The sequence below is a fragment of the Crassostrea angulata genome, chromosome 3 (genome assembly GCF_025612915.1).
Source record: "Crassostrea angulata isolate pt1a10 chromosome 3, ASM2561291v2, whole genome shotgun sequence".
Taxonomy (NCBI): domain Eukaryota; kingdom Metazoa; phylum Mollusca; class Bivalvia; order Ostreida; family Ostreidae; genus Magallana; species Magallana angulata.
Genome location: NC_069113.1, coordinates 37,145,084 through 37,276,734, shown reverse-complemented (window position 1 = coordinate 37,276,734; position 131,651 = coordinate 37,145,084). Strand labels below are relative to the sequence as shown.

Sequence of the window (131,651 nt, the reverse complement as noted above, 5' to 3'; positions counted from 1 at the left end):
TGCTACCCTCTGAAAATTTAACTCGCCATTAAATATCTCATTTTTTAAATAATATTTGTTACGATTACATAAACTGTGTGCGACAAATAGTTTCCCTAAAACATTTTCTTATTTTCTTTTTCAAAACACGTTTTATATGCAGGCTTTCAATCACAACACGTTTTTATAACAAAAGCAGAACTAAAAGTTTAGTAATTATAATCGTTTGACACTATATCACATATATTTTCAACTCGCAGCAACAACGGAAGACCTACTCGTGGCTTTGCCACGAGCTCTGCTCTATTTTTTTTTCTATTTGAGAAATGGATGCGATTTATTTATTAAACTATAATTACAAAAATGTACCATATAATTAATGATATATAAATTGAATGTTTATTTATAAATCATCTCGTCGACAGATAGTCCCCTATTTGTCACAAGATTTCCGCATACTTTCGTAAGGGAGACGCTTGACCATCCAATGAAAACAAATACACAGAGTTTGATTGACAGGTTCAGCCAGGTGCAGGTCTCACCCGATGTCCGAGGTTATGTGTGCCGCGAGTGGTCTCAATAAGAGTTATCGATGTAAATAAATTAAAAAAGATACATACTTACCAAAACATGCTCGTGTAAGTTAAAGTTGATTAAGGCTTGTTCCAACAGAAATCATGTTTTGCTAACTGTATTTAAAGCTGCTTGGTCCGATTTATTTGTTATTACAGTATCAAATTTTTTTCCATACAAACCATTTATCGTAGAAAGTTATGGACTTTCTCCTATTTACACCAGCAGAATCAATCTCCTTTCAAAGTTAGAAATATTCAAAGTAAATAAAAATAATTTCTCTTTGGGCAAACGAAAAAACAAACCAAAATGCATCACGGGAATGTTTAGAAAAAGAAACCATTTGGTTTCGTCCCCCGAATGATTGGGGTCATTCAACACGCATGCTCTGCATCGATTGTAAAGAAAACAAACTTCAGAAATATTAGCGAACAAAACGTACACATGTTTATTTGTAATTTGTCTGATCATTTCGACCTTTATTCAAAGCGATGACAAAGTCGTAATACAACTATACCCGCCTCGTCGTCAGGGGTGAAATTTAACATGAGGCGAAATAACGCGGTACCCTTTTATGTCGTTTGTTTTGTTAGCAATAATGTGTACGTATTTTTCTTCATTGAAATTTGGCTTAATTGACTGGGAAAACAACTGCAATGTCTATTATTATACATATACTAAGCATAACCATCGTTTAAAAGCGTGCATAAAATTTGATAAAAAATCGGACCAAGCAGCTTTAATATTTTTTATGTATAGCCAATTTTAATATTGTACAGTCATTTTACCGGTAACGAATCAGTATGCGGTTTCTCGTGCATGCAATTATTATTATCAAAATTCCAAATGTTTTTATTTTTTGTTTAAATCGCGTTTCTTTGTCCTTCTAAACTGTATCAAACTTCCGAAAATATAAAGGATGAATTACGGAGACAGTAATTTCAACACCCCCTCCAGTTTCCTAGTTTCGAATTCGTTTCCCAGTATCGAATTAAGCGCCCTTTATCACTTCTGACCGAATATTTTGAGGCGAATTAATTTCAAAAATATACTAGAGGTACATGTTAATGGACTTATAAATGAACAAGGAAAAACGATTGTGGGAATATGTCATTTAAACAAATTATATGATCGTTATTTTTATCATACCGTTTTCCGGTCAAATTGAAACTGGACTTGAACAGTTTTCATTTCCGTCACTTTATAATATTGAATTTTCATATAAAAACACTTTATAATAGTAATTGATGATAAGTAGTTGCCATTTTCCTTTGTTTTTCTCGTATATCTATCAATTTTTGCAGCCAAATAATACTTCTGTCGCAATGAACCGTAACTAGGAAAACTACATGTGGTTCTATTTGAAGTCGTAATTTCATTCAAAGCTCCATTATTATTTGATATGATGTATTATCTTTTTAAATGAATTATATTTACTAATTATTCACTAAATAGGGATCAATAAAAAACTTATTTTCATAGTTAGGCTTAATTGTTTTCACACTTTCGTTTTTTCTGCTTTGAACATCCGGCAGCTCATATCTGGGGCACATTTTTAATTTGTAAACAATTCGGTAAATAATCGTGCAAATGGCAAACAACTTCACACACTGCTATAATATTTATTTCTGTGTTATAATCACCTAGCTAGAATTTTTTTAAAACCTCAACTTTGTCTTCCACCGATAATTTTTCTAAAAATTATTCGATACTGGCAAATATTCGTTACCGGTAAAACTGTACCAGTACTGAAACATCGTATAAAAACGTTATATATACATGTACTCTGTAACTAGTCGTCTTTTAATACATATACCTTTCTTTTGTTTGTTAAAAATAAATTCAATTTTGTTAAAAGATAAGTATATCATTTCTTCTAGATTTTTTTTTTCATGAAAATACCTACAAGAGAGTTTTGCCAATCACAAACAGTTTAAAGTACATGTAATGTAAAACACGGGCTCCATTTTGAAACAAATTGTCAGAGAGTTCCGAATGAAATCTGATAAACGTTTCACATGGTTCTCGCACGCTTTGCTCGAAACGATTTAAACGCATTGTCCGAAATTCTGCACGCTTTGTCCGAAATGCTAAACGGTTTACACGAAACGCTTCACGATTCACACGAAACGCTAAACGGTTAGGCCTAATACAAAACGTTTTTCGCACGTAAGTCGCACGCTTTTTTTTGTTGTAGTAGTACGTTTCAGGGTCTGTAAAATTTGTCAGCACGCAACAATTCTAAATTGCACATTGTCTTCAAAAATTTACAAATATTTAAATAAAGAAGTTATCTTAGAGAAAAGGTTACGTGTTTTGTAAACGGGTTCGGTTTTTAAAAAAACCCCACAATTCCTGACATGACACATGAGTACACACTGTTTATTACAATGCTTGCTACCCTCTGAAAATTTAACTCGCCATTAAATATCTCATTTTTTAAATAATATTTGTTACGATTACATAAACTGTGTGCGACAAATAGTTTCCCTAAAACATTTTCTTATTTTCTTTTTCAAAACACGTTTTATATGCAGGCTTTCAATCACAACACGTTTTTATAACAAAAGCAGAACTAAAAGTTTAGTAATTATAATCGTTTGACACTATATCACATATATTTTCAACTCGCAGCAACAACGGAAGACCTACTCGTGGCTTTGCCACGAGCTCTGCTCTATTTTTTTTTCTATTTGAGAAATGGATGCGATTTATTTATTAAACTATAATTACAAAAATGTACCATATAATTAATGATATATAAATTGAATGTTTATTTATAAATCATCTCGTCGACAGATAGTCCCCTATTTGTCACAAGATTTCCGCATACTTTCGTAAGGGAAACTTAAAGGGTACCTGCAGCCCAGCCGATGTGAAACATATGTTAAAGAGTTTATTTACCAAAATTTAATGCAAAAAACCGCATCGAAATCGGTGCAAAAATAATGAAGTTACGCCCCTTCAAAGTGGCTATTTTTACCTGCTTTGGGAAATCTAATCAAGAGAAAACAGAATTAGGCGATAACGAGGCTTCAGCGGAAGTGACGTCACGAGGTCAACACGACGGAAATTTCCTTACAAAGCTATACAAATTAAATTCGATTTTTCAGCCAAAATGATTGATATAGGTCTGATATTTTGACGCATTTTGTTAATTTAAGTATTGTAGATCTAGAAATTTGTATCCGTTATTATTTTATTACAATCTGATTTCTTTTTAAACGATTTTAAAATTTGTTATTCTCGTCGCCTTTTTACCGATGAATACGATATCTTAAAACGCTTACATGGGCAAATTTATGTTCATTATTCATTTTATTGATTACATAATATCCTTTCACACACGAGTGATCCGAGATAATGACACAGGTAAACAGGTAAACTAACGAAGCCACTGCTCCAGACACACGTGTATCTGGGGTATGTATACACAAGGTACACGAGTCTGGTGAACAAAGAGAGGGTTTCACACCTCTAGACTGGTAAATTGATTTGTGTATAATTAGCTACTCAATTGTTAAAAGATAAAACAGAAAAATAAATTAGACTGTGTAAAATCAAGCATTCGTCAGCTAAAACATGTGTATAGTCCGACAATCAGTGATTAAAGAAGCATGCATGATACTATTGAATAGTTAAACTAATGTTCAAAGTAAATGCCTTTATTGTTACTTATCTTATCACTTAAATAATGACAAAAATTTACAATTCTGCAATTGAAACCTTTTTTATGTGATCAAGTAATTATTTCGGATTTATAATTTGTTATTTAATAAAGTGCAACTTTTTTTCGAGCGCTATGGTCAGCAATTAAACGCTTTATAACTCCGTATATGTAGCTTAAATTGTAATACTGACAACGAATCATTATGAAATCTAAATAAACTGGAACATTTTGACAAAGGATGTAAATAAATGTAAAATTAAATTCCATTATCGTATTTTTAAAAGAATACGAGACAGGCATCTTGGACTTTCGCCTTGATCCGTTTATAATCCCGTGTTTGTTTGTTAAAGAATGCATACTATTTTGATTGTTATTGGTCCGATATCAATATTATTGAATAATCGGGCGACATCATTTGTAATGTTATGCCTTATACGAGGAATAGACCACGAGTTACCTTTTACGAAATATCATTATGTATCATCAATATTATTATTATAATCAGTTAATAATGTCACTGAGAAATCATTCGAAAGAATGACAATATTAACAAAATATGTTTCGTATAACAATAATGCTTTGATTAATTGTCATTTTGCTACATATGGTGTGCATTTATATGTAAAATGTGTTACACATTTGACGAAATTCATGAAGCAAACAATTGTCCAAATTCGGCATTTTTGTTCGATAAAATACGGGTTAAACTCAAACGACAGTATAATTAGTCATCCAGGGTTGATACGGAAACAAAATAACAGAAAAAAATATTCATATATCGATTAAACAATGCAAGAAAACGAACAGTTTTCATACGATATTCCTGTTTCTCATACAGCGGCGTTGACCCCGTGACGTCACAGTTCATCTCGCGCCAAAACGGCTTGATTCAAAACTCGTTCAGGTGTGAAATCGGGTTTTCCCCAAATATCTCGAAAACTACTTATGCGATCGATGTAAAATTTTCAGGATGATGTTTTTACACATAGATCTCAATTATATCAAGAATTGACCGGCACTGCAGGTACCCTTTAACTAACAGCCGTGCCTACATTTTTAAGTTATGATCTGTTTTGCTATAAACTATTGAATAAGTAATATAAAAAAATCCATATATTTCGCCTTTTAAATTTTGGTATTATCCTAATAAATATTTCTACATAGAGCTCTTCTACTAAAATGGATAAATACAGTTTAAGAATGGCTACAACCACAAGGTACATTGTTACTTATTCAAGATGCATTTTATGGACAGATGATTGGTTTTCTGATCTTAATGAATGTAATATCATGGTTAACTCTCTATATACATATATCTTTTAGCGTTTTTTAAAAGCAGAATAACCTATTGCACAACGTGTAAGTTTATGATACATGTGTAACTTTAATATATGCATGTAGAGAAGTAGAGGAGATAAGGTTTACATAACTATTAAAACTAGGCTATATGTTGTGATTATAACTGTAATGAAAGTCAGTATACGTGATTGTTTTTTTTCAATTCAAGAGAATTAATGGTTAAGCTTAGATAAAGATATGGTTAATGAATATTGTATATCCATTTACAAATTTTTTATCTTATTTAAAGATCAATTTTTATCATTACTTTGAGCATTTTTACCAATGCTACTAAGGTCTGTCCCAAGATATTTTTGCTGCACATTTGGACGATTTTTAATAAAAATACACATAAATGTGAAAAAGTGCAATTAAAATCGATGAAAGGAAAAATTTCCAAGATAACTTCATTCACACATTATCATTTTCCTTCGTAAAAATTCACAGGGACGAAAACAGATTTCCTACGGAGATTTATAATGGGGAATGTTGGCATCTTTTATCCATTCGGAAGTCACTCGGAATACCTCGACAGTTTTTTAACGTTATCATCCGGGCTAAATTGTGGCTGATGCAATGCAAAATCCCCGTAGACTTTCTAGTTTAACCGTGAATTGAAACTGATAAGCTAGAGGGGGCGTTTCAAAAGGGAAATCTTGGGATTTTTTCATACTATTGAATGAACATCGTTTGAATCAAGAGGTATTTATAAATTATATCGAATAATTTAAGATGCGGCAAAATATCTCGGAGCAGAATATAGTACTAGGTCTATGGTTTGGTAAATAAATCACTGCACATGATTTGGTCTTAAGTTTACCAAAACGAGGTCCATTTGTGATTTACACAAATCAAACGACCGTTTTTCAATACAACAGAAAGAACAGTTATATTGGTTATTTTCTTTATTTTGAAAGATGGTCACGAATGATTAATACATGAAAATATAAAAGTAGTCAACTTAAGGTCAGACGACATGTTCCTCAATTTTAGATAACTTTTTCCAGGAATTTGTTAATGGTTTACTACTACTTTGACAAGCTTTCTTGCAAAAAATTAGGGTACTTTACCAGGCATTTCTGCAAAATACTAGAGTATGCAATTTCCTATATAACCTTCTTGAAAATACAATTGAATTGCTGATATAAAAATAAATTCATATACAGCACAGTAAAATTCACTGTAATAGAACTCTATCTCGGCCGGGTCGGGGCTTTGAACTGACGACCTCTAGAACCTATATGCTTCTGGCAGTGAGCGGCCACGGTTCTAACCACTCGGCCATCTAGACACATAACCACATTCAATTAAATTTTAATCATTTTTAAAATAATTATAAAATTAATATTTTTTATTGGAACTCTTTATTACGAGGAGATACAAAAAAGATTCTTGAGGAACGTGTCGTCTGACCTTAAGTATGATACAATGATATAGCAATAGGAAATAAATGCTTATAGTTGAGGTAAATTTTACAGGACCTTATTAAAACAAAAACAAAAACAAAAAACCCAAAAAACCCAAAAAACAGAAAAAAAACAAACAAACAAATCAAAACAAAGTGAAAAAGTTATTGGACCATATATATATATTTAATTCATCCCTATGTATATTTTTATTTTCAACCCCTAAGTTTCCTAAATAAAAATAATTTTAATTTTCTCCCTTCCATGCGTGGTCTTGGATGATGTAAATGATGATATACATACATAAAATATATATGATATATATGTACATGAGAAAAAATATAATACATGATTAAACCTGCTTAACGTGGCAAACACATTCCTAAATAAATGTTTATGGTATAAATGTTTTAAACAACACTGTTTTCTTTGAAGCAAAAACCCTTTGATTTCAGTTATTCAAGGTCAATGCGTATACACCGGTATCAATTTATTGAAATTTTATATCAATGGACCACCAGATACCCCAAAAGTAATTAAACTCAGTGTTTAAGACTAATGACAAACGACCTCTTGATAATTGTACAAAGTTTATCCAAAACCTGACTGAAAGCCGTACTAAGATCAGAATATTTGGGGACTCGAACCAAATAATTAAAGTCGGGATCGGAGGCTAAATCAGCTGCAAATCCGGTAGTGTATGGATCACCAATCGCTATGACCATTAAGTCAAACGACGGGTTCTTCTTAATGAAATCTATGGCGCCCCTTTCCCCCGTGGTGCTTTCATCGACTATAAGTACACCAACCCTTTTTACATTCAACCTGGTCGGAAAACTTTGGTTCATGGATTGGAGCAACTGGCCAATACCTGGGAACTGTAAATCTGTGAACAGTTTGGTGTTGCGTCCTAGAGGGACATTGCTGTATCTTGGACAGTTGTCGGTGATCCGGCCTACATTAACTTTCCCAGTAGAAAGGTCCAGACTGGAGACAAGAGTGTAAACAAATCTACCAATGACTTCACTTTTTCTGAATCCCAAACTCGACGCATCGTACGCGAACAAGACGTCTGTTTCCTTGTCACCGCTGCATGCTGAAACAAAAAAAAAAGCGCAATATACGTAGCTGACTAAATGTATAGTAAAAAGTGATGTTTTTTTGTTTAAGGACGTATAAAGCGTCTTGATGCATATACCTGACCTAAATTCACAAGGAAGGGCATTAGTAAGAAGGATTTTTTTAATAACAATACTTGTATTGTCAAGTGGTCTGAACACTGTAACTACGTCTTATTATTCATTTAAGAACAGGCACTTGACTGTTTTCGTTAAGTATTTTGACGACGTTATTTATTGGAAAACTCAACTTTTAATAGACAAAACACTACCTAATACATATTGTAAGCTTATAAAACTAATACCTAAATCAGATATCTGTTGCATGGTTGCATGCATCTAATTAACAAAATAAATCAATGATGCCTACTATGGTCTTTTTTGAATGGAAAATGTTTACTGTTAATCAGTGTACCATACACTAGTATTATGTTTATTACTGGAGTTTGAAAACGCCATTTACAGGCTGTGTTTAAAACCCTCATAAAATCTATAAAGATCTTATTACAATGTATAAGCTTTATAACTTCAGCATGAATTATATTTCGAATTTTTTAATAATTTTGGTACATTACCTTAAAAGGATAAACCATTGAATAACTTAGACATATAGCCACAGTGTAAAGTGCGTAAAGAGTGTAAAGTGACCTCTTTAAGATCAAAGATATCACCAAAATATTTAGGTCAAACGCAGAGAATGAAGTTCTTCGTGAATTTATCGTTTTTACTTACTTTGAAGATTCTGAGGAACATCTGGTATCACCGCACAAGCAGACAGAACAAGCAGTTTTTTGATTGCGTGGAGACCAGCAAAATCGTCAACATGAAACAAATGCTTGTTGTTGGGATCATTTGCAATTCTCTTAAGCTCTGATTTGTCCACTTTATTTCCAATACCAATAGCAAAAATGATTATGTTTTCTTGTCTAGCGAGTTCCGATTGTTCCTTGGTGTCTTGAGGGTATCTGGAGATTCCATCGGTCATTACAATGGCAATCTTTATGGCACCTGGGCGGGTTACTCCTTCTCGGAAGCCATATTGTCTGACAAATCTGATGGCTTCAGAGGTATGAGTAACGCCCGTAGCATAGTCAATTCCTTTGATTTGCCTCTTGAGTTCCGCATTGGTTCTTTTGGTATTCAGGGCGACAATATTTCTTGTTCTGTTGCTGAATACCACTACACCAGCCCTGATCCTTCCGTTGACGTTGTCAATCTTTAAATCATCAATCATATCAGATACAAATTTCAGTTCTGTTTCAAAGTCATGTTTCCAAATGCTGCTAGAAGCATCCAACACAAAATAGATATCAGCTTCCTTTTCTCCACAATCTGTAAAACAATTATCATCTACATCAGGTGTGATTAAAATTTATTTTGTCACAATAAACATTTGGTTTTACTGTTCAAACAAGCTTTTAGTTTTTTGTTTTTTTTTAGGTATGAAAATGAAGATCATTTTATAAAAACATGCACTAAGCGATGAGTGATATCGTTTTCACGAAATTGTGAATGGAGCTAATCGGAATACAGCATGAATTATTCAAATAAAATAAATTATTCGTTTACAAACTAACACCAAAACCGATGAAAATATTGTCCAAAACACGTGAAAGTATGTTGATATTTCTCAGCAATAGTTACAAGGAATAAAGGTGAATAGTTAGAATCAATAGTAAAGAATTTAGATTTATTTAAAGTTATTGGCAATTGTATTTTTTATAATTATTGTCAAAGTACGATATGAATATCTTGAACATTTATTATATCTTTCTTTTAATTTTAATGATGTATTCAGTGTAAAGAGGGAGGGAACAATTTGTTGATGACCTTCCTTGCTTTTGTTTCCGTAAACAAAACACTTACTTTTTCCAAAAAATCAAAACTTCCTTGTACGAATAAGTTTAGAGGAAACCTCAAGTTATACAATCACCAAATATCTTATCTTGTCCGGAAAGCTGTTTTGAAGAATATAATAGAGACGTAATAATATTTCCAAAAGACTTAAGAGTTTTATCTTCCTAGCTATGTTTTACATAGATACATGTATCCCTACATGTATCCCTAAAAAAAAAAACAAATTTGCAATTAGCACAAAGTTTTGTGGTTAAAGGCGATCAATTAAAACCCATTGTGACATGAGACGCGGAGGTGGTGGAAACTAAAGTGATTATTAACCATAAGAGGACCACTTACAGTCTGCGGGCTTGTCGCTAACGATATGGTGGATATGATTGCCGTTTGGCTGGTCGTGGTATTGGTAGTAGTGTTTTTTGTAGAAGTCCGCCGGTTTCTGACCGTCCGCCAATACATCAACTGTGGGTAGTGGCGTGGTTGTTGTCGTCGTAGTTGTAGTTGTTGTCGTCGTAGTTGTTGTCGTAGTCACTACGAAAAAAAGAATGTTTTTGGTTATATTATGATGGTGCACCTGCCCATGCTTAAATGCTTTACGTGTACGATTTTTTTTCTTTGACCTACTGTCTCTTTTAATAAAAGTGTTTTAATAAAACATAAGTAAAATTTTTAAGTGGTAGCAGAGAATAAACGAATTGGTAAAGTAACTCTCCGTTTTTTCGAGACATACCTTCACATGCGTTAGATGGCAGTCTGTCTTTGATTCCTTCAAGCTCTGAAAATGTCGATACATTGAAGACATGTTTTTCAGCAGGTTCACTCCCAATGCCTTCCAACTCCTCAAAGTCCAAGTGTTGTCCAACTCCGATTGCAAAAATCTGAATACCCTTTTCTCTGGCGATTTTGGCCGCATCTAAAGTTGCTTGTTTGTTCTGTGATCTACCGTCTGTAATGATGATTGCAACATGGTTAGCGTCAGGCCTTCCCCCAGTTCTCGGATCAAACATGTAGCTGTGCAAGAATTTAAGAGCTCCAGCAGTGTTGGTACGGTATCCATGTTTGTGTCGGATGTACCTTATCGCAGTTTTTAATCGCCGTTTGTCCAAGTATGTCCGCAAGTAGAACTGGGTCCAAAAGGTCTGGGCAAAAGTCGCCACACCCACCCTGGTGTCGTGTGTGTCTGGGCCGATCTTGAAGTAGTCGATAATGTCTTCAACGAATCTTAATTGCCTTTTGAAGTCTGGCTCCCAAATGCTTCGCGATGTGTCCAGAAGAAAAACAAGGTCGATGCCTTTACACGGGGCTTGTCCATTTACCAATACTGTTTAGTTAAAGTTTTAAACAAGTAGTACATATACAATAAAATATTGCAAAACTTATAATTAATTTGATAGTTAAACAACATTGTAAAAAGAACACTTACTTTCATTGCTGAGAAGCTTGCCGGACTGTAACAGAAAAAAAATTAATTAAAATATATAGTTTAAAGCAAATTTTGAGCAATTATTTTATATAAGATACATGAATAAAATTGCATGTATTTTTGAAAAAGTCATTGACATTTATAGAATAAAATAGAAACGAAATACTCACAGCAAAACTGATCAGAAACAAGAGAGGTAATATTTTGTAAAGCTCCATCAACCCTTGTGATCTTTCTCAAGAGACGAACAAGAGGAATTTGATTAGCATGCATCAATAAATCTTTTTATATAACCATGTGACCATAAGTGCCGTTAACGTAATATATATTTTTAGTAAATTCCGGTATAGATTGAAAATACGTTACATCTTGACATACACTTTGATATAAAAAATGAATTGTTTTAAAAAGTAGGTAATGTTTTGGTAAACAAGTGTTTGATAAAGGAAGTTGTTAGTTGTTAGTAATATTTGGATGAATTGAGTTAGTTATTGATGATTGGCTTATTTAAAGCTCAAAACAAAAGCCTGAAGAGCCAGGAATGGCGAACACGTTTACAGTAAATAGCATCATTTTGTGATTTTATTCTGGATATTCATTATTTTTAAATTTTATATATATATATATATATATATATATATATATATATATATATATATATATATATATATATAACAGAACCATTATAATTGTTTATTGTTTATTTTTTCCTCTACCCACACCTAAAGTGTAAATTGTGTATATGTTTGTAATAGTTTCTATGTTGTTAACTACAACCGTAGAGAAAAATAAACTGTTCAACTGCTATGCTCCAATTAATCAAATATCCATCTTAGCATATATTTGTAATTCTACAGAATAGTATAGGGTAAGACATCTAATTTGGAAAACCTAATATCAAACTCAGAAAGAATATAAATAATGTAAACCAAAATATACTTTTTTGAACGACAATGACAAGACAATGTGATAATGATAAAATATCTTAATGTGATAAACTAAAACCAACATGAAAATAATATAATACATACATGTATTACTATAATTTTTAATGTGTTTTGGTGTCGAACAAAAAAAATACCAGATAAATACTTGTCCTTAATTGGAAATTGTAGTGGTTTTTTTTTTTAATTTTCGAGCATTCGAGGCAGTTAATTATTGTACCTTGCGTGTAGTGAAATCAGCTCTTTAATGCATAACTTCTTAATAGCTAAAGTATACTCATGTTTAAGACATGTTTACGCAAATTTCAAGTCACCTTATGTAAGGAAAATGTGTCCAATCTTACTATATCTTTTTAAATTTATCAACAGCAAAACAATGAAAATTGTTTAAAGGCCGAACATTTTTACCGGGTGGTAAATCTCAGGTAAGGGCGGGGCTTAATTATCTGAGGTGTGAGAGCCTCCGGGGCTTGCATCTACCTGTGGTCGTGAACGCTGCTAATCGCTATACACAGGAGGCAAATTAATACACACGAAATAAAGAATTAGTCAGAATTGGTCTTAGTATTAATATCTTATTGTTCTTATGACCATACGAAGCGATTTTATACGGAAATGGTATGTGTCGTCCGAATTTTCTCTAAGCACACGTGTGTAAAGCACAATTGAAAAAATGCAGTAAATTAATTCTGCTATAAAAGTATAACTCAGTACATTGTGTTTAGCACTTGACATTGTTTAAAAAGTTAATTTTAACAATTATAATAGTATAAGAAAACCATGCGATCAGTAAGAATGTGGAATGTAAAGACAGCCATTATACGTCGACAATTAATGGAGTTCGTTTTCCATGGAGTGACGTTTACATGGACCAACTTCTTACCAGTAAATATAGCTTTAGTAGCATATTGTACGTTTGTTGTAAAAAGAAAATTTTATATGTTTTGGAGCTGTCCATGCATTTTCGTGGAATTTATTAGGTCACACACATTCAACATAATTCAAATATAAATTGTGCGTATTTTCAATCACTGAATAATTATTTTTCATAATCAATTTTAATACTGGTAATGTTTAAAAATCAATTTTCAACCCCCCCCCCCCTTTAATACATGACGGAAGATACCGTTGTTAATTGCTAGTAAACAGAAATCCGCGGACCTGGCAAGATCACGCTCGGACGTTCACGTCAATCAAACTGGGTGCTATTGTTTCAAACTTGATTGACAAGCGGCATCATTTTGAAGTTTGTACAGGTAAAAAAGGGGGCGTTTGTAAAATGTTCGGCCTTTAAACTAAACGAAAAGGACCACAAGTGCTAAACTTTTAAACCTTGTTCATATGCATATAATTATGTTTATATGGTGGAAGATCTCTGCCCCTTGTGTGCAAGTTATTTTTCAATCAAATATGTCGACATGCAAAATAAATATTTTGACATGCAAGATAATTATGTTAACATGCAACATAATTATGTTGACATGCAAGAAAATTGGAATCAGATAAGAATTATACAAAATCTCAAAAAATCCAAAAATATCGCCCACCTGTGACATCCAAGATACTAGATGGTATTTTTTTATGTCGACATGCAACTTATTTATGTTAACATGCAAGATAAATATGCTGACATACAACTTATTTATGTCAACATGCATCTTATTTATGTCGACATGCAACTTATCTATGTCAACATGCAACTATGTAATGTTGACATGCGAGATGAATATGTTGTCATGCAACTTAGTTATGTTTACATGCGAGATGAATATGTTGACATGCAACTTATAAGTTGTATGTCAACATAACTAAGTTGCATGTCGACATAAATATGTTGCATGTCAACATATTTATCTTGCATGTCAACATAACTACGTTGCATGTCGACATAAATAAGTTGCATGTAGACATAAAGAAGTTGCATGTTAACATAAATAAGTTGCATGCTGACATCAGTAGGTAGCGTATCTAGCATCTTGGATGTCACATGTTGGCGATATTTGAGATTTTTTATAACTCTTATTTGATTGTAGTTTTCTTGCATGTCAACATAGTTATGTTGCATGTAGACATAACTATCTTGCATATCAACATATTTATCTTGCATGTCGACATAATTAATTGAAAAATAACTTGCACACATGGGGCAGAGATATGCCACCATATGTTTCGTATAGTCTGTACAAATGAAAAAAAGCTATCAGAAAATTACAAGCAAGTTACTCCATCTAAAATAATAACTGACGTCAAAAAAAGAATTAAGTCTTTGCTTAAATTGTTCGATATGAGCAAAATTAAAGTTTGAATAAAACCTTGAATATTGTTCAGCATTCAACATGTAAACAAACACAGAGCCCGATCGAGTCGTTTGCATAAAAAGAATTGTGAGCTATGTAGAACTCGCTTATAACCTGTCGACTGACCCCCCCCCCCCCTTTTGTCTGATTATTAGAAAAACCCACAATAAACATTTATTATAGGATATTCATCAAATATGCAATCTAATTAAAACTACACTTATAAATCGGCTTCTAAAATCTGAAATATAAAAATTAAGGAGCTGGATTTTCAGAAAAATCCGGTTTATGATCGCAATTATTATGGTACCTTTGTGTTGCTTATATTGTGACACGTCACATGTTGCCTTATATTATACCACTTACTAATTATTTTGAAAATGCAAAAGGCAATATATAATTAGACTCAATAATTATCTTAATTTTTAATAATCTTAATTGTTGACGACCCAAACCCTTTCTCTTTATCTATACTGCTTGACTTTACCCATTACATTATCTTCTTTTAATCAAAAGGTCTACCAACAAATGTAAAAAAAAATGTGTTTGTGTAGGGTGTTTTTATGATAATCATCTTTGAGCTACCTATTGAAATAGGATACTGTGAATGCATGAATGCATCTTTATAAAGAAGCGTTTAAATTCCACATCTAGAAGTTTAAAAACGTCATTGTTCAGATGGAAATCCCGAGTCAATTGCGTAATGTTGCTTTTTTAAATGGTATTTTCATTTCCGTGATTGTTGAAGACAAAATTCAGTAAGTATTATTTTGAGATTTAAGTGTTTATTTCCTCACTGTAAATCATCTTCGTAAATACTTTCTTTTCGGATTGAAATTAGTGGATTAAAACAGTGGTTGATATAAAAATACGTCCAATGTTGTGCCAATTTGTTTTTGAAACCATGCCAAGAATTAAAATTTGCCCAAAAGAGGTGGTTTGGTTTCTTTTTTAATTTTCACTTGTTAAATATAACTTGCTACATATGTTAGTTATATTTCGACCCTTTTAACTTTTTTAGAAATGCACTTGGAATATGTTGGTTTTCTATTTATAAACATTCACGCGATCACTGAGTCAAACGTTGTATCACGAGTTAAAAAAGGAAAACAATCAATGATAAAAAAAACAAAAAACAACCAAATAAACCGCGTAAGCCCATGCATTGATCAATGTAAATGTGCTGCACGTTATCCTTTTAGAAATCTCAAGACACGTTGGAATGGAGGAAAATGAAAAGTTTGTGGACATTCTAATTGATTGTTTTGTTGAATTCCGTGAGAGCGTGGACTTGCTTATTATTAGGGGTGACTTGATACAAGGAAGAATCTTTACTCCCACGCAAATAAAAGACATTGAAACTCCAATTCGTTCCAAGAGTAGTGAAAATCTTTTAATGGAATTCATCGATAAGAAGCCATCGCATATAAAATCCTTCCTTAAAATACTAGAAAAGGATTATAATTTTCTCGTGCAAACGTTTTACACTAAATTTTCTGAGAGGTATGGCAAAGTTCATAACCAAATGAAGCTGGATATATTTACAAACTACAGAAAGCAACACTCTTTGCCATTGCGTCATAAATTGAAATTACTATCACACAGAGGCGAGATAAGTGAATTCAATTCTATTGTTGCATCATGGGAAGAGAAATGGGAGTTGTCACTAAAGGAGGAGTCCATTTCGACTGAACGAAAAACGCGTTTAGCAGACATGTATTTCATGACACTGGATGCACAGCTCGAACATCGTCGAGTAATGTGTGACCGTGACCTCGTCAACGATAAACTGCTTTTTACCAAAGTCAGATATATTGCTTCCATGACCTCTCAGCCATACCTATCATACATGATGTACTTGGCCAGGTATGGCTCTGCTAAGAGGCTGGCTGGAATGCCATTTGATGATAGCATAAAGGAAGTTGAAGAAGCCCTCAGCCGATTTGACTTAATTCCTGCGTGTCGCGAAACAGGAATTGTACTGTATATTTACTTTAATATGATATCTAGTATATATGAAAAGGAGCCGAGAGAATCAGAAAGAAGTCGTCTTCTAGAATTAGCCATAAAGGCTATCCATCATTTTGGAAGAGAGGATGAAAAGATGGGAGAAGACTTTAGGAGGATGGTTTTAACGAAAATTGCTCTTGTAAATCTTGGAATAGGAGTTTTTGGAAATCATTTAAAAGATGTTTGTGTGACCGAAGAAAACCGAAAGAAGGCCGGTGATATTCTGCATGAAATAGGAACTAAGTATTGGGATAAATTAGAAGATCGATGGAAGATGTTCTTCTACATTGCAAAATCTAAAGTTTGTGAATTGGACAACGATTTGCCAAAGGCTCACTTAAGTATAGCAAAAGCATCAACATTTTCGTCCAAAGGTAAATTTGTAGGCGAAGGGGTAAACATTAAATATCATTACAACCGACTGTCATTTCAATGGAAAATATTTCTCCTTAAAAAAAATTCACACTCTATTATAGTATGTACCATGTTATTTCTTTACATTTTTTATTTTTTCTTTAGTTTTAATCTTGAATGTTTATTTGGTGAACATTAGATATTCATTAGAATTATAAGGGACTTGTAAAAGTTTGTTATCATTTTAATGTATAAAATGCAGAATAATTTTAATAAATTAGACACACACATACAACTACGAGACTTTTGAAACTGTGGATGTTTTTACTATAATTTGACAATCATTTGTATGAATTATCATAATTATCTTTTTCAGATACATGTATAAGATTTCTAATGTTATTTCTTATCATATTGATATATTTGAAAGCCAAAAAATTAATATTATCTTGATTTAACCTGCTTACTCCTGAAAATGTTTATAATGTACTAGTATTGTATTCTTATAATTAAAAAAATATTTTTTAAAGTTTTTAAATCAATCTAAGATCAGGGATCTCATTCACCACTAAAAAACAAATGAAGATTTAATTACGAAAGTATATCAGTTTTTAAAGCAGGAAAATTTTGCTGCATAAATTGAATGATTTCTTAAACAGTTTTAAAATTAACAAATTTCATGAATTAAAAAACTTTAATTTAAAATTAACAAAACTCTAAATAACGTCGTTTTCCAACGTATAACATTAAAATTCTTTTCTTATGTTCGATTGAATTTAAATTCTAAATGTTCATCATTACCGTCAAACTTGCGCAGAGAGTACATGTATCTCTCTCCATATCCTTTCCTGTCCTATTATTACTAACCATGGTTTTCCAATGAGGTTGGGAAAAAAACACATCGAAAAACAAGGAAATACGTTGAATATGTTCACGTGTACACAAGAATGAGAAATAATATAATAAATTTGTCACTAACACAAGCGAATGGCTACACACGTTGGAGCCATTCTTCTAGGGCAAACTTAGTCCCGGTGCTGACTCTCTCGTGGTCACTTACAGCTCCTGACACTGTTAGCAGAGGCTCTAGGGGGATGTTTCCTTCTACTTGTCGATTGTCCTCATCTATTATATGCCCTCTGAAATAGTACCAGATTTGTCAAAAATCAATTTACATTGCAGCATTTACATCTTTAATATCTTTTATATCTTTTTATATATCTGTATATGATTTGATTTTAATCATTTGATTACCAGTATTACTTAATGATAAAACGCCCATTGTGCACAAACTTAAATGCCAATTTTATTTACATGTGCCATATTTATCTAAACTGTTAAAGTTAAGATAGAAATTGTCACTAAACTAACTAAATTGAGCTTATTTTTTCCCACTCACTTGAATTTTTTAAACAGATTTATATACTAGTAAGTAATACTATTTTTAAAATGCATTGATTATTAAGATCAATGCTTATCGTATCATTATCTTCATCAATGCAGCTTTATGTTTTAATACTATTATTATTAAGATTTATTCATTATCTTATAATTATTTTTTTCCTAAATGCATTTATGTTATTAATACTAATTATAATTTATTCTCATTATCATTTCTATTTTAATAAATACAGTCATTGCATTATAATTCTGTTACTTTGAATAAAAAAATACTTTATTCGTTATGACGGATTCGTATACTTGATAAGAGTGCTTTTTTAAATTATTTTTTTAATGTATGATCTTTTTCCACGGATGTGACAGTAGATTTTACTTTGTGATTACCTGGTGTTTTTTTTTACAAATTTTTTTTTTACTTTTATTATTGATCTCATTTTTCAATAAGATTTTTTTATACAGTGTATCTATTTCTTTTTAAATGTAATACAATGTATTTTACATAATAAAAAGTTGAACTTTCATTGTATTTGAACTGTTTTTATGGTGAATATTTAATTTTCTTTCAATGGAATAAATCTAACACAATCTAAAATCCATTCGAGTCTAGAAAATTCTAACAAAGAGATAATGAAACTACAATCATGAACATTTTGACTTAACATTCATAATTCACTTACATTACTGCGTGGCGTTTTAAAATATTAATGATTACCTCACATATTCGCCTTTCGCAACAGATTCCTTTGGCTTATACCCATGTTCTGTAGCCTTTTCCTCATCTGCTTCCGTGATGCGTTTTACTAAATCTCTGTCTAACCACGCGCATGCGTCAGTCTCTAATGGTTCCAACTGAAGTTGTTTGTTCATCGTATTGGCATCAAAGCCTGGTTTTAATTTTCCGTACAAATAAACTACAATGTGATGACGCTTTGGTGGTCCAATGGTTAACTTTGTAGGATACACCGACTATAAAATTGTAAAGTGTCTACTTATATTTCACATGGACATTGCAAAATATAATTTGACAAAAGAAATCATACATATCGTAACTTAATTAAAGGATTGCTCTGGGAAGACTGTTTACATTTTTTATAATTCATTTTAATTATTGCATACCTCCCATAAAGCCAGCACCTTTAGATCTTCCGAGACAAACTGCTGAGGACGCATCTTTAAACCGGTCTCTTCGTGACATTCACGAAGTCCAGCCATCGCAAACTGAAAATTTTGTTAGACTGCATGCATGAATGTGCCATGTATAGATCTAGCTTGCCTGTAAGTATCCTATGGGTTTTTGCAATGCAATGGTACAGTACTGAACTTTCAGTGAAGATTGCTTTATTTTGATAAAGTAATTTTTAATATATCAGCTAAAAATACCAATTTTAGACGTTTTCTTGTTATGTTACTATAGTCAGTTTTTTTTTCTTCTGATTTATCAATATAATGAAGTGTAGGTATTGTGGGGTTTTTTTTTAAATACAACTGATTGTATTGTGAAAGTAATAAACAACATTTGTCTCACAGGCACCTGGCGATATACATTATTCTTGTAATGATATATTAAACCACTGACCAAATAACATTTACAGTACATTATAAAGTCAGATGACTGTCATTTTTCTCTTCTCACCGTCTCGTTTTCTTCAAGATGACCACCTGGAATAAAAACAAACATCAGGATATCAAATAAATGAAGGTTGTGTCATAAAAAATCGTAATTGGTATTTATGCAACAAGACATCTTAAATGAAAAGCAAATTAAAAGTGTAAAGAATTGGTTTACCAGGAGGTACCCAAACTCCAGGGAAGGTTCGCAAAGTCTTCGCACGCCGAGTCAGGAGTACCTTGCCGTCTGCTGACTCCAGTATAAGAGCTACCCCAGAGTCGATCCCACGACTCTTTGTGTCGTCTGGTAAATCGTCCCGGATTGGTGACGTCAGATTTGTAATGGGGCAAAAAGAGGGGCGCTAGAACCGAGAAAATATCGCACAGGTCTACAGCAAATCATTTCAGGTGAAAATATAAATGCCGAAAAAAAAATTTAAGTTTGACAAAACCCCGATAACAATGTGATATTTATAACAGATCAAAAAAAAGTTATAAAAAATATGTAACTACTAGTATATGAATAATATCAAAAAAATACTGCAGACTACAAATGAAATTCAAAATATAGAACCTTGAGCTTTACGGGCTGGCCTTTCGTCCAGTCATTGGACAGAACAAGCTTGTTGTCCTGTAGATACGCATTTACTTCCGTAACATTGTCTCCCGTTGTCCCAAAATGCTCAATTACACTCTACAATTTACATACATTAATAACGACATTTCTTTTTATATATATATAATTTCCTGTACTGTAATAATTCCCATAGTAGCGTAAAAAAAGTTTTAAGGTCATTCTTGAAAACATTCTTTACAAGCATCCAATTTTGGCCGTTAAGCCCATCATATTTATCTTAAAAACAAATAGAACAGGATTGTAGACAAAGTTTTAAAGTTCAAATACACGTATAACAAATCTTTTTACTTTACATTTTCTTAAGCTCAAGTGTCGCATTTTAAACATTGAAGGCTTTTTTCAAATTTATAGGGTTTAATATTTTTAGCGCAAATATCATAAAAATTACATATCACGATAAAATACATGTAAAATTGAATACATCATCTTCCACATGCAATTACTATAACAATATAGCCATTTCTCTGATTTCTGTGGGTTCTGTTTTATTCAACAAGTCTCAACAGCAAGATTATGAGATGACAATCTGATTGACTGATTTTGGAAACTAAGTTAAGGTAAAGCTTTTGAGAGATGGTACGTGATGTGGACAATGTTGTGAAATAATTTAAAGGTATGATAAATTAAAATGAATATGTCACAGTGGTGAACATGAAGTCAAATCCTTGCAGAGTATACATTAAAAAATATGTCTTTGTATGTGTACATGTATGTATATTTACATTCCCCATATATTTTGCATGTAAAGCTACTGCAAATATAGCACCATAACACAGACAGGGTACTAATAGGTTAAATCACGAGTTTTAATTGTGACGTCACAAACGTTGAACGCTGATAAATACAACGTCACAAGCGAAAATCAAATATCACGCTTGTGGCTGTTACTGTGGCTATTCCATTAATTTGAACTTACCCATAGGATAATACAGTAACTTGAGGTATAATTTGCATTTGCGTCCAAGGCAAGAAGGTAAAAAAAATGTAAATATAAGCATTAAATCCTTATTTTTTGAAAGATATAGTCTCATAACTGCAACGGTGTGTGCAAACAAATTTTCATAACCCGCTAACGCGCGTAATTCAATTTGTATGCACACACCGTTGCAGTTATGAGACTATATCTGTCAAAAAATAAGGATTCAATACTTAAATATTTACATTTCAAATATTTTTTGCATGTAAAGTGTGTGAAAAGATACTGCAGTTATAAGGCTGTAACACACACAGGATACTCAAAGGTTAGAATGACTAGTTTCATTATGACGTCACAAATGTTGAACGCTGTAAAATGCAACGTCACAAGCGAGAATCAAAGTTCACGTTTGTGGCTGTTACAGTGGCTCTCCCATTAACATGAACTTACCCTTAGGATAAAACAGAAATTTTGACCTATAAATTACATTCGCGGACAAGGCAAGAAGTTAAAAAAAATGTAAATATAAGCATTAAATCGTTATTTTTTGAAAGATATAGTCTCATAACTGCAGCGGCGTGTGCATACAAATTTTCATAACGCGCTAGCGCACGTTACTCAATTTGTATGCACATACCGCAACAGAGCAAATGCTATACATAACGCCATGTTCACTAAATAACGTTGTTTATTTCTTAAATTAATAGCAATTGCTTTGCTGGCATATTCCATGATGCGCGCTAGCGCATCATGGAAAATATGCCAGCAGAGCAGTTGCTATTCATAACGCCATGTTCACTAAATAATCGTTGTTTATTACTTATATTTGAATTTTACTACTCGCAAATACTCTGTATTAGCCCAGAGTTTGACATTTAGCTATTGCATCAAAAATAAACATTCAGACTGTAATGTATCTTTTTAATTAACATAGATTTGTTAACAGAATCAATGATATTTTATAACAGTAATTCCTACAAAATGTTATTATAAGAAATGTTTTAATATTTAAATACATCAATTTTTTGGAGTTGGAGAAAAACCACATGATGTATCGTATAGTGGTTTAAATCTATAACGTCATGGAAAAGTATATGACGTCTCACCTTTATGACGTCATAGTATACAGACAGAGCATTGTCGATTATTATAGCATTGAATCATGATTTTTTGAAGTATACACTCTCATAACTGCCGCGGTGTGTCCATACAAATTGAGTAACGCGCGTTAGCGCGTTATGAAAATTTGTATGCACACACCGCGGCATTTATGAGAGTGTATACTTCAAAAAATCATGATTTAATGCTTATATTTACATTTTTTCAACTTCTTGCCTTGTCTGCAAATGTGATGCATGCCTTAAAATTCCTATCTTATTCTAAGGGTAAGTTAATATTAATGGAAGAGCCACAGTAACAGCCACAAGCGTGAACTTTGATTTTCGCTTGTGACGTTGCAGTTTGCAGCGTTCAACGTTTGTGACGTCATAATAAAACTCGTCAATTTAATTGACCTTTGACTACTTGTTGCATTTAGAGGCATTTGAAGATCACAGAATTTAATGGAAAAACACAGTAGAATGTAAATATAGAAAGATAATTGCAGTTCCTTCTTATGGACTTACAGTGGGAAAGAACAATGGATATGCAAATATGAGACTATATCTTTCAAAAAATAATGATTCAATGCTTAAATGAAACGTTCTTTGTATCACGTTTTGACTTCAAAGAGAAATATTATTGAACCTTAAGGATATTTGTGATTATAAATTTAAGAACATTTATTTCATTATGCATTATATTATTCAAGGCATAAATGTGTTAATTTAGTTAACTATTATATAAGAGAACATAGTTTCGTAAAACGAAATGATATTTATATATACTGTATTGACGTCAACTATCCAAAGTTGAATATACTTTGTTCTTTCTCTATTATTTTGAGAGAGGAACGAGGTTTCTGACAATGAGATTTGAATTTTATGATACTAGTTTAATAAACTGCAGATAAAACATGATATGGCATGGACTAAACAATATTAATTTTTACACGTGTTGATGGAGGACAAAACAGCATTTCAATGTCAAAACAAGATCATTTTGAAAGAAAACTGAGAGCAATAATATAAAATGAAACCCAACATCACCCCCCCCCCCCCCCACACACACACACACAATAACATGCACTTATACATTCCAATGTATTCCATTCACAACTATTCTTGTCTTACGAGTGATTATCCCTATGAATAACAATCAGAATGAACCAGCACTTTAATAACAGTTTTATAGGAACATTTACTGTAGGTACATACATTTTCATGTAGATACTTGGGGTGCATTTACATCTGCATCACAACATAAATATTTTCCAATATATTCCTATACCAAAGCTGTTTAATATGCCGGCTTATATGTATTATAATCAATGAATACATCGACTTACTTGTGTGAAACTTGCAGGATTAGGACGGTCTTCGTTTTTATTAACATTCTGCAGATTGACAAGTATCCGTGTCGCTGTCATTGCCCTAATCCCTTTTAAAATGCTTCTTGACAACTTCATGCAACATGAAAGTGAAAGTAGAGGGTTGTTTATTAGAAACATAAAGTTTTGAATTTTCACGGTATTAAATTTCCGGAATACCATTCCCCCCCCCCCCCCCCCCACCCCAAATGACGGACAAAAGTAAACAAATTATTGATGGCTCTTTTTTACAATATATACGAATGATATTTACAGTATGCGTCGCGACTGCAAAATACTGATATAGCATAACAGCAGGTTATTTTTAGTCATTTTATTTTTAAAATGTCGCAGAAGTGATCGCCACCCCGATTCAGTGTTATTGCCTTAACTGCTGCCAACGGTGACTGATTAATCAATTAGCAATGCCAACAATACTATCAGAGACATAAATGTCTATGGTACACTATATAATTATGTGTGTGTGTATTAATAGTAATACAATTTATATTGATCCATGCACCTGTATAAAATAAATGCATATAAAACAAATTTTTAAATTTATTCATGAGCTTTCGACTTATGCTTCGGATCACATTTATTTTAACCATTTTCATTATGAATTTTGCATTAATTAAATAGCCCTATCATTAATGTGGCATTCCCTATATCCATTCAATACAATATTTGCATTTAAGAAAAGCTGCAGTTCTGTCGCTATGAAAAAACTTCAGAATTGTTATATTCTTTGGAAAACCATTTTCCCTTTTGTCCCGAATTATTAAGGTAGAGACGGGTATGAATAATTAAGGTATATATAAACTACAGCATCCGCAGCACAGTTAAGGCTGTCAATAAACTCCGTTCAGACAAAAAGTACGGGAAATGTGCATTATGACATCACAGTATATTACAAACCTCGAAAGTACTTATTAATCTATTTATTAGTAAAATTAACTTATACTAATCTTTTAATTAAAAACAACAAATGCTATTACTTACAATTTTGATGTCCGTTATATCGTACACACTGAAAAATAAGCGAGATGTCGTTCTCGCTGTACTACAAAATATGACGTCATATGCTTCAAAATGACGCATTAAGTTAAATCATTGAAGGCTATCTTGCAGTTTTATAGCGAAGAAAAATAAATGTCATACATTAACGGAAAAGTATAAATGAATATTTTGTTTAAAATTATTATTAGTAGAATGCTACCTATATAGTCTTATTTTCATTTTGTTAAAAGTATCACCGTGCAAAATTCATCGTTCAATTATAACTTTATTTTGGACTTTACTTTTAAAATTCAACATATGTTTTTAATATTTTCTCACAGTCTATTTCTTACAAAGTTACTTATTTAATTAGTGATTAACACTTTTCGGACTCTATATGTGATTTCAAAGAGACAGAGTGGCATGTCTCAAGGACTGTTAATCTCCTAAAACAACATTGTGCAATTATCAGTTTTTCATGTCTTGGACATCAAAGACTCATTGAGTTTATTTAATTATTTTATATCTGTGAACCTTTCACTCAGCTTACTTACATGTATGTCACCACCTGTCAATTTATTGTCATTGTTCAAATTCCTTTATATAGTTATGTACAATTGTCAATCGGTAGTCTGGAATACGGCGGCCAGCCTCGGCCATGTCCGACTCACCCAGAGTCTTGAGTCCGGAGGCCACTACTGGCCATATCCGACTTGTTTGTAAAATGTCTATCTGTTAAAATGTTGCCATCGTTGAATCTCGTCAAATAAATACGGAATCCTTCATCACTTGGTTTATTTTCTGGAACTGTATACTGGTAGACCTTCGGGAATACGGCAAACCTACCCTTCGTTTTTACCTTACGGCTTACAACGCGCCACAACTTTATACCTTATACCCTTTACGCCAACATTCCCTCACCCGGTTCGTACTGCACACGACCGATGCAGATCCAGAAGAATTTCTCTAGCACCGTAAAATCTACGCGGTCACAGTTGGTGGAGAATCCGGGTAACAACAACGCCCGGGGTTGCTGCATATATTTTGCAGTAGCCAGATCCTGGACCTCTTCAGCCAGCGAGTTTCCCCCATTAAACATCAACTCAACGTAACAACGACGGACAACAACAGCCACAGTCATCATAAACAGCGCAGATCTGATCGCCGTGGAGTTCCAACCAACGTTTCAACACCCTTTCAACGCCCAATTACTACTGTCTCAAGAATTAAACCAAAGAACTCAACAAAATGACAAGATTGTGATACTTCATTCAAAACACGAGGACGTGTTTTCTCCGGAGCGGTGGGAAATTATCACCGTGCAAAATTCATCGTTCAATTATAACTTTATTTTGGACTTTACTTTTAAAATTCAACATATGTTTTTAATATTTTCTCACAGTCTATTTCTTACAAAGTTACTTATTTAATTAGTGATTAACACTTTTCGGACTCTATATGTGATTTCAAAGAGACAGAGTGGCATGTCTCAAGGACTGTTAATCTCCTAAAACAACATTGTGCAATTATCAGTTTTTCATGTCTTGGACATCAAAGACTCATTGAGTTTATTTAATTATTTTATATCTGTGAACCTTTCACTCAGCTTACTTACATGTATGTCACCACCTGTCAATTTATTGTCATTGTTCAAATTCCTTTATATAGTTATGTACAATTGTCAATCGGTAGTCTGGAATACGGCGGCCAGCCTCGGCCATGTCCGACTCACCCAGAGTCTTGAGTCCGGAGGCCACTACTGGCCATATCCGACTTGTTTGTAAAATGTCTATCTGTTAAAATGTTGCCATCGTTGAATCTCGTCAAATAAATACGGAATCCTTCATCACTTGGTTTATTTTCTGGAACTGTATACTGGTAGACCTTCGGGAATACGGCAAACCTACCCTTCGTTTTTACCTTACGGCTTACAACGCGCCACAACTTTATACCTTATACCCTTTACGCCAACATTCCCTCACCCGGTTCGTACTGCACACGACCGATGCAGATCCAGAAGAATTTCTCTAGCACCGTAAAATCTACGCGGTCACAAAAGTATGCATCGTATAAAGAATCCACCTCGGTTTTGTATAAAATATCGTATATCTAAAATCTGAGTACCTAAATAAATCACTTAATTGCAAGGGCATACACTTACCTGATCCCGACAAACTTTTACATGTGAATTTGAAATATGCTATGTAACTTAAAAACTTCTACGATCCTTGTAAAATCTTACAAATTAATTATTTTTTAATGAAATTAACCCTGTGACCTTCAAAATTATTCAACATATGCATTATAAATTACGGTTTCTACTAATAAATATTCTTATCTTAAAAAGTTCGCACCGTTTTTCAAAATCTACGATATAACATTAAGTTATTTCATAATTCAGTTGTGAATTTTGACATGATTATGCCCTTGCAATATTGAATTTTTTAAATGACCTCAAAACTACAAATACATCTGCTTGTACCATGCGACTGCCATATCACGTGACCACTATGAACATAAAATATTGTACTGTTATATATATATTTTAGAAACATATTGCGTTTGAGTGACTGTTATTGATTTTAAAAAGGACATGCCAGTTTAACTAAAGTATACGCGTTTTCATCACAAAAATTTGCCCATATTTTTATTGACCGCCTTAACTGTACTGCGTCCCTAGCTGCGACCAGACCGGGAGTTACAGACGTGCAGCTACATCATCCCAAGCCACGGTCCGGAGTCCGCATAGCTAAGCCTATCAAGTTGCTTTCAAATATTTTTAACACAAAATGCAGAATAAACTGAGGAGCAATTAACATGCAAGTTTAAATAAACATACTTTTTCGGGTGCGTTGCATCGTTTTTGAAAAGGAAGGAGGAGGCAGACATAAATACCCGAAATATTCACAAGCAAAAAAAAAAAATCCCCATCCCCATTCTCCCCCCCCCCCCCCCCCCCCCGGTACATGCCTGTTACTTTTATAGTTACTGTAGTTTTACTAACTGTGGCTTAAAATATGCAGTTCTTGAGATGATTATAAGATTTTTCAAAATTATTCCTATGTTGAGCTTGGCTTCCTTTCTTTAGGCAACATTTTTAATCATGGGGGTAAAGCTTGAACAAACTAATCTAGTTTCTTTCTTTGGGCAACATTTTTACTTATGGGGGCACAGCTTGAACAAACTATTCATCTAATTTCTTTTCTAACTAGTCCAGTCTTTCTTTATAACATCTTAGATGAACCCACCACTTTTACCTCACTTTGGGAAAAAAAAAAGAACTTTATTCTTTCAACAAAAGATACTTCGTCCAAGTTTGGTGTACCGGTAGTTCTAGAAAATAAGTTTTCATGTAAGGTTGAAACTTGATTTTATTCAGATATTGGACACAGCTTACATGCCTTCAGAATTCCGACAAGTCAGAGCTAAACATAATGGGATAGTATATGTGTTGACATCAACGCCAAAACTTCAATTGAAAAGAGCCAGCAAAGCCAGTTTAAATTATTTAGAAGTAGTTGGAATGAATCTGAACATTCCAAATTTTAGAACCAAATATAAAACAAAATTGTCACTTATTTCATCCCTCAATACTCCAACTTCTTGGTATTAAGACTTCCTCCCTTGCAAACACAAACAGTTAACTTGACGTTAAAAAGGGGGAAGAGGGACTTTCCATTTTTGTTTAGCTGTAATTGAAATGCAAATCTTTGTGCATACAGTTCATCAATGAAACAATTATAACACAATACATATTATCAATAACTTTTTATTACAAGTATATTTGTGTTTCAACCATTTGAAATATAAACCAGTTATATCATTTAAAGTGTAAAACGAATTGTTCATCATATGCACAAAAAGTATGTAAAAAATACAAAAGTGAGGAATTTTCTTTCAGATATTCCAAGACAAAGTGAGCTTTACAATAATATTATCAACTTAGTTCAAGATTTTTAACAATACCTATATGATTGGGCCTCTCCAGTAAGTTTTTATTTTAGTGTTAATTTAAATCATTGTGTTGAAAATTCAGCATGGATTGATTTTCTGATTATAATGACAACACATTAAAAGTCTATTACTCAAATATAAAATTGACTAAACCTACATGTACATATCTCTCTCCTACATATGTAAGAGGGTCACAAAATTGGTCATGGTTTGCCATGATGCAATTATAAATGGATAATGATAATACAATGTATACCGATTAAAAATCAAGGTACGTTTAAGTTGCTTTTGGCTTTGGCACAACCATGTTTTGAAATACATGTACATCTATATGAATCAAAGTGTTTTGGTAAAAAAACAAAAAATTAAAAAAATTATAACACTAGCAGGCATGTTTTTGAAACAATATTATAATGCTAAATAAAATATGTGAATATGGCTTTTCTATATAAAAGGAATGAATCAATTCTTGATTTATGAAGAACATTCATGATAGATTCTTAAAAATTACTGCATCTAAAAAAGTGAAAAACCTGTATTTCTAATACTTTCAGAATAATTTTAAACATGTTGCCTTCTAAAATGGTGGTACAAAAATACAAACTACTGATATCCTTCATTATAGTAAAATAAAGATTGATTTTAATTGATACATTAACTTGTATTTTATTAACTTGGTGGAATATACACTAACCCATGCAAAGTGAAAAAGCGAAAACTTTTCAATTAAATTGATACAACATAAAAATGTACCTACTAAGTAAATACATGTAACACTTTTTTATGATTCAAATTACAAAGGGATGTCCTTTAGCCAAAAAATAAATAATTCAAACTTGTTAAATTTTGAGTGTCTTTTGCAAATGCTCCTAATTATTAAGGTCAAGATCTAGTAAATGATTCAAGAGTGTCTTTTTGGTGCTAGAACCATTATGACGTCATAATTGATTTGAAGAATCTTTTCCCCGTACTTTACGGCTTTAAAGGAATTATGTAGAAAATCAAACAATTTCTTGACATTCTGTGTTAAATCATGGGAAAAGTAATCCCGGTGCGTATATTCAATTTGACATCATTTTAAAGAGGAGGCCAAGAGCTTGTTTAATTCCATTCATAGAGAGACTGTAGGCATTCTAGATATATTTCATTTGTCCAAAATGGACAAAACTCCAGAATTTCTTCCTCTATTCCTTCATATTTCATTTAAAATGACAGTTTAAAACATGATTTTTCATTGTGTTTACCAAAAATTATAGCCCCGGTACACCCTGCCAAACAAAGCTATTGTTATGAAGCATCATCGAAAGAATTTATATCTTAAATTTTATGAACCTGCAGGCACCTTTCATTTACTAGATCTTGACCTTAAAATGATTTCTTTTTTTTTCTTTCTTAAAAAACATACATATATCATCACTTAAAAAAAAAAACAACTTTTTTCACAATATAGACTCAATAAAATTGAATTATGAAATTTCTCTATTTTACAACTCTGCTCTAGCATATTCAAATCATATTATTCCTGATTTATGGCACATAAATTTTATGATCATATGGTTCATGTGTTAATATTTGGTACATATGAATACCATATTGACAACAAATCAATATTGAATAATAACATTTTTAAAGTTTTCAAACTGGTTTTCCATAGTTTGCGCCTTAATACTACAAAGAACATTCAAAAATTGAATTGTAAATACAGTAACTTTTGTGATATGATATCATTATGTGATTGTTTGATAAATGTATACTTGAAGCTGCAACAATTGAGCTGCACAAGTAAAGGTGATATTAAACATTAAACATGTGCAGATATACAACCCAATATGTAAAATTTATTTTCAATTCTAAAATAATGTTTCTAAAACTAAATACAAAATAATCTATTATGCTAATCTTCATTTATAAAAGTAAGTCATTCATTACACATAAAAATTGTCTGTAATAAACTCTAAACCAGGTGAAATATAACATATAATTCTTCCGAAAATAAAATATGATATCTTGTTTTAACTCAAAAATGGTAAAGTGTCTTACAAAACAGTGGATGATGATTATAAAGTACTGTACAGTTTCGAGTTAGTGTAATAAAAAATGAGACTTAATTCTCTTGAAATAAAAAAAACCTCTCTCAATTTCAAGTAAAATATCTTTTAAGCTTTCTACTAAAATATAAATGATATCAATTCTATTTCCACTCTAAATCTAAATACCTGTTGCAACCTTCTGGAGGAAATGTAAAAGGTTGTTGTATAACAAATTCATACAATGAATCTCTAACGTCTTCAATATTGTAAACTTCAATCAGCAAGTTGAATAAATTTATATTTTATATATAAATCAAACTTTTAAAGAGTAGCTATGAATTATCATGTATTTCAACATTTCTATATAACTGTAAAACTGATTCAAGGAATGACACAATTTAAATGAGATTCTATTATCAACAGCCAATATTGTATATGCATCTAAATATAATATTCATATTTTACATGTATAAATCAATGAGTTTCTATGATATCATATAACAGAGGAAAACTAAGACAAAATTACATGTATGTGTATAGTTACTCTTTAAGATTTTGGGGCAGCATGGATAGCATTTCAGATCTCTATCAAGAAACGATTTTTAAAAGTCCTCTACAAATTCTTTTTTCTCAAAAAATCTTAATTTTTGTTCACAAAAAGAAATATATCACACTTTACAAATCTATAGACAATATGATGACAAGTTGATGATCAAAATCAGTGAAGTCTGTATAACTAGGGTTTCATCTTTATAAGAGGAATGTTTTTATTGTTTAAACACTTGTCACAGACCCATTCAGCATAGACCTCTTGTGTAAGCATGATGAAAGCAGGCTCTGTTAATCCGGCACACATCCGATGAAACCAAAAATTACAACCACTCTCACACAGAATTGCTTGGTCATTCTCATGAACTTCCTTATGGCACACTCCACATGGATAAATGGGAGGGGCATTTGGATTTGCTGGATTGAATACCATGGATTGATTGGGTGGATAAATTTTCCCCATGGACTGTGGACCCCCAGGTCCCATGTGCATGGGCCCACCTCCTCCCCTAGGACTTGACATGGGATGAGTCGATCTGGGATCTGGCATATTTCCACCAGGACCAGAGTGAGACATAGGCATTTGCCCATTGTGACCTTGCATTTGCATTGGTCCATTTGGTCCTGACATCTGCATGGGTCCATTAGGACCAGACATTTGCATTTGCATGGGTCCACCTCCTGGCCCTGCCATTGACATAGGTACATTTCCTGGTCCCATCATATGCATTGGCCCATTGCCAGGACCTCCAGGGCCCATATGCATTGGGCCATTTCCTGGCCCAGACATCATAGCCATGGGTGGTCCATTACCAGGGCCTGACATCATGGACATGGGAGGCCCTGACATTGACGGTCCACTGACTGACATTGGCCCAACACCACTCATATGTGGTCCAGCCATCATTGGTCCTCCCCCTGCCATGGACATTGAGGGGCCTGACATTTGGGGCCCATTTCCTGGTCCTCCCGGTCCCATCATTGACATGGGATGTCCTGAATGGTTTTGCATCTGCATCAGTTGTTACCACACCATTCTGTGTAAGTTTTAGACCTACAAAACAAAAGTAGGAGCTACTTGTACATTTGTCTGGATTATCATTATCTCGTGATTTCAAAAATAAATTTAAACGTGTCCAATGTACCGGTATAGTAATTTTTAAATTTACACAACAAAGGGAAGATAGGATAATCTGTTTGGAACAAAAATATTGAATAAAAATATTCTTTCAACACAATGAATTGGCTATTAATATGTTACAATATTAAAATATAAATAACCATTAAACCATAAATCTTTAAAACAAAAATTGAAAGCAGTGTCAGAAATTTAGTTAATAAAGTAAATTTAGTTTTATTGAACAATCAAAAACATTTCTAACAGACTGGTAACAAAGAAAAATGTAGCATCAGAAGATGATATATGTGAAAATAAAGAAGGTGAAAAAAATGAAACAACTTTAAATCAAAACAGATTTTATCAAATAAAATGTACAATAAAACAAACAGCTAGGATATAGAGGGAACAAGGTATAGAGAGATTCTAATGATAGCTAAAAGACTCTGGGCAAAAAGACTCAGATGAACAGGTGAGGTGGATAGTGTTTAATTGATAGCACAAATCACATGTTGTACGGTTTAATACAATGTTTTATCATCAAAATAATTTTTTTCAAAAGATAACAAAAAATGTAATTTTAAGATTTTGTATCTACATGTGTATGTACACCATACAGGTCATGAGTCATAAAACATATTGTTATATTCAGTAGTATATTCTCACTATATAACTCTATATAGACAAATAGTCAATAACTGTAATATTAGCTCGTCCGAAAAATATTGACCGGTCAATATTTTTTTGATATTGACTGGCTAGGAATAATATCTAGAGAACATTCCCTCTATTTCAAATAATCGCCTCTGATTTGTTGATTCGTAAACGATGACGTAAATAACTCTTCGCGACTCCAAAACAAGGTGACGTCATAATAGACAGTCAGTCAAGGCAAGTAAACAACGGACGCGCAATGCGACGGTTTGCTTTCATAACGGATATAAGGATTTGCGAATTACTGTGAAGTAAAATCAGGTAGAACATCTGTATTTTAATTCTTCTGGTCGGCGGAATATCACCAGTGACCGTTTTATGCTGAGGATATTTTGGAAATGAACTTTGCACAAAATTGAATTCGTGAATTCTTTGTTGAGCTGAGAAAATTACGGCGATCTGTTTTCAATTACTTTCTTAAATTTTGGTTTGTTTCTTCATATAACAAAACAAATGTTGACTGTGTTTTCGGGCAACATTGATTATATTAGCCCCCTTGGGACGAAAATATTGCCCTTCGCTTCGCGTCGGGCAATATTTCGTCCCTCGGGGGCTAATATAATCAATGTTGCCCTCAACCCCAGTCAATATTTGTATAATATATACATGTACATGTATAAGTATCATGCATATTATTTTTCAAAAGATCATTGAAAATGTAATTTTAATATTTTGTATCTATGTACAGGTCATTACTTGTAAAACGCAATATATACATGTAAAGGTATCATGCATATTCATGAGGAACGTCACAAGCATCATTCAGTGTGAAAGAAACCCAAGCAGTACCATAAGCAGAATGAGATAATTTGTAGATTTCTTATAACGTTAAATAACGTTGATAAACAACAAACATGTTCATGAAGTTAAATGGGATCCAAATTATACTTAAAGTATTGGAGCCAAGTGAATAAAATTCATTTCCCTATTGTAAACACTAGTAATTATATCTATAAAGAGTTCTTACGCTAATGCCTGAATTACATTACATTTACAAGTTACCTGCCAACTTTTTCCTCACAAGCTTCACCGGAAGTTTATGAAATTGAGAACAATAAGGGTCTTATGCTGAAATACTGTTTTTCCATTTGAATTGCACCTGATTGACTAGTGATCAAATATCAAGGTATGTTGAAGTTTTGTTTATTTTTATTTAAGATAAAAAGATATCTGCTTTGATCCTTTATTCAGATTTATATAAAAAACGAAACAAAGGATGTGATACTGAAAATACCTTCGGTTCTCATTGGTACAAATATGGCGGCTCGCTTTGAGGATCCGTATCGTCCCGCAAATAACGGGACGCAAGGATCCTACAATAGGTAGGATCGCTTTTAACACAAGATTAAAACGATTCATGGGAAGTTAATTTTGAATATATCTTTTAAATTTCATGATACTGTATAATCTGCGATTTTTGACAGATTTTCCCGAATTTCCTCAATTATCTAAGCATCCCCAGCCTCATCCATAATTAGCCTCCACATCCAGTATGGGTTTTAGTTAACTTGACAGTATCACCTAACCCTCTTAATGATATGATACTTATTTGTCATCGTGTCTAACCAATTCTTGCCGACGACTTTATTTTACTATGAATTTAACGATAAAACTTTAATTCTCCTCTTCCACAGGGTTTTGACAATTTTTTTCTCCAAAATCATATATATACTGGTAGTGTATCATTTATCGGCTAAGACCAGTTATCGGCAAAACAGTTCAGGTTTATATCATGGGATATTCCAAGATTTTTTAATCTGTTAATTCAGTAATTAAGTATGTGTATAATAATACACATTTCAAAAAAAATTAAGTACAAAATTTGTGATCAAAACAAGCGACAAAAAAGGGCATCTCGTAATTTCGCCTTATGTTAAAATTCACCCCTGAGGTAGAGACTGGTATGGTTGTATTACGACTTTGACATCGCTATAAATAAAAGTCGTAATGTTCAGGTAAATTAAAAAAAGGGGGGAATTTTATTCGTTAATATTTCTGAAGTTTGCTTTGTTTACAATCGATGCATAACATGCTGGTTGAATAAACCCTATCATCTGGGGGACGAAACCAAACGGTTCCCTTTTCTAAACTTCCCATGATGCATTTTGGTTTGTTTTTTTCGTTTGCCCAAAAAGAAATTATTTTATTTACTTTAAATATTTCTAACTTTGAAAGGAGACCAATTCTGCTGGTGTAAATAGGAGAAAGTCCATAACTTTCTTAGATAATTGGTTTGTGTGGAAAATCATTTGATACTGTAAAAACTAAAAATCGGACCAAGCAGCTTTAAAAAATAAAATACTACCTATTTGTGATACATTATTATATCCCTTCTTTGATTTGACATATAATATCAATACATATATCATGTATAAACAAAAGGAATTCACTTATTTCCAAGAGATTCGTAGTGCAGTTGAATGCCTGATTGCACAATTATGTTTTGAATAGTCTACGGTTTTGTGTAATATTACCATATGATAATAATTTTATGAGTTTTGTTTATTATACATGTATCAAAATGCTGACAAATTTAGTCTGACCCCACAAGTGGCATAATTCAAATTACATTTAGCAGAGAATAAAATCAACATGTACAGGGAATTTACTATGATATTATCATGAAGCCAATAACTGGTACAATTAATCGTAAAAACTCAGCAAATTAGGGGCATGCTAGCTAGTAAGCAAAAACATGATGTTTTGGGTTCTAAATAATGATATCATCTAACAGATTGATAAATAAGGAGTTCACCATTTAAAGTATGTCAAGTTTTATCCAAAAATATCAAGAAATAAGGAAATACGAAAAGAAAACTGTTACAGTGCTGGTATAGAATATTTTACTTTTTTTCTACAGATTGAGACAAATCATTAGTGATCCTTTTGTTTACTTTACAGAGCCATGATGCAGAGCCCAAGTAGTAATGATTCAAGGCCTCACAGTAACAGCAGTGTTCTTAGTGAAAGGGGACCAAAATTGCGGGAGGATGTTTGTATTGGAGAGGAGGTCAGAATTTCATTACACTTGGCAATTGAAAGATTTAGACGAAATGAAGAACAAAAAGGTATATAGAGCAGTAGCACACATACTTGTTGTCTGTACATATGTCTATATCATTCAACATTTGAAATACATGTTCTGCAATTTTACCTCCTAGAATTGGAATTTCCATCCTCTCTGACAGCAACAGAAAGGGCATATGTTCATCGATATTGTGACACAGTAGGACTCAAGCATAAAAGCAAAGGGTAATTAGAAACAAATATTGTCTTTGTGAATTTTACTTGTATTTTGCAGGAAGTAAAAATAGTCAATAAATTCGCATTTTTATGTAATGTTAGTGACTTTGTTATGTGTAATATATATCATTTTCAGAAAAGGCAACAATAGATTATTAACGGTCACCAAGAAAGAGTCAAACCAAACTCAAACATCAGCTTCTTCCTTGAATATGATAAGGAATTCAAGGCAGCAAATTTGTAATTTGCTTCAGAGGTTTCCCTTGACCACCAAAGAAAGACAGGAGCTTATGCCACAAATGGAAAGAAATCCAGCATATGATGGTATTAATTCATTATCTAGTATATGATATATGAAGTTTAAAAACAGCATTTTACTTATTGTCTGTTATTTAGTTATGATATATTAATTTAACCTCATTGTTCAGGTAGAACAAAAGTATTTAAGTAAAACTTTGAAGAATTATATACAGGGTATTAGTATTTTATTATATTATTTAACAAGAATTGAATCCTTGAAATTTTAGCTAACAGGGATATTGCCAAAGCAACTATTGGCAAACTTAATAATGGAGTGGCACAAATTCCTCCTGCCAGAATTAGCACAGAGTTGGACTCATTTAGAAGCACTTTGCCAGTTTTTCAACACAAAGAGGAGATAATCCGCAGCATCAACTCCAACAGAACCCTTCTTATTACAGGAGAAACTGGTTCAGGGAAGACAACTCAGGTATGTAATTCAAAGTATGACACTATAACATTGAAACCTGTAATAAAATATATATCGGAAATTTATATTTTGAGGAAATATATATATTGTTGACCATAAAACCAAATTTGTGAGAATTTTCAATTTTTTATTTTTATTACAGGTATATTATATAAGTGTTACAAACTTAAAAAAAAAATAAACCAAAGTTTTGAGGCTTAACCATTTTTTTAACGAAATTAATTATAGATTCCACAGATGATACTAGATGATTGCACAGCAAACAACAAGAGATGTCGCATACTTTGTACACAGCCCAGAAGAATAGCGGCACTTAGTATCGCTGAAAGAGTGTCAGCAGAGAGAGGGGAGAAGATAGGACAAACCGTCGGCTACCAGATCCGTCTGGAGAGCAAGTAAGACCATATGCAGTATACTAATCAAAAATGTTTTTTTAACTTAAGAATTTATTGCATCTAATTGATTGTAATGTTGTTTCTTACCGGTAATTGAAATCCAAGTCTCTGAATGATATATATATATAATATTTTTCTGGGTGATTTCAAATTGCATGTATTTCATCCTCACATATTGAATTTTCTGTGGTTAAAAGTTGTCTTTTAAAGTACCTAGACTGTAAAAGAACCTAGACTGTAATGGGTAAAAATTATCTTTGTTTTTTGTTTTATTAGATTTTTAAACCCATGTTTTTTGTTATTTAAAAAAGAAAAACAATAACTATGAAATCATCAATTTTTACAGGACATCTCCAAAGACACTTCTTACGTTTTGCACTAATGGGGTCTTGCTGAGAACGCTGATGAATGGAAGCCACTCTTTGTCAACTGTTACACATGTTATTGTGGTAAGAGCTTAGTACAATTAAAGCAACTTACCTTTGATTGCTTTGAATAGTGTTATATATTAAACAATGTTTAATCGTAAATTGGAAAAAGGAAACCATTAAGGTGAATTTTTCACCTTTGTTAAAACAATATGAGCTGTATTTTTTAGAATTTTATTTCGCTGCAAAAACCTGCTAGTATGATAAGTCTGCCTGTAACTTTAACTTTTATGATAAATAAGATATGTGAATATCATTAATTTTTGTCAGGAGAACTATTTCACTTATAAGGAATATATAGCAGATCAATTTTTGTACAGGACAACAATAATTTAATTTTGCTCTAATTAAGGTTTCTTAATGGCTTTTCCAACAAAAACAGAGCTAACAGAAATTTAAAAACCATGATATTTTTTGTCATTTTAGTAGAAAATAACATTTTCTTTTTAAAAAATGTTAACATGAAAATTGCAGCTCATATTGCTTTAAATGTATTGGTATCTTAACTTTTAGGATGAGGTCCATGAGAGAGACAGATTCAGTGATTTCCTTCTCACAGCCATTAGAGACGAGCTATCTAAATATCCACACATGAAACTTATTTTAATGAGTGCCTCAATGAATGTGGACCTGTTTATTAGATACTTCAATAATTGTCCTGTACTGAGGTGTAAGTTCAAATACTTCTATGAAGACTTTCCTATCACTCTAAATTTTCTCTTATTTAGCATGATATACATGTATATATATGTTATATAGGTAAACTTGTGGTACTCTACCAAAGAAAAAAAACTGTTTTACCTCTTGATGTGAATTTTTTTTCTACATTTTTAGTCCCAGGAAATCTTTTTGATGTGGAAGAGCATTTCTTGGAGGATGTGCTAAAATGGTAATTTCTTTATCAACATTGTATAAGTGCCAAATATCTTCAGTGTTACTCCTGATTAAAGAAAATACAAGTTTTGTTTAAAAATTGAATAACACAAATTGATTACCCGGTAATTTAACATTGTCTTATTCTATGTAAATTACAGGACTGGTTACACAAACAAGAAAATGGAAAAGTTGAAGAAAACCCAACCAGATGGTATGTGCATTAGTTTAAGTATTGGATCTCCCATGTTATGTGATTTTGTAATGGTGTATACATGTAACTTCATACAGTGAGTTGTGTTTTAGCTCATCTAAACCAAAATATTTGTATGCCCGCAGAAAAATGCATACATTTTGCAAATAATTTTGTGTGATGTTTTCTGTCATTTTTTTTAACAGTGGCAAACCAACAAAAACAGCTGAGTCAGTGGTGCAAGATTCAGATGGATGAAGTTCAGACCACAGCTCACTCGGAGGAGATAGAGGAGAAGATGGCTAAAGAATTGTTAGAAGAAGGGAAAACTCCACAAGTAATACTTGGTCCAATGTGTTATTAAAAAAAGAATTGATCAACAAAAATATTTTTGAGAGATTTAAGGGTTGAATAATGAAATAATCAAAAGATTCATATAGCATTGATTTATTTGAGTTTTGGTTAAATCATGACCTTTTAATTGGAAAGAACAGTATTTGAGAGACTAAAGTTTATGTTTACTTTTGTGTACAGAAACTTGACGATTGAATATTTTACTTAAAACTTATTATGATATTGTGATGGTGTGTATAGTACATAAAACCTGTATATGTACCATGTTTTATGACAGACTGCTGATGAGAAAGAGGAGCTAGAACCGTGGCTTGTGAAGGAAATGGATGAACTTTTGAGTGAGATCTGGCTGACTGGAAATGAGGACTGCTTCTCTCAGCTCATCCATCTCATCAAGAGTGAAAATGTCTCAGGTCTGACTGGTTATGATAATAAGACATCCATGAACATTCCATATCAATCCTTAATTCAAAAGACATTCATTTGCATAAGATACTAAGTATATTAAGAATACTGTGAAGTTGATTATCTGGTGCTTTTCATATAGTGGACTACCAGCACTCTGAGACCAGCCTGTCCCCCCTGATGATAGCTGCTGCCCGGGGTTTTACTGCTATCGTGGAGCATCTCCTGACCTTTGGAGCAAATGTCAAACTCCAGTCTTCAAATGACTGGACAGCGCTGGATTTCGCCAAGAGGTTTAACCATGAAGAAGTCATTGAAATGCTGCAAGCTTACATGTGAGTGGCAGAGGATTCAGAATATATACAGTCTACTCTTCCATTTTAACCAATAAATTTATTATAACCCACTGCAAATTCAAGTTTAGGGGAAATGGTGGTACATTGAATCACCATGTCCAGCGGTCAGAAGTCATGATATTTTTTTTTTTTTGGTCCAAACATGTTTTCGGAGACTAGTGAATGGATTTTTATGAAAATTGTATAAACGTGCACCGAATACACACAGAGACTAATGCATAAGTTTTGATGGGAGTTTATGTGTAATGGAATCACATTCATCTGTTTGTCCATGGTAGAATTTCCCTAATGTCTTTTCATATGTACAGTATATCTGTTTGTCCCATTTTGATGTCTGGTCATTTACTTTTATGAAAAGAAATGTCAAGGTTCATACAAGGCATAAATGTTAGACATGATGTGAGGGTGTGTCATGATCCTGATCTGAGGTCATTGATCAAGGCTAAGGTCATTAAAATGTTGCTTTCATGATATAAAGGATCCCAGGGTATTTGTCATTTGAATAGTTCTACATTACATTTAATCATTTAAAATCTAGAAGAAGTATAATATTTTCATAGTATTTAATTTCTATTTTGGATTGAGTATTCTGAAGAAGAAAAAACTATTACTGTATGCTCCCATATATTTGCCCCCTTTCTATTTTTGCCCCTTTCACCCTTGTTGTAAGGGGGCAAATTTTAAACTGGGCAAATTCCAATGTGTCATATTATCTCTTTTTCAACACATTTGTCTGGGCAAATTCAAGACAGTGAAACTGTTTGCAAGTGTAGAAGGGCAAAAATTACCCTGTATACAGTATATTATGGCCGAAGAATATATATTACACATTACAATTTCCTTTGTAGGATTGAGTATGAAATGGGACCCTCTGATGATATTAAAGCTCTTGATACAGTAGCAGCAAGGGAGCTCTCAGAGGAAGAGAAAGAACTGCTGAATTTATATCAACACAGCTTTGATGATGACAAAGTGGATATTGAGCTCATTCTCTCTCTTGTGATCAAAATCTTATCTACCAGTAAAGAGGGTATGTTAATCATGAAAACTAAAGCACTGTAATTGAAGTACTCATTTGACATATACAAATAAGAATCATGACTTCACAATTTACAAAGATAACATGGATTAAATGTTTCTGATATATCAGTTGATTTTACATGTACATGTACACTGTTTATGGTTGAAAAATTGTAACTTGTGTTGTACATCTAACCAACATATTTGATTGAACAAAATGAATGTTACATTAAAATGAAATCTTGTACATGATGCACAAAATTTTTCTGTAGGTGCTGTATTGATCTTTCTCCCTGGCTATGATGACATTGTGACTTTAAGAGAAGCAATTGGTGATAGCAAGAGTATGGATAAATTCAGGTAAATGAATCTGACTGTCAATTTCATGAACATATTTTACAGTGCTGTAGATAAAATGAGCTAATCAGTAATTGTAGACTCACACATTGGTTTTCTGAGCCTACAAGGTGTTTTTTTTTACCACTTTGAAATTCTGTTTTCCATTTGGCAGGTATGTGTTGTACACCTTACACTCATCCATGCAATCAAATGACCAGAAAAGAGTGTTTAAATCTGTACCCCAAGGAGTCAGAAAAATTGTAGGTACAGGCACGCTCAATGATAAACCAAATATCAGTATTCTCTTGCATTGTTGTTTGGCACTATACAATATATGAATGCCCTTTAATTCTTTGTTTCAGATTCTGGCAACTAATATTGCAGAGACTAGCATTACTATCAATGATGTTGTATATGTTATTGATTCAGGGAAAGTGAAAGAGGTATTTGAATTATAATTCATCAAATTTTGATACCAACATACTGTATTTGTGCAATCTGCAAAACTACCTTGATGCACTTAATGATTGATTGATTGATTGACTTGGACGTTTACAGAAAGCCTTTGATGCCTTACTCTCACTGTCAATGCTGAAGAGTACATGGATCTCAAAAGCCAGTGCACTGCAGAGAAAGGGGAGGTAAGAGCATACACCAGAATCCATAGGGAATTAAATATGCACATTCATGAATATCATCTTTTTAAATAAGCAATACTTGTTGACAGGGCTGGGAGATGTAGGCCAGGCATATGTTACCATCTATTCAGCAGAATCCGACATAGTATGATGCAGGACTATGCCACTCCAGAAATTCTAAGGTATCCTCTTCAGGTAAGGTATAAATTATATGTGATATCTCTCTTTCTTGGACAATATTAATAATTTAGGCTTTGTCCTATTAAAATGGCGTTAATGAAAACCGATGTATTCCAGGAAATATGCCTCCATACCAAGCTGATAGCTCCGATTCACTGTCCAATAGCAGAGTTCTTGGCTAAGGCCCCTGAGCCCCCTCCATACATGGTGACAAGAAATGCTGTTCTACTGCTGAAGGTAACCGTTGCTATAGCCCACAGTAGAGGCCCCACTAAGAACAATGGGGTTTAATTTGTGATTTATGCTCCGTTTCTAGGTTATCTAATTTTGTGTTTTACAATATATACATGCACATCACAATTTTATGAAGGAATCAAAAACTTATGAATCTAAATTTTAATAAAAAATTGCCCTTTTACCATGTTTTTCTTCTGAATTAGAGTGTTTTATATTGATGTTTGATGTGAACATTTGCAGCAAATAGATGCTCTGGACCACTTTGAGGACCTGACAGAGATAGGCTATCACCTAGCGGACTTACCCCTGGAGCCGCGGCTGGGAAAGGTTGTGCTGTACTCCATCGTACTCAAATGTCTGGACCCGGTGCTGACCATTGTGTGTGCTCTAGCATACAAAGATCCCTGTAAGTTTTATTAATATTCTTTACCGATTTTAGTTGATTTTGTTGTTGATCTTCAAAATCAAATGCTCATAATAAAAGTAAGATATATAATATTACAGCAACAGATGATATTTACATTTGTAATGAACATTGCCCACAAATTTTCATCTCCTAATTGTGAATTTTACAAAGATAAATAATTGATGGTCTTAGAATTGATCAAAAGGATTTCCAAATTATCCTTTAGATTTTTATTTTGCTTTCATAACTCAGCATACACATAGTTACTTGTAAGTCAATGTTTATATACAACTTCACTACAGTGTAATTGTTTAAGTGTTGCATTTTGATGTGTGTTGATTTCTCCTTTCAGTTATGCTGCCCTCTACTCCTCATTTGAAGCGAGCTGCCGACCAGGCTAGACGTATGTACAGCTCCAACACATTCAGTGATCACATGACCCTGCTCAGAGCATTCCAGGTCTGATTAATAATAATATACTGTGTTTTATGATTGTTTAAACTTGTTGTTATCCTGTAGAAGGTCAAAGGTCCTTATAAGTCTGAATTTCGTGCTTTTGTAAAAGGGGTGGCAAAGAGCTCGCACTGACAATTGTGAGAGAAGTTACTGCGAAAAGAATTTTCTGTCTTCTGCTTCCATGGAGATGATAGTTGGAATGAGGTATTTCAACCAAATATCAAACAAGTATTTCTTGTCATTTTGGCATAATAATCACAACTCTACCTACAATACTTCTAGTTTATTTAATCACTGAAAGTAAAAGATATATGTAGGATATACATGTGCATGTAAATATTTTATGTTTTTAAAAAAATATTGAACAAAAATTCATAAGTTTACTGGATAATCTTCACTTCAGAACACAACTCCTTGGCCAGTTGAGGGCATCAGGATTTGTTCGAGCAAGAGGGGGTGGAGACATTCGAGACCTGAACACTAACTCTGAAAACTGGGCAGCTGTCAAAGCAGCTCTCTGTGCAGGCATCTATCCCAACCTGGCAAAGATTGAAAAAAATAAGAACTACAAAATGTTTTCACAGTATGTGTATTCATTTGATTGGTATAGATTTAGTTTTTACTGTAGAACTTGTGTAATATAATATACCTTTGTGTATGATATGCAAGCCAAAATTTTTTGAAAACAATCCGGAAAAAATGTTTTTTCTGTATATGATGATTATGTGCTCGGTTAAAGCAATGCCTAAGAAAGAATGAGGAACACAAGAAGTAGAAATAAATGTTATATAATGTTTTAAATCATCATTATCAGGAATATTTTTATGCTAAAATTTTATAATTTTGAACATGTTGCACAATTAAAAAGTTGGATTTGGCAATGTACATCCATAAAATAAGTTCTTTATTAAGTGGATTTAATCCCTATAGATGACAATAACACAGGGTATCCAGTAACATGCTCTGTAGAGAGAAGATAAAAATTTGTTCCTCTGCATGAAACAAGCATGCACAACGTAGAATAAATTTAGACTGAACAAAGCTGCATACTATACATGAGTCTTAATGGGTATGTGAACCATCTATGTGAAATATAACATATATCTGTAAAATGCATAAATGATTTAAGTAAAAGTAATATGTGAGTAAAGAGAATGAAGGATTTATGCATTACACTTTTTCACACACCATGTACAGAGTACAGACACAGGCTTGTGCATAGATAGAAAATGTCATTTAGAAGCAGTTGTATGTATATACATGTACACACTGTTGTGTATACCAGTAGGTCTATCTATGTTTCATAATTTCAGGAAGTCTTCAGGTATCAAGTTCCACACCAGTTCTGTGTTGAGGAACTCTGCCTCTCCAAAGAAGCCTGCACAGAGTATTCCCACAGAGTGGATCTTGTATGAGGAGATGAGCCGCTACGAGAGGAGTGCCTATATTCGCTGTTGTACAGCCATCTCCCCAATCACAGTGGCTCTCTTCACTGGACCCATCAAGCTACCACCAGAGAGTGTTCGAGATGGAGCTAAGCAACATGGTAATAATTGATTCATGGAGTTTTATTTGTATTTACATGTAAACTAACATGTACATGTAAAAGGCAAATTTTTAAAAGTAAACTAATGTAGAAATAACCACAATTAAAATATTGTGCTTACCCTGCAATGCTTTTCTTCCATCTGTTTGAATTTTATTTCTGAGTTCGTAAGTTTAGTAAAGGAAATTGTCTAATGTTCTTACCAATCACACTTTAACATGCAATAAATTTTGATTTTAAAAACTCAAAGGAATCTTGTCAGATTCGTTTGTGTTTAACAAAGTGTAAAAAGAATTGTCAAAAGGATCTACCAGGTATATACATGACTTCATATTGTACAGCCATGCTACATGGAGGACTGGAGGACAGCAGTGACAGTGAGGGAGAGGAGAAGGAGGACTCCACCAAAACCACTCTACAGTTTGATGACTGGCTGTCCTTCAAACTGGATAACGAGGTGGGTACTAAGTAGATGTACAAAATACATGCATCATCTACTGTTGTCCATAGACGGTCATTACACTTTGCTTCATAAGCATGTGTCACTGTTTTTTAAAACTATTATTCATTTTGTAGACTGCCAGCTTGGTGCTTCAGTTACGACATAAATGGAACTGTCTTTTTCTCCGCAGAATGAAGGCTCCCTCTAAACCCTGGTCACAAGTGGATGAAGTATGTAACCCCTATTAGGCTTGTGCATTAAAGGCACTTTTAAAAAGATTGAAATTCAAACTTTGACTGGTGACAAAATTTCCTTTAAGTTACATGTTAATTTTTTCTGAGTGGTTGGAAGAGACGGTCTGTCCTTCTATGTTGCACAAAGACTGTTCAGGTGTTCTGAACAAATCTGGCCTGAAGATTATTAAATGTTTGAGTGTGTAATCTGTACCCAAACTCATACTCCATGTTCCAAAATTTATACTTATTTAAAAAGTCATCAAGGAATATGGGCAAAATTCTGAGAAAAATCTGAGTATGAGTTAATACTCACTAAGCCTTGAAGCCTACAATGCAGTTATCTCTGTTTATTAACTTTACAGGCTGTCATCAAGGCAGTGATCAGTGTCCTGAGTAATGAAGAACAATCTCTAGGCTTTCAGCAGCCGGCTGGTATTGGCCAAAGACCAAGGCCTATGAGTAAGCTTAAACAAAAAGACAATTGGGCTTGAAACAATATTTTTAGAAAAGAAACATGTTTTAGTCCATTAAACAAATAGCTGCAAAACTTAAGAAGAATATGTGCCCTAGGTAAATGTAATTTTTAACAAAAAGATTTAATTTCATTAATGGATATCTGTACATGTATTATTATGTGGCATTTAAATTTAGTTTAAATTTGTTCTCTAAGTCTTCCCTTGTGTTTTGTAGCTGAGTATATGTCGGCTGGTGGAGGGGGCTACAGTAGTTATGATAATGAGGACCACAGCAGCAGCAGAGGCAGGAGAACTCCTGTCACCCCACCCAAGAAACACAGCAATGTCTTACCCAGTGTGTATATTATCTAGCTCAACACATAGCTATTGATTAAGATAGAAAAATGTGATTTTGGGTTTTTTGTTAACTAATTTGCATGCCCAAAGTATCTTGCATATTTACCCTTATAGGAAAGAACATTAAAAAGAGTTTAGTTAAGTTACAAAAACAGGTTTGGACCAGTCGCCTTAATGGGATATAATAACGTGTTTGGGATATAATATCCCATGTGGGATAGATTTGAAGAGAAAAAAAAAATACTGTATCAATTTTTTTATTTTGCTAAAAATATGGTAATAAGAATAGATGAAATGTAACAAATTTTTCTGTAACCATACTATTATGATGAGTGATCCCTCGGTTTACCCAAAACTTCTTGGGGAACAATCTTTAGGTTTATAGGGAAACTTGCTAACCAAAATTTGTTGCATTTGGTATACATTAATGCAGATTTATAAAAAAAATTACGGAATCAAAATTTTTTTTATTATTTGCACTTTAAATTTGATATCCCTTTTGGGATATTATATCCAAATTGGACGATTGGTTCCAACTTGATAAAATAATGATATCATATTTTAAAGGAACTCCAAGAGCACCGGGTGACAATCGGTCAGGAAGTTCCTCCACAGGCAGCAGTCCTAAGGGAAGCCTCCCCACCACCCCCTGCTCCAGCCCCCAGGCTGTTAGCTCCACCCCAGGAAGCCAGGGCACGTCTCCCGTCAAGTACTTCGTTGTCAAGCCAAACAACCAGAAAGCACTGGATGTAGCTCTATCAAAGTCTGTCTTTGCCACAACTCCAAAAAGTGAAACTAAATTCAACAAAGCTATACAGGTTTATTGTCATTGTTTGCTTTTGATGTTCATTCACTGGTTTTTTATTTGTTGTCCTACATCTGTACCTTTGGAATGTAAATTAATTTTAAGATATTGCTTTCAGGATGGAAAGGAGGTGTACCTCATCTTCTCCATGATTGACAGTGCACAGTTTCAGGGTTATGCCAAAGTGACAGCCCAGAGCAGCCAGGACAAATGTCCTGATATGTCTGGAGATGGCTTGGGAGGAACTTTCAAAATAGAATGGATGAAAAAGTAATGTACTTTTATCTGTGCATGTACATACATGAATAGCATCCAATGATTTGGTGAAATAATGATATATGATGGTGAAATTCATTATTTATGTAATATCAGTTTCAGAATATCAGTTTGGTATGTGATGTACATATGTATTTTTGTCTGATTCATGTGCAGGACTCCAGTGCCATTTAGAGCAACACAACACATTTGTAACAGTTGGAATGAGAATAAGAAAGTGCAATACAGCAAAGATGGACAGGTGTGGTTTTTGATGAATTTATTAAAAGTGATAATAGTCTAGATTTGATGCATTTACATTAATGAAAATAAAAGGGTTAGATAAAACAGCTTTCTAGTTTTTCATATTCAATGTTTTGGAAGAAGCATGATTAAGTGTTTTTATCTATATTTCTTTTATTAGGAACTGGAATATTCTTGTGGAGAGAGGCTTATTCAGGTGCTACAGACATTTGAGCCCAAGCTTTATGAAGCTTCATCTGACGAATTGAAAGAGAGTGAGTTGGAGGAGGACACCTGTAGTGATAAAGCTTCCAAGTCCTCACACTCGGAGGAAGACAAGGACTTGCTGCTCTCAGACGAGGAACGGTCCAAACACGAGGAAGGGGATAAAAACTCGAACAGCAGGGGGAGATATCCAGGACATTATCAAGGTCGACAGCAGCAGGGTTACGAAGGTCAAAGGCCAGGGTCGTATCCATATCCTTCATCTTCACAGGGTCATCAGTACTATCACCATCATCAGCAGGGTTATCATGGGGGTGGAGGAGGGGGAGGGGGACATTATAACTCAAGAATGTACAACATGGGATATCCCCCACCCATGGGACCGAACTATAACCCTATGTACATGGGGGTGCACTCTCCCCCCAGACATCCTCTGTCCTCTGTGATGATCCTACAGAGAGGGCAGAGACCTGGAGGTCACTTTAGAGGTTATCATCCAGGATATGGTTCAGGATATCACTAACACAGCCAGATATCAAGTGTCTGAATATTACTTACTCAACCAGTATCAAGGATCAGAATATCACTAACATGACTAGATATCAATGTGTTTACTGCCTTGTTTGCCTGACTAGGTTAATTCAGAGATTATTGACAGGGATATCGTTCAGTACATGTATATCACCTACACAACCAGATATCTGTAACTACATTAACCAATGGTCACCATGAACACTGAATGATACAGCACAATTCATTTTTAAAAGGAAGTTTGTACATATATTACATTGTAGAATATTAAAAAGAAAAAACACGTGTAGATAGGTTTTTTCTTGAGCAGCTTTGCAGAGAAGCTGTTTAGAGGAAAATTAATTATTACTGATTGTGAACTTGAGAGATTATGATATGTCGTGTTTTTGATGTCATGGGGCAAACTGCCTTCCGCTGATTCAAAGGTTGTTGATGAATATTAATATGTCATCTTTTGATATTTATAAATTCTATTAATAACTTATTGCTAGATGACTTGTTGCTTGATGATGTTGTTCAAAGTTCCATTACAATTTCATGATCGAGACAAAACTCTCTGTCCTCTGAATTTCTGCAAGATATTTATAACACAAAACAAAACAATATTATTCTCTTAATTGATTGATTTGAATGATTAAAAAAAGGATTTGAATGAAATGTGAATTTAACTAAATTTAGATATTTCACACTCCTATAATATGATCGATATCTGTGACAATTTAACAGGATCTTTACAGTGACAATTTAACAAGATCTTTACAGTGACAATTTAACAGGATCTTTACAGTGACAATTTAACAAGATCTTTACAATGAGACGTATACTTAAACAGAGGATTGCGATGGTTTAGATTTTAATTTTTATTTTTATTTTTAGATGTCAGTAAAAATAATGAAATACTTGAGTATTTGGAAAAACTTCAGATATAGAAGTTCATAATTTATTTAAAGTATATATATACATGTAACAGCTTATTTCATCAATGTATGAAATTGCAAAATATTTTTTTTTGTTAGCAATTGTAATAGAAAAGGGCATATTTTCTTTATAAAGAGAGGAGAAATTTTACATTGTTATTTTTATGTAGGGATTTATTTTTACGGTAAGGAATTCAAATAGGTAAACACGTAAAACTGTATTAATGGATTCATGTACTTGGGTGAAATACAAATAAGAGTTAATAGTAATGGACATGAAAACCAGAATTTTAAACAAACTAGAAGATATCGACACAAATCTTAAATCATGCCTATTGCATATTTATACACGTATATGCCCCCATATCATAAAAGATGCATACATACATGTATATTATGTTCATGTAATTTAAAAATTAATGGTTTTCAACACACTGCCTGTGCCCTCTCTAGACCAGTGCTGCCAATCCTTTGCCCAAATGTACCATACATGTATCTAGTACAGTGTGTGGGTGTTCTATAATGCTTTGTAATTATGGTATAGAGCGCTATTTTAGCACTGATCAATAACTTTTAAAATGAAGAGGATGGGATAGTTAACAATATTTAAATAAACAATCATATAATGTTATCCCACACAACAAAGTTGCCAGGGGTATGATGTTTTTTACCCAACCACCAGGCAGCCAGTTTAACAGTCAATCCCTCAGTCCTGGTGGTTTTTTTTGTAAGTGCAACTCCTAAACCACTGCACAGAATTTCATAAAATTTTGTAGGTATTTAGGATTAGTGTTAATGTATACATACCAGTAAATTTCGATTCCATCATTTTTCTAGGAAATTTTGACCCTTTTCAATTTTGCATTATTTTGTTGTTAAAAACAAAGGAATAGAATTATATGCACAGTTGCATGAAATTTTGAGCTGATCATTTTTTGTGATTTATACATGTATTCCCTTTATCAAATTATTTTGTGTATTGAATGCATACATGGTAGCATTGCCAAGGGTTGGGGAAGTATAGGGTATGACAGCTTGCTCATTTTTCCTTTCATTGTAAACCATACATGTTAATTAAACACTTTGAAGCTTTGTTAAAGATGTTCTTTCTCTTTTGTTGTAAAAAAGCAAATGAAATAAGAAAGCAGATAATGTGTAGGTAGAAGTTGTGATTGTGTTTTATTAATCTCAATGTCATTCTACATGTATTTAATGATAATTTAACATAATATTTTTTGAAAGTGCCAAACTTCATGTTACTGATTTCATTATTTTTGTTCTTGGCTGTTCTGTGTGTCAATAAAGAAAGGACAAAACAATTCTAGGACTTTTTTTATGTTGAACGAATCATACACAAAACATTAAACACCTTTCTCTCTCTCTCTCTCTCTCTCTCTCTCTCTCTGAAAAATCTTGCTGCCGCCTCATCGTTACATGTCCATGAACCATTTCCTTAACTTAGAATACATCCCCCATCAGTAGTAAGAAGTATATAATTATATATACATGTACGCATACTATTACGTCTGTCAAGTAATTGAATCTTGTTCACCACAATTTGACTTATGTCTCTGTAGATTCCCATCCTAATCCTGTTTTAATAAAAAAAAAAGAATAATCATCCCAGATTAAAATAAAGTTCGTGTTTCGAAGTAAGTGAATATTGGTCGAATTATATTCTTATTTTTTTTAAATTTCCGTTATTTGGATATGTCTTTTTAAAAACACGTACTCTTGATTGAGGGGTTAGTTTTACCGTACTTTCTGTACTGTTTGTCTTGTTTACAATCAGTAACTACACATCGTCTGTTCCTGTACTAATATTCTTCATAAATGTAAATAATTGTAAATACATGTATCATACAAAGATGTGCAAAAAGCAATTACTTTTGTAAGTGTATACTTCCAAGTTTATTCGCACTTGATAAGGTTACAAGTATTTTAGAATTAATTATTCAAGAATTTGCATTCGTTTGGGGCCTTTAACCCACGATTACATTTCTAGCCGACGCGGAAACACAAGGTCTGTAACACATGTAAGTATATCGGAGTTCTCCAGGGGACAATTCATTAATATATTATACAGAAAGCTCTTTCTCAGCTTATGGATAAACAATATCATAATCAATACACATTTTAGACTGCCATCAAGAGTAGACGCGTGGGTGGGCCATGCATTTTGAACTGCACGCAAGGCGGGCGTTGAATTTCATTTATAACATACTCTTCTTGGAAAATCATTCACGCACTATTGATAATTGGTGCGCGTGTGTTTTTATTAATCAGGGTGGTATGCAGTGATTTGAGAAGTTTCTCTCTGCCAGATTAATTTCTGAAGTGAAAAAAGAAGAGTTTTAATTTATTTTGGTAAAAATTTGGTATTTTGGTATTTGTCGAGTTGGACGTACGCTTATCGTTCATAGTTAGCATTTTGTTTACTGGAAACTGTATTAAATTTTCATCAGCGATGTATTCATTGCTAATTCCAGTGACAAAAACGAATAATCATTAATTATGTAGATAAGAATAACAAGAGCTGTAAGTTAATTTAATGTGAACAATCATATTCGAGATTTCTAGCGTCTTGAAATGTGCAATACCGGTATGATTTTCTGGTCCTATGCTACAATTAATTATTGGGCATAAAGAAAGAAGTATGTTACAATACAACAACTAATTGTGCCTATCCGTTGAAGCCTAAATTTTTTGCATTCTGATTAAAACCATTCCCCTTCTCCTTAACTCGTTAAAGACCCTAACAAATGTAAAGAGAAGGGGGGGGGGGGGGGGTAATCAGACTGAAATCCTTGATTTTTAACTGATATTATAGCGGAAATTCCATGTTGTAAATTTTGAATTTAGCGGGTGGCAGTAAATACAAAACTGACAATGTGAAAAGTTGACAGAATGTCACAGCTCCTGATATGTTAGGGAGAAAGTCTGCACTATGTGTGGTACATTATTTATACCCTGTAAGACGTAATCATATATTCAGTTAGATTGGCGTAAAAGCCAAGTGCTCTTCCATAAGGAATGTCTACCACATATTTTTATTGTAGGTATAGTTCTAACAGAAAATATGAAGTTTACACATGAGCTTTTGTTTACCCATGCAATTCCTTCCACATATATATACATGCACATGTAGATGTACGTGCACACCACTGCATCTGGAACAAGGTAATGGAGCTTATAAACACTTCAGATTTTTACGAAAAATTGAACATTAAATTTCTTCTTTCTCCATCTTCTTCTAAAGGAAATCAATACAGTCTTAAAAATGGTCATAATTAACCACCGAGCCCTCATCACTCCAAATTTAAACGCTGTTAAAATTGCTGGCGCCTCCCTTTGAGGAAAAGATATGAAAAGTTGGCTCAATTTTAGATTACGATTTATCAGACACATTAAATAAATAGTCACTGTTGTTACAGTGATTTGTTAAAAAAAACTTTTCAAATAATATTAATTTTAATAATCAGTTTTATTGGAATTTGAAACAAAAAAAGAGTCTCATTGTGCCAGAATTACATAATGATGACAGTTGTCCATACAAATGTGTTCCTAATTGTATATGCCAGTACATGTATTTCCCTCTCAGCGCGTTAGCTATATGATAACACTCACACATTTACGCAGAAACAACTAGATACAACAGTATAATAGTAACACAAATAAAAACAGTTCTGTTATTTGCTTTCATTTCTTAACTGCCACAAACAGTATGAGAAATTAAATTTCTTTGAATAAAGTTTGATACGATTAATGTATACGAATTGCATCATCACATTGTATTTATTTCATCCGTACCAATATTCCATGTAATCATAGATATGTGTAGCTCTCTCTCTCTCTCTCTCTCTCTCTCTCTCTCTCTCTCTCTCTCTCTCGTTTTCTCTCTCTCTCTCTCTCTCTCTCTCTCTCCAATATACCACACAGAATAGATAGCAGATATAAGTTCAAATACAGAGCATTTAAAATGGAATTATAAACAATTTACCACCCACATGGCAGTTCAATAGATCACGAAAAAGTAAATACAAAAATGTATAATAATCAGGCGCAGTGCTTTAGTTAAGCATTTGATGTAATGTAATATAGTAATGATGATATTAACATAGCATGATACAGTTGTGACCAACTTTTGCAAACGACAAAGAGATACCACGTGACTTATGACTTATTTCATTATAAAAAGACAAGAATATTGTTTTCGGAAGTCAAATGACTTGCTCTCTTTATTCCCCAATAATTGAAACAATAAAGCTATCAGATTTCTGGCAATATTAAGTTTTATTATATCAAAGATCAAAATCAAACGGACATTTTGGTTTTGAATTTTAAATGCGTTGATTAATATCGTAAAACCGATTGTTATGGTGTCAGATTTCGAAATAAAGCGGTTGGTTTGTATCGAATCTCGTGTAAAAAGTAGCCCTCCAACAACTTTAGGCTGCTGGTTTATTTCTGCTGGAAAAAAATAGTGCTAAATAATGCCAAGTAATTTTCTTCTCTGTTTCACAGAGTTTGCAGCTGATAAAATACATGACGTTTATTCTACATGTTCTACCACGCATTGTAAACAAACAACTTTTTTTTTTCTTTTTTTTTTTCTTTTTTAGATCTGATCAAGTTTTTTTTTTATATTGTTGTTGTTGGAAATGTATGCATGTAAATACATAACGGCGAGTATTTTTTTTTCTAAAGTTGCATTTGCAGACCCTGGATGAGATAGAAATGGTGGAATAAAGAAAAGCAACTGACTCATAGTATATATATGTACATGGAATGATATTCATAATTGAAAGTTCTCATTACCAAGAGAGAATAACAGATGGTAAACCACAAAACAGACATTCACAAACACCAGTAAAACTCGCTATCACACAATTCCAAACATTTCGAATATACCTACCATACCCATATCATTTACATTAGGATTTTTTCAATAAAATGAATGAAATATATAGTTTAATGGTACGGTGCATTTTATAGTGGTTTTCATTGATAAGTGTAAGCAATATTAAAAAAAAATCCAGTGCAATTTTCTTTTACACCACTTTGACACATCTCCGAAAATAAGACACGATTCACTTTCCACGCGTAATGGTATCTTAATTTTGAGGACAGTCCAAAATCATTTCTTTCTTCTTTCCTCTCGTTCAGCTTTCATGTTTAGTTATGCAAACTATGGCTCATTTATAGATTGTAGTAACTGAAACGTAAGTTTTTCTAATCTGGAGAAGGTGTCACTTCCTTTGAAATTGTGTTCTCTGGTTTTGTAGCAAGATCACAAGATGTCTCCGAATCCCTTTAATGCTCGACGTATCAGATGAGAAAAAATCCGATCATTTTATTATCACAGAAAGAGTCGTTAATAGTCCAATCAAATAAAACGTGTTGTTGGGTAGAAACCGAGGCTGTCCGTTACTACCTATAAGAAAAGGGTGAAAAAAATTCAGTAGATGAGTACATTTGCACTAAGATGTTTATGAAACAGTACTTATTTCTGCTCAACAAGATACGCAATTGAAATGTAAAACTTTGAAGAAAACTTTGCATGAATTAAATAAGAATGGATAGCTTTTTAACATGATTTTTTTTTGGGGGAAAAAGGTGTTAACTAATCGTATGCCAAAACGTATTATTATACTTTCATGTTAAATACTGAAATCTGATTGGTTTAGACGCAGTTGATGATCCGTTCTATTACCCTCAGCGTTAGCAACACACTTAGCAAAGGGTAACACAACGAATTGTTACATGCGCGTAAATTATGCGCATACGGTTCGCCGTGGAATTCACGTCAATTCCATATAAAAGTAGTAAAAACATCTATAAAATTAAGACATTCAGTATAATAAAATAAATAGTGCCTGTTTGGGAGGGTAACAGTTGAAATTGACACCCCTCGGAAACCATTGTCAACCTCCGCTTCGCGTCGGTTGACAACGGTTTTCTCGGGGTGTCAATTTCAACTGTTACCCTCCCAAACAGGCACTATTTATATAATGATACTCGTATTACAACGAGATGTACAGTATCTGTGACAATAACTTACTATGAATAGTATAATACATGTACAAGTGGGTCTTTGATAAAGTGGGGTAGGGAAATAGTGTGCGCTTAATCTGTTCTTTTTTTTCTTCAAAATTTACATTTACGATCTTTGTGAGCACATTCATTCCAATTTCGGGTAATTTTGATAAAATTTAATTTAAAAAACAACAACCCAGTTTTATGCTTTGTTGGGAAGTTATTTAAAAACAATCCTTTACATACAAAATGCCAAAGTTTACAGTCCGTTCACCTCAAAATACAAAACAGAAATATATTTTCCTGTAAAGAATGTAATCTGATAAGATGGAAAACGCAGTGTCGAATTCATAAACATTATATGATTTTTGACACAACTAGGAAGTATTGTTATATTAAAATAATAAATGTTTTGTACTTTAAAAAAAAAACCCATGTTTTACATAAGTAAAATAATGAATTTTCCCATTTCATCATTTGTAATTTAGCTTTGCATTTTGACAGAAAAGAAGGAAATCTTCAAATGGCATTAATTATTTAAGTAATCAGACAGAATTGTTTAAAGTTCTTGAATTAAAATGATTTTTTTTAAATGTAAAATTTTGCACATAAACTACAAAAACAAGTGCAATTGCACGTCCTTTAAAGTAACACAGCTCATTTATTTGATGTTTGAATTTTTTATGTAATATAATATTTGGCGCAAAAAATTAAAATACTGATTTCTGTTTTACATCCTTATTTTCTTCCCCTTTCCCTGCACCACTGACCATTTATATCTCTGTTTATTCTGTAAGTTTGTTCCTCCTTTGCAAATATATATTTGCTTTGAGCAAATAAAATAGATTTGAACTTCATTATTATTCGGTATTTATACGCACACGGTCAAAAACACTGCAGAAATATATTTTACAAAGATTCACTGCACAGACAGGTATAAATGTATTCAGATTCTATAAACGTTTTTGAAAAGGAGAGTACAAATTTATAAAATAAAAAAAGGGATAGAAAAGTGAACAAGAGTGAATAAAGCTGAAAAGAAAGTATTGTATCTTTTGCTGGTCACGATGAAATGGGACGATCCAAACCCCGCCCATCAAAACAAAATACAATAGAATTTAAACTTTTAAAATTTCACTCCTGCCAAAACAGAAAATTCCCGTGATTTATTAAAAAATACAAGTGGACAGGAGTAACAAAAAATAAAAAAAAAAACATAAATAAGAAGAACTTAATTAAGCTAACCTTTAGGTTTCTTTTTTGTAGCAAGAGGGGGCCGATCCTCTATTAAAATAAAACAAAACAAACTTATTTGATAAAACTGCGCATACCCGATCAAGAGCTCACAACAGTATGTATATATATATTTACACGTGAAATCTATTTCGTTATTATGCATTTATTTACTTCTTATAAACAACACGAAAAAAAAAATGAAATTCTACAGTAGGCATTAATACTATTGTCTTTTACTACAATGTAATTAACAATTTTTAATTGTCAATAGTCCTGAACTAGACCTAAATAGTGAAAGACAGTATTGCAACCGTACCTTTTTTATTTAAAAAATAAACAAGCATGCAGTTGTCAGTTTGTTCTTGACCTAAACTTAAAACCTGATACGCAATGCCATCTTGTAGTGGGTTTTTTTTAAGACACAAACTATGGACTCACTGCTATGGTATTCCCGTCTGGGTGTGTAGGTCCTGACCGATGGAGTCCAAGTGAAGACGTACACGTGAACGGGCGTGGTGGTGGTGACAGCACTGGGGGTGGAAGGTGATGGCGTAGTTGTTACCAGCTCTGAGAAATAAACAAAAAAAAAACACCAGAATAGCAAAAGTTATACAGTAAAACTACATTTTTGGGGGTTAATCATCAGAGACATAAATAAGAAAAGTTATTCATGTCTCTGATATCATTGCAGATTCATCTAAAGCGCAAAGTTAAAAAGCCCCCCCCCCCCCCCCAAAAAAAAATATCTTAATTTTATAATATCTTTTTTGCCCATGGTTGTAATTAGGTTTTATTCTTTAAAGGGTACTCATTAAACACTCCTCCTTACAAAAATTGATACAAACCTTCAGTTTCTGAAAGACATTCGTCGTTGTTATATAAAATAATAAGTGGGCCAATAAAAACTTTTCTCTGCAACAAATATGAAGGAGGGGGGAATGGTGAAGGGGCTTTTGAATATATACATGTGATCAGTTATTAGCAGCAAATAAAATCAATATATTGTACATTGTTACCATAGAGAAAGAAATCCTTAAAATCTCGACCAAACTCATTCTGCGCCTCGCAGCGGTAAACGCCAAAATCAGGTTTCTGAATGTCAGAGATTTTCATGCTCAGAGTCACCATATTTTTGTAATCTTCATAAAGATCGATTTTAAATTTGTCACTGTTTTGAATAGTAATGCCATCCCTTGTCCAAGCACTGTACATGCTGGGGTTAGACGTCACCTCACAATTTAAAATGGTCTCCTTACCGACCGCCTGACTTAACTTTTTGGTTGGCAAATGTATTTCAGGTGGAACTGTAATGTAAATTTAAAGCAAATTCAATAGGAAAAATATATTTAAGGAATAAGGAATCATTCTTATAGTATTATGATGTGATAAAATACGGCCGGGGGTGATCCCATCTAATAAAGCGCAAAAGGCTTGATGATAGATTTGCTCACCCCGACCGAATAAGATCATCTCATGATATTAAAAGAATGATACCTTATTCCTTATATTACTTACCTACTTATAATTTTCAGCAATTGTACGATTAAATTTTTATAATAGTAATTGATGAAATGTATCGGACTATACATTACAAAATCGATTCGTAGAATTATCATAGACAAAGACACTGGAAAATCTAAATAATTCATCTTAAAATTATTATCATGAACATATATTTCCCGGTAATAGATATCGAGATTATTAATTACTCTATGTTTATTTTGGTTTTGACTTTTGCAACTTTTTTTGAATACATCAGCTATATAACTCGATCAAAAAGAGCCTTGCTGAAAGTTTTTACTTGTGATCATTAGAAACATATCAAGAGACACTCTTTAAAAAAGGACATTGAAATATCATTGTCATGGATACAGAGTATTTCAACAACATTGACAAAGGAGGAAATATAAGAGATCCAAACAAGGTTGTTCAGTCGAAACAATTTCTCCATTCCAGAATAATTGCGCCATTTCTACAAGACTTTGGACTTGGGGTAGTTGTCATACAACAATGTGACGTAAACCTATGGAACGCCTCAACTGCCTTATATAGATAATCTTCATAATATGATGATACTTCAACATTACATGCTGATACTTTAACATTACATGCTGGTACTTTAACATTACATGCTGATACTTCAACATTACATGCTGATACTTTAATATTACATGATGGTACTTTAACATTACGTGCTGATACTTCAACATTACATGCTGATACTTTAACATAACATGATGGTACTTTAACATTACATGCTGATACTTCAACATTACATGATGGTACTTTAACATTACATGCTGATACTTCATTATATGATGGTACTTCACTATGCGGTAGTTCTAAAAATAGGGTTAGGGAAGCGTCGCCTAGGGAACGAAATACGCTTAAACTCAGAACACGTGGATGCCTGTTAAGTTTTTAACACTGGGCTGTTTCTGTGTTTCAGAGATTGATCAGATTGGACTAAGGTCCACTAAAACTAGTTTAGATCGAGATTCTCAACAAATGCTACTATTTGATTAAGTGTTGTCTTTTAAATGGGTCATTTTGAGTTTTAAAGAATGGCTGCATTGTGAGTTCATTGGGGCTCAGCGCATATAAATCAGGGGGTACCAAAAGTCCTTCAGGAAATTTTGGTCTAAAATGTGCATTCAGAACCCAATTTTTTGGCGCTTAGTCAGAGCGAACAGCTATTTTTTTTTTTATAAAAAAAGCACTTAAACAAATACTTCTGTCATTCATGTTAAATGTAGATTGGACTTATGGGGATTAATGGGTTCTTTCTGGAGATCCACGTGAAAGAGTTGGCAATGAAAGCACTGATTTGTTCAACAGTACAGTTACTGCTAAAATCAGATTCAACAGCAATGCAATGCTTTTTCCTTTGCATGATCTTATAAGTTGCATGTGTGGTTGTCGTTTGCCTAAATACATTGCACCAAAACAAATCGTAAGTTTCGACAATATTTTTATTCAGTAGAGATCCTCTCTCATGAGCTGTAGTGTATTGTGTTCTTCTTCAGTTCCAGCTTTTTTTTAAATTTTTTATTTTTGGTTTACACATAAATCAACACACACAAATATTTCAGACATACTTCATACATTTCAAGATTCTACATATTGTAATATCTTATTAATCTAAAGGAAATAGATTATCCGTGTAGTGTGAAAACGTGTTGTCTTGCAAAAAAAAAAAAATAACTGTAGATGAAAAAAATAGCAGTAAATGAAAAGAGAAAAAGGGAAATATAGAAGATTAAAAAAGTACAATAGAAAAGGGGGTACATGTATAAAAATATTTGTTCACAAGTCAATATAATTTAAAAAAAGAGAATAGTTTAAGCAATCACATATGTCATAAAACTTGTTATAATTTCTCACAAATTGTTTGCCAGTGGTTTTCATGATTTGAGTATCTACAGTTTTTCACTAACATATATTTTCAAGCAGAACCCTGTTTTTTATTATTTGTAGTTCCAGCTTTTTGACATGATCCAAACTAGTCTCAGTGGACCTTATTCCTATATGTTCAATCTCTGAAACAGAGAAACAGCCCAATGTTAAAACTTCCCTATTTTTAGAACCACCGCATAGTGAAGATCATCATATAATGAAGTATCAGCATGTAATGTTGAACTATCAGCACGTAATGTTAAAGTACCATCACGTAATGTTAAAGTACCATCACGTAATGTTGAAGTATCAGCATGTAATGTTAAAGTACCATCATGTAATGTTGAAGTATCAGCACGTAATGTTAAAGTACCATCATGTAATGTTGAAATATCAGTATGTAATGTTGAAGTACCATCATGTAATGTTGAAGTATCATCATATTATGAAGATTACCTACATGAGGCAGGTGAGGCGTTCCATATAAACCTGTCTATTTCCCTGTCGGTGACTCTCGTGCTGTGTCTACATAATCTGTGCATGTTTTGCTAGAAAACAGCGCCACTTTAACTTGGTTTTGATGCAAAGGGTAAATAGTTACATCCTACCGGAAGTCCAAGATCTTATCAAAATGACTCCATACTTACACTGCACAGTGACTTTTATATCTCTGCTTACTGGGAGTTTGACGCCATTGTCAGCGACGCACTGGTACACGTCATCACAGTAGCGGCTTATGTTACGTATACGGAGCACCATTCCGTCATGGCCTATCACTAAAAAGGGAGGATTATGTCCTGAGTGCAACAATTTACACTTACAAATTATTCAAGGTATACCGGTAGTACAAAACACCCGTGAAATTAATGATTTGAAATATTTGCTTAAATACAAAAAAAATAAAAAACAAACAATGGCACAATTGTTTAAAAATTTACAAAAATTAAAGGGACTTGGACACGATTTGATCTAAAAATTTTCAAAATTTATTTTTTCAATTTTTATGTCCAGAATTGTTAATATAGATGTTTTCAAAGCTTTGACAAAATTTGAAAGTCAAATATTGAGTTACAAGCAAGTTGCAGAGGTTAGAATTCTTTGTTTTGTAAACAAAACTCGAGTCTTGTTAATGTTTACATAGTTGTTGTATTGGTATAAGTTTCAATCTAATGTTGCTGTTTTTGTGATGAAATTATTTATGAACCCATTGAATCGGTCTATTTTGTTTCCACAAGTTATTTTGATGAAGAAATGGCAATTTCTTTACTTTACAGTATTTGTAAACAAATATAAGACTTGAGCTTTGTTTACATAACAACGACTTCTTACCTCTGTATCTCGCTTGTAACATGACTACTAACATTCAAATTTTGGTGAATCATTCAAAATTCAAAAGTAAACTATTTTATACATAGAAATCAAATATAAAATTTCCATCTGAAATCGTGTCCAGGTCCCTTTAAAATCAATTAAATATTGATGTATTGATAATTTTTAAATGATTATTTCTTAAAAATGACGATGCTATTTTTTTATTAATACATGGATGCATGAGGTGTCTCATTTACTGACGATCAAATAAACCAAAATAAGCAGCATACTTTCTTTATCGTTATAACTGTAGTGCCTTCTGTTTGGTGACTTCTTGTACCATCTGACGGTCGGCGTTGGGACCCCCGTCACGTTACAGACCAGCTGGACCGTGTCACTTTCCCTCACGAACACCTCCTCCTTACTCGAGAGTTCCGGAATAATTTCAGGGGGCTCTATGATATCACATAAGTCATGAATACCTTCGATTCTCCACTTTTTTCCAAATTATCAATGATAATGAAGTTGCTATTTCTGCAGATTTTGAATCGTATGTTTCTTAATAAAAACAATCGATTCCTCGTTAAATGCTGCCTAATAGTAATATTTAAAAAGATTAACAGACATGGTTAAATAAAAAAAATATTCATTCACTGTACATGCTGTAACATTTGCTTTAACAAAACGGCAATTTTGCTAAAGTTTAAAGTCCTATATTTACATTCTACTGTGTTTTTCCATTAAATTCCGTGATGTTTAAACGCCTCTAAATGCAACAGCTATTCACTGCGTATGAATTTACGAGTAATTTACATAAGTAGTTCTCTATGTTATCAGTTAAAAAATGTATTTCATGAATGTTGTCAAATCACCATGTTTTATAATTATTCAACAAAAAAGTTGACTTTATTGTTAAAAGCAACATTTCAAGAGTTATATTTCATGCTCGTCGATCTTATCTCAACAGTCTATGTGAAAACCAGTTTAAACCGGTTTTACAAAACAGCTGTTCTTGCTGTTACTTATTCACTCCCTCCGTGATCTGCACTTTATATCGATTTTTTTAAGTAAACAATTGATTTCCTCAGTAAGGGAATGTAAATATAAGCATTAAATGATTTATTTTTGACGTCGTCGTGTCAATAACTGCCGTCAGGTGAGCAGACAAATTATCATAACGCGCTAACGCGCGTTATTCAATTTGTCTGCTCACCTGACGGCAGTTATTGACACGACGACGTCAAAAATAAGAAATAAGTCATTCAATGCTACAATATCTTGCAAAACGAGTTAACCTTTTAAAATAAGGTCAGACGCGACCTATCTTCCACTCCCCCCCCCCCATTTTTTTTTTACTATTTCCACAATGTGAGGAATTCCACTAAGTGATTCCGTTATTATATTTTCGTGTTTTATGATACTATTTTTTTTTTAAATATAAAGTGTTCAAATGAAAATATATACCATGATTTTATTTATAAGCAGTCAAATGCATTTTGCATGTAATATAAAGAAAATTTTTAAAAACATGTATTCTAGCTCCAAAACTAGCCAAGTAACGTACCCTGAATTTATGGAAATTAACAGGTTTACATGTTAATAAATAAGGAATAATATATCAGTGAAAATTATTAAATGAGGAACTCTTGTGTGCCCTTAAGAAATGAATTTAATTTCTACCTATGTTTTACGATATAACATAACTTGGTGCAGTTTACGCTTTATAAACTGCGTTGCAGCTAAAAAAAAAAAATCGTAAATTGTCCATAGTTACGCTATACTCGTATAACGAAGTAAAAATTAAATTCATTCTTTATAATTTAATTTTCTGCAACTTAAAAAAACACACAGAACCGGAGCATGTTTGTAGATGTTGCCCATCTGTAAAGGAATTGGTGGGAACAGTGAATGAGGTAATGTTGCAGCGTTTCCTTACCGTGGACTGTAAGAATGACGTATTTGATTTTGACTGGTACGGTGTTGACCTGACACATGTACTTCCCGGCATCGGAGAGTTCCACCCCGTGTATATATAGGTTCCAGTCCCCGATATCAGGTCTCTCTATTGTGATCCTCTCGTCTGCAATGATTCTTCTCGCCTCCAAGGTGAGTGTTTTTGTTCTGTGATCTAACCACATCACCTGCAAATAATGTTATTTTTACTCGCAGAATTTTCTTTCACAAGATTTTTGACAATTTACTGCCAATAAAGTTAATGCCGTTTCTCGTTATGAAAGGCCAAGGATGACCCGGAATACAAAATACTTTTATGCATATGACTGAGACACAGAAACAATTAACTAAATGCAACACAATCAAGCTAAATTAAGAATAAATACCTTGGTCGATGCAATATTTAACGCGATTTTTCATTTATATACAAAAAATGTAGTTTTCTTTTTACATTTTAACATTTTAATGTATGAAATATTTAAAAAAAAACAAACCGGGATGACAGTTTAGAAAATAAACGACATTTATTCCTGGGATGATAATGCTAGACTTTACTGCTGACCTGCATCATTTTAAAAGGACTTCTAAAAAGCATTCACTTTATTGTAAGACCGTTGTCATAATCTCTGAGGTATTGTACAAGCTGCAGTGTTACCACTCGGACGGAGGTGCTAAGAGGATACAAGAACAAACTCGACAAGCAACCCCCTCATGGAAAAGGTTGTCACTGCAGGTCCCCTACATGCAGATGAATTGACATTCCAAAAGATTTATAACCGTTTTAAAGCGAATGTCTAGCGAACGCAAAAGCATAATAGCTATTTCTCTCCTCTGTGCAGTTTGCAATAGACCCCTTTTTCAATAATGCACGATAAACACTAATTTATCTCTAATTGTAAATAACACAACATAAAAAAATGAGAGAGTCATTCGGTCGTTTCTAGATTTTTGTGGGTATTTTTTTTTTATAATTTAAAGGAGGGTTTGTTCTAAATGAATTAAGAATTAATATAGAATCCCGATTCCAGTTTCGCTGGCATGAACTGGAATAAATTTTCAAAGCGAATTATCAGCACAGTGATGCTCGGTTTACGAGTCTAATTTAAATGGGTTTTCATCAGACGAGCTTTGTATTTGGTAGGGAGGAGAATGTGTCATGAAATATTAATAACACATATTACAGAACAACAAAAGTTATGCCCCTGGGAAATATTTCATCTTTTATGGTCGACTTCAATTACATTGGCGCGGATTACAGTGCAACTGAGACTAGCTAAAACTATGATACGATAATGTTTCTTGAAGGCTTAATCGTACTCGTCACGGAAATAGAACGCTAAGGAAACATGTAGGACCAGGAATGCGTCTTTTATTATTATATGATTTTACGAACTGTGGCATTCTTTTCATTTTCAAACATTATTTGTCCATAAAATCTACCCAAATAACACGAAAATTATTATGATTTGCAGGGGTTAATTTTCGCGAATTTTGCTGATCTCACTCACAAAATAACATTCTACGAATAAACATCAACAACGAAATATAGATGTTTTTTTCCAATTTACATTGCAGCGAACCCCCAAACATTCATCTCCAAAAATATCTAAAGAATTGACCATCCACGAAAATTGGTCACCTCGAATTTTAGATAATTTTACAGTATACTCATTTGTCAAAAGAAAACTTTTTTGTGGTTTTATCTCATGACTTGAACATGCACGATCTGTTGGTCAGTAGACTTAGTCTGATTTCTAAGAAACAAATGCTAATTCATGTAAAATTCAAAATGAGTACACCTGAGAAAATTCGAGTTAGATAAAGACGGAGATGAAAAACCTTGCTTTTGCATTTAAAAATTATGAGATAATAACAGTTTTTGTTTTGTGTACTATTCCAGCTATGCCATTTTTGTATGGTTTGCACCACCACTGTAGGGAATGAAAAAAAATATAATATTTGAAAGTGAGCACAATCTTTTTAGCCTGGTATTTGAATTGATATTTTAATCCAAAAAAAAAAAACAATAATAGAAAAGGTGTATTACCTATAATGCATTTATCATCATAGACACTAGTGTTTGACTTCGGGAATCAATATAATAAAAAAAATCTCAACAATATATATTTTTAGCTTGAACATTTGCGTACGAATAATGTTTTTTTCCAAAAGATTTAATGATATGCACTTTAGAAGTGTAAAACATAATCGGCCTTAGAAAAGGAAATTAAGCATTCCATCGATGAAATTATTGAAGCTGAATCTTTTTATATATATATAAAAAAAATACAGTTTGACTTTTGCATTGAGAGAGTCCGGTGTTAATTTTTCTGCTCATGCAGATGTCGTTTGAAGATCAAATTAACCTTCTGATTGGCATGAATACGGCATTTACTCACTAAGACATACAACAAATACAGGTAATTGCTATACAGATCGTCAGACTGACAAATGCCATCAATCTTTATTTCAATCGTACATTAAAACTGCATATTCCTACATCTCTTCCACAACGATCATCTGGGATCAAGTTTCCGATGAGAATTCCAGCACATATAAGCGCCCTGTATTCTCCTTGAAAAATTCTATGAACAACGCGATGAAAGGAAAACAAAAACAATTATAAGATTACATAATGAATTAAAATATATATATAAATAACTAGCCTAGCTAAACCACGTTTGGAGCTTATATACTTCCCAAGAAAATTGGTTTTCATTTAGCTCCATAAATCAGTAAGCTGCCCAACATTCAATTATCATGGAAACTTATCGCGTTTCCAACTTTAAACCACATAGTTTACAACACATAGAATTAAGTTTTCTTTTTTATTACAGAATCATTATGTTAGACCGTAGGCCCGAGTATTCTCTTACATATAAGGCTAAGTAATGTTGCCCGTATTCCCTGAGGTCGCTGAACATGAACCAAGAACAGAGGGTATAACGTATGATGATTCAGTGTTGTGGAATATATTGGTCTGTGGTCTGTGCGATGACTGTTAAACGGTAAATCCTATTCATAAAAACTCCCCATCGTATACCAAAGATCGTCATTTGCAGATAAAAGCCTCCATAGAGACTATTACATATGTCGAAGTGTCGAGATCTTTATATATCATGTTTTTCATCTTTTTTTTTGGATGATAGATATAAGCCGTTGATGCATATTGTAGGATCATCTCTTAAGTTTATTTATTATTTATATATTGAATATGATGATTCAAAATAAGAAAAGTTAGTTCGATATCATTACTTTTTCCATAATTTTGTTTAAATACCAAACATCCCATCCCTTTCATCAATTATTATGAGATCATAAAATTGTGTGAGATGATTTGAAAGATTTCTATGCATAGGAACACTTTCCCTTGATTTTTTAGACTTTGATTAAGACTTGGGCCTCTTATTTCGCCAAGTCTTAATTGTAACGACGATTGAGAAGCGAACCTATTACGATGATCCTGGAACTAAGCCCACTATCAGTACAATACTAATGACAATTTCCGGCCCATTTGTACCTGTTGACTTTTATAAATAGGGATGAGCCATTGACATGCCATGTCGCCATTTATATTGGTTTGGTTGGAATTACACGCTCCGGTAATGTCATTGTCTTTATTAATTCATGTGTACAAATCATCAATTAAGTTTTCTCATTTTCGTCGTTCGTACGTCAACTGATTCGGTGGATCCATGCATTAAGAGCCTAGACTTAGAGTACATGTAAATTATAGCGAAGGCGATAAATTTGACGAATCGTAAATCCGTTTATTTTGTTTCATTGTAATTTTATCAATTCGTTGTATCATTGTAACTTACTATTTCGAATTTCCAGAGTTTTGTTTGAAAGGCATTTTTAGACTATTTTATTTTAAACCTCTTGGAAATAGTGAGTTCCGTTCAAATTTAATAGTCAAAATTTGTGGATTTTAAATTAAGTTTTATGTTATAATCACATTTGTAAATTTTACTGGATTTGATTGATGATAGTTCCTGCCATTCTTTCATAAAATCCCTTAGAAATCGGGATTTACGAATCTTTTTCATTAAAGGTTATCCTTATAGTAAGGTGCTTCTTCTACGGACACTGTTTGCAACTGTCGAGTTTAGCATAGCTTTATGATTTAAAACCAAAGGACCAATGCCCTGAAACAATTTTTTTTAGATTAAAGCATCATAATGATGATTCGTCTGTATCCCTGTAAACTACGATATGCACAATTTATCAAGTAAAGAAGACGGATAACTTATCAGAGAGAGAGAGAGAGAGAGAGAGAGAGAGAGAGAGAGAGAGAGAGAGAGAGATCTGTTGCCTTGTATATATCTTTTAAAAATATACAAAAAGGGGGAACATTTCAAACAAAGGTTGACATTATAGGGTAACAATGATTAATTTTATTTTTAAAGGTATAATCAAATTGATAAAATTAATATTAACTTATTTACAATGAGATACTTTGCCATGGCTTACTTTGTAGTCTTTCAAGTTTTTGACTGAGCATGGTAAGGTGACCGTGTCTCCTGCAATGGCGGTCACATTGGTGACTGGGTCGTCAAAGCTAGGCTCTAAAGATTCTACTGAAAAATAGAAGAAAACACCATTTGTTATTTATATATCAAATAACAGCGATGAAACATTCGTGGGGTATTTTTGACTGATGGAAACTTGGTGTTTGAAAAAAGATAAATGAAAAAAAAACCCACAAAACATTTACCTAGACAAAAGTCTAGATATTGACACTTACATGAGTGTAGAATACTACATGTACTTATGAATATTTTGTTTAAATAACCATCGCCAGAAAATCTAAAAAGCCGAATAACACACAAGCGCAATACATGCATGTAATTTTAAAGGATTAAAATTATGGTAACCAAGTTTGTAAAACATTCGCACTTTTATTTCTTTGACTTTACATGTTATGTATATAATCAAACCACAATCGCAGACATTTTTGTTTTAGGGGTTTCTCTTAGGGATGTTGTTTCAAAGACCACGTTAATTATTAATGCGCTAAGTGATTGCACAGTGCCATTATTAGGTTTATATTTTCTGAAAGCAGCTTTACGTGTAGATAATACCACAGGCAAAAGCGGCCTTGTCGTGCATTTGTACGACACAGATCCGATCTTAGAACGGAATCATTATGATGTACTGCCGATAGTTCTCCATTGACATGAGTCATTACGGTTTGTGACTTATACCAAATCCATCAAAATATCCCGTTTCCCAATAGAACGACGATGAATTACTTAATGAATTTCTTAGGCTGACCTTTGACACATGACCTCCAAAGGTTCATCTATTGCAAACGGCAAAACTTGGAAACAAATGAGCTAAATCTATTGATCCTAAACACAACAGGACCAAAGACAAATGCTCTTGTCTGGAAGAGGTTGCTTTTTCCAAAGAATGTTTCAGAAATTATATTTGTCAAAATTATTTCGGAGGCATCTAGAAAACTAATTACGAAGAATTCAATACGGTTTCCTACTCGAAATTGCTTCCCCAAAATTACTTCTTTTTCTCGATTTCTTCATGTCAAGAAACTAGGATTTCAGAGAGAAAAAAAACAAAATTGGATTTTATTCTTGAAAACAATATTCCCGGTTGAGGAACTGTTGTGCATGACGTACATATAAGACCTACACAGACTTGCTAGACTTTCCTGGAATAAAAAACCCAAAACAAATACATGTAAAAATAGAATTGTATCAACATCTCAAGAGTTATACGAGGGGGAATCTTGCCCAGCCAACATCAACATTCCTTAATCAATATTTTTGTCTCAAGTCTGAATTTTGACCTGAAATTTGAATGCACTTTTCCTTTGAGAATGTCAGTTGGTGATTAAGTTGGGTGATACAAAAAAATTAGTGACGGTCGGACCTGGGGTCATGAAATGTGCTATTTCTAGCTCCAGAACCGTAGCTCAACAATAAATTCGGGTTGACGGACCATAGAGCTACAGTTCCATCCATTTTGCGCACGGTTTTGGACTTAATAAACTAATTTAGAAATATGTTCTGTAAATATTTTCATGCCCAAAATCCTGAAATATTTTAATACTGATTCATTCCTTAACACGCCGTTGTTTTTTTTCCCGAAACACCGTAACCGCATCGAAAAGTGAAGTGTGTTAAATTAAGGGCGGGATCAAGAGTTTATTTACTCACTTTTTTTTCAGTTTTATCTGTAAACAAACGAGGCCGTTTCAATTTACGGTGCTGGTGAAGGTGTTTAAAATACATTCAGAGTCAACTTATTTAGAGACATTTAAAGTAAAATGTCTCAGAAAGTATTCACAGAATATTTTTCTAAATTGGTTTAAAATAAGTCCAAAACAGTGCGCAATAAATATATATATTTTTGTATGGACTGAACTGTAGCTCTACGGTCCGTTAATCCGATTTTACCATTGAGCTACATGTACCATTTTGCAGCTATCCAATTCCATATGAAAACTGTCTCGTTACGATTTTGACCGTACATTGTACTAGTGCATCGTTTAAACTCCCTATCTATGATTCAAAAGGCAACGTAAAACTTCGCGACAAACTACAAAATTATTCGTGGTAGAAGTACTTAGAATGTCCTATGCCATTTTTGTAACTATCATTCATCTTTGGTTTAAACGTGTAATTTCGTGATTATTCTGCCTCTAACCTTTTAAAAAAAGGAGTATGATTTAGCAACAAGTTATTACCAAAATTGATGTTTTGTGCTCAAGGGCATGTGACAATCTAGAATTCTTTTCGAACAAGGATACGTGGGGAAATTCGGTTTTCCAGGGATGGGAGGTCAAGGACCTATTTTCAGTAACATTTCTGTTTACTGTTTGAAATGACTGTTTGAATTTTCCGGTGTAGTTGGGATGGGGGTGTGGTCGGCCACCCGGGACATCTCTCTAGATCCGCTCATTAAAGGGATGTTTAAGACATCAAACTTTATATGTACATGTAATTGTGCTGGACATCATTTAAACCTAGGAAGATTACGTAAAAATTATTTCACGAAATCAAAGCCAAGTATGACGGGTGTCTCTGGAAAAAAATATACCGCTTCATTTATTTTACGTATAAATATTTTTTACTATAAAGCCATGGTTCGTGTTATGAATAATCTCGCAAATAGTTTTTCATGTCGGTTGATGTTCACTTTAATAATCAAGAGGGTTAAATTCATTTCTTCTATAGCATCACCATGTTACCCCACCCACCTCAAATATTTTTTTTTCTAAATGAGGGACTTCATCCTCTCTCTCTTTTTTTTTAAAGAACCCTTTTTCCTTATTTCATGAGGAGCGTACATTCATTACAGATTTGTGCATGGTTTGTAGTAATCTGGATATTGTCAAAAGAGACTTGGCATTAATCGGAGGAAAAACAATGAAGAAAAATGAATACTTGATTTCATCGATTCGGTTACTAGCAGTGCAAACTGAAATAAATCCTTCAGAATTCGTTTCCGAATTAAAGAATCTTGAACTGCGAAGTGTTAATCTGCCATGCTTTGATTGTAAGGTTGTATTGTGCATGTTCTACCAATAAGGATGGGTTTTTTTTCCGTATTCTAGACTAAATGTCTTAACCATTTTCTGATAATATATGTTGCACACTTCTAATTAACACAAGTGATCTATTTGTTATAAGCCCATTTCCTCTTCTTGTGATCATATTAATGATATTTAAAATTAATATTTTAAACAGAAAAAGTGTGTGAAGAGTAAATCACAATTGATAATAAATAATTAATATAATAGCCAACAGATCTCACTGAAGGAAGTGAATTACATTAACTAATATAAAAGTTCATCTATATAATTACATTTAAATTTCACGACAATCTGTAAGTTTAATCAAAAATTATTTTCAGGTTAAATTTTAATTAATATGAATTAATATAAAGTATTATTGGTGCAATTTTTACTTCCCATTTTTAAAGATAAAATACAAAATTAGACTCCGGCTGTCCTAATGGATAAAAATATTTGAAAACAATGCATCTTTCTCCGTATTTTTAAACCCCCCCAAAAAATATATTTGTTAATATAAAAAATAACCCCACCTAACATTGCACCAAATCACAGTGGATGATTATTGCTGCATGCATCAGCTCAAAGTTGATGATTAGTTCGTTATCAAAATGTTTTATATCACAGGCAATGTGTTAGAAACAAGCATGAAAATTACGACACCCCCAAGAATAACTGGTGAACATTGAACATTGAGTGGATGACGGGCTCTGCTAAAATTTATGACCAGGACATGCACCGATGTATGATTGATACATTTGTTTACTTCATTGTTTATTTTGATGTTATTCGAGGGCTTTCTTGATTTTGAGTCATGTGAAAATTGATATTGCTACGTCATTACCACGTGACGTTTGACGTTTTCGTTCTTTTCGGAAAATTTACCAGGTGTTATGCCATTATCTTTGTCACTAAAAATAACATGTTGTTGGGAAAGACAAAAGTTGTGGTACAGAAGCCTGAATGCATTGTTATCGATAGTTTTGAATTGCTTGAAGAAAGAGAAACTTTTAAAAAGAGTTGTTCATACAGATGTGCTTACATGATTATAACTCTTCATATATATCTTTACTTTAAGTTTGGGATTTCTAGACATAAAAACACGTTTGAAGTTCTATCAGAGAGAGAGAGAGAGAGAGCGAGAGAGAGAGAGAGAGAGAGAGAGAGAGAGAGAGAGAGAGAGAGAGAGAGAGAGAGAGATATAATGTATTTTCGTGCAGTAACGTTGGAATCGGGCTGTCTTCGGCATCGTTATGTTTTCTAGCGATAATGACTGCAGTGCTCTTTGATTATAGAGCAAACTATTTATTGACCAGCATTAAGAGGCACACGTCGCTGGTATTTAGATTTCATCGATGTCTTTTCAACAAATGGCATTACCACACGTTTCATAATTCGATAACGGAAACATATTTATTAGGTAATTCGATTCCCTTAATTGAAATCAAACAAGGACGAGGAAATGGTGAGGACTGTCTAATGGTTTTTAAGTAATTAAGGATCAACAACGTATATACCAATACTACCAAAGAAAGATAAATTTGGAACATCAAAATTTTATGAGGATTTTTTGTCACTGATTAGTGACCACCTAAATATAAAGGAATACTTTTATCACAAAATGTTGTGACGATTTGCAAATCCGCACTGAAGTAGATGTGTATGCGGTACATGTGCAGGATTTAATTCGAAAGGGGAACTAACTATACACCAGCTAACTTAAATAAAAATATATCAATCCATATCTTTTATACCATCAACCCCGTAACACAATCTACCCCACACCGTTATTTAGTTTTACATGTTAATAGATCTTTTGTTAGCAGGGATGAGGAAATTTAGAAGAACAAAGCAGACGATACAAATATCTGTTATTCGCCGTCACAGTATATCATTTTCTCCCGGAAAAGACTTGCTGTTCCTATGAAATAAAGTGATCCTCACGCTTCCATACAATAAATATAGAGAGCCCAGCAATATCAACACGTCTTGTGACAGGGAAAGAGGAAAGCTAGAATCCTTCCTTCCATCAAAAATCTCCAATAAATCTGTCTGTCAATCCACTGGATAGGCTAATATCTGTTTTATGATACGGAGCCGAATTTTCTAATCCAAATATTAATTTTGTCGGGCTCGAGTGACACATGTTTCCCCATTCGCTGCGGTATTTAGTGACTGGATCATTAATATTTGGTTGATATTGATACCGGTGTGGAACCTTTCCAGCCGTAATTAACTTTTGGGATCGCTTTGTATGGGATCAGCTGCCTTTCACAGCTTTGAGAAGACAAGAAAACTAGATATCTCTCTTCTCTTTTATCCGTATTTCTATTCCGTATTCCGGTTATTTTCATATACTCCGAAAATTTTTAACTTTAATAAAATAAATGAATATACCTGAAATACATGTGAAGATGTTAATTATTCATCTCAGATACCCCCCCCCCCCCCACCCCAAAAAAAATATCAAAATAGTTACATCATATACTAAACAGAAATGTGTACGTTTGATATTCATAACTGCCAAGAATTCTCAAATTTCCTTTAGTAAATATACGTGTTTGATTGATGTTGACATGTAAACGTATTTGCTCTTGGCGATACAAAGACCTACTTCTTAAGATTTCCAAACCGATCAGTGTGTTCTGATAAGAGTACAGTAGTTTATTGTAGATGCAATTTCAATATCTATCGAAGATAACCTGGCGCAATGTTATTGGCGTCGGTAGAGCTTTTTACGTTTCCAAACATCTGGATCAGGCCAGTAGCCAATGGAAAATCGACAGCCGCCAGGACGGCGAGAGATTTTCAACAATTGAAAACCAATTTGTATGGGGAAAGAATCGAATATGACAATCTGAATGTCGTCTTTTTATTTGCCGGGGTCTTAAGTTCCTCATTAATCTTACTCACGGGCCAATCTGATTGGGGATAGAGAGAGAAAGAAAAAGGAGAGAGAGAAAGAAAGAGAGAGAGAATGAGAATATATATTTCAAGTTACATCTACTATTTAAGCATACAAGTTCTCTTATTTTCCTTTACGCTTAAGAATTTTAAGAACTCCTACTTTTCTTCGAATTAATTTCCAATCATTGAACTTTGTAATATGATGTTCAATGAGTCGACGTCGCTCTAATGAGTCCAAAACCATTTCATTCTTTACAAGAAATCCTGATACATTTGTTCTCAATTCATATCATTAACGTTGAATTGCACTATGCCTCTGTGTTACTGAGGGTGCTCTTAGTTTCTCTCTCTCTGATTTAATCGTCTTTACAGTCATTGTAGGTCTTAGCTATTATATAAAGACATCGTCCAAGAGGGCTTTCTTAGAGGTGATAAATGTCATATAAGTCTTCTTCGTGAACATTACGAGATAGTAACACTATGATTAATGTGCCTTTCATCGATGTTATATTTGAAAGCTTTTCTTTAAGTACTTGTTGAGTCATAAAACTCGACGAAATTAGATTCATCTTTCATTGGAAAGACAGACGATGAAAAGTATTGAAAGGTCATAGATTTTTTTTAATGCCCATCATATAAAAATTTCGATGAAAAATATCGATGTCGTGCGGGTTTACAAGGGTAGATAAGGACAAACATATTATTTTGGAAAAATAAGCGATACATTTACCAAATTAATCAAATTATTTCCAGGTATAGCAAAATAATAGAAAATCGACTAAATTCATGTAATAGTAAAGTTATCGGGTGAAACAGTTTCTTGGATAGATCGCTTACAACAAAGACGGGCCTATCAAATATTAATCACAAAAATGATTTCGAATTGTTTGTTATCGGTTTTCTTTTATCACGTTTCTCCTTTAATTTAGCACCCTACAAAGACCAATTTGTCCCTTGGCCATTTTTCCACCCTCCATCACCCGCGCCTATTAACAATTGACCGTTCAATTGAGCGGCTAATACTGCCTCGAATCTTGACGTAAAGAACCGATGTTTCCGTGTGGTGTGTCCTATCCCAGCAATTACATCGCGAAACGCGCCAAGATTCCCCCGTTTTCTTCGATAACGTTCCGTTATTCTTTCCAGTCCGCTGGACGCAAGGCGCGTGCATTGGGACTTGCTCAAAGAAGATTGTCTAATATTCAATTAACACGTTGGAATAATTGCAAAATCCATATATTTAGCTCGTTAGAACAGGTTGACGTTCCCTGGATACACCGAACCTCGCTATCATGTCTCACCTCCTGATAATGAATTGTTTTGTGTGTTATTGTAAGAGAATTACGCTGTAGCAGGAAGGGGGATTAAGGTACTCTAGATGGTAACCGCTCAGCCAATTGACAGATGGCTGAAAACGACACTTTGATACCTCCATTCTTCTGTCTGAAGGATTTTTTATTGATGAAATAGTTTTACCAGCTTTATGCTAATTTTCGGTTTTTTTTCAAATCAACAACTGAACTCAGATACAATATATTAAAGTACAAGGAAGATGAAAACAGATTATTCTAAACTTAGACGTATGTAATAAGTGAAAGTTTGGCTTTTTGCAATTGCTAACATTCCCTTTTGTTTTTCATCAATCCTAAGCAACGCAAAATCTTAAATATTGATCGCAAAAATATTCAAGTACTGGTAAATTCCAAGCTAAAACGTAATATAAATGTTGAAACTATATTTTGGTAAATGCCATAGCCCTTTATTACCATTTCATGATCCTTTAAGTGTCCCAATTCTAAAATTTAGGTTGCATATAGAATCACATTTGTATTCATATATGATACCGTATTCTGTCTAAGTTTTGTGTTTTAAATTTGAGAAAAGATTCTAAAAAGATATTTTTTTAAAATATCAGGTCTTAAAATAACATCTCTCTGTTAAAATCCACGTTTTATTTTGAAACATGGCACCGATCTTGATCGAGTTTGGATATGATGAATGAGGGTCTTTTTATGGACGGTTTAATACATTAATGAAACAGAATTATCCCGCAATAAACCTTTTGTGGGACAATCGACTTTCTCGTTAATCCCCATTTTATTCGATCATATTCTGAGAATGAATTGCCTCTATTTCTTACTCTCAATGATAATTATTGATAAGTCATTAATGGGCTTTTTCTTTTGGTGGAGAGAGAGTTTTTCTCTGCCGTTAAGAGACGGAAGAAAGGGGGGGGGGGGGGGCGGTAGGGAGTTTTCCTCTCTCGTTGTTTGTCGCATACTATAGACCAGTATTGCTGTTTGGTGATTCTGTTTTTGTTTGTAAATCTTTTACCAGGCATCTCATATATAAAACCGGTGGTAAAATAAACTGTCAAGTAACTTAGACAATTAAGCGCCATTGTAATGTGTTAACATTTAGTCAGAGATCCCTGATAATGCAAAATACAAAAGATCTATAAGCCCTGCCATGTTTTATCGGCGTTCTGTATTTGTCCGATGCAGAGAATTTTTTTGCAATTCACTCCAAAACTACTAAATATCTTTTCACTCTTTCTCTATTATTTTCTACAGAGATACAAAAGCAATTTGACCATACAGTTTTTTCTTCTTTTCGCATTTTGAAAATTTGTTATATCTGTTCAATATCAGCTTAATAGTCTTTTGATTGCATTTCCCTTCAAAATTTCAAAATATATTTTAATTCTTTTTTTTTATTTTCTATGGAGATAAAAGAGCAATTTGACCATACATTTTTTTTCTTTTATGCATCTTAAAACTTGTTATACATTTTATACACTCATAATGATTCATTAAGTTTTGTCCTTGTCTTGTTTAGGAAACATTATTCTGTCCATATTATTGGTTTATTACTTGACATTAAGAAAATTCTGTTCAAAAAGGTCGTAATTTTTTTCGTATAAACGATACATCAGATAATGAGGACATTGTTAAACCTGAGGCCTTTGAAGTTTTACGCCAATAAACCTTGAAAAACTTGACTACGTAAGTTCTAAAAATTTATTCGCATAAAAAGACCATCATTTGGACTTAGCATCAGCTGCCTTTTTTGTATCAATATAACAACCCAGACTTCATCATTTAGATAATTGTAAGCAAATAAGACGAAGAAAAGCTAACAATCTCTAACATGCTCGTCGATTAAATGCAATTCCCCCAGGCAGCATTTGCATTCACGGGATACTGTTTTCAATCTCTTCGAAACTGACCTACGAATACACAAAATGCATAATATGCACGATGCAATACCCCCCCCCCCCCTTTCTTTACACCCAGCCACTACGCAATTTTACACAAACATATATTTCAAGATAAGATAGTAAGGAGAGAACCAAACTGGAATATGAGTAACTATATATATATTCAAATAACACTCATCCCATTTCACAAGATTCTGTCTCCAGGATTACATAATCACAGAGTTCTTACCTTTCACTGAGGGCAGATGTGTGACGACGCCGACGACGAGACCAAAGAGGTCCAAACCGAGTAATCCGAGCATTATCATTCATATACCTATCAATGGCATTGCTAAACTACGTGAAGAAAAAAAACACAACTCAAGAAGAAGAAAACTGTCTTCAAATCCTCCCTTCGATTCTAGCGCTCTCTCCCGCGAGTCACGCTTAACCAATGGAAGCTCGTATCACTTTCGCAATTGATTATAGAACCATTGGGAGCATTTTTGCCCTCACTTTCCTTTTTGTGCCATGCAGACTTAGGCTTGATCTGTATAATACTAATTAAGGGGTCTAAATAAACTTGCCATTGTTTTCAATTGATTCCAATAAATCAGGGGTTAATGTAATTACAACGCAAAAGCGCGAAAACGGGCTATTGGAAGGGGTGTTAATAGTCTATTGTAATGTGTTCTTGGATAATTCGCAATTCCCTCATTTTCGGATTTCCTTTTATTTTGATGTCATAAATTATGAAATTGACTTCAGCACACCAAATTTCACACATTCAGATAATGAGCTACGTAAAAAGCAGAGCCATTTCTTTCTCGGAAAACTTTTTAGATTATCTAGTTTCTTGCGATTGGTTCTTGATAGAGATCAAGCGTGCTCTAATTTTTCAATTTTGACGAAGAGCAGTTAGTGCCCATACTTCCTTTATAAAATGATATCGCTTCCAATAACTTTTTTTCGTCAACAAAATTTTTACAACTAAGAAAATCTACAATACACAATTTCAATATTCTAACTTACTTTCAGCTTTTGTTCAATGTAAATCTACCAAATACCTGTTAATAATCAGATTCCAATGAGTCCAAGTTTATTTGCAAAGTTTTTAAACTTTTTTTTGCCTGTGTTGTTCGATACTCTCTCTCTCTCTCTCTCTCTCTCTCTCTCTCTCTCTCTCTCTCTCTCTCTCTCTCTCTCTCTCTCTCTCTTCAATATTAGCTTAGTACCTTTTGATTGCCCTTATTTTTTATTTCATCAATGTTAGCAAACTTTAAATTCCACTTTGAGAGGAAGTCCGAATTTTTGCATCGGAATTTCGCAAGCACACTTCATATAAGGCTATTCAAAGTCAACCTTTGTTCCCTTGTACAATACATCAAACACAGTATCAAAGAAGACAGAGGGCAACAAAGAATGGAAAGTAATACAGTCTGGGTACTTACTAAACCGTCAGAAATCAATGATAAATTAACGATGTTTGACTTCACCAGTACATCGTAATTCGGAATAACCATGAAATATTAAATAAATAAAGAGATTTGTTGGCACCCTAACGTTAATTGCCTAAGCATGCCTATGTATCCGAAGGTGGTTTTTTTGTACCTTCAGATACAATGATCAACCTAGCTCTTTGATCACCACTGATTCGTGTTACTAGTACAAGCATGCACTCAATACTCCGTGACAGTATGCACTAGGTGCATTCGCGTAGTTCTAAATATATTGCAGATATCATATCTTTCTTAGGGATATATTAGTCCGTTTCAATTTCGTATATATCTGTCAAACATTATTATACGATACGGGTTCCAAATGCAATCCGCCACAAATGTCAGCCGCCTGCATTTGATAGTAATATTTCTTCGTCGGAATGAAAATTCATACCTTTGGAATAGAAATAAGAAATTGCTGTTTGATCGTCTATTTTTTGAAAGATTCTAAAAAAAATAGAAATTAAAGTCTTAAAAAAATTAAAATTGATAACCAACTATTTTAATTGTCTCTTTCTTACAAAGCAAATTAGTTTGAAGAAATTAATATCACGTTATCAATAGTTTTCAATCTCAAGTAATCGTAAAACCAAGCTTGTTTTATTATTTTTTTAAAGAAAATAAAAAAAAGGAAATTCTCAGTGGTACTCAGATCGAAGAAGGACAATAAATAATTCTTGATATCAGAGAATATTATTAAAGGAAAAATTAAGCATCGCCTGTGTAATTTTATATGCATCTTCTTTGCAAGTGTAAATTTTTCGTCTTATCGCATCCTCCACAGAAGGTGCTTTATACTGAATTTTTATAAATTCCTCGAGATGGTTATCAGTCACAGGTTTTAAAACATTCTTGTTTTCATATTCACTTCTTTGATTGTACTGTATACAACCAGAAACATCTACATGTATATAAATTTGTAAATATCTAAACGTATCATCAGTCTCAACTTAGAGAGTTTTTTGACATCTGCCACAGTCCATTTGATTATTCTAAGAGAGCGTCGTCAAAGTTCGTTGGTTGTATAGAACATGTAGTCAAACAAAACATTCTTTCTTCTCTTCCAAGACACCTAAACTGCTATTGCACAACTCTGGTAAATTCCAAATCTGTTTTGATTGGTTTTTTGGAATTTAAGTCAACCTGGTAACAATATTGACCAGATGGAAATGAAATTGATACGAGAAATGGAGGGAAATGAAATCATTATTATAATATTTATTTAATGAACCATTCCTCGGTTTTCTTTAAACAAGATTAGTTTGAACAAATTAATTGAATGTTAGTAAAATTCGATAGATCTTATTGATCGAGGGCAAGAATAAAAAACTACAAAAAAGCCATTGATCTTAAGATAAACCGAAAAATCTTAGAGGTACCCACCAGTAGGAATAATTAATCTCAAATAAGATTTTAGAATTAGCAAACATTCATTAGCACTTATTTCTCTCAACAACTTGTTAAAGAGAAGATATCGATATTAGATTTCTTTGCCTCAAAGAAACAAAAATATTTGTTAGAGACTTATTTAAGAATGCCTCAGCCATGCGATGCAACTAATTGAATAGTATGAAAAGCTCCTCTTATCACTTGCACCACAGACGATTTCTATTGATTTTTTGCGGAGCTTCGGATTGCTAACCAAAATCAAAATATATTTGTTGAATTGGTAATTCACATTGCATTTAGTTTTTAAGCATCATTTTGGCCCCTGAGACGCAACAAGTCCCATACATCTGCAAATAGGAACATACTCTCAAAACATTCATCATGTCTAGTTTCGACCTTTATTGGTTCGGTCAAGTTTGGGTCTTGATGCTCAAATAGCTAATGAGCTGGTTTTTGCATCACAAAAACAGACGAAAAATAAGTTTGACTGGCTTTATTTTATAAGATTTTATTACAAAAAATCGCCATTAATAACTATGAGTGTCATGTATAAATATATACATCTCTTACCTCACACACGATTACACATTCAAACGTTTGTGACTAAATGAAAAATATTAGTAAATTTTGTGGATGAAAAACCCTAATTATACAAAACTATAATACTTGTAACTTAAAAGAACCACTTTTATAGAAAACCCAATGTCTTCAGTTTAAAAAGAATAATTTAGCTTATGGATTGTTATTATATATATATATCAAATTGAGATGCTCCATGTTTTAAGTTTGTGAGTTAAAAGTAAGTTGAACTTTCTGTTCATCTCAAGTAACATCAGAATTATCTAAATGTTGAAGAGGGATTTTTTTTAAACAGCCTGTTTAAATCGATAAAATGAAACTGTGTTATTCATAGTCTGTGAAACTCGTAACTCTTATTATTACATTTTAAACTTGCAACTTCTGTAGTATTTAAATTCGTTTCTTTAATTGAATTCCTTTAACAAAAGTTCTTTTTTGCCGGGTTTCCTACTTCTAAAGCTAAACATTCCAGACTTTCTGCAACTTATTGACTTTAAATTTCATTATCTTTAACCTTATGTACCAGAAAATTAGATAAATGGTATCCTCGTAACCATTCCTACAGTTTTTTCTGCAGTTAGGTGCAAAAAGTACAGGGTTCCTAGCATATCAAGTGTGGATTTTGGGGAACCTTTTTTCGCTTTCATTTCATTTATCTATACAAAGAATGAACATTGACTTTCATTGATATAAAGAGAAATCACATGTTACCGAAGTGACTCTGATAAGATGGTGAAAAAAAAACCAGTAGAAGATGGAAGAACGGTGTTGGGCTGTAAAATTACCCACCCACACACCCTTGAGGGTCACATTCTCGCAACTCTTGTTTCCTAGTTCACGAAGATACACCCAATATCTTATAAAGAAACTGAGGTGGAAATGTGATTTCACTCATGATAAGGGGAATTGCAGATCGAACTCTCCAAGTTCGTTCTTTACATGCCTGAAGGCATTTTATTTTTCTAAGGAAATCAACTTCTTTAAAAGAAGTGTAGGAGTTTATTAATAATAAAATCTCTTCAATCAAAATCGTTACCTAATACACAAGTTAGTGCAAAAACAGGTATGTATTATGTGTGAGGGTGGTCATATTTATTGTTTAAGAGTCAAATATCACGAGAACTGGCAGCTATATAAATCATACATATACACAGTTTAAGTGTTACATCATATAAACATGTATAAATATATACAATTGAATACTTTTCAGATAAAAAAATATTAAACGTTCAAAGCTATACGCTAAGACATTGGGCAATGGTCATTGTCCTGTCACTAGTACACTCATGTAAGATATAAATAAATCGTGAAAATGAGTTGCCGAAACCACGTCACTGAACCACCTCGGAAAACCAAATTACAATCAATGAAATTCACATTTAAAGAGACATGGTCACGATTTTGGTTAAAATTTATTTTTTCTGTTTTTAATGTTTACAATGCTTCAGATAGGCATTCTTTAGAGTCAACTAAAATTTGAGTGTCAGTCGTCGAGTTATAAGCGAGATAGGAATCTCATATTTTTTTTATAAAGTAAACAAAGCTCAGGTCCTCTTTTTGTTTACAAAAAGAAAATTAGGTACAGACCTAAAATGAATGTGACAAACAGAAAAAAACAGTTTATGTATGTCCAAAAAAAATCGCAGATAGAAAAGTCGGCTTGAACAAGAACTTAAACCGGTATATTTAACCAATGTCAACAAAAACATAGCACGGGCCCTGTTTACATAAAAAGAATTATGAGTTATGTATTTTGCTTATATTTCCACGACTGACTTAAAATTTTTAGTTGATCATTAGAAATGCATTGCTGTGGCATTTCAAACAATAAAAAATAAAATAAAACCGTGACCATGCATCGTTAATTTCCTATATGAACTATTCGAAACTGTGTTTAATTTCTACACTTTCAAGAAAGGCTTCTGTTCTGGCTTTTAACTTAAAATTAACGTTTTGAACGTTTTATTTGGAATGTTGTTCATCTCAAGAATAATACTGTTTTGATTCAATATCAGGCAAGCTGTGTCCAGTTTAACTATTTTATTGCAATCATTATCATTCACTAAAAAGGCATACAAGATACGCAAGTGAAAATTTGCTTCTTGTATCCATGTAATCAGAAATCTCAATCATGATCAAGAAATTTACAAAATTTGAATAGTTTTGGTTTTAAAACTTACTTTTAGTGAGGCATTTTCGTCAATTTAAAATATTTGACAGTAATACAGAAAATGACTATTTGAACAATTCAATCAAGTACTTTTTTAATACGCAAAATAAAAGACAAATTTCTGTCCGCTAACCAGTATTAAAGCACAATAATTGAGGTATATCATAATTATATTAAATATAATATAGTTTTTGTAATGATTGTCAAAATTACAAATCTAAATAACTCGATTTTTAAACTGTCACAAACTTTAAAAGTTTACTGCAGCAAAAGACAAATAAGTACAAACGACATCGAAAATACATTTTCTATCCAATTCATGTAAAATACAACTAAATATGAGTGACGTTTGAGAGCAAATCAAATTGAGAGTGCACACATATCACACGGCTCTGAAGTGTAAAAAACAGTTTATATTTCATAAGTATAAAACATCCGTGCTGTTTTTCACTCCCTCAATTGTGCAAAAGAGTGTTATGTACGTTAACAACAACTTCAATTGTTGCTTTAGTTGCTTGAAAACAGTGTTAACGTCCTTTAGGAAAAAATGAAATACTATCTTTTGACACCACTTTGCAATGAAAAGCCGAAACTATAAACTATTTTTAAAATTGAGTGGGTATTAAGAAATATTTACATTTGCAAAAATATTAACTTATATGAACATAGAGAATAGCGAAAACGTTCAATTCTGTGTGAACTTTTTCATTACGTCCCAATGTTCATAGCACGCGCTTATAGCTCGTTGGTTGGATCATGAAAAAAGATGTATTTTAAATTAATTTAAAATCTCCGTAATGTTAACCATTCTAAACGGTTTGCCTTTTTAAGTTATAAACAGCAATGTAAAAAATTAACCGGGATATGAACTTGATCGGTACGCGATCAAATCTTCTGAGAAGTCCTTTGGGCTTCGCAGGATTTGATCACGTGACCAACCAAGTTCATATACCGTTGAACTTTTTCACTTCCTGTTTATTTCTTAAATACATGTATTAACATTCGCAAATAAGCTTCCTAATTTGAACATTTAGAATAAAGAAAAAGTTTAATTCCGTGTTTGTAATTTTATATTCTCTTAAATATAACACTAACAGCGTAGCCCAGTGGGTTAGATGGACGTAAATATCGGCTAGATTTCGGCTCGGTTTGGCTTGATATTTAGACTGACAATATTCACAAATCAAGGACTTTTCCAAAGACAATTGAAAATTAGGCCCAAACGTTGGTAGCACGTTGCGGTTAAAATCGGTATATCCTAATGTCTAGCTTGCTTCAGTTTTACAGCTTGAACATCCTGCTACATGTAATTATCAATTGTAATTAAACATGGGTGTTTTTTTCTGTTACTGTAAATTCCTCATTTTACGCGAGTATTTAATTCCGCGATTTTACTGTTTTGTATCAAATTGCAAGAATATAAAATCGCAAGCACCATCTTGTTGTTAATTCCCTTTAGTTTAAAACTGTCTGCAAAATAAAGCAAGTTTTAAAAAAAATCAGCGAGAGTTGAATCTCGCAAGTTTACGTGGATATGAAATCTTCACGTTTAATTAGGAATCTACAGTATTATTAAGCACCTATTATTTGATACATTGAGATGAGAGAAAAAATATTTTCTTACAGTTTTTGAGTAAGAAATCTTTGTTTATTCAACAACACAACGAGACAACTGGCATCTTAACGATAGATGTATCTGAACCCTGCAGACAGACCCTAGCCTATAGGAGTAGTAAATGAAATGTCCATCATCGTAGCCTTAATGCTGATAAAATGACCCCAGCAGAAATCAAACAGATTGATGAAAATCTAAATGAAAAGTTAAAGGATGTGGACCAAAGGGAACTCATCATGAGAGGCCTTGTTAAACAATTGATTTATATTTTGGTTTTCTATGCTAAGTTTAAACCGTGTCATGATCGGTAAAAATGATATAGTGTGTATATACTAGAATACTATATATAATACTTTCATGTTAAAGCTATACACGCTATAATTTACGTCAATTTTGAATGACAGTGAAAACGCATGTGTTTGTCTACTTATAAAAGTTATCCTTAATCTGTAAATTACAATGGTGAATTCCATCTCGTTACAAAGATATATATTTTTAATTGTTTATTTTCCTGCCAGGAAAATATACTTTTTCATGAATATTGATGAAGGAAAAGCGAGACCGACCTCATTGCCCATGTCCGCGGAGAACTAGGTGGTCGTTATTGTTTGCCTAATTAAATATCCAACTTGATTTTTAATATGCTTAACAGTTGTTAATTTGAAATACATACATGTATAATGAGTAAAATACGTTTGTCATTCACGATACCCTTACTTCTGCATTAACACTCATAGGATATATAAATAGAACATAGGGGAAAAACACAGGTCTACGTCATTTTTTAAAGGAAGTATTCATATCTACTTACAGGCTTGTATTTTTTCTTTTGTTTGTACTCGTATATCGGACAAATTTATGCTTTACTGAAAATATCCTTTCCTTTGTGAAACTATCACAATTATGAAGATGGTGACCCTTCACCAGTTGTGGTATGATAGACTAAATTTAGCTGTCGATATCACGTGATAGATTGATATTCACGAGGAGGCATTACTTTCCTGGCAGGAAAATAAATATCTTTTATTGTTTAATATTTGATATATTTGTTACGTGATCGAATTGAGCATTATCATTAACAGCATAAAGGTAACTTTTATTAGTAATCAAACACATACATTTTCCCCTTTATTCAAAATTGACGCAAATTATAGCGTGTATAGCTTTAAATACTGAAATCTGATCGGTTTAGACGCAGTTGATAATCCGTTCTAATACCCTCAGCGTTAGCAACACACTTAGCAACGGGTAACACAACTAATTGTTACATGCGCGTAAATTATGCGCGTACGGTTTGCCGTAGAATTCACGTCATTTCTATATAAAGGCAGTAAAAATATTCTCTTAAATTAAGACATTCAGTATAATAAAATAAATAGTGCCTGTTTGGGAGGATAACAGTTGAAATTGACAAACCTCGAAAACCATTGTCAACCTTCGCTTTGCGTCGGTTGACAATGATTTCCTCGGAGTGTCAATTTCAACCGTTACTCTCCCAAAGAGGCACTATTTATATATTATTATACTTTCATGTTAAATACTGAAATCTGATTGGTTAAGACGCAGTTGGTAATCCGTTCTATTACCCTCAGCGTTAGCAACACACTTGGCAACGGGTAACATAACGAATTGTTACATGCGCGTAAATTATGCGCGTACGGTTTGCCGTAGAATTTACTTCATTTCTGTATAAAAGCAATAAAATTTTCTTTAAAATTAAGACATTCAGTATAATAAAATAAATAGTGCCTGTTTGGGAGGGTAACTGTTGAAATTGACATCCCCAGAAAACCATTGTCAATGACATTGATATTGACAATGGTTTTCTCGGGGTGTCAATTTCAACAGTTACCCTCCCAAACAGGCACTATTTATATGATATAACTGCTTTCCATCCCAAGCTCTTTTGATTCGTATATTATTGTGTTTGCCGGAAAATAAAAAATCTGCATCTGACTTCAGAACTTTTAAAAATTTTCGCTTTGCTTAAAAAAATCATCAACGGATTGAACTCGATTTTCCTCCGGAACTACAAGAAGAATCAAATTTATATAAACCATATTTTAATATCATAGCTATCTAATTAATATATATATATATATAATTTGTGCCCACCTAAGACACTTTCTGTTACAGTATTCAAATATCGAAGGCTTTGTTTCTCCGGAAATTGTAGTAGCTATACTTCATGTTGAATAAGAATGAGCTCAAGGTTTGAAACTTCAATACACTGACGTGTAAATTAAAGCTTTTATTTTATTCCAGCCATATTTACGCTAGTAGAAAAATGTAATAAGTATTCAATATCAATGCTTTCAATCTAAGAACTATTGATTTTTCTTATTTGATTTGAACACAAGCAAACAGAATACAGACCATTAAAAACATAGAACACCTACATAAGTAGGTACTATTAAATTATCAGTTAAATTATTTTTGAAAAAAAAAATTATTGATATACGTGAGAAATGAGGGAAAATAATGGTGATAATAAATATCTATATAACAGTAAAATTTTCTATAAAATTAAGACATTCAGTATAATAAAATAAATAGTGCCTGTTTGGGAGGGTAACTGTTGAAATTGACATCCCCAGAAAACCATTGTCAATGACATTGATATTGACAATGGTTTTCTCGGGGTGTCAATTTCAACAGTTACCCTCCCAAACAGGCACTATTTATATGATATAACTGCTTTCCGTCCCAAGCTCTTTTGATTCGTATATTATTGTGTTTGCCGGGTATTGATACCTTAGTAATATTATTTGGAAGTGTTGCTATGTACCATTCTAAGGTCTCATATTATTTTATTTTTTATATCAAATCTTTACAGGAAATTTAATGAACATTTAAGACCTGGACTTCAGTCGATGTCAATGGCGAATAATTTGACCTTGAAGAGAACCATGATCAAAATAAAAAAAATTGAAGGTAATTTATTGTTAATTTTGTTCTTTGTATATTGCTAATCAAAGGGAGCCTGTATGTCTGTTAGTATATTGTTTTCAAATGAAATATTACAGCACTTAGTATGTACGATGCATCATGTCTTGTTAGAATAAGTTTCACAAAACAAAATTGAGAAGGCGGAGTAGAAAAAGTTGACTCTATTCTAGATCGCAATCTATTCAAGGAATTTAAAGTTCAAATACAGCTGTGTGTAATGTAGAGACCAATGTACATCTATTTTACGATCAAGGGTCGTAAAATTAAAAGAATCCATTTGTCAAGTGAAACATCTGGTCACAAAATCAATGTAATTGAAACCTATCAGTGTCACTAAAGTCGAACCGGAATAAGTAGAACTATCCCATGAGCCCATGAGGACTTACTCAACAAACATTCGGCGAAAAATACTCTTCGATTTTTACACGACGCAACTTCATTTCTTCTTACTTAAGTCTCTCTCTCTCTCTCTCTCTCTCTCTCTCTCTCTCTCCAAAGTCCAAACGACGGTTCTAAAATACATAGTTCAGAGAATGCCTAGAAACGTTATTTTTAATAGAAAGTGATGATAATAAAAAGGAGGTGAGATATTAAAATTGAAATGTAAAATTTACAAAAACAAAAATAGAGAGGAGCTTACCTCTGGTGACCACTAGGACGAAAAACGGAAAGATTAAGAATGGGAGCGCATCCATTCTTTTCACTTTTAAGAGCTTCATCTCGAAAAGAAAACGATTTTACTTCAGAGCAAAGTACACGGTACATGTATCTCATACCATTGAATCTGTTGTCGATGTTGATGGACCGAAAAAGAATTCTTAAAGTTTGCAATTAGTTCTTAAAAAGTTCAAAGGATGCATTGCACCATGTACGTCAGTTTTATTGTATTCTCTCAGTTTGAGAAATGATATATCAATCATCGCAAGGGTAAGTTAATAGAATTTTGTTAATATTTTATTTTAGGCGTCTTCTGCAATTTCGTTTACTTCACCTTTGGTTTGATCTATTGTTGCAATTACATTTGGAATTCGACTTTGCGATTAAGCCAATAAAAATTGTAACTTTCCGGTCGCTTCCGGTGACTAGAAAAACCGCCAGACTTGGTTGCGGAAGACGTCATTGATTTTGTGTTTGCCGATCAGGAAAGCTAATACGGCTATTTGGTTTTAATAGGGACTTCATTAGACAAAGAAAAAAGAAAGTGGCGATAAAACATAGTAAAAAGACGTTTCTGCTCGGATATAAATTTAGTCTGTATGGACCTGTGCGTACATACCTTAAGACGAATGAAAACCCACAAGGGACATTACTCATTTCAGAATCGACATTCATCTCGCAAAACGGCTCTCAAGAGTAGTTTGACCTTACAAATAAACAATTCCAAATGGCCGTAATTTTTCGCGTTATGAAGCAAAAGACAATCTCATAATTGCATTTGGCCATTCCGAAGTGAGAAAGTAGTTTTGTGAACTGGAGCAGAAGAGGCAAATATTGACGTGTACTTAAGCTTTCTGCTAGTGGTAACGGTTAGCAGTGGAAAATGATACATTGCCAGTGTGCTCACATAACGCAGTACAACATTTGTTTCTAGTTTATTTCCGTAGGTGTGTGTGTGGGGGGGGGGATATTTTTGAGACACCACACCGTGAAGGATTTATCCAACATATCATTAAATATGTTTTTATTATTATATTAATAATAACCAAAGCTGTATAGAACTACTGTGGCAGCAATATATATTTAGTAGATATGAATTAGTTTACTGAAAGTTTTAAGAAGATAAACATAAAGAGATGTAGTCTAATAAGCAAATTTGGTAATAAAGACAACAAAGTAAGACTTCGTGTAAAAATGAAATCAAATGCTCACAGTTTTCATATTTTTACGCGACATCTATATCGTGCCATTTCAAAAGAAGGACCGCTGAATAATATTTGATTTCTTTTAAATTGTCGTTCATGTTCGAAATATTGCATAGCATTTAGAGAGTGGCAGGGGTCCCTTTATTTTAATATTCAAACTGAAAATTTATATTTTTACAAGAAACAAAACTAAAAATATCAAAAATGAAATCAAATGCTCACAGTTTTCATATTTTTACGCGACATCTATATCGTGCCATTTCAAAAGAAGGACCGCTGAATAATATTTGATTTCTTTTAAATTGTCGTTCATGTTCGAAATATTGCATAGCATTTAGAGAGTGGCAGAGGTCCCTTTATTTTAATATTCAAACTGAAAATTTATATTTTTAAAAGAAACAAAACTAAAAATATCAGATTATCATTTTTCATTTCTTTCCTCAAATTCAAAAACAATGTTACACATAAATATGTTAATTTTTAAGCATATATAGATATGATGATAAATTAAAATAAGATTCTACAAACCCATCTTACTAAGATCAGCATTCCCCTGAAATTTACCCTAATATAAATTGATCGCTCTTTGTCTACTTTGAGATTCCCTTATGTTTGACTTAACTTTCGGCTCATGGGGTGACGAGAGAGTTTTGCGCTATATCAATTGTTAAAATTAAGAGTACGACTTTAATTACGACTTAGGGGGAAATTACACGTTCATTAATGTTATGAAGGCCTAAGGTTTTCTAGTCGGATTTTTGTTCTAGAGGAGACTGAATTTCTCTTCAATCTTAAACCAAGTAATTGGTTTGATTTATCGGCATTTAAATGACATATGCCTACACCATCAGAAATCGTCAACTTTTTGCTAAAAAAAATAATAACAGCAAAATTTTATCAATCATTGGTATAGTAAATAACATATAAAACTGCAATTCATCCATTCTTATTCATACTCTTGGGGTGTATTGAAAGGTTTTTCTTGGTATAATAAAAATATGCATTGTAGTAATTCTTGCAGGAGTAAGCTCTAAGCAGGACGAGGAATTCCTTTCCTGAGAATATCTATCTACCTTACACTTATTGGAACTGATGTGATATGGGTCTGGTTAATACATCATGTAAATATCATCAATATAAGGATTAGAAAACTAAGACACTGAACCGCGGAGAGTGTTATATACGTCATTAAGAACTCTTCAGGTCCAACAGGTATAATAGTAAACATCATCCTGGTTCTTTTTTCACAGATAGCACAGTATTCACCATGAAGCTAGTGTTTGTGACCATTGTCTTATCTTTATTGTGTTCTCAGATTTGTGTTTCAAATGCTTCGAATGGAAGTAAATGTGAGTATACAAAACACATAGGGTATTAATGATATAGTTTAAAGAAAGGCAAGTTTTTTATGTGTTAAATCTCAATTATATAACATTTAATCATTTTAGTTAGATGATTTTATAATGTGGCTGTGATCCATTTTGATGCACGACCACTAATATATATATATATATATATATATATATATATATATATATATATATATATATATATATATATATATATATATATATATATATATATATATTCTGAAGGATATGTTACAATATTACATTTAAAAAATGTTATTTAAGGTTAGAATATTTTTTTAAAAAACCCGAAGTTTTCACTAAACAATATCCTACTCATGTCTAATCCGTACAAAAAAGTAGTTTTCCTTCAATAATTCGTTTCAAAAATGTTTTAAGTTAGTTCACAAATATTTCTTCTTTAAACAATTTTTCCCCTGGCATATATCAGTGTTTCTATATATATTTAATTTCTTCTTTTTTTGTATTTTGTTTTGTTTTTGTTTTTGTTTTTATTCTTCTTTTTTTTTGGGGGGGGGGGAGACATTGTGATTGTTCCTTATTATTAACATATCTATATATATCTACAATACTATAATTATTAATTTATGAAATGTCATTGAAAAAAATAATAATTTAGTAATAACATTATTTCTTATTTTTATTTTTAAATAACTCAAAGGCTTGATTGCAAACTGGGCAATATATTTGCCAAAAGTTTTCAATAAGGCCGTACATGTATTTTAGTTTGTCGTGGAAAGACAATATATATATATATATTTTTGTTCTATTTAATTCTAAAATCAACAGTACTGTGCCGGATAACCATGCTTCAGTGCTAAGGTGATATTTATGCAGCCGCTTAAGATACATTTTCGTAACATCAATATATATCAAATGATGAATCACTGCCTAAAGTATATAATTACTTTTGAACTTTGTGTGTTTCATTCCACAGATAAGATAATAATCTTTGAGAGTAATACTACTTTCCTAATGAAGATAAAATAAAACCCTGTAGAATTTTCTTAAAATCCTAAAGGATTTCAATTCAAATACATATAGATAGTTTTCCTGTAGCAAAAAGTTTATCCACAGGATTTTAAAATTTAAAAATCTCCTAATTGAAAAACCTACAGGAAATACTTTAATCCCAGCGTAAGAATTTTATTATTTTAAATAGGTAAACATTTCACCTTGCCAGTGAGATATATTAATAATAAAATTAATTATTAACTTTTTAGACAATAGTTTATCAAGGACGTTTGATTTTTTTTCTGAAATTGTACAATAAACTTGTGACAAAATACCACCCTCGCGCTGTCATAGTTAAACATGAAAATGTGAGAGACACTTTGGAGACATCGCTATAGGATAGAATAGGAATAACTAAGGCAATCGTGGTATATACAGGGAAAAAATGACACGATACACATAACTCTCTAAAACTATAATTAAATGTGCCCATTATATATATATATATATATATATATATATATATATATATATATATATATATATATATATATATATATATATATATATATATATATATATATAGTAGCAACACAAGAATAGGAACAAAAACCAACAATTTATGAAATAACTATAAGGGCGGCATTTTATAAATAATGATTTAAATGAGTTGTTGAACTTTTTACTTCTGCGTTATTTACAGGGTCACCCCAGTAGTGTCTGCAGAGTGAAAAAGAACCCCAAAAACTGTTTAAAATTATCATTGTTATATAGCCTAAATTCAAACTTTAATTAATAACGTTGTCTTCGGTTTGAGGCAAAGTTAAACAAATAGAATTTAGGACACGTGTTTTATCGCCACTTCGGACAAACCTTTGTGAATATTTTTTTGTATATTTATAATGCTACACAAGCACCCTGATATATGAGTATTTTCAAATTAAATGGAGTTATTTATCAACAAACTGTGTGACCTCCTTAATTTAATTTAGAGATTTATTTAAGAAATTTTACACAGGCACCCTATAATATACATGTACGAGTACTTTTATATTAATTTGAGTTATTTGTCAAACTGTGTGACCTCCTTAATTTAATTTAGACATTTATTCAAGAAATTGTATTGCTAGTGGATTCAAATATTCAACTGACAAATGTTTCTTAGAAGAAAAGTGTGGTCCATGTGCCTCTTGTATATCGTATGATATCCAAATAATATGAACCATTCAGTGTTTGAAAAAGGACTATACTGGAAATAGCGAAGGTAACAATATTGTTTTTATGTTTACAGTGTTTCCAGAGATAAAAATTTCATGGATAGAAGCTCTCACAGAGTTAATGCCTCGAGACAGCGCACAAAACAACTTCAGAAACAAACTTTTGCAGGTTTTGAATCGAATTTTAGAAAAACAACACAAGAGTTATGAACCAAAATGGAGAATAAGGCGTTTCAAGTAAATCAGCAATTTATATCAGCCATGTCTTAAGTATCCAATGACTTTTCTATGCTAAAAATTGTTCCAATATCATATTTGGTTTGTTTGTTTGTTTGTGTATTGGTATTTTTGAAGTACCTCTATAATGTTTTGAAGAAATTGAATAAACAATCTCAAAATTTTTTTTACGTGTCTGTTAATGTATTTCACTATGATAAATAATAAATTCTGTACACAAGTTAGTTGTGTTCTTCTTTATAATTGCAACTACATATGTATATCTGCAACCTGAAAATTTTCCCAAGACATGTCTAGTAAGACAAGCGGGTCTTGGGACGAACATGAGGTCAGAAAGTTCTTCTTTATAATTGCAACTACATATGTATATCTGCAACCTGAAAATTTTCCCAAGACATGTCTAGTAAGACAAGCGGGTCTTGGGACGAACATGAGGTCAGAAAAATCTTCAATATTCAATATCACCCGGAAGACTTCTCTGTTTAAGGTAATGGTATAAACAGAAAATGATTCAACGTTTTATGAAGGCTGAATTTTAGGCTACATTTACCTCCCTTGAAGATAGAGAGTTAAGGAGGCTGGATGATCAACAAATTAACCATTAGATCCAGATCTACCTAAAAATTATAACATATGATATATGTTTAGCTATGAATTATTATTTTTAAGTAAAGAAAATCCATACATTTTACATTTTAAATCATAGTAATTTTCCAATTTTTTTTATATAGAGCTCTTCTTTTGAAGGAGATCAATACACTGTCAGTCTAAAAATGGTCACAGGCATTGGCATTGATCTCTCTTAATATTCACATGAACAGTCAAATATAGAAACTGATTTTTTTTTTTTTTAAGTTTTTTTTTATTGTTTATTGACATTTGTTCTCAAAACAATAGCAAAAGTACTTACTACATAATTTTTCAACATAGATGTATAGGATCTTTAAATATAAAAAAAACTTTCAGAATTGTTCAAACATACATGTATATTTCACTTTTAGTACAGCAAGATATTTGCCTATGCTAATATGAAGGGCCACAATCTACTAACTACAAGTCTGTAATGCCCTATGTTAGCAAAACAGCGACCACACCTGGTATATGGACCTGTTGGCACCTATTTGTATAACAAAACACATATAGAAAAGATATATAAATATATATAAAATAAAAATAAGTTATGTATCAATTTACCTATTACATGAATTATAAACTGCTTCTAATACGTTTTAAAAGGATTGCAAAACTCCTTTGTGACAACGATTTGTAGACCCAGGAGAAAAAATTTGGTCCATATTTTATTTGATTACATATTTCTTGAGGTTTTTCCTCTTTGTTTTCAATTCTACAATACATGTTATACTTATATATCTTTCAGGCAAACAAAGAAATCAAACTGTTAAGAAATAGTGTTTTCTCATTCTTTTTCAAAATAAAAGCTTATTACTACTGTTTTCCATGATACATCAAAATTTAAACATTTTTATTATTGTACTATTCAAGAAATTTATGGAAAGGAAACTATGGCATATTCGCAGAGGCTCTCTCTAATCACTCTATTATTTAAAAAAGGAGATCCACAAAACTTAAATAATTATAGACCTATTAGCCTGACAAACACCGATTATAAAATTATTGCTTTTATTTTTGCTAACAGACTTCAAAATATACTTGATAAAACAATTCATATAAATCAATCAGCTTATATTAAAGGACGAAATATAGCGTTAAACGCAAGATTAATTGTTGATATTTTTGATTATTATGAGGAGAATGACTTGGAATCAATTTTGTTGTTCCTTGACTTTCAAAAAGCGTTTGATTCTGTAGAGTGGAATTTTATGTTAAAAGTTCTTAAAAAATTCAATTTTGGAGGAAACTTTTTAAAATGGATTAACATATTGTATAACAAACCTATATTCAGAATAAAAAACAATGGGTGGATATCTAAGACATGTAGTATGTATAGAGGCATAAGACAGGGGTGTCCGGTATCAGCAATATTATTTATTTTTGTTGTTGAAATCCTAGCAATCGTCATAAGGTCTAATCCAAATATAATAGGCTTTCAAAAACCTGGAATGGTTCAGAGTATAAAGATTATACAACATGCAGATGACTGTACTCTCCCTTTAAAAGACGAAGCTTCATTGAAAAATTCCCTAGAGATAATACAAAGTTTTAGTAATGTATCAGGTATGAAATTAAATATGTCTAAAACAGAATATCTCTTAACAGGTCCCTGGAAAAATGTTTTACAAGAAATAGAAAATGTAAGAGTAAACAAGACATGTATAAAAACTCTTGGAATCTTTATAGGTCAAAACAAAGAGATGTGTTACAATAAAAATTGGACAAAAATTGTTGACGATTTAGAAAAACTATTTGAGTCATGGAAAACAAGAAAATTAACAATATTTGGTAAAGTTTGTGTAATAAATAGTTTGGCAATACCAAAATTCTTATACACTGGATCAATTTTAAACCTCCCAGATGAAGGTATACTGAAAAAAATACAGAGTATTTTATATAATTTTATTTGGAATAAAAAAGACAGAATCAAAAGAAATACTCAGATAGGAAAAATTGAAGATGGAGGCATAGGTATTGTTGATATACTGATGAAACTTAAATCAATAAAAGTGTCCTGGATAAATCACATTTCCAAAAAAAACAGTTCCTTATCAATTTTTGTAGACAGTCTGTGTAAAGAAATGTTTTTTGATTTTGAGTATCTCTGTAAAACCAATGTAACATGTTTACATGATTATCAAATGATAAAACATTTTCCCCTGTTTTACAAAGAAATATTTGTCTTTTTTAACGAATGTAAAAAATTTAAATCAGACATGAGTCTAAACGCACTATTAAAAGAACCGCTATGGTGTAATAAAATTTTTGTGTTAAAAAACAAACCAGTATTTTTTAAAGAGTGGTTAAAAAGTGGTATTAAGTACTTAAACGATATTGTAAACGAAAATGGTTTGAAACCTGCAGAATGGTTTAATGACCGTCTTGTCTGTAAAAGAAACTGGATATGTGAATATGTAATTATAAAAACGATCTTTTCAAAATGTTTTCAAAAATATGACTGTTCAGATATTCAATATGAAAACATTGTATTCGGAAAAACGTCTTTTGAACTGTGTTTTAAAAACCATGTATACATCTGTGATATTAATTCAAAGCTAATTTATGACATTTTTCGTCAAAAACAATTTGTAGCACCATTACATCAACTTTACTATAAAAATGTTTTTGAAATTTCCAAGGAATCATGGAAATCTATTTATGAACAAAAAATCTTAGCCATTAAAGACAAAAAAATATCTGACTTTAATTACAGACTACTAAACAATTTATTATGTAATAGAGAAATGATGAAAAGATGGAAAATTGTTGAAAATGATATGTGTGTCTTTTGTAAAGATGTAAAGGAAAACAACGAGCATCTCATTCTGAGATGTAAGAATGTAAGTCAAATATGGGACACTGTTCAAAAATGTTTAAATTTTGATGTATCATGGAAAACAGTAGTAATAGGTTTTTATTTTGAAAAGAATGAGAAACACTATTTCTTAACAGTTTGATTTCTTTGATTGCCTGTAAGATATATAAGTATAAAATGTATTGTAGAATTGAAAACAAAGAGGAAAAACCTCAAGAAATATGTAATCATATAAAATATGTACTAACTTTTTTCTCTGAGGTCTACAAATCGTTGTCACAAAGGAGTTTTGCAATCCTTTTAAAACGTATTAGAAGCAATTTATAATTCATATAATAGGATACATAATTTATTTTTATTTTTTATATATTTATATATCTTTTCTATATCTGTTTTGTTATACAAATAGTTGCCAACAGGTCCACATACCAGGTGTGGTCGCTGTCTTGCTAACATGGGGCATTAGAGACTTGTAGTTAGTGGATTGTGGCCCTTCATGTTAGCATAGGCAATATCTTGCTGTACTAAAAGTGAAATATACATGTATGTTTGAACAATTCTGAAACCTTTTATCGTTACCTTTTTGTCAATCATTTTTTTATGTTTTTTTTTTTCAAATATCTTTTTTTACTTATAAGACCTATGTCGAATATTCTGTATGAAAATGTGCATATCTACTTATATTTAAAGATCCTATACATCTATGTTGAAAAATTATGTAGTAAGTACTTTTGCTATTGTATTAAGAACAAATGTAAATAAACAATAAAAACTTCAAAAAAAAAAAAAAAAAAAAAAAAAAAAAAAATTTAAACATTTTTGAACAGTGTCCCATATTTGACTTACATTCTTACATCTCAGAATGAGATGCTCGTTGTTTTCCTTTACATCTTTACAAAAGTCACACATATCATTTTCAACAATTTTCCATCTTTTCATCATTTCTCTATTACATAATAAATTGTTAATTAGTCTGTAATTAAAGTCAGATATTTTTTTGTCTTTAATGGCTAAGATTGTTTGTTCATAAATAGATTTCCATGATTCCTTGGAAATTTCAAAAACATTTTTATAGTAAAATTGATGTAATGGTGCTACAAATTGTTTTTGACGAAAAATGTCATAAATTAGCTTTGAATCAATATCACAGATGTATACATGGTTTTTAAAACACAGTTCAAAAGACGTTTTTCCAAATACAATGTTTTCATATTGAATATCTGAAAAATCATATTTTTGAAAACATTTTGAAAAGATTGTTTTTATAATTACATGTTCACATATGCAGTTTCTTTTACAGACAAGTTGGTCACTAAACCATTCTGCAGGTTTCAAACCATTTTCGTTTACAATATCGTTTAAGTACTTAATACCACTTTTTAACCACTCTTTAAAAAATATTGGTTTGTTTTTGAACACAAAAATTTTATTACACCATAGCGGTTCATTAATAGTGCGTTTAGACTATGTCTGATTTAAATTTTTTACATTCGTTAAAAAAGACAAATATTTCTTTGTAAACCACGGGAAAATGTTCTATCATTTGATAATCATGTAAACATGTTACATTGGTTTTACAGAGATACTCAAAATAAAAAAAAAACCATTTCTTTACACAGACTGTCTATAAAAATTGATAAGGAACTGTTTTTTCTGGAAATGTGATTTATCCAGGACACTTTTATTGATTTAAGTTTCATCTGTACATCAACAATACATATGCCTCCATCTTGAATTTTTCCTATCTGAGTATTTCTTTTGATCCTGTCTTTTTTATTCCAAATAAAATTATATAAAAGACTCTGTATTTTTTTCAGTATACCTTCATCTGGGAGGTTTAAAATTGACCCAATGTATAAGAATTTTGGTATTGCCAAACTATTTATTACACAAACTTTACCAAATATTGTTAATTTTCTTGTTTTCCATGACTCAAATAGTTTTTCTAAATCGTCAACAATTTTTGTACAATTTTTATTGTAACACATTTCTTTGTTTTGACCTATAAAGATTCCAAGAGTTTTTATACATGTCTTATTTACGCTTACATTTTCTATTTCTTGTAAAACATTTTTCCAGGGACCTGTTAAGAGATATTCTGTTTTAGACATATTTAATTTCATACCTGATACATTACTAAAACTTTGTATTATCTCTAGGGAATTTTTCAATGAAGCTTCGTCTTTTAAAGGGAGAGTACAGTCATCTGCATGTTGTATAATCTTTATACTCTGAATCATTCCAGGTTTTTGAAAGCCTTCTATATTTGGATTAGACCTCATGACGATTGCTAGGATTTCAACAAAAAAAAAAAATAATATTGCTGATACCAGACACTCCTGTCTTATGCCTCTATACATATTACATGTCTTAGATATCCACCCATTGTTTTTTATTCTGAATATAGGTTTGTTATACAATATGTTAATCCATTTTAAAAAGTTTTCTCCAAAATTGAATTCTTGAAGAACTTTTAACATAAAATTTTATGTTAAAAGTTCTTATAAAATAGAGATTGAAATTCGTTAATTCATATCAAACCATCTGATCTTAATTAAGTGTAATTCTCTTGATCAGCAATGTCGTATGTAATACTTATCCACTTTATCAAAATTTAAGTTGGAGATTTAGAAAGCTACATTCGACCTATCCGTCTATTCTGAATGCTTCTAATCTTATGTGCAACATGTACTGTATACATGTATACAACATGATTCAAACTAAAACATTTTTTAATTTGTCTAAGACAGAGAGAAATTATCAGACTTAACTCGATAGAGTTATACCCGGTCGTTCAAAGAGAGATAACTCTCAATTATTTTTATCTTTTTATCGCTTAATTGTGACTCATTTGTATTATTGTCACTCCTTAAGCATTGGCCATAATTTGCATTTGTTTTAAATACTAGTATTCATCATTAAATTCCTGAATATTATTTATAATCCATTTATCATTAACAGTATAATTCCGGGGGGAGGGGTTGTTGTTGCTTATATACGCTACTAACACGTTCTTAATTAATTAAAAACTCTTTCTTTGGCATCCTCTCATTACATTTATTGTTAACCAAGCCAAAATATTGAGGGCTAGAAAGTCTAAGCGCAAGTCAACGTCTCCATATCCGACTTCAAGTCCAGCCACATCAAGACTAGGAAGGAATAGGACCTCTGGTGCACCGTCTGTATTGCGATCTCAAAGAATATTCATCTGCACTGCCCCAAAGGGAACCGTCTGCACTGGCCAAAAGCAACGCCTCACCCTCGATTCAGCAAAACAACAATACATCTGCAGTTCCAGTGGCTGGTACAACAACAGGTATACTGTTTCAAGTGGAATTGATTTATCATATCCATTACCTCAACTCTATCCTCAACTATTAGTTATAATATGTCCCCTATTTTCTCTGTTAATCCTTCACCCCTCATTAGTGTTTCACATTGCTTCGGCATCCATATGGCACAACCTATGAAAGAAAAGATCATGTAGGTAAAGGGTGATATTGACCTATCTAATATAATAAAGTCCAACCCATACACAGACAAAACAGACCAACACAAATTCGCCATTCTGGATGGTCAGTTAGTTATGATACCTAAAACTAACCCAGATGAAAATCACATCTCTTGAAGCATAGACAGATGCATTCATTGTCTTTGCTAGCAGCTATTTAACAAGACACCCAGCAGACATCCAAGACATTCTAAAATATATGCAAAAAACTAGTATTAGATTAGGGGCAGGGAGAAATCCCAATGCAAGTTGGCTCGATTATGACAGCAGTTCTGTTTAAAAATACCGGCTAACTCAACCATATCATGGAACTTGATAGATGCAGAGCTGTGGTTCATCTATATGTCAAATCAACCCTTAACTCAGCAAACTTATTAGCCAAACCTCAAATGTTATGACTACAATTTTAAGAGTTCGTGTAGTAGACATTGTCTTTATCAGCACCCTTGCTTATATTGTCACAAAAACCACTAACGAATACGTTACTGGGCGTTGCAGTCATCACAATTAATCAATATCAGACAGAACCCCTCTCAAACATACCTGGTGGGAGAGCTTTTTGTCGTCGTTTTTATAATGCAACTATTTGGCATTAGGAAATCTCATTTTATGATTAAAGTAACTGACCCTGTTAGGGAAGACGCCAAGATATGGATTTAATTTTTGAAACAAGTGAAAAGCTGTCAATGTGACAGCAAAGCGGGTTATGTGAACTTATCTATTATCCATGTCAACCCTGAATTGATAAACTCTACCGATCGTATCCAGTAAAATGGAGTACCCTATGTGCAATATTTTGCCAAAAATGCCTAAGTTCAAAAGCTGGTATTTTTTTCATAAATTATCAGAAATCAAAATCCTAGCAATATGCACACCTCTGATATATGTACAATTGATCTGCAAAAGAACAACTTCCTATTTTGAAAACTGTAGGAGGAGTTATCCGTACAATGAGGGTACACTATATGCAATATATTACCCAAAAATGATTTAGTTCAAAAGCTGGTATTTTTTCCATAAATTTTCAGAAATCAAAATCCTAGCAATATGCACACCTCTGATATATGTACAATTGATCTGCAAAAGAACAACTTCCTATTTTGAAAACTGTAGGAGGAGTTATCCGTACAATGAGGGTACACTATATGCAATATATTACCCAAAAATGATTTAGTTCAAAAGCTGGTATTTTTTCCATAAATTATCAGAAATCAAGATCCTAGCAATATGCACACTTCTAAAATATGTACAATTGATCTGATACAAAAAAAACAACTTCCTATCTTGAAAACTATAGGAGGCATTATCCGTAAAAGGATGGTACTTTTTTGGCAGCCGCCCGCCCGCCATTTTCACCATTTTAATAACCGGATTTTTCCGTTGGAAAACCCGGTTGAATATGCAAACAAAAAACAATTTCCTGAATTGGTCCAGCAATGATGATCTTAACCTTTACACCGAAAGTTGTGGTTCATGTGGCATGATGAATTTTTAACAACCAATGGACAGTAATCGAGTGACAGGACTCCTGGTCTTCTGAAGTTCTAAGAGACATTACATTCCTGGAGCTATCACCAATGGTTGAGGAAATTTTGTTATGGCGGGACAATGTGGTAGCTAAAAAATTAATCATAAATACAGACAACATGGTCTTGGTTCACATTCTGAATTCCCTTAGAAATAAATCCCAGCGAGCAAAGAACCTACATGTACTTAGGCCTCTAGTGTTGGTATGCATAAAATGCGTCATTGTTTGTATGCATAAAATGGGTATTTTAATTCTATAGCTGATTTCTCGATTTTAGTGGGAAAGGCACAGGACTTTAAATCCAAATGCGGACAGTTGCCCTTCTCATATCTCATCAGAGTTATGGAACATTTTAGACTCTACGTAGACGTTTTTTTATCAGTTGCTAGAGTAAATAAAACCAGTTGACACTTATCAGTGAGGACTCGAGTTATTTAGATCATTTTGTAATAAGTTTTATTTGCCTCTATTTTGGTCACCACCAGTTCACCAATTAATCATATTGCATACTGATCATCAAACTCCAAATCATTTTCAACTGCAAGATGTTACCTATTAAGTAGTATAAGTTATCAGCTTCAATTTCATGGTAACGTTTATTACACAAAATAATTTATCTAGATAGTGCAGTTGTTTTCCACTTTATCTTTATTGTGCAGTTTTTTATGGAAATGGGTAAAATTTGCTCGCTGTAGCGGATGTCTTTTGACAAAAGATAGTTTAACCTGTTGCCTTCAGGCATAAGGCTGTATTTTACTTGAACCCCCGCCGCAGATCCTGTTTATTTCCAGTGTCTCTTGCCAATAATATGGGATTCCGTCATTTTGTCATTTTCATTGTTTTCTACGTCATATACTGTTGAAAAAGTCGACGTAGACCATTGTGTGCATGATCCATCGATTGACATTGAAGCTTTTATCATTTACACACATTAAATATGTATTAGGTTACACAAATCAATGCTACATACCCATTTTCATGATCATCGTCGGGGTAAACATCAATGAATTATTTCGAGTAAAAATTAATCATTGTCTCATTATTGCTCAATCATCTTTGTGTATCATTGAACCATTGTATAATTTCATAATGTTCAATTTATGATAAGAAATAAGTTAAGCCATAAAAAAAAATCTGCTAACACACTTGTTTGATATTTTCTGTTCTGTTGAGATAAATAACTCTAACAGAAATTACAGATCTTCTGTTTGCCAGAAATATTATAAAAAATGGTATACATCTGTACTAATTGATAAGAAAATCTAATTTAACACTTATCCAGTATGCATTTAGAAATATTTTCCTTTATATGATTAAAGGTTGAAAATTTTATAATAGTAACAAGAATTTTTTATGCAAAATGTAATCAAACCTTAAATTATATCTTAGCAGTGCATATAATCTTTCTGGAGAGGGAAAATATGACAATAACAAACCGTGAACCATCTGAAAAATCCATAAAACGAAATACAAATTCAAAGCAGAGTAACACGGACCTCCAAATAGATAGAGGGAGGATCATGTGCCTAGGAGGAGTAAGCTTCCTCTGCTGACCGGTCACACCCGCCGTGCGCCCAATGTCATATCGGTAAAACCCAAAATCCATAAACATTTATGAAACCCAGTGACACATGATAGATAAAGACTTGCTTTTTTCCTTTCCAATGACTAAATTCGTTTTTTAGACAATGATTATTGTCAAATTATTCTGATAAATTTATAAGGTTTTTGATAACTTTTTTAAAATAGGAAACCTTTTGTTCTGGACCATCTTAATTTACTGTTTAGTATGAAAAATTTAAGTATATCTTCATGTGACTTTGCGGTCATCACAAGGAATGATTTGCCGTTTTAAAACAAATCTTATGAAATCGCTTTCTCCTTCTTTAAAAATTAAGGTTGAATTGTCATAACTTTTATAATGCTTTTGTATCAACATGTAGTCATTCTTAAAGATCAGTTAGACAAGATACAAGAAATATACCTTCCTAAAAAATAATAATCATCATTTAATATTTATTCATTTGATGAGATATCGGCACTTCTGATTGGTCGAAAAATTTCTTTGATACCTGCATCAATAAAATTTTTGCCGGATCTACTTTTCTCAACTGTTCTGATCTAACACTATTTATAGAACGGGAATTTCCAAGATAAACACTGTCAAGAAAAGTAAAGTTGTGTCTGTTTTATTGTCAGCAAACAAAATGCAACCTTGTGAATATAAAAAATTGAAAGTTTAACCTTCAAAAATAAACAAAACACATTATTTGATTCACGAAATAGAAAATTAAGCGTCTTCTCACGATTTCGTCTGCTTGAGATCAATCAACATTTAGGCCTACAGCGAGTCTGGCTGTTCCTTTTCCAGGAATATTATAACGAACATATAGGCCTATAAACTTTCAAGGTAACACTGCTGTTCAAATTTGGTAACGATAATTTTTAAATTTACACACGTACATGATCGGTCATCAGAATAAGCGTCGTAAAGAAAAGCTATGAGTGATGCATCAACTGCTTCTGCGCATTCCAAGCGGCTAATATAGGCCTACCATTTAAGTACATCACTGGCTATCTAGTTACCACAACGTTTACAAAAGTCGCTTATACATACTATTCTCTGTCGACATATCAGCTATTTTCATCCACGATCGCCTTTCCTTGGATGGTTATGTCAAGTTGCATATTCCAGCGATCTCACATGAAAACTAGTTTTATTACGAGTTTTTCTGCACAGTGAATAATATCACAAGCTATCGCATGTATTTTCCTTTCGTTTTCAATTCAGCCGGTTCAGATTTTAACTCAATATTTGTGTTTAATCCTTTAATTCAGCTCAATAGCTCTGCATCAGCTGAGGCGGATCCATTTTGAATATTGTTGCTGTTGTTGTTTTGTATTCATACGCACCGCTTCATTTACATTATTTACATTTTTGATCAATGACACATCACATTTTTTTATTTGAAAATGTTTTATTAAATGATAAGAAATGAAGATAATAATTTTTCTATTGATCGACGTATCAAAGAAAAAATTGACCGGAAAACTTTTTCATCAATGCGCTACGCGCATTGATGAAGTTTTCCGGTCAATTTTTTCTTTGATACGTCGATCAATAGAAAAATTATTATCTTCATTTCTTAAATCATCGAATAATTCAAAGCAACTCGATGAAATTGAAATCAGATAAACGGATTATTCTAACATTGCCATGCATATAAAAATAGATACTTAATAACTGCTGGAAAAGCTGGAAACAAATTATAGACTTTTTAGTACTTAAAACACCGTTCCTGATAATTATGCCAGTGCTTAGGTGGCATTTTTGCATGTATTGAAAATTGCAATGCCACCATTGGTTTTAATATATCTCACCTGTCAGGTGAAATATTTCCTTTTAAAAATAAATGCATATGGAAAAATAATTCTTTTTATAGGAAAAACAATAATCCTTTAGGGTATTGGGAATCTTTACCCGAATAAAAGAACTCCTACAGGAACTTAAATATTAACAAAACTCCCAACGGACTTGTAACTCTAATAGAAAATCGTAATTTCTTCTAGGAAATCCACCAGTCAGAATCAAATTTCTGTAGGAAATCCTTTTTTATATGATGTTTCTGCTTAAAATTCATCGGTAAAGTTTTTTGCGATTTTCTTCGTCTATGATTGGCCATTCAACATCTTACCTTACAACCAATTCAACTGACACGGTGCATTACACCTGTCATTCATAAAAATCACCCCTCAATCTGCATCTACTGCCTTAAATATGCGACAGAAGACTAAAGGTGAACGGAATTAGACATTAATGATACAAATATTATAAAAACATCGATTTTGAATTTCATTGACACACAAGTTACAATTAAGAAAAGGGATAATGTTAATTGTCTATTACAACTTTTGTTACACAAAGTTTATATAAACATGCTTTTAAATGTTTTATGAATGTTTATTTTGAAATATTGAAATAAACACACGGTGCAGGGAAATCTCATTTACATATATGTGACAACTTCTCTTCCCCGTTGTGACATTTATTGCATTACTAAGGCAGTATATTCAGATTGATGGATAATTTTTATTAATGACAAGTGTAATGAATCGTTTCTTCGTTTTGGTTGAGGTTTTTATAAGCAAAGGTGTTGAAGCACCGATTTGAATACGGAGAGGATCGCAATAAAATTCAACCGATGATCTTGAGTTTTTAAGCAAAAATGTCAGCTGATGTTAGTGTTTAAAATAAATCCAAGCTGGCGGCGATGAGTGCCTTGTGTATTAATAGCGTACTGTGGTTTTATTAATTTTTGTGGGTATAAATTTTCGTGAATTTTCTGAAAACCACAGTTTCAAGAATACGTAATTTCGTGGCCAATGATCCTATCAATACAAAATGTTAGTTGAAATTGAACTCCAATGAACATTTAATTTCGTGGATCAACTTAACAACGAAATCCACGAAAATTGGTATTCAACGAAACCACAGTATAAAGTATATATTTTTATTATGAGAACAATTCATAACGAAATATTTCTGTATTGCTTTGGATTCTCCTGTGCATTTTTAGGAGTTTACTGAAATTAACAAGACCTATATTAGTTAAAAAATATCAAAACAATGTAATAAATTGTAGAATTTCGTTTCAATTGATATCGTTGTTTGTGTTCGTGCGATGCTTAGTTTGTTTAATTATTAATAATTATGCATGAGTCATGTTGTTAGTAAAATGTTTTGATTGATTTGAGTACATTTTAGTCAGTTTAGAATTATTCTAGTTATTCAATTTTAAACAGTATATTTATATTTTCAAGTATGCCTTAAAATGTCAAAAAAAATTAACCAAGTCAATCAGTAACTCAAATTACCACTCTTCATTGCATAATTATAAGAATCAACATAGTTTTACATGCTTAAATTTACATATATTCTCAAAGAAATTTTCAAATATGAAAAATTTATTTTTCGAAATAAGCATGATGTACCAAGTGTCGCCGTTTACATTAAAATTATTTCACAATTTTATTTTAAACATTGATTTAATTGGTATTTGAAGTTTTAATGAAAATGTTTTTGTGTTAAATAGTTTATTTTTAAAAATGACAATTGTTTTTTATAACAATGCAGTTGTATTGTTCATCTTTTCCCAGTCTTAATCAGTGGGTCGGCATTTAGGTACTAGTAAGACTAAAACACCACAAGTTATATGTGTAGCAGGTCAGGGACATAAAAGAAGCATTCATACATGAATACCATAAGCACTGAACAAATATCCTGGGCTGAATCTCGAAGACAGTCAAGTTACTGAGACTGTAGGAGGCAGAAAGCTCCAGAGTACTCTTGGAGAATGATAACAAAAATTGAAGCTTTTCAGGACTTTTATATTTCCTGATTCTATGCACATAAACCCGATTTTTGTGACGTCTTTGTTTGAATAAGTCGTTCCGAGTGGGAGGTTAATACATATGGTGTATCACAGTTTTAGCACTGTGTATAAAACGCACCAAACGTAAAACATAAGACTATTGATCTACACGGATATAGTGTCGTCGTTATGACATCAAAAATAGGTTTTAAAAAATAGCTCATAGAAAAAGGGCGGATTTATATTTTTTGAAATCCCAAAAGTATGAAGACGAATATGATTGAATTACATTGTAAAGGCTTAATAAAGTACTTTGATTATAAGGTACTGTTATCTACAATAATATCGACAGGTGTCCCATTACAACTTAAGAAATGACAATTCATTTCCTTCTTTACCTAAAAAGACTTATTTGTACTTAAAATGTATTAACGGTCAAAACTTTCCGTCAGACTCTCTAAAAACGCTGGCCATAAAGGTGTTTAAGTGAAAATGAAAGCCTACATTTTAATCTAAAAGTACAAACAGTAAATTCAAGATACCAGTAAAAAAGTCGTCATTGTTTTGCAAAAAAATGTGTTTATGTTTAATTAGAACTTTCGAAGCAGTGAATATTGCAAATGCAGTAATGCTGAGTGTGAACTTTTTTGTGGTCATTTTCAACCTTTTTCAATAGGTATTATGAAAATTTAATTAAAAAAACATGTATATGAGAGAAAAAAATTGAAATATCAACAATTTCATCAAATCTGTCATTCAAAATCCAATTTGACTTACAGATCAAAAATAGAAGAAAAAAAAAATCACCAGGTATTGTACAGTACTAATTCATTGATCAATTCATGCTAATATACATGTAATAGTGATTCAGTTCAAACAAAAATATAATGTTTTCGCTGTCACATCTCACTGGGTAGATATATATACGTAACTTCTACACCTGAAAACAGTTTCGCTCTGTCTTAAATTTACACAGACACAGTTGCGATTTGAGACATTCAAATATGCCCATTCTTAAATTCGCCCGCTATAAACGAGGGCAAAAGGGGCAAAAATAAAATGGGGGCAAATATTTATATCTATTCAGTGCCAGGATAATTGTGACCAATTTGTTTTTTATCATCAGAACACTAGTATGGATGGGTCAAATTTTGTGATATTTATGTCCCCCGCCCCCAAGACTAAACGTTTGAGTTATTGCTACAGTTATTAATCTTGAAAATCGTTCTCACAACTGCTTGTTATCTTGTTATAAAGCAGGAGACTGTGTGGATTGAGAGTTTGAGACACTGTGAACTTTACGGTTTCAAGAGAAAGGGTTCTAAAGTGGGGTATAAAGAATAGAATTAATAGTGTCAATGCAATGTTTCAAATTATTCCAGTAAAAGAATTTGGAGTACGGTATACCTTTTTACGGGTTTGTGCCGTATTATCGACCAAAAAATCACCTTATCCTTATTTCATTTTTATGTTTTTAGAAATAACCTTTTTTACATCCAAAACAATACTGGCAGATTCTTAACTGAACAACTCTACTTACTGGTTTGTTCCTTTAAAAAAGATCGGAAACACAATATTTGTGTTTGAAACACTTATAAAACATATTTTCCTGTTCTGAATTTTGAAAATTTCATAGGCTAAGTAAGCAGAGTCTGGGAAGTGTGTAAAACCAAAATCATTTCGCGGAGCATAAGCGTAATGTTAAATTTGTATCGATATATTAAATTATGCTAAATTTTATGGATTTTAGATAAGAAATGTGTCATAACATGTACCTCGAATTGGTCAACATTACAACATTTCCAACATCTGATTAACATCATAACATTGTATTAGATGCATTTACTTTACAAGAAACCAATAACCAAAATGAAATTTTATAACTTAGTTACTCTGTATGAAATTGAATTTCAATACAAAATTGAGCACGCAGCAACTCCGAAATTTTCGGTAATAAAATGTAACCGGGAATTGACCTTTAGCGTCCAGTAGTAGTTTTTTTTTATACTTAAAAGAAGTAAATAAAATAAATTAGAATTTAACTCTTTTATCGGTTCAAAAGTTTTTAAAACTGAAGAAAACAAGGAAAACCATGATTACCAATTTTTGACTAATAGTATTTATCTAGAGAAATTTTTTTTTTATGTTTTTGAAAGAAACAATTTGGAATTCCGTTGGTTACACTTGAAACGTCAAACATATGGAAAAATATTTGCTAAAATTACTTAACGCAACTGAAATATTCGCACAGTATATTTCTTGATTATAATAATATCTGCCAGGAAAAAATATATTTGTCAATTTTTATCGACTCTCCTGGATTGAGATAAATTAAGGTCATAACACATCATTAGGTCACAAAAATCGTTGTGTGATGTGGGTTCAAAGGTTGCCATATATATTCACATTTTCTACATTTTATCAATGATGCAAATAGCATTTGTTTGGAATGCATTATTATAAGAAATGAAAATAACTTTGAAATGTTAGTAATCAAATATTTAACAGAACAGTTACTTAAAATTATAAAAATATGAGTAATGTCACAGATCCAATTACACACTCAAAACTCAGCGTAAGTGGACAGAAAATAACAACTTTGAATACATTTAAATATAGATCTGAAGTTTTTAAAACAAAATAAATATTATCAAAAATCTTCAGCAAATACTTGAGGGAGAACCTTGCTTTAGGGGACATCTGCTAAATGGCAGCCTCCCCCGGAGGGAAGACTATTAAATAGCCAGTGTTATGATGGGTGGGGGTGGGGTGTGTGTGTGTGTGTGTTAAAGCTGTTACACATCACCTGTCTATAATTATGCACATACCATCAAAATTGTTAAATATGATACGTTTTTGAAATTTACAATTACGTGTATTATGATTGGATTTTATAAAGTATAAATATACTTTGTAATCTTTTCATTACGTTCTTTTGTTTTGTGATATACTAGCATGGTTTACTTTATATATGTTTATGAATTCATTTCGTGTTCCGGTAATAAAACGTGCAGTTATTGCAGTTATTTTTACACGAGTACAGTAGTCATATTTTCCACGGTTTATCAGCTAGGTATGTCCTGTGACAGGTGACCTTTCAAACACTTTTGTTGCACAGATAACAGTTAATAAATACATGACGTAGAGCAAGTAAGCATCGGTGGTAGAGAGAGAAAAGGCAATATATTTTTAATTATGACAAATGTTACCTATCGTTTATACATAATACTATTCTTACGATGGTAATATTAGGTATCTTTTTTTAATTAAAAACCTTCGATTTTTGTGGACTGTTCCTTTCATGATGATTTGCGAGTGTAGCACCATCGTATATAAACGAAGCCAGTGACGCTTTACGTTTACAAGAAATTTTCTTCCCTCCCCCTCAACATGCGAAACCTTTCCAAGATTTTGTTATGCGTTCTCATGATCCAGGTGACCTTTTCGTTAAAGATACCGAGTAAGTATATAATCATCGGTTAAATTGTTGGCTTTCTTGCGGAAAAAAATTCAAGTTCGGAAAAAAAAACCCGTTAGTTAAGGTATTCTTTTTTATGTGATATTTTATTTATTTAGTAAAATTAATGTGTTTTTAATGGCAATTTTCACTGCTGCATAATGTTCGCAGAGGATGAACATATTGGAATGAGATTTGGTATACAGGTTTATCATGTTATATCTATAATAAGCGGTTCACAAACATATCTTGTTTTTATAGAGTAAACATTGAATATAAACTTTTGTCTACTTAAAACACTAAATTATAATATTAAGTGTTAGTCTTTTTTTCTAATGATTTTTATCGTACAATGTAAAAGATCTTGGTATGCATGTAACTTTAATATTATACTACATGTAGCATTAATCAAAGTACTGAAGTACTGACGGGAGTTGATTATCATTTATTTTAAAATCAACTTATCTTGCATTGCAATTAGTTTCTAGGCTGTATTTGAATTACGCACTTTTTATAACATGAATTTTAGACTTTTCCTACAAGAATTTCGAGAAACCCCATATGAATCATGTTGTGTTATATTTAAAGATAGATTTCAAACTATGTATTTATAATCAAGGCAATTCTAAAAATTATATGGATCCAAACACTATTAATTGATATCGAATTCTAGTCTCGTTCAACCAGACGCTCGGCTGTCTCCGTTAATCTCCGACAAGCAAGAGAGCCTCTCTGCTTGTCGGAAATTTACGGAGACAGAGGCTATATTAAACTCTGGCGTAGGAATATATGAGACTATAGAATTATTTTAATTGTTCGTATTATATAAAATTTGACTATTTTCAAAGTGTTTATTGATAAGTTTCCTTGAAAAACAATGCTTCAGCATACATTACATCGAACTTTTCTATTATTTTCAAGAACTTAGTCTTGTCAGCGGTAATGATTTGTGCTTAGGTTCAACTACTGTTTCACATTCGGTTTGCCAGAGTAATTGCATAGGAGAGTTGATTAAAATCAACTCCCAAAAAAGTATTATTCATAGAAAGTGTGTCCGTTGTAATATTATTTTGCTTCAATGCTACCAAACATATCAATAAGTTGTATCTAAACTTATTTATAGTTTATAAATGTATTATAGTGGAAACCAGATAATTTTTTCAAAGTGCTTCAATCAAGAAACACTCAGTTCTACTTATGTCTTATCAAATTACCAGCTGGAAAATAAAAACATTAACCCAAAGAAACGTTTATCATTTATTTACTGAATAAGTTATTCAATTTTATTACCGCGGTAGTCAACATTTATACTACTATATTAAAATAATAGACTCGAATTTTTGGGCTTTAATACCGAGAAATCGGAAGAGTACTGTCTTTTGTTTTATATATTTTAAATATCATTGGTACTTGAAGATTACCAATTTGTTTTTATTTTTTCTCAATTAAGCTTCACTAAAACAAATCAACGAAAATTACTTTTAAAAATCCGGGAATCATTGCATGCGCATTACATTTACGCTAAATCACGGGAGGCTCTTTAGAGTATGTTTCCACAACATCACATTTGCATGGATAAACTCAGAAACGATAATACAAATAGGTGTAAATTTTCATTGAAAATTTGCTATACATTCAATTCATCAAAGAAAATACAAGAGCTCAGTGCATTTGATATGAAAATTCCCGAGAGTTCTAAATGTCATCACAGTGTGTGAATTTGAAGACAGTAAAAAACTTTGGTGAAAAAGTGTTGAATTCTTCATTAATATGAATTAAATTTTTAGATGAAAGGTTTTTTAGGTAAATTTGTTATGAATACCTTGTATCGGTACTTTAATTGATATCAATAATTCAACTCAAGTAACGCATGTATATTTTTAATCGAAAAGATGTGTGATAGAAATATGATAGTAAAATAAGTGTATGTTAATAGCTCATAAAAATTGAAACCTTTATGATTAAAAAGCAAGTTGATTTAAGTAAAAGTTTAAACCGATTAAAACGATATTTCGATACAAGAATAAAAAAACCCAATAAATAAACCCGAACAAAATTTATGGTACCATTTTACAAATTTAATATTTTTTAAAGTTGAACTTACTGAAAGCATGGCAAACCTTTTTCAATTTGTTTCTTGATTTTTGTTTGTTTGGAATGCTAACCAGCTAAACATTGATAGTTTGTAACAAAATCCAGTGATGGAATCGTATCAATGGTTTAAAAACTATGTGCTGATAAGTGTGAAAATATACCTGAAAAGATATTGTAGAAACTTTTTCAGACAGTGATTGGAATTTCTACACAAATCTGATGTGTGATAGGAAGTTCTGACGATAACAATCAATAGTCTTAGATGACAAAAAGTTAGGCAATGCTATCAATAATAAAGGTAACTTCCGAGGACTTTCATGTCAATACCAACATAAAGGACGCTAAAACAGTATAATCTTTATTAATACAGAAACACACATTTATACCACTGTTTTTTCTCGTGCTAGAAATCAATCGTAAATGAGATTCAAACTTCTCAAAAATAAGATTTCATCTTTTCAATAGATGTCTGAATGATAAATTAAATCATAATTTGAATTGTATGTATCATTTTATTTTACAGGAAATGTTTTGGTGAGACAGGCACTTCTAAGGCTCTTACTAAATGAGAGCAAATCAAGTGGAGGACAGTTTGAACAGATAGTACCGAACTTACTCAAGTTGTATAACAGTTTGCAAAAATCAAAACAACGACCCCCGGATTCAAACCGTATGAAAATTATGCGTTTCTGACATGAAAAAGACGTTAATAGGATTTCATTCCGTTATACAAAGCCGGTTATATATTAAAAGCCATCACTATAGTAGAATTAATTTGGATAAAATAAAACAAAATTGGAAAAGAAATCATTATTTTTATGATTTAGATACTCAGATAAAATTGATGGCAGCTTGATTGTAAATGTTGTTTAATATTTTGCAGTCTATATAAATGTTGATACCTTGTCAGAACTGTATTAACTATAGACACGAAATGAAAGTGTATTGAATAAAAATTAACCTCTTTCTCTCTGTCATATATTGGAGGGGATCAAGGGCATCTATGGTCTTGTTTATCCTTCAGTGTTTCTTCCTTCTACCCAAACTAGAATAGATGGCTATAACAAGAAGCCCAGAGGCCACATCGCTCCCTGTGCAACAATTGCCATAACTCTGATTAAATGAGCATGCTAGTATTAAATTCAAAATATCTTGACAATTAAGGGTCCTCCATTAACAAAAAGTTCTCTATACAAATCTGAACTTCTAAATTACTTATTATTATATATATAAACATATGGATTTCTAGCATGTGTTCGACTTGAAAACACAGAAATTTTTTCATTTCTATTTCTATTCCAAAAAATAAAGTCTCTGTAGTATTCGGATACGGAACCTGCAGATTGGTAGATTGAAGCTGAACCCATTGCGGCACAGAGATAGACAACACATTTTGGCGATATAAACTGTTTCAAAATGCGTTCAAATCGAATGTTGTGACGTACTGTCATAAAAAGGAGAAGATATGAGGTGTCGAGGGTCCTTAAGTAGAAGCCATAAGGTGTTGAGGTTACTAAAGTACTATACGTAGATCTTGCCCAAAAAGTTAAAAAAAAATTCGATTTTCATCCACATATTATTATTACATATTGTGGTACCAACCTACCACTGGGGACCATGATTTGAACAATCTTGAATCAAAACTACCTGAAGATACTTCTACACAAATTTGAGTTTTTCTTGCCTGAAAGTTTATGCGAAGAATATTTTTAATGATTTACTCTATATATTCCTATGTAAAAATTGATCCCCCATTGTTGCCCAAACCTACCCCGGGGACCATGATTTGAACAAATTTGAATCTACATGACCTAAAAATGCTTCCGCACAAAATTGAGTTTATCTACCCTAATATTTAAAATGAAGAAGACTTTTGAAGATATTCTCTATATATTCTTATGTGAAACGTGATCCCTACATCGTGGCCCAACCCTTCCCACGGGGACCATGTTTTTAACAAACTTAAATCTCTCCATCTGAGGATGCTTTCATACAAAATTTGAGCGCAGCTGCATACTTAAATTAAAGGTTTAAAAATATGCAAGGAGATTATTGGTTTCCTTTTAACAACGTTTTGCTTTTTAAAAAGATTGAACATTTTGGTTGTAGCTTTGTTTCTTAAAACTTGTGATATATACTTTTTTTTTAAACGATTTGACGTCAATATGCCTCCATAGACACACTTTTGATCAAGTTTCACTGGTGTTCGAGTTGAAATACCGATATGGTACATATATATTTACTAAGCAATAGAAATCTGACTACGACGGTATATTGAATTTTGAAGGCGGCGCAGCGAATATACATCAAATTGGTGGAAATCAAGGAAAAAGACATTTTCAGGCCACCCAGTTGCTTAAACAAAATTATACGATGGCAAGGGATAAAGAGCTTCAGTTTACCGTCTTTTTTCACTGATTGGTTAACTAGTATTAAGACTGTAACGGTGAAAGATTCGGCGTTCGGTAACTTCAAGGGGATGTAACTAAGGAGACTAGAGTGGACTCTCCCAGAATGCTGGTTACCCCTTTGACGGGTGGAACGACCCAATCTTATATAAGGACGCGCTGAGAGTTTCTCAGGGAGAATTGATGGATGTCGAGCAGGAGTTGTTAGCAGATCTTGAGAAGATCGATGCAGAGAGACAAAGATTGAAGGAAAAGTTGCAGATGATGATGCATAAGCAATCTCCTGCTAAGGTAACTAAGTCATCTATGGTGAGTGATTTGAGTTGTACAGATGCAGGTGCACAACGACCGCAAGATGATAGCATAGCGGAGTTGAACAGACGATATTTGCATGGAAGTCCAAGTTATGAATTATATGGACCAGATGAAAAGGGTGCACGTCCAAAAGTTAGAGCAAATGATCTATGTGAAGATATGTCTACACTGCGGTTTACGGAGGGAGATAAGGAATTCTACCAAAGGACTTCAACACCTGGTGTTCATTTCACGTCGCCAGAAACCAGAACCACGTCTACGCCGCCAAGTGTTACTTGGAGCTTGGCTAAGGACAGTTACACAATGCCTAGTATAACAAGGGCTTGGGGTCCTAATGTCACACCTATGAAAAATGAAATGATTGATAATCAGCAGTTTGGAAAAACTGTGATGAAGCCAGCTACTTTCGATGGCACTGGTTCGTGGATAGATTATAGAGCGCATTTTGAGGCATGCGGTAACATAAACATGTGGAATAACAAACAAAAGGGTCTTTACCTTGCTGCATCTCTGCGAGGACAAGCTCAAACGGTGTTGGGGAATATGCGTCAAGACAATGCATGCGCTTATAGGAACCTTTGTGAAGCGTTAGAGGCAAGGTTCGCCCCAGCAAACCAAACAGAATTGTACAGGGCTATGTTAAGAGAGAAGCGCCAAAAATCAACTGAAACATTGCCTGAACTAGGTGAGAGCATAAGACGTCTGACACATTTAGCTTACCCTAGTGCACCATGTGAGGTCACAGAAATGATAGCCAAGGATCAATTCGTTGATGCGCTCACTGATTTTGACATAAGGTTAAGAATTCAACAGTCAAGACCTAAGTCGCTAAATGAGGCTATACGGCTCGCCGTAGAGATAGAGGCATTTTGTAGGGCTGAGCGACAAAGACGCGACATAAGCCACGCAAGGGGAGCCTCTGGAGAAAAACAAGATACACAAGAAACTAATGTCAGAGGTGAGTTCAAAGAACTGAGAGATGAACTAAGGGCATCTCTTCGAGAACTTGAGCTCAAGATAGCGGCTTTAATAGATAGCAAGTCAAACACGACAACTACAAACACGATGAACACTGACGGTTCACAGAGTAAAGGCAGTTTTCCTTACAAGTGTCATAATTGTGGTACAAGAGGACACAGGGCAAGAGATTGTTTTGCTCAGAAAAGGGCAGGTTGTGGTCAATGCATGTCTCAGAGGCAGAAGAGGACATCGAGTCAATCTGAAGATGAAACTGAAAATACATTGAAACAACATAGCCCTATACCAGGTTCAAGCTTCCTTACTCAGACTCGCATCGATGTTCAGTCAGGTCTATTTGTAAACGTAACCGTGAATGGTATACTCTGTAACTTTTTAGTTGACACAGGAGCTTGTTTGACAATTATTTCTCATAGTGTTTATGAGAATATTACAAAATACAAGGGAAATGCACTTGCTCCAAGTACCCAGAGCATCATACTAGCTGATGGTGCACTGTTACAGGCTAAAGGAAAATGTAATCTTCGGATTAACATTGGTAACTCGGAATGTGAATTTACGACTGTAGTAGCAGACATCAATACTGATGGAATTTTGGGTTTGGATTTCTTGAAGAAGAATAGATGTTTGGTGGACGTCGCATCAGCTAAGATGTATATCGAAGAATCAGAACATGAGCTGCAACTGAAGGGACATTTGGGGTGTTTCAATGTCAGCTTGAAAGAAACTGTATGTCCACCACCTCGCACTGAGATGATATGTCCAGACCCGTGGTCATTACCCTCTACAGAACTACGAAAGCGAGAACATCTTATCACGTGTGCGACAGAAGACTTGAGGAAGCGGCGATTTGAATGCAGTCAGTGTGACAAGGCCTTTGCCAAATCTTCACTTCTCGTTCGACACCAGAAAAGAGTCCACTGTTCGAAAGACACGGTAAACGCACCAGAGACATCCAGTAGTTTTATGAATACTGTCATCACAGAGTCAGATGATGACCAAGAATGGCTTGAAGACCCTGGTGACCTTATCTATGAGCCTAACCTTGAATCCGGCAGGACCATTCGCAAGAAGACGTCTCCTTCACTGCCTGGAGTCAAACGCAAGGCACCCGAGCAAACACCAGACAAAGAAACGCCTACCTCATCAAGTGTGAGTGCAGAGACAACTGGACATCAAGAGGCGCCCTTGATTCCATTCCATTGTCCCTGCTGCAAGACACAAGCTACCACAAATGACGCTAGCATACAGACAGATGGGAGCAGTCACCAAAGAACAGTGCGAGTTATCAGAAGATATTAGAAAGACGGAAAAGTGTTGAGAGATTCGAGGAGGATATTTGGAACGCATGAGCCTGTGTTGAAGAATGTGATGTGACGAGGAAACATTGTTTTAAAATGATGGTTTATATTGTTAGTGCTCTTGTTTGTTTTGATAACTTTGTTATCTATGGGGAAGGAACGATATTCCTGTTTAAAGACACTTGATTTTACCCCATTGTTATTTTTGTATTAAAATCAATCACTTTTAACAAAAAAAAAATATGTTTATAAAGAGAAAAATTCTTTGTACTCTAATCATTGGACATGCGAGACGCATGTATATCGAGGCGTGGGTAGTGTAACGGTGAAAGATTGGGCGTTCGGTAACTTCAAAGGGATGTAACTAAGGAGACTAGAGTGGACTCTCCCAGAATGCTGGTTACCCTTTTAACGGGTGGAACGACCCAATCATATATAAGGACGCGCTGAGAGTTTCTCAGGGAGAATTGATCTAGCAGCTGAAGTGAAAGGACGCCTGAACGCAAAGCTGTAGAAGAAGAAGCGAGAGAGAAAGAAAGAGCAAGGGTCGAAGTAAGTAGCGCCAGTGGTTAGAGAAGTCGAGAGGCATTGTGGTGGGGTACCAGGAGAAGTAATCCTGAATAAGGGTGAAATAACCTGGTACTCCACGAACACAATAAGAACTCTGACAAGTAACACGGTGCAGGGTGCCCGGCTCAAGGACACGTACACACACCTCGCCTTACATTGATTATTTTGTTTTAAATCCAATCATTCATACTGAAGCAGAGTAAAGGAAAATTATTAATATATTTAATACCCTATTCCCTTGAAAAGAACTCAGTAGATAACACGTTACAAGACAAAGGCACTAGATATCAAGTACTTTTTACACACTTACCGATGTCAACAGTTCTAAAATATGTACACAAAATAATTGTAGGAGACATTTCACAGTAGTTTGACTATTGGTTAAAAATAATTCCATTTTTTTCACAAAAATCAAGAATGAAGAGAGTTTGCAAATGTTGACATCTTGATGTGTAAACAAAAGATGAGAAATGAAGAAAACAATCATTAATCATAATTAATTTCCGTTCGTTTGTAAGGTGTTTAATACATAGTATCAATGAGAAGCGTTAAAATGACGTTGTGATAAGTTTGCGACTGCTCCGGGTCACTGGGCGAAAGCAATTTGGTCAGTTTACCAGGAATGATCAAATCATGCAATGGAAAAGAAACTTTGCACATTGATCAAGTCTTTCCTGGTGTACGTTTTGGTGAAATTTCAAGGGTTTATCTTTTATCCTAAGAATATATAGGTAAATGTATCAATAGTTTCCGACAGCCCTCGTATAAGAGGTTTAAAGCTGACATGAATTCATAAAAGCATTTAGTCTCCATTTTAGTTTCGATCGCTCCTCTACTGCCACTGGGGTATATATACCGGTTGAGAAAGTTACGGTCGGTTGCTTTCCGATCGAGGAATTCACGTTGCACGGACTTCTACATGCATGAACTACACATTGTACTTGTAGTAAAATGTAGTAATAAAGAATAAAGAAAACAACAATCAATGACATACAAAATATATTTATTCTTTGAAAGGATGTCCAAGGTATCTGTATTATTTTGCACAGACAGTGCTGCCTTACTTCGCATGCACATCGAACACGTGTGTCGTTCATACAGAGTGCATAACGTCTGCATCTTCTTTAAAGCCCCGGCGACACTACATCCAAAACAGTAGCTGTGATAGTAAATCCAAGAAAGTAACAACGTTTCTATCCGTTCCTACAAAAACTCCCCGTTTATAAAATCCATGCGATAATCATAATTGACATTGCTCGATCTGCCACATTGTGTGGTTTGCGCATGTGCGATGTTATAACATACAGTGATGATACACAGGAAAAAAGTTCTACAATTATCGAGGATTTTCTGAAGTATCTTCAGAACGGATCTGCGTACGGATTTCAGTCTGTCTTGTTTCGTCGTTTATGGGATATATCTTGCCAGTGAAGTGGTTGTCATATTACTTTTGTTTAAAACGCGTTTTTACAATTTTTTTCGTCCAAGGTAACGTGTTCGGGTGTATGAAATTCCTGAATGCGGTGAAGCATGACGAGGGCTCTCGGCCTTATATAGGGGGTGTGTAGCTATGAGCAGAACGATAGAAATCGACAACTAATTTGGCGGTAGTCAGAGATAAAAGGGAAGTAATGCGTATTTATGAATTCATGTCAGCTTTAAGTATAGATTGGGTTTTTTCATGTTTTAAAATGTTCTAAATTTCAACTTAAATGTTCAAGTGTTTACCCTTTTTCTAAAAAAAAAAAATGGTTTTAGAGTAGACCGTCTTTCAGATTTTCATTTTTATTTTTTTTGAAATTTTAAATAAGTCTGCACCTGCGAAGTTCTACAGCTATTCCATGTTATTAGAGAAGACATTGCTCTGGTCTTTTAAGTGCAATTTGCATACAAAACAACACGTTAAACCTCAGTTTTATCGCTTTTGTATCATATAACAGCATTTTTAGACAGTTTTTAATATTTACTCGTCAGTGAAATTTTTTTTATTGGTCCACATGTGTACAAGATTGCCTGATAACCCCATAACATAATTTTACAGTAGTTTTTTTTTTTACATCTTTTTTTATATAGTGGTTCCTAACAAATAACCTCATCTTCGTTAGCCAAGAGGTTTCGATATTTCCCGAGGTGGACCGAAAACTTTGGATAGCGAAGATGAGACACCTAGATGAAAAATAAATCATGGCCTTATCTACGTCACAAACAATTATCAGCTTTTTTCGCGTACTACTTGACAACTGACACAAAACGTTTGGCTTACCATCGGAAAAACCTTATTTTAGATGCCATGGGACACCTCTATATTATGAGGTACTTTCTATCGCAACAAACAGTCTTGTTGCGAGCAACGAATATGTTTTCCGAACAATTTTGAAATGATGGAATACAACTCTGAAAATTTTCAAAACCTTAAACTCTAGATTAGAAAAAGCGTCATTGCACACTAAGGCTTTAATCTGGTGTTAGGGTGGGTCTGATCGGTACCGTACTTGTAATGTTTGGTTTTGTCAAAAATCAGACAGGGTCGCTGGGTGTCCAACAAATTATAACCATCAGGTATGTCTCGAACTTTGACAGATACTATTTTCGGCATATACTATTTTGACTATAAACTATTTTTAAGGGGAAGAAAAATATTTCAGCTTTAAAATATATGCATTTTACTATGTCTTAATATAGAGCTATTTATCTAAAGGAGGTTATAATAGCAAAAAAAAAAAAAAAAGCAACGACCATTCAGCCCCCAAATCTTCAAGTATTTAATGATGCGTAGAAGAAAAATCGTGATGAAACTTATGAAAATACTTTATTTCGCTTTATTTGTTGTTATTTTTTTTTTTAAATACAACTTCCTTGAAAATTACAAATTTGAATTCCATTGTATTACAACAATGACAAAAAAACCTTAATATATACTGATGTATAACACTCAAGTATATATTAAGGTACTTTACTACACCGAGACTTATACTTTTTAAGACACTACGTCACAAGATGGCGATTTAAATGTTCTGTTACATGTAAACTGTTTGTATCAATCGATTCGGATGTATATCGTAATAGCCCAATGGTTAAAGTATCCGGCTTGTGAACCGCAGTTCATGATTTCAAATCCGCCTGGGTCTTTTGTTCTTGTTTACTGAATGAAATTTTTGAAAATATCATTTTTTATCAGAAATTGCCCATTTTTTCGCCTATTTGACACATATACTTCTTATCCATCATGCTATCTATCATAATCAAGTAATTTTCTGCTGATTTGATAAACTATATCAAGGTGTAGTGAGGCACCTTAAGGTTTTTTCGCACTCAGCCACATCTGTATTGGAAAGGACATATATTATTCAAATAAACAAGAAAAACACCCGGCGAAAAGTTTAATTTTGATATTTTTACTCGTACATATGTTTCTGCACTTTGGGTAATTTCACGTTTTGAAGCCCAGACACGCTTTTTAATACAAAAGATAAGAAAAGTACGGGATATTAAAATGATAGTAAAATACATTGTAAATGAAAAGCTGGTTAAATCCTAAGGACTGAAGAGCAACTAAATGTACTTTAAATGAGTCTTTGACCCGGTGTTCTACTTGAAATAAACGATATTAAGAATTAAAAAAGCTATACATTATTGCAAACAATATTTTAAAGCACCAACATACAGATATGATATCTTCAAATGTAAACTGATTGAAAGAATGACAATTTTCAACCATTATCTCAATAGTGTAAGATTGCATTGCTTATCATGGTGTGGATGGGGGTGGGGTGAGTATCATTTCTATTGTGCCAGAAATTTATTCGAAAAAGCTATTCTAATTTCCTTTTTACACGGTTTATAAAACAGTACATTGAACCTAGTGTGTGATTTGATTATGGAAAAAGCTTGTCACTAAAGTGACATTTTTCTATTCATTAAAAACGCTTGCGTACACACGCCATTGTGTTAATGAATATATTCATTTGACTATTTAGAAGTCTCGACAGGGAAAAAGAGCGTCCAAAAATTTCAAAGTTTTATCTAGATTGTAGATCATTGGTTCTTATCAACAGTAGCCTTGACTTTGTACATGAAGAAAGTATTCTACACAACTGTGATCAACTAGTGATACTCAATACGGGATAGAGTTCTCAAGGAAAAAAGCAACACAATGAAACAATTAGTTTCAACATTTGTGTTGTTTTTCATTTTTCAGTCAATACATCTAAGCCAGGAGAAAAACATCGTCAGAATGGTGATAGAGAAAATGAGTTTTCTTATCTCTGTTGATCGCGGACAATTTGGAGGGTTCGTAAATTATACATCTTATGTCAATTCTCTGTTCATTTTACAGCGAAATGCTGAAAATCAGTGAAGTTTTCAATAGTTTGCTGGAAATACAAATTTGTCAGCCAGGTATACCAATTGGTCAAAATCTAGGTCATGTGAATGCTGACATTAATGAAGTGAGTTATATTTGGTAAAGATTTGCATTTTTGAGCTATTGTGTTGGTAATATGTTTTTATCTAGTATCAATTTAGAACTGGTTTAGCAGTGACAGATCTAAAATAATTATAGTGGTGTTTGTCGAACCAGGAAACAATCAAAGGGCCGTAGTGACATTTCTATTTTTATAGCCATCAAATCTCCCCCTCTTTAGTCTTATGCCTGGCAAGTCTCACTTTTGGTTTTTTTTAAATCACATTGATGACTTTTTTTTTTATCGAGATGGCAGCCACATTATTAAATTATTTTGAATTGATATATATTTTTTAAATGAAAATCTATCGTAAATGTGCCTCCATAGACAGAAGAGGTATAAGTAGAGACTGAAGTTTTTCTTGTTCTAAAAATAGATCCTAAGTTAACTGATAAGTAAAGTGTATCCTGTTATGAGAAAAGCTACCACTGAAATGTGCAAGTCAAAATCTTTTTCCCCACAAATGATTTTGGAGTGGATTTCACATTTTGGAGTTTAGTATTTTTTAATCTTCTAGATAAGTCTACAGTTGTGCAGTTCTACAAGTGTTCTAATTAATTTAAAAGGCATTGTTCTGTTCTCGTGTGCGCGCGCCATTTGCAAAGAAAACAAAATGTAAAACCATATTTTTTGCTTTTGTATCTTTTGACATTTTAATTAGTTTTACCCTATGATATTAGTTCAAGAAATGTTTACATTTTTGGTCCATATTTATAATAAGACGGCTGAACACCCCCTTAAAAGCTCCGTGCACTTCGATAAAGAACCAAGATTCACCTGAATTCATAATTCATGGTAACTGAGATTTAATTTTGGCAAATGATAATTTAAGATAATTTAAGATAAAATTATAAGCAATTAAATTACAGTATAGTGGCAAACTTTTAAAATTATCTAAAAAATCTAAGTTACTTATGAATATAATTTATTGATGGATGTGGGTAACAAAATGAAGAGCATTTTATCAACAAAGAGTTGCCTGGATTCAATGCATAAAAGAATATATTTTTGATTTTAAAAAGTAGATGTTCAGCTACAATTCGAACACCAATGATGGCTCCAGGGACTCCGTTCAATAAATCCCAAGAAATGAACATCTCGAACTGTGATCACGGAAAACTGCAGTTCAACGTGAGACACCCAAAATATCCACCAGACCCAAAAGTAGCATCGGTTAGTATGTTATTTGTACCGCAAAATTCCACGATTTTAAAGGGACATGGTTTCGAGCTCGATATTTTTTCTTCAAATTTTGTTTATTTTGTCATTTTCAATATCTCGAATGATTAACTTAATAGCCTTTCTAATGCTTCAACAAAATTTGAAATGTCCTTGGTAGAGTGTAAAGCAAGAAGGAGAATTTATAGTTCTTCGTTTTGTAAACAAAGCATGACAATATCGGTGGAACAATCATTCATGTAGTACATTAAAGAAATAAGCAATGGAGGGTAAGAGTGTGTTTGATGTCTTAACAAATTCACTTCAAATCACAGACAGAGACAGTTGGTTGGGGTTACGGTCTATTTCATGTTTACAATACTATTGTTAATACAAAATAATATATTTATTAAGTTTTGGTATTTGAAATAATATCCATGTTTTCATCATTTGATTTTAAACCTAAACTGTTGCACGACATAATTTTGATGTTTTATGTTTCCAGGTGGTTGATGTCTCTTTCGAGTCTTTTAATGTTGACAATCCACCAACATGCAGCATTCCTTGGAACTTTACATATCGGTGGCCAACAGGGAAGAGCTATTCAGCTTTGCCTGGCTGTTTCACAAAAGTGGTTCAACCTGCATTTGACTTTTACCTGGAGCACTCTTTCTTCTTTAAAATATATGACTGGAAGGGACATTTTGAAAATATCAATGAAACTCCACAGCATTTGTAAACTTTGGCGTGAAAAATGTCTTTAAAAAACGTTTCTTCACTTAAAACAACATTGGAAATGAATTTTTCCTATAGTGAAACTCATGTTTTGCGATAAGCGATATGGGCTTATATTTTTCTCATTTGATAGTGTTAAACGTAATGGCAAATTCATTGTTAAATAATGATATCCAATTTAAAACTTCTCCGACCTTTATTCTCAAAGTATTTCTATTCATTATAATAATGTTATTTGTCCTTTAAACTTTGTAAATTATATGAAATAAAAAGAAATTTTTTGATTGTATTAATGCATTTTACAAAGTTATTTCTTTGCCCACGATGGATATAATGGAATAAATATACAAGTTGAGATCAAAGTTAATAAAGAAAAGGTTGTACCGGTGCTTCAGGGGCCCTTTACCTATACTTGTATTTAGTGGATCTTTGTGGAACCATTAAGCCATACATGTTGTTAAATAATAGATCGTTTAATAAACACTGGGCCCCAGGATCATGAAGCAAACTTAGGCTTAGGTCAAACATTGTATACTGTCTATATGTCTCTTGATTGAAAACACGGACAAAATTGAAATCCTTTTTAAGTGTTTTGATAATTACAAATTTCAATCGCCATATTATGATAAACAATCAGTTTATGGCTGACAAAAATATTGAGTTTAAATTCTGAGGCCAGAAGACTAATTAAATCTGTCTCTATCAAAGGCATATTTATGGTCCGAGTAAAAAAATCCGGATAAATTAGAGTTATTGAATACGGCTGAGGGTCGGAGATCGTTAAGCTCACCTCAAACGAACAAGCTTGTCAGTTTGTCTGTAATGGAACATTTAACATCTTTGATTCCATCACAAAAATTACTGCGTTTAGCATAAAGTATCATTTGGTAAATGTTAAAATAAAGGACCAGACCCATTCCAAAAAAAGCTGACTATAAGTAATGAAAATGGGTGGATCATTGCGATAAATGATTAAAACGATCAAAGCTTCCTTATAATCCTCCAACTAAATGAGCCGTATCTTGATTAAGGCGAAGTTTGGTAAGGATTCTGTGAGTCCTGTAACTTGGCTCATAAAATTGAATTTTATTATTTTTTAACATTGTCTAAATATTGTTCACACATTTGACACATTCGTACCCTCCATTGTATTTTTCTTTGATGTACTACACGTATGATATTACCATCGGTATGGTAAGCTTATCTAATCCTTCAGACCAAAATCGGACACATTTAACAGGTAAACGTCTCAAGTTTTTATCTTCAAGTCCCTTACAATACAGCAATGAGACAAGGAACACCAAACGTAAAAATTACCTACCTTGTTTTTGCATTATTATTTCTTACCTTGCACAGCACCTCCTCAGCCCAGGAATTTGATTTTGTCATTCAAAAGATGAGGTTACTCATTTCTGTGAATCATGATGATCATATCTTCCAAAGGTTTGATTTCCAATTTATAGATACACATGTAATAACGCATTATCTATCAGAATACTCATTCATAGCAAGTGCAATGTTTGCAGACTTTTATGTATCAATAGCTTAAAAGTTTTCCTTTTGGGCGTTGACATCTAACATTGTGTAAATTATTAATTATGTAATGACATCAATTAGCTTTACCGTTATATATTTTTGTCTAAATATAGCGAGACATGTGCCTGTTTCAATGGGATTTTTGAATGGAATATGATTTATATTGTTTAGAGAGACTTGCAGCTTCTGAATGAAAGTACAATTTCTAAACGGGTTTCCAAAGGAAAAATCTGGTAATTTTCATGGTAAAAATGGCCGGGTGGGGAGGGGGGCGTAGGCGGCCACCCAAAGAGTATCCCTATTGTACGAATAACTCATCCTACAGTTTTCAAGATGAAAAGGTTTTATTTTGCAGATCAATTGCACATATATTAGAGATGTGCATATTACCTGAATTTACATTTTTATAATTTATGCAAAAATTACCAGCTGTTGAACATAGGCATTTTTTCATACTCTTGCATATATGGTAACCCTATTGTACGGATAACTCCTCCTACAGTTTTCAAGATAGGACGTTTTTGTTTTGTCTTTTTATTGTAGATGTATCGGAAGTGTGCATATCAGTTGGATTTTGGTTTTTGATAATAAATGCAAAAACTACCAGCTGTCGAACTTAGTTTTCCCCCTAGAACATTGCATATAAGATATTCCATTTCTCTGAATATGTATGTATCAATTCAAGGTTGACAAATGGAATTATATTGATACTGCTCATACGTAAGAAACCCAGGTTTGCTATCACGTTGACAGATTTTCTCTTGTTTTCATTTTAAAGCAAAACTAATTGCTATAATTTTTTTTTACATATTTTTAATTCTCCACTATGTTTTAAGAATTTGATTATACAGCTATGATTATATTTATTGCTAAAACTTTCAAACGTTCTTACATCTATCTGGAAAATTTTAAATCGCTTTACTGTTGGTTTCTTAAATAGAATTGATATTGAACTCTTTATTGAAAAGACTAGATACATTTATCATACTTATTAGATAGTATTAAGAGTTTGTCACAACATAAACTATTTCTCTCCAATAAACTGAACTTTACAGGAGTTAAATTGTCAATTATAGACATTCGCCTTTTAAAAAGAACATCTTAAATAAATTGACTAAACGCTGTTTACAATTTTAACCTAACTTAACCCAATTTTAAAAAAAGCAAATAGCAAGGAACATCACAATCATATTGCATTTCAAGGATTTATCATATTTCAGATCATTTTTGACAGACTTTGACATACATTTCAAAATTTATTTTTAAATTTCATCCATGTGCGCACAATTGTTACAAAATAAAATCGAAGAAAATCAATGAAATTATTGAAAGTTATTGAGAAAGTTATTGGGAAATAATGAAATTATTCTTCAATAGATGGCTTGTAATGATCGAATTCATCATAATTTTCAGATGTTCTGCAACTTCACGAACCCCTATGTTGTCTCCAGGTACACCATGGAACGACACAGCCACATTGAATATATCTAGTTGCGACATTGGACGACTAGGCATATATATCAGATCTCCGGATTATCCAAAGGATCCAAAAGCAGAACTGGTAAGTATTTTCAAATTCTGTCAAAAAAGCTTAGATTATTTTCTGTCAGCCCATATATGATCTCTTTAATCGTTAATCACATAACATTGCACTCGCCGCCATAAATGATTCAAAATTATTTGTGTACAGTTAATTGCATGTGAAATACATTTATGTTTACAAACTACAAAACCAATATTCAATTTCGTACGAATGATCTTCGCCTGCAAAGAAAGACTAAATCCAGTTAAATTCGAAATTGTCATATTGCGAGATAATAACATACAATTAAAGTTTACCTTTGTCTTTGAGGGAGTCAGCATTTAATCTCCCAAGATCAAGTCTATATCCCGAGACGAAGTGAAATACGTGAAATAAACTTACTTGAGGGGAAAAGGAATATTGCTGACTCCCTAAATTGTACACTTTTACTATTTAATATTATACCGATACAAACAATTTATTATAAAAAATTTAAATTAATATTCTAATTTTTAGTGCATTCAACATATTATAACGTAAAAATTAAATTAAATTGCATGCGCGTCATATTGTGACGTAAACAAATTATGTTATACGATAAAGATAAATAAGTATAGCCAATCAAAAAAGACGTGTAACAAGAATTAAATCATATAATTATGACTATTTATGATTTTAATCCAAAAATTTCAGAACTTTCCTTTGATTAACAGAAATTACTATGTGTTCCGAATATTTTTGTATCAGTTTATCGAATTGATACATCATTTTGCAGGTAGCCGTCTTTTTTACGATTTTTAAGGAATCATCGGAAAATTTCGAATTACTCTTATATAGTGAAAAATAAGTAGAGGTATATTAAAGGTATATATTGTTACCTGATGGATCACTTTCGGTGTCTTAATATATCTAAGTTATAAATATTGGCGAGAAATTTAGTAAAGGAAACAGCTGTCAATTGTGACAATGAAAATTAAACTTTAACACTTGGTAATTCTATGCTTAACGTTTGTCATGTATGCAAATTATCAATCGATTTATCAACAACATAAACCACCAAAATAGATAAGTACGTACACTATTCAAAACCATGTGTCCCTAATTATATTGCCTGATAATTATGATAATATCAAAACGATTTATCAAGCAACTGTTCAAGTAACACAAACAAACACTATTAAAGATATATCAATAAATTACAGATTAGTTTAGTTAGTATTCAAGTTAAAATGCTTGATGGTAAACAATTTAAACATAAAAACCTCCTTGACAAAAAGATATGATTTCTTTAGCCATAAACTATTATTAGTGAAGAAAAAATGATAATATTTAAGATACTGGATATATGGTGTAAATATGTTTCTAAACCTTTATACAAAGCTCTTCTAATAAAAAGATAACTTTAGAACAAAACCATAAATGACCATCCAGCACTCTCAATAAAAAAACTGTTAGATGTACTACGACAAATATGAAAAAAAATGAATAAAGGAAAGCTTTCTTCAATTCAATTAGATGATAGATATCAAGTTCTTGTCCTCATACCTAGACAACCTTGTGATGTGCAGCATACCGTGGAATATAACGTATCGGTTGCCAACACAACGACATTTCTCTTCATTACCCGGATGTTCTACAAAAACTGTCCAACTTGTTGACAACGCCGTGTATATGAATCATATTTTTTATTTCAAGATATATGATTGGGAGGAAAATCATATTATTAATGTATAGAATTCATTCTTATTGTAATATCACAACTCTGTATTAAAGGTAATCTAAGACAATCAGCATCGCAATTTTTAAATGATCTACAGTCTAAAACCTATAAATTTATACTTTATTAATATATGTAGAATATGTTATAAAATATTAATAGGATTATAAAATTGCAATGAATTAAAATGAGCTGTTAAACATATTTAGAAGAAGATCTGGATAATTTTATGCTTAGAAAAAGTTTCAAGCTTACCAAAACTGTCACTTTCTCATTTCAAATTTGTTATAAATTTATGAACGAAAATTTCTAAAACAGCGTTAAAAGTTATGAAAATATGAAATAAATGAAGTACAGTCTACTTTCAAAATGAATTATTAATTATCATACGCAAGTATTATTTTCATTACACATTCATGCTCATATTGAAAGATGAAGCTATTATATATTAATACTTTTTCGCTGTTATGAAAATCACTAAAGTTTTCTGGAGTTTGTCAAGCCATAATCTTAACTTGGAATGATCTTTATAGAAAAAAATGAATGTTGTAATTATATGTACGAGGGCTGTCCAAAAAGTTCGTGGACAATCGCGTTTTTGTCATTTTAAACGGGTTTATATATGCATATTGTATACCAACATATTTGTCATAAAATTCCAAATCAGATTAAAGTAGTTTTGAATGTTTTCATTAAAATTAAACTTAAATTTTACTGTATTAAAGTGTCGCGAAAAGCACGAACGGCCCATTGTCAAAATTGTCCAAATTTCGAGATTCAGTTTTCAGATAAGAATATTAACAGTATTTTTAATACGGGTAAAAACGTCAAAATATTCAACTGTGAGGTAGTCAGAATTGTGAACGTCATTTTCATACGTCATTTAAAGCCGTTTTTAATTGAGCAGAGGATATTTCAAGGAGTTTACGGCAAGAACATGTCTTTGAAAACGCCAGAAAAAGCGACGTCGGCGGATCGCATGGAACAGCGCGCCATCATTAAATTCTGCGTGGACTCGGGGAAAACACCTATCGAAACGAAACAAATGATGGAGAACACAAAAAGGCATCGACACATATCAAGATCACTAGTCTACAAGTGGCACAAACGATTTTCGGATGGAGTTTGCGATTTAAAAGACGCTGAAAGAAGTGGAAGGCCTTTGCTTTGTGACGATATAACGAAATCCCGCATTCATGACATTGTCATGAAGGACAGACGTCTGACGTTAAGAGAAGTCGCGTCAATAAGTGATGTTAGCAAATCTTCGGTTTTTATTATCCTCACTGAAGACTTCTGTATGAGTCGTGTTTGCGCAAGATGGGTGCCCAGACTTTTATCCGATGAGCACAAAAAAAGACGAATGCAGACAAGTAAGGCTTTCATACAGAATTTCAAAAGAGGAGGAGAGAAGTGGCTTGACAGAATCATTACTACGGACGAGACTTGGCTGCATCATTTTGATCCAAAAACAAAAACAGAATCCAGCATTTGGAAACACCGGGGTTCACCAGCACCGAAAAAGGCGAAGGTTGCGAAATCCGTGGGTAAACAAATGTACATATTCTTTGCTGATCGGCACGGAATGATTTTGGTCCACGCTGTACCCTCCGGTCAGACGGTGAATGTGCATACTACTCCAAGGTAGAGAACTACCCATTTCATCACATTTAAATTGTAATTACACATTTCGCTTTAGCATATCGTAATTCATAAATTTAATACCCGGACATTCTAATCTTAATTTTGATTTATTTAATTACTATATATTAATAAACCCACATATTCTAAAGCCACATACAGTGTACCAAACGAAACATTGGTTTTATTTATTACAGGTGTTACGCCGCGACTTAGTTAAGGCAATTAAGAAAACACGCCCTGCCATGGCTGTGGACCTTGGAAATATCATCCTACACCAAGATAATGCACCTGCACATATGGCAGCTTCCACGTGTCTGGAAATCGAACTCCTAGGATTCAATCTTCTTGACCACCCGCCATACAGTCCGGATCTTGCTCCGATGGATTTTGCAATTTTTCCTTTCATCAAATCACAGCTAAGAGGAGTAAGATTTGAGAATTCTGATGAACTTAAATATGCTACTCGAACCATTGTATCTAAAATCGACAGTAAATGGTATTCGGATGTGTTCGATTCATGGCTAAGAAGGTGTGAGAAGTGTTTGCAGTGCAAAGGTGACTACGTTGAAAAGTAACAGAAAACAACGCGCTACGTACGACGTTATAAAACCGTCGTGTAACCGTCAGACTGGGCCGTGCGGCCTGTACAGGCATTGTTTTTGTAGTGATAACTACATTATGAGAATGTACATTGTTCTGAATTTTATACACATGCATAATTATAGTCTATATTAAAATATTTTAATACTTTTCTAAATATAGCGTCGTTATTTAGAATGAAATCACATTTGTCCACGAACTTTTTGCACAACCCTCGTATGTTAATATGTACATCACAGGAAGTGATATACCTGA

At 32.8% G+C, this 131,651-nt stretch overlaps 10 protein-coding genes and 1 long non-coding RNA gene across 17 annotated transcripts; 7 read left to right on the top strand and 4 right to left on the bottom strand.

Moving 5' to 3' along the window:
* Nucleotides 1-6,447: 6,447 nt before the first annotated feature.
* Nucleotides 6,448-11,683, bottom strand: LOC128176246 (cartilage matrix protein-like). The gene is made up of 6 exons (XM_052842438.1): nucleotides 11,532-11,683; nucleotides 11,362-11,386; nucleotides 10,669-11,259; nucleotides 10,281-10,469; nucleotides 8,817-9,416; nucleotides 6,448-8,062 (listed from the first exon to the last, which is right to left on the bottom strand). The coding sequence occupies exons 1-6, from the start codon at nucleotides 11,577-11,579 to the stop codon at nucleotides 7,509-7,511; spliced, it is 2,007 nt and encodes a 668-aa protein (XP_052698398.1). The 5' UTR covers nucleotides 11,580-11,683; the 3' UTR covers nucleotides 6,448-7,508.
* A 3,077-nt stretch (nucleotides 11,684-14,760) lies between these two features.
* On the top strand, nucleotides 14,761-17,179 carry LOC128175348 (uncharacterized). 2 transcript variants are annotated; one of them, XM_052840896.1, is made up of 2 exons: nucleotides 14,761-15,360; nucleotides 15,805-17,179. In XM_052840896.1, exon 2 carries the CDS (start codon nucleotides 15,825-15,827, stop codon nucleotides 17,163-17,165), a length of 1,341 nt encoding a protein of 446 aa, XP_052696856.1. In that variant the 5' UTR covers nucleotides 14,761-15,360; nucleotides 15,805-15,824; the 3' UTR covers nucleotides 17,166-17,179. The 2 variants fall into 2 exon arrangements, with proteins under 2 accessions (XP_052696856.1, XP_052696857.1); XM_052840897.1 differs by having other exon boundaries at nucleotides 15,624-17,179.
* A 10-nt stretch (nucleotides 17,180-17,189) lies between these two features.
* On the bottom strand, nucleotides 17,190-24,111 carry LOC128175349 (nucleoside diphosphate-linked moiety X motif 17-like). The gene is made up of 7 exons (XM_052840898.1): nucleotides 23,975-24,111; nucleotides 20,550-20,669; nucleotides 20,154-20,337; nucleotides 20,001-20,026; nucleotides 19,484-19,585; nucleotides 19,080-19,333; nucleotides 17,190-18,105 (listed from the first exon to the last, which is right to left on the bottom strand). The coding sequence occupies exons 1-7, from the start codon at nucleotides 24,092-24,094 to the stop codon at nucleotides 17,958-17,960; spliced, it is 954 nt and encodes a 317-aa protein (XP_052696858.1). The 5' UTR covers nucleotides 24,095-24,111; the 3' UTR covers nucleotides 17,190-17,957.
* A 4,636-nt stretch (nucleotides 24,112-28,747) lies between these two features.
* Nucleotides 28,748-34,447, bottom strand: LOC128175350 (protein pygopus-like). Its single transcript, XM_052840899.1, has 2 exons — nucleotides 34,361-34,447; nucleotides 28,748-32,581 (listed from the first exon to the last, which is right to left on the bottom strand). Exon 2 carries the CDS (start codon nucleotides 32,543-32,545, stop codon nucleotides 31,715-31,717), a length of 831 nt encoding a protein of 276 aa, XP_052696859.1. The 5' UTR covers nucleotides 32,546-32,581; nucleotides 34,361-34,447; the 3' UTR covers nucleotides 28,748-31,714.
* Nucleotides 34,357-49,706, top strand: LOC128175347 (3'-5' RNA helicase YTHDC2-like). Of its 2 annotated transcripts, none has more exons than XM_052840894.1 (33): nucleotides 34,357-34,484; nucleotides 36,260-36,426; nucleotides 36,520-36,610; nucleotides 36,738-36,925; nucleotides 37,129-37,331; nucleotides 37,560-37,726; nucleotides 38,073-38,175; nucleotides 38,668-38,824; nucleotides 38,989-39,043; nucleotides 39,189-39,241; nucleotides 39,427-39,557; nucleotides 39,852-39,987; nucleotides 40,122-40,314; nucleotides 41,184-41,365; nucleotides 41,628-41,715; nucleotides 41,867-41,954; nucleotides 42,057-42,137; nucleotides 42,253-42,335; nucleotides 42,422-42,527; nucleotides 42,630-42,749; nucleotides 42,990-43,155; nucleotides 43,508-43,614; nucleotides 43,721-43,815; nucleotides 44,015-44,194; nucleotides 44,925-45,157; nucleotides 45,499-45,614; nucleotides 45,734-45,829; nucleotides 46,198-46,294; nucleotides 46,526-46,645; nucleotides 47,215-47,465; nucleotides 47,571-47,722; nucleotides 47,885-47,969; nucleotides 48,132-49,706. In XM_052840894.1, the coding sequence occupies exons 2-33, from the start codon at nucleotides 36,264-36,266 to the stop codon at nucleotides 48,696-48,698; spliced, it is 4,653 nt and encodes a 1,550-aa protein (XP_052696854.1). In that variant the 5' UTR covers nucleotides 34,357-34,484; nucleotides 36,260-36,263; the 3' UTR covers nucleotides 48,699-49,706. The 2 variants fall into 2 exon arrangements, with proteins under 2 accessions (XP_052696854.1, XP_052696853.1); XM_052840893.1 differs by lacking the exon at nucleotides 34,357-34,484 and adding an exon at nucleotides 34,564-34,680.
* A 3,382-nt stretch (nucleotides 49,707-53,088) lies between these two features.
* LOC128177911 (lachesin-like) lies at nucleotides 53,089-88,203 on the bottom strand. Of its 4 annotated transcripts, none has more exons than XM_052844832.1 (9): nucleotides 88,040-88,203; nucleotides 68,029-68,135; nucleotides 63,539-63,743; nucleotides 61,893-62,057; nucleotides 60,939-61,067; nucleotides 57,912-58,199; nucleotides 57,334-57,462; nucleotides 56,905-56,943; nucleotides 53,089-55,057 (listed from the first exon to the last, which is right to left on the bottom strand). In XM_052844832.1, exons 1-9 carry the CDS (start codon nucleotides 88,116-88,118, stop codon nucleotides 54,972-54,974), a joined length of 1,227 nt encoding a protein of 408 aa, XP_052700792.1. In that variant the 5' UTR covers nucleotides 88,119-88,203; the 3' UTR covers nucleotides 53,089-54,971. The 4 variants fall into 4 exon arrangements, with proteins under 4 accessions (XP_052700792.1, XP_052700793.1, XP_052700791.1 ...); XM_052844833.1 differs by lacking the exon at nucleotides 88,040-88,203 and adding an exon at nucleotides 77,449-77,700 and having other exon boundaries at nucleotides 68,029-68,132; XM_052844831.1 differs by lacking the exon at nucleotides 88,040-88,203 and adding an exon at nucleotides 77,449-77,697.
* LOC128177913 (uncharacterized) lies at nucleotides 67,055-93,205 on the top strand. The gene is made up of 4 exons (XM_052844835.1): nucleotides 67,055-67,157; nucleotides 87,287-87,384; nucleotides 90,512-90,610; nucleotides 92,877-93,205. The coding sequence occupies exons 1-4, from the start codon at nucleotides 67,111-67,113 to the stop codon at nucleotides 93,041-93,043; spliced, it is 411 nt and encodes a 136-aa protein (XP_052700795.1). The 5' UTR covers nucleotides 67,055-67,110; the 3' UTR covers nucleotides 93,044-93,205.
* Nucleotides 93,206-110,194: 16,989 nt separating this feature from the next.
* LOC128178737 (uncharacterized) lies at nucleotides 110,195-113,414 on the top strand. Its single transcript, XR_008242990.1, has 2 exons — nucleotides 110,195-110,358; nucleotides 112,973-113,414. It is a non-coding gene; the product is annotated as an uncharacterized LOC128178737 (long non-coding RNA).
* Nucleotides 113,415-122,065: 8,651 nt separating this feature from the next.
* LOC128177593 (uncharacterized) lies at nucleotides 122,066-124,666 on the top strand. Of its 2 annotated transcripts, none has more exons than XM_052844362.1 (3): nucleotides 122,066-122,311; nucleotides 123,507-123,657; nucleotides 124,148-124,666. In XM_052844362.1, exons 1-3 carry the CDS (start codon nucleotides 122,175-122,177, stop codon nucleotides 124,379-124,381), a joined length of 522 nt encoding a protein of 173 aa, XP_052700322.1. In that variant the 5' UTR covers nucleotides 122,066-122,174; the 3' UTR covers nucleotides 124,382-124,666. The 2 variants fall into 2 exon arrangements, with proteins under 2 accessions (XP_052700322.1, XP_052700324.1); XM_052844364.1 differs by having other exon boundaries at nucleotides 122,069-122,311; nucleotides 123,510-123,657.
* Nucleotides 124,667-125,496: 830 nt separating this feature from the next.
* Nucleotides 125,497-129,653, top strand: LOC128177683 (uncharacterized). The gene is made up of 3 exons (XM_052844505.1): nucleotides 125,497-125,820; nucleotides 127,327-127,474; nucleotides 128,951-129,653. Exons 1-3 carry the CDS (start codon nucleotides 125,663-125,665, stop codon nucleotides 129,167-129,169), a joined length of 525 nt encoding a protein of 174 aa, XP_052700465.1. The 5' UTR covers nucleotides 125,497-125,662; the 3' UTR covers nucleotides 129,170-129,653.
* Nucleotides 129,654-130,089: 436 nt separating this feature from the next.
* Nucleotides 130,090-131,371, top strand: LOC128176869 (histone-lysine N-methyltransferase SETMAR-like). The gene is made up of 2 exons (XM_052843406.1): nucleotides 130,090-130,773; nucleotides 130,991-131,371. The coding sequence occupies exons 1-2, from the start codon at nucleotides 130,090-130,092 to the stop codon at nucleotides 131,369-131,371; spliced, it is 1,065 nt and encodes a 354-aa protein (XP_052699366.1).
* The last annotated feature ends 280 nt before the right edge of the window (nucleotides 131,372-131,651 follow it).

Coding starts and splice junctions, on each gene's coding strand:
- LOC128177683 (XM_052844505.1), top strand. CDS start 125,663: ATGAGACAAGGAACACCAAACGTAAAAATTACCTACCTTGTTTTTGCA. Junction 125,821..127,326: donor GATGATCATATCTTCCAAAG/GTTTGATTTCCA, acceptor CATAATTTTCAG/ATGTTCTGCAACTTCACGAA. Junction 127,475..128,950: donor AGGATCCAAAAGCAGAACTG/GTAAGTATTTTC, acceptor CAATTCAATTAG/ATGATAGATATCAAGTTCTT.
- LOC128176246 (XM_052842438.1), bottom strand. CDS start 11,579: ATGGAGCTTTACAAAATATTACCTCTCTTGTTTCTGATCAGTTTTGCT. Junction 11,260..11,361: donor CAAGCTTCTCAGCAATGAAA/GTAAGTGTTCTT, acceptor TTAACTAAACAG/TATTGGTAAATGGACAAGCC. Junction 8,063..8,816: donor TGTTCCTCAGAATCTTCAAA/GTAAGTAAAAAC, acceptor TTTTTGTTTCAG/CATGCAGCGGTGACAAGGAA.
- LOC128177913 (XM_052844835.1), top strand. CDS start 67,111: ATGCCATGTCGCCATTTATATTGGTTTGGTTGGAATTACACGCTCCG. Junction 67,158..87,286: donor GGTTGGAATTACACGCTCCG/GTAATGTCATTG, acceptor AAATCTTTACAG/GAAATTTAATGAACATTTAA. Junction 90,611..92,876: donor TGCTTCGAATGGAAGTAAAT/GTGAGTATACAA, acceptor TTATGTTTACAG/TGTTTCCAGAGATAAAAATT.
- LOC128175348 (XM_052840896.1), top strand. CDS start 15,825: ATGGAGGAAAATGAAAAGTTTGTGGACATTCTAATTGATTGTTTTGTT.
- LOC128176869 (XM_052843406.1), top strand. CDS start 130,090: ATGTCTTTGAAAACGCCAGAAAAAGCGACGTCGGCGGATCGCATGGAA. Junction 130,774..130,990: donor CTGTACCCTCCGGTCAGACG/GTGAATGTGCAT, acceptor TATTTATTACAG/GTGTTACGCCGCGACTTAGT.
- LOC128175347 (XM_052840893.1), top strand. CDS start 34,616: ATGGCGGCTCGCTTTGAGGATCCGTATCGTCCCGCAAATAACGGGACG. Junction 39,558..39,851: donor AAGAAGGGAAAACTCCACAA/GTAATACTTGGT, acceptor GTTTTATGACAG/ACTGCTGATGAGAAAGAGGA. Junction 41,955..42,056: donor CCCAAGGAGTCAGAAAAATT/GTAGGTACAGGC, acceptor TCTTTGTTTCAG/ATTCTGGCAACTAATATTGC.
- LOC128177593 (XM_052844362.1), top strand. CDS start 122,175: ATGAAACAATTAGTTTCAACATTTGTGTTGTTTTTCATTTTTCAGTCA. Junction 122,312..123,506: donor GATCGCGGACAATTTGGAGG/GTTCGTAAATTA, acceptor GATTTTAAAAAG/TAGATGTTCAGCTACAATTC. Junction 123,658..124,147: donor CAGACCCAAAAGTAGCATCG/GTTAGTATGTTA, acceptor TTATGTTTCCAG/GTGGTTGATGTCTCTTTCGA.
- LOC128177911 (XM_052844832.1), bottom strand. CDS start 88,118: ATGAAGCTCTTAAAAGTGAAAAGAATGGATGCGCTCCCATTCTTAATC. Junction 61,068..61,892: donor CAGTTATAACGATAAAGAAA/GTATGCTGCTTA, acceptor CTCCCTTTTTAG/TGATAGGCCATGACGGAATG. Junction 56,944..57,333: donor CAGACGGGAATACCATAGCA/GTGAGTCCATAG, acceptor TTATTTTAATAG/AGGATCGGCCCCCTCTTGCT.
- LOC128175349 (XM_052840898.1), bottom strand. CDS start 24,094: ATGAAGTTGTCAAGAAGCATTTTAAAAGGGATTAGGGCAATGACAGCG. Junction 19,586..20,000: donor ATCTTGAAGAAAACGAGACG/GTGAGAAGAGAA, acceptor CAAAATTTTCAG/TTTGCGATGGCTGGACTTCG. Junction 19,334..19,483: donor AGGTGCTGGCTTTATGGGAG/GTATGCAATAAT, acceptor ACAATTTTATAG/TCGGTGTATCCTACAAAGTT.
- LOC128175350 (XM_052840899.1), bottom strand. CDS start 32,545: ATGCAGATGCAAAACCATTCAGGACATCCCATGTCAATGATGGGACCG.